This window comes from Hyla sarda, chromosome 3 (genome assembly GCF_029499605.1).
Source record: "Hyla sarda isolate aHylSar1 chromosome 3, aHylSar1.hap1, whole genome shotgun sequence".
NCBI classification, from domain to species: Eukaryota; Metazoa; Chordata; class Amphibia; order Anura; family Hylidae; genus Hyla; species Hyla sarda.
The window spans coordinates 304,542,548-304,686,726 of record NC_079191.1 but is presented as its reverse complement, the minus strand read 5'-3'; the positions used below and the strand labels follow the sequence as shown (position 1 = coordinate 304,686,726).

The window sequence follows — 144,179 nt, the reverse complement described above, 5'->3', positions numbered from 1 at the left end:
CTGAACCAGTTTCACGAAACTTAGCAAGCAATTTGCTAACTGTAGCATGGGAGATGGGGGGTCTCATAGGGTGTCTTGCATTGAAATCTGCTGTAATGACTCGGTTACTCCGTTCACCAGACATCAACACAATTTCTATCCGATCCTCACGTGTTAACCTAGAGAACATGTCTATGGCTGTAAACAAAGTAAATAACTCATGAAAGAATAACGTTATATTGAAACCAAGCACATCATTGTTTTTCTTGTGAAATTCCCAATAAGTTTCATGTGTCACATGACCCTCTTCCTATTGAAAAAACAAAAGTTGGATTCTAAATGGCCGACTTCAAAATGGCCGCCATGGCCCACCCTGTACTTCACCAAAGGTGGGGGGAACTGTACTGCACCTAATGTGGGGGGAACTAAACTGCACCTAATATGGGGAAACTGTACTGCATCTAACGTGGGGGAACTATACGGTCAACCTAATGTGGGGAACTATACTGCCAACCTAATGTGGGGGAACTGTACTGCACCTAATGTGGGGGAACTGTACTGCACCTAATGTGGAGAACTTGTGCAGGGGGCAGGGTCTTGTGTAGGGGGGCATGGGGTCTTGTGCAAAGGGGGCATGGAGTGTTTTACAAAAGGGGCATGGGGTCTTGTGAAGGGGGTCATGAGGTGTTGCGCAGGGGGGCGTGGGGTTTTGTGTAGGGTGGGCATGGGGTCTTGTGCAGGGGGGCATGGGGTCTTGTGCAGGGGGCATGAGATGTTGTGCAGGGGGGCATGGGTTGTTGTGCAAAGGGGACATGGGGTGTTGTGCAGGGAGGGCATGTTTTTTTTTTTTTTTTTTTTATGCAACCCACATAAACCTTGTTTTTTTTTTTTTTAGCCCATGTTAGCCTTTGAGTTTGACATGCTTGCTTTATGGTGTTGTGCCCACAGTACAACGATCTCTGATAAGCAGAAATCCCTTATGTAAGGGATACCGACTGCCTTTTATCTTCTGCACTAGGAGCACACCTTTGTTTTTTGTCTATTTTTATAATCCAGTCCCTTATTTTATCATTCCTTCACCCTTATGGCCATCTTCTTCCCAAGTACAGCTGAACTCTCCCCATAGAGGTGCAGCCAGTCCCTAACCCCTCCTTCCTACACCAGTTTCTGAGTTTCCGTGTCACCATCTCTGATCCATGTAAGGAGCCTTCTTGTTGACTTTGACAACCAGCTATACTCAGCCCAGAGCTGTTTGCTAGGCAGAGTAGCACACATGGCACTCAGGAGACAGGAGCACCAGGCTAATCAGTTGCAGTATCTGCTTTCTACGCCTCATGAACAGTAAGATATTTGAACATGTTTCTGCTGGACACAGACATCTGTGATTGTGTAACTTTACAGGTGTTCCATCCATGGTTATATTGCTGTTGCCTAGACCTGACTCTTTTCTAGTTCTGTGACTCTGCTTTCTGAATTCTGATTTGGTCTTGACCCTGCCTCTCCTTCTTGTTTCGGCCCCCTGACCTATATCATGGTTATTACACTTGCATTTGTGTGGTTTTGACTAGAGATGAGCGAACTTACAGTAAATTCGATTCATCACGAACTTCTCGGCTTGGCAGTTGATGACTTATCCTGCATAAATTAGTTCAGCTTTCAGGTGCTCCGGTGGGCTGGAAAAGGACTAGGACTGTATCCACCTTTTCCAGCCCACGGGAGCACCTGAAAGCTGAACTAATTTATGCAGGAAAAGTCATCAACTGCCGAGCCGAGAAGTTCATGACGAATCGAATTTACTGTAAGTTCGCTCATCTCTAGTTTTGACCTGGTCTGTCTGACCCTCCTTTTAATGCCGAGTGCACTTACTAAAGTATACTGTTACCAGAGGATAAGGACCATTTCCCAGTTAAAGGCCACTGCATAGAGTGGATCTTTTAGGCTAAGTTTCCACTTGTTTTTTGCCCTGCGTTTTTTGGGTTGAAAAAATACACCAGTGCAATTTCCTGCGTCTGGCGTTTCTTCATTTGTGTGGAAATTGCACCTTGGCAGTTTTTTTTGGTACTCAAAATTTGTATACAGCGCTCCCATGTCTGCTCTATACTCCAGCCAGTGATGTGAACAGAACATCACTCGTTCATATTTTCCGCCCAGAGTGGTAATTGGCCGGATGTTTGCAGCCAAACACCGCTCTCTGAGGGAAATATGAATGGGTGAGTGGCCGACCGGAGTATAGTGCAGAGATGAGAGCACAGGACAAAGCCGCTCCACATCTCTGCTATAGACAGGACAATCACAGCGGATGTCAGTAGTGATACCTTCTGTGATCTGTCCTTACCTGCAGGTACTACTACTCCCAACATGGAGCACACTCTGCTCCATGATGAGAGCTGTAGTACCTGCATTAATAGACAGATGGCAGCGAGTGTAATTTCTGACACCTGTTGCGACCTGTCTATTAATGCAGGTACTACAGCTCCCAGCATTGAGCAGAGTGTGCTCCATGTTGGGAGTAGTAGTACCTGCTGTTAGGGACACCTGCTGTGATCCTCCTGTATAATGTACAGATGCGGCTGGCCGCTCTTCTATGGTCCCCTGCACTGACGTATATATACACATATTCCTATTTCCCACAGAGAGCTGTGATTGGCTGGAACCATCTGGCCAATCACAGCTCTCTGCGGGAAATATGAATAGGTGTATATATACGTCAGGGCAGGGGACCATAGAAGAGCAGCCAACCGCATTTCTACATTATACAGAAGGATTACAACGGGCGATCTGTCAATTAGTACAGGTACTACTACTCCCATCATGGAAAAGTGTGTTCCATGCTGGGAGTAGTAGTACTACCTAAAAAAGATGTAAAAATTTTAGAAAAAAAGTGAAAAACATACTACATTTTTATTATTGTCGGCTACATTTTTAGGTCCCTGCCCACACAAAATTTAACCATTTTTATAATAAAGATACATTTCGTTAGATACTATTTTTTCCTTCACTACTGTATCTTTTTAATTTTTTTTAATGGTACCCTATGATATTTTATTTAAAAAGGTATTTCCATCACTTTTTTTGGATCGCTAAAGTCCAAAAAAGAATAAAAAACGCTTGAAAAAACGCCAAAGTTAAAACCAACATATCGTTTTCCTTGGGAGAAAAACTCCATGATTTTGACAAAAAAAATCGCCAGTGGCTCAACATGCTGCGATTTTGGAAAACAGCTAAGGAGCTGAAAATGCCAAAAAACTGTGAAAAAACGCCAAAAGGATAAAAAAAAAGCCAAAGTGGAAAATGCCAAGCGGAATGAGAATTTTGCGATTGATCATTGATTTACAGCTAACATCTGGCCGCAGCGTTTTTTGGCTGAAAAAACGCCATGCGGCAGAATTGGTGTTTTTCTTGGTGTTTAAAAAAACAAACAAAAAAAAATAGAAACTTAGCCTTAAGGATGTAGCGACAGTGTTTGGAGTTTATGCCTGGTTCCTATTATGACAACTATCATGACATCTATCCTGTAGATAGGTGATAAGTGCTAATGGTGGGACAACCCATTTAATATTTCCGGAGCTGTAGTAGTTTTATCATACCTCCTCTTTTGTAGTTATCAAAAACGGGGTTAGATCTTGTTTGAGATGTTGATTTTTACAGGAATGGATCCAATCTTTCCAAGTTTTAGCAATAAATATATAGCTTATGAACTGTAGGGATCCGGAATATAGAGGTATGACTACACTACATACTACCGTAAATGATGTGAACCTAACACACTGGTTCGGGGTGTACAGCTGATTTCATGTAGTTTTGATTTAGGGAAAACCTAACAATAAAAAGAAATGTCCAATGTATTTCATTTTAGTTTCATCCATGAGATGTAAATGAGTTAAGTGGCATTTAACGTTTAAAAAATAAAAGCCTGCCCAGGCTGCCGGCAGCTAAGGTGGACACACTAATGCTACCAAATATAAACTGTGGATGGTGCTTTACTAAAATTATTCCAAGAATATCTGGGGATATAAGTATTTTGTAAAGTATAAATATCATTTTTTTGAAGTTTAACTTTTTTTTATTATTCTAAAGTCTACCATAGACAATGCTGAACAATCATTTGGGCAACAGACATAATCTTAAAATCCATTATAAGCTATCAGGCACCATCAGAATCCAAGGAGGAAGATACAGTGGGGAAAAAAAGTTTGGGCACCCCAGGTAAAAATTTGTATTAATGTGCATAAAGAAGCCAAGGAAAGATGGAAAAAAAACTCCAGAATGCATCAAATTACAGATTAGACATTCTTATAATATGTCAACAAAATTTACATTTTCAAAATAACAGAAAACTAAAAAATGGCGTCTGTAAAAGTTTTGGCACCCTGCAGAGTTAATATCTTGTACTGCCCCCGTTGGCAAGTATCACAGCTTGTAAGTGCTTTTTGTAGCCAGCCAAGAGTCTCTCAATTCTTGTTTGAGGTATCTTTGCCCCATTCTTCCTTACAAAAGTCTTCCAGTTCTTTGAGATTTCTGGGCTATCTGTCACGCACTGCTCTTTTAAGGTCTATCCATAGATTTTCAATTATGTTGAGGTCAGGAGATTTTGTAGGCCATGGCAAAACCTTCAGTTTACACCTCTTGATCCCCCGTGGATTTCGAGGTGTGTTTAGGATCATTATCCATTTGTAGAAGCCATCCTCTCTTTAACTTCAGCTTTTTCACAGATGGCATCAAGTTAGCATCCAAAATTTGCTGACATTTTATTGAATTCACTTTTCCTTCTACTCGTGAGATGTTCCCTGTGCCACTGGCTGCAATACAACCCCAAAGCATGATTGATCCTCCCCCATGCTTAACAGTTGGACAGAGGTTCTTTTCATTAAATTATGTTCCCCTTCTTCTCCAAACGTACCTTTGCTCATTCCGGCCAAATTTTAAAATTTAAAATTTTAACCTCATCGGTCCACAGAACTTGTTTCCAAAATGCACCAGGCTTGTCTATATGTTCATTTGCAAAGTTCAAACGCTGATTTTTATGGTGAGGACATAGAAGAGGTTTTCTTCTGATGACTCTTCCAAGAAGACCATATTTGTACAAGTATCTCTTTATAGTGGAATAGTGTACTACAACTCCAGTGTCTGCCAGATCTTTCTGGAATAAAAAAGCACAAACGGATGCGCTCCGTAGTGTAACACCAAAGGTGAGTTGGTAACGCTAAGTGTGAATTGCGCTTACCACATGAAGTTGTACTCCAACCAAGTACAACAATGGAACAGGGCGTATCATCAAAGAGTCTCTGCAGCTTCGTCCCGCTGAAATAGAATCACGATAAAAACAAGCAATCTCCAGGTAGCAGAGCGGGATCAATGGAAGCTCTGAGACCAGATAAGAAGTTAAAAGGATTTATTTCCCATAATGCAACGCGTTTCACGGTCACCCGCTTCCTCAGGCATGAGGAAGTGGGTGACCGTGAAACGCGTTGCATTATGGGAAATAAATCCTTTTAACTTCTTATCTGGTCTCAGCGCTTCCATTGATCCCGCTCTGCTACCTGGAGATTGCTTGTTTTTATCGAGATCTTTCTGGAGGGATTGTGCAGTCAAACGTGGGGTTTGAATTGTTTTTCTCACAATCCTGCGAGCTGTTCTGTCTGATATTTTTTTTGGTCTTCCAGATCTTGCTTTAACTTCCACTGTTCCTGATGACTGTCATTTCTTAATTACATTCCGAACAGAGGATATTGACATCTGAAAATGTTTTGCTATCTTCTTATAGCTTTCTCCAGCTTTGTGAGCGTCAACTATTTTCAGTTTTAGATTTCTAGACAACTGCTTAGAAGAACCTATGGTGCTGATTGTTGGTGCAAGGTCAGATGAGTCTGGGCATTTAAAACCTTTGAGACTGACATCACCTGGTCTTCCCAGATGATGATTGAGAACAATCCATGACACTGGCAGGTCTCAGCTTTGCAAAGGGGGCAGTGCATGCTATAAATTCTGCAGGGTGGCCAAACTTTTGCAGATGCCATTTTTTTGTTTTCTGTTATTTTGAAAGTGTAAATGATGGAAATAAAATCTAACTTTTGTTGACATAATATAAGATTGTCTAATCTGTAATTTGATGCCTTTTGGAGAATTTTCCATCTTTCCTTGGCTTCTTTATGCACATTAATACAAATTTTTACCTGGGGTGCCAAAACTTTTGATCCCCACTGTATCTAAACTTTCTATGGATACAGCCCATTGGCCTTGAGAACACAGCTGATTTTCATTTTTGCATTTTCATTTTTCCTCTGCGCCTTTTTTTTCGAATTCAAAAAAGTTTTTTTTAATATCAACAAGACAACATCCAGGTCATTAACCCCTTAAGGACTGAGCGTTTCTCCATTTTTGCACTTTCGTTTTTTCCTCCTTACCTTAAAAATCATAACCCTTTAACTACATAGGGACCCAGGGTGTACAGGTACGCCTTCGAATTTACACTTTCGATTTGCTGCGATTCCGGTGATGCGAGTCACTTGTGACCCGCTGACCCGGAGATACATGGTGATCGGGGGTGTAGGATACACCCCCTATCACCCACGGTATCTATGGGGAGGTGGGATTTCGTCAATAGCAGCCAGCAGGGGAGGGGTTAACAGCATCCTCCCGCAGCTCCTGCCGCTGGCTGAGTTCAGTCAGTGGTCAGAGCTGCTGGAAGGAGCCGTGGACCCCCCCCCCTCTGCAGAGATCGGACCCCCTCCGGACCGAAGATCCCCCTTAGAGCAGGGACAGATAACCCAACAGGGAAAGGTAGGAGTAAAAAATAGAAAAAGTTGTAAAATGTAAAAAAAAAAAATTCCCCCCCCCCCCCCCCCGACCCCCTAATAGGTCCCCAAGGATCCTCTGTAGTTTTTTTAGTGTGACCCGGGCCCTATTAGGGGTTCAGGGCGCTGTGATTTGCCCCCCTTCCCCCCCTAAATATAACGGTGTGTGATTTTTAATCACACACCGTTATATAATACAGTCACACCAAGCACACAGTACACTACCCCCCCACACACCCTCTCCCCCTGCCACCGCCCCCCTCTACTGTAGAAAAAGGCGATGGCTCGCCGGGCATTTTAGGTAGCGGAGACATACGCTTTTCTTGCCTCAGACTCCGAATCTGTCAGTGAGGACAGATGAGTGTGAACCTGTTTGGAGACCCCCAGAGGCTTATCAGCCACGGGTTCCGGAGTTTGTTGGCGACTCCGGAATCCGGATTGACAATTCTGTATTCACTGAAATTTACTATTTCAGTAATTTTTTCAGTGACAGTTTTGTCAATCTGATGGTGGAGCAGACGAATCTGTACGCCCAGCAGTTCATCGCCCATCACCCTGATTGTTTTTTTGGCCGGGTCCAATGAATGGTACGCCATTGATGCAGTAGAGATGAGGACATTTTGAGGCCTTGTGCTGCATATGGGCCTGGTCAAAAAGCCAAGTGTCAGGCAGTACTGGAGCGGGGACGTGCTATACCAGACCCCGCTTTACAGTATGGTCATGACACAGAAGCGGTTCAAAGCCTTTCGGAAATGCCTCCATTACACTGATAATGAGGCATGTCCACTCCGAAGTGATCCCGCCTATGACCGGCTTTACAAAAGTGAGGCCGGTCATCGATCACTTTGGGGCCAAATTTTTGGAGGCCTACGTACCATTCAGGGAGCTCTCGGTTGATGAGTCTCTTATCAGTTATAAGGGGAGACTCATCTTCCACCAGTATATTCCCTCAAGGCGGGCGCGGTATGGGGTGAAGCTCTATAAACTTTGTGAGAGTACCTCCGGGTACACTTACAAGTTTAGAGTGTATGAGGGACGAGATTCCCGTATTGAACCCCCAGAATGTCCCCCCACTCTGGGTGTTAGCGGGAAAATCGTTTGGGAGCTTGTGCACCCATTGCTGGATAAGGGTTACCACGTGTACATGGACAACTTTTATACCAGCATCCCTCTGTTCACATCCCTTGCCGCCAGATCCACGTCCGCTTGTGGGACCGTGCGGAAAAGCCAGAGAGGCCTCCCTCTAAATTTTGTTAAGACACCTATGCCCAAGGGTGGGTCCCGTGCCCTTACCCATGAAAATCTGTTGCTGGTCAGGTATAAGGTTAAGAGGGATGTCCTTATGCTGACCACTATTCATGGTAAATGCAGCTCACCCGTCCCTGTGTGAGGTACCACAACAACGGTCCTCAAGCCCGATTGTATTCTGGACTACAATCGGTATATGGGGGGAGTTGATCTTTCTGATCAAGTCCTCAAACCATACAACGCCATGCGGAAAACACGGGTATGGTACAAAAAAGTTGCAGTCTACATGGTAAAGGTTGCCATGTACAACGGCTTTTGTACTGTCCCAGTACCCTGGCAACACAGGGACATTCCTTCAGTTCCAAGAAGAAGTCCTAAAGGTCCTGATCTTTGCTGACCGGGAAAGAGAAGGCCGGATTTCCCAAGGAACTGAAAATATAGGTGCCAGGATCGTCCCAGGCCAACACTTTCCAGGTGAGGTCCCCCACACTGGAAAGAAGGGACGATCTTAGAAAAAAATGCAGAGTGTGTAACAGGAGGGGGATACGGAAGGATACCACCACTCAATGTGACACTTGCCCCGATCATCCGGGCCTCTGCATTAAAAACTGCTTCAGGGAGTATCACACTTCCATGTAGTACTAAATTTTCCCTATTCATTTTTAATTTTCCATAATTTGACCCCAATGTACCAAGTCCAGAGTACATTCCAAATGTTAACACCATAAAACATCTAAATTGCCCCCAAAAAAAGTTTCATAAAAAATTCAAATAAATGGGTCATGGGTCACTGGGCCACTATCATCGGGGACTTTTTATGTTGCCTCAAATGCGCAGCGCTCCACCTGAGCGGAGTGCCCATTTGAGGCAACAGGTTAGGGACGGCCACACACGTCACATTCCCAGAATGATGATTCAGAGCATAGGGTTTGGGGTGGGCATATTTTTTAGTTTTGGCTATGCTCTGGGTCATCATTCTGGGAACATAATCTGTTTTATAATTTTATGTCCCACTGTACCCCATTTTAGTAATTTTTTGTACCCCAGTTATTTACCCCTTGTAATGCCCCTTGAGGGGGGGTCCCACTGTTCTGGCTCCATAGGAGAAAGCCAAAGCTCAAGGACCCTGACTGATCTCCGGCACCTCTGAGACCGGTGTGCATGCTGTTTACGCCCAGACATGAGGTATTTCCTTACTCCAAAGAAATGTATTTACAAATTTACAGTAACATTTTCTCCTGTTACCACTTGTGAAAATGAAAAATTTGGGGTAACCCCAGCATTTTAGTGTAGAAAAATTATTTTTTTAATTTTCACATCGCACTTCATGAACTTTTATCAAACACCTGTGGGGTGTTAAGGCTCACTGTACCCCTTGTTACGTTCCTTGAGGGGTGTAGTTTCCAAGGTTGGGTCACATGTGGGTGTTTTTTGCTGTTCTGGCACCATAGCGGCTTCCTAAATGCGACATGCCCCCCCATTTCAGCAAAATTTGCAAATGTGACTCCTTCTCTTCTGAGCATTGTAGTGCGCCAGCAGAGCACTTGTCGTCCACAAGTGGGGTATTTCCATGCTCAGAAGAGATGGGGTTACACATTTTGGGGGCATTTTCTCCTATTACTTTTTTTGGGAAAACCAGCATTTTAGGGGAAAAAACATTAAAAAATAATTTACACATCCAAAGTCGTCAAACACCTGTGGGGTGTTAAGGCTCACTGGACCCCTTGTTACGTTCCTTGAGGGGTGTAGTTTCCAAAATAGTATGCCATTTTTTTTTTTTTTTTTTTTTTTTTTTTGCTGTCCTGGCACCATAGGGGCTTCCCAAATGAGACATGCCCCCCAAAAATTATTTCAGCAAAATTTGCTTTCTAAAAACCAAATGTGACTCCTTCTCTTCAGAGCATTGTAGTGCGCCAGGAGAGCACTTGACGTCCACACATGGGGTATTTCCAAGAGATGGGGTTACACATTTTGGGGGGAATTTTCTACTATTACCCTTTGTAAAAATGTAAAATTTGGGGGGGAAACCAGCATTTTACACATCCAACTTTAACAAAAAGTCGTCAAACACCTGTGGGGTGTTAAGGCTCACTGTACCCCTTGTAACGTTCCATGAGGCGTGTAGTTTCCAAAATAGTATGCCATGTAGGTTTCTTTTTTTTATTGCTGTCCTGGCACCATAGGGGCTTCCTAAATGGGACATGCCCCCCAAAAACAATTTCAGCAAAATTTGCTAAAAGCCAAATGTGACACTTGACATGCACACATGGGGTATTTCCATACTCAGAAGAGATGGGGTTACACATTTTGGGGTGCATTTTCTCCTACTACCCCTTGAAAAAATTTAAAATTTTGGGGAAAACTAGCATTTTAGTAAAAAAAATATATAAAATAATTTACACATCCAAATTTAACGAAAAGTTGTCAAACACCTGTGGGGTGTTAAGGCTCACTGGACCCTTTGTTACGTTCCTTGAGGGGTGTAGTTTCCTAAATCGTATGCCATGTGTTTTTTTTTTTTTTTTTTTTTTGCTGTTCTGGCACCATAGGGGCTTCTTAAATGTGACATGCCCCCCAAAAACCAGTTCAGAAAAGCTCACTCTCCAAAATCCCACTGTCGCTCCTTCCCTTCGGAGCCCTCTACTGCACTCGCCGAACACTTGACATACACATATGAGGTATTTCCTTCCTCGAGAGAAATTGGGTTAAAAATTTTAGGAAGATTTATTTCCTTTTACCGCTTTTAAAAATTCGAAAACTGGGTCTACAAGAACATGCGAGTGTAGAAAATTAAGATTTTGAATTTTCTCCTTCACTTTGCTGTTATTCCTGTGAAACACCTAGGGTTAAAGGAGTACTCTGAAGCAAACTTATCTTATCCCATTGTAAAGCCAGCAATAAGTTATATAACAACCTCAATTACCTCCGTTGTCTTACTTCCACGCATCCCCGACTTTTCCGAAATCCGGAAGTACAGGCTGTCTGTCACAATTATGAATTTCGTTCCCGGGCCGCAGCCATCTTGGTAACGAAACGTCACCTTGTTCAGGATCCTCCCCGCTCTATGCCGGCCCCCCTAGCCACGACTCGATCACTCCCACCATTTACATATTCATACAATCTTCGTTTGCACAGCCGTCATTCGCTGGGCTGTGCAAACACCTCACAATGCCCCTAGCCTATCAGCGCGAGCCGGACGCGCCTGCGCACTAATCCTTTCCCGGGACCGGACATGTGATCTCTTTAGGCCAATGATATCCCTGATAGTTACGCTGTTGTAACTACCAGGGATATTCTCAAAAATACTTAGTTTTACATAGCGGGCAAGCTCCTGCGCCAGACGCGCCTGCGCACTGCGCATCCCAGGATCGGTCATCTGTAGTCCAATGATATCCCTGATAGTTACGCTGGTGTAACTACCAGGGATATTCTAGTAGCAAGTTAGTTATCTTCATATTGTAGCCAGGGAATGGAGGGGGAGGGAGACACAGATGATTGGGGTGGGGTTAGGGGCATGGGCGGCGTTACTATTGACATTATTAGGGAGGGGAGAGCAGGAGGGAGGAGAGGGGTTGCGGAGAAGGGAGGCACGGAGGGACAGGAACTTGCAGCAAAGCAGCATGGGGGATGACGATTTTTACGTCATCCTCCACACCACCATAACCAGGAAGTGCCATGAAATACCGAGCACCACACCGGGAGAAAGGCTTGACCGATTGGAGTAAAAAGTACATGGCCAGACAGGTACAGCCATGGGGGACATTTGGGGGGTATACATTTTTAAATCAGAGTACTCCTTTAACACACTTACTGAATGTCATTTTAAATACTTTGAGGGGTGCAGTTTTTATAATGGGGTCATTTATGTGGTATTTCTAATATGAAGGCCATTCAAATCCACTTCAAAACTGAACTGGTCCCTGAAAAATGTCGATTTTGAAAATTTTGTGAAAAATTGGAAAATTGCTGCTGAACTTTGAAGCCCTCTGATGTCTTCCAAAAGTAAAAACATGTCAACTTTATGATGGAAACATAAATTAGACATGTTGTGTATGTGAATCAATGTATAATTTATTTGGAATATCCATTTTCCTTACAAGCAGAGAGCTTCAAAGTAAAAAAAATGCTAAATTTTCAATTTTTTCATAACATTTTGGAATTTTTCACCAAGAAATTATACAAGTATCTACAAAATTTTACCACTACCATAAAGTAGAATATGTCACGAAAAAACAATCTCGGAATCAGAATGAAAGGTGAAAGCATCCCAGAGTTATTAATGCTTGAAGTGACAGTGGTCAGATGTTCCAAAAATGGCCGGGTCCTTAAGGTATATTTGGGCTGGGTCCTTAAGGGGTTACATTTTGCACCCAAAAAAAAATCCATATTATTTTTTGCGGCACCAATTCTACTTTGTAATGACATCAGTAATTTTACCCAAAAATCTACGTCAAAACGGGGAAAAAAACTCCATTTTGTAACTTTTGGTGGCTGCCGTTTCTACGCAGTAAATTTTTTGGCAAAAATGACACCTCTTTATTCTGTAGGTCCATATGATTAAAATGATACCCTACTTATATAGGTTTGATTTTTGTCGTACTTCTGGAAAAAAAATCATAACTACATACAAGAAAATGTATACATTTAAAATTGTCATCTTCTGACCCCTATAACTTTTTTCCGCATACGGAGCGGTATGAGGGCTCATTTTTTGCGCTGTGATCTGAGTTTTTTGGGATATCAATTTTTGTATTGATCAGACTTTTTGATTAATTTTTCATGATATAAAAAGTGACCAAAAATACGCTATTTTGGACATTGGAAATTTTGGAAATTTTTTTCCGTGTACGCCATTGCGGTTTAATTAACAATATATTTTTATAATTCGGACATTTCTGCACGTGGCGATACCACTTATTTTTATTTTTATTTACAGTTTTTTTTTTTATGGGAAAAGGGGGGTGATTCAAACTTTTATTAGGGAAAGGGTTAAATGATCTTTATTTACTTTTTCTTTTCCACTCTTTTGCAATGTTATAGCTCCCATAGGGGGCTATAACACTGCACACACTGATCTTTTACATTGATCAATTGTTTCTCATAGGAAACCATTGATCAATGATTCTGCCTCTTGATTGCTCATGCCTGGATCTCAGGCACTGAGCAGTCATTCGGAGATCACACAGTGAGCAGGAAGGTAGGGGACCCTCTTGCTGTCCTACAGCTGTTCGGGATGCCGCGATTTTACCGCGGCGATCCCGAACAGCCCCCTTAGTTAACGGCAATGTTTTAGTTTCACTTTAAACACGACGATCAACTTTGAATGCCGCGTCTAAAGGGTAAATAGCGCGCGGCATCGCGATCAGTGCTGCATGCTATTAGTCACGGGCCCGACCCGCTATGACGCAGGGCCACGCTGTGGCCCCGCGTTATAGAACGAAAGCGGAATCAGGGCGTACAGGTACACCCTAAGTCCTTAAGCAGTTAAGGACCAGGCCCATTTTGGTCTTGGACCCGGCCAATTTTATTTTGGCATTTTAGTTTTTTCCGCCTCGCCTTCTAAAAATCATAACTCTTTTATATTTTCATCCACAGACCCATATGAGGGTTTGGTTTTTGCGTCACCAATTTTACTTTGTAATGACATCACTTATTTTATCATAAAATGTATGGTGCAACCAAAAAAAATTATGTGGGAAAATTGAAAAGAAAAATGCAATTTATCTAATTTTGGAAGGTTTTGTTTTCACGCTGTACACTTTACGGTAAACATGACATGTTTTCTTTATTCTGTGGGTCAATACGATTAAAATGATACCCATGATATATGCTTTTCTATAAAATAATAGATAGCATTGATCAGTGTTATCGTCCACCATTATGGAAGATTGGATCCCATGATCTTTATTGATCACGGAATCTCAGGGGTTAGGGGCGAGCGCGGATGTACGCCATTCCCGGCTGGTCCCTGGCTGCTGATAGCAGCAGGGACCTGCCGGGCATGACACAAGCACGAATCCAGTGCTCGCAGTCATGTCCATGATGTAAATGTACGTCATGGTGCGTTAGGTACCACAGCACCATGACGTACATTTACGTCCATTGTTTTAAATATAGTAGAACTAAACAAGAGGCCTGGTTGGTCACTCTATGATATACAATGCTGAAACAACCAAGAAAAATAAATAGCCATGCATGTAAATCCAGAATAAACTAAAGAGACCATGTAGCTATAGCAGGCAATCGTATAAACCAAGTTTGGAATTAACCACAGTATGCTACCATTTAGGGGCTTAAGGCCCATACACTTAAATGAGTATCACCTGAAACACATTGCAGGGGATAAAAACATCAAAAAGACAAATAAGAGAAAAGGATAACAAAAGGGAGAAGTATAGGGGATAGTAGAGAAGAGGGAGAGAGAGGGAGAAGACCAGGGGAGAACCAAGCATGTAGTAAAGCGTAAGGAGTCTAGCAGAGGCCAATATCAGCTACCACAGCACATCACGGGGGACCAAAGGAAAAAAAAAACAAAGAGAAGAAAAACGAGGTGCCGTAGCATCCCATCTCATCACACACAAAACCACTGCACGATAACAATGCGAGGAGCAGAATTCCGACCAGGGCAGCCAGGTGGAGGCACACTGATCCACATCACTTGGGGTGACTGAAAGGAATTCCTCCATTCGCTGAGTCAAAGTTACCTCGACAAACCATTCATCTAAGGTGAGGGGCCGCGGAGGAACGCCAATGTTGTGGAATGACAGTTTTAGCCGCCTGGAGGAGATGGCACACTAGAAAACGTTTGTATTTTGATACTGCCGTCGGGAATATGAATAACAAGACAGCGCCTGGTCTCAAGGGACCAGTATCCTGGTTACATCAGTTACTATCTTGAGGACCCAAAACAGGGCCAGGGCCCGGCAGCCCCACCAGATGTGCATCATAGAAATTCCATGAATGTCAGAGTCGGCTCTAATAGAGGCGAGTAAATGCTCCATCACCAGGATGTACAGAAGGGGGAAATGGGGCAGCCCCGCCTGGTGCCATTATGGATGGAGAAGGGATTAGAGAGGGACCAATTAATTTTAAGTTGGGCCACCGAGGATTGGTACAACACTAAAATCTTACTCGTGAATACTGAACCCAATCTTAATTGTGAATATTTGACCCAATCCTATATGCTGGAGGGTTTGTGCCAGGAAAGAGCAGGATATGTAAAAATGTGAAAGTTTTTTTCTGCCTCTAATGAGAGGACCACCAAAGGGATCTCCTGAGTACGAGCATGATGAATGATGTCTAAAGTTATAACCCTAGTATCCCTGGCCCTCCCTCGACACAAAGCTCACCTGGTCTAGGTGGATGAGGGAAGGAAGGCTAGAATTTAGGTGATTAACCAGTAGCATGGAATAAATCTTTAAAGGGGTATTCAGGGAATTTTTTCTATTTGACTATGCTGCAGGGGCTGTAAAGTTAGTGTAGTTCATAATATAGTGTCTGTACCTGTGTGTGATGGTCTTCTCACAATTTTTCTGTGATTTCCACCCCACTATTTATTTTTACCAGCATACAAAATGACTGCTGTCTCGGATTTTTCCCAGCTTGCAATGCGGCTTGAGACTTGACTCACTAGTCAGCTGATGACAGGGAGCCTGTCTGCTTCAATGGGTGGAGGGATCAATCTGCAACTAATGCAACAGCTGGAAGTACCCTGATTGAAAACCACAGGTCTGCAGCTCATTTATGTTTCAATGGGTGGGGTGGCTGATGTGTGGGAAGGAGGAAAATAGAATTGTGGGATTTTTAGTAAAAAAAAAAAAAAAAACAGAACAGTCAAACAGGAAATACAAGTTTACAAAAAAGCTAGCCACAGTGTTATGGTAATCTCTTGACTTAGCCATTTAGCCCCAAGACAAGCGCAGATCCTTCCTAAGCATGTCCATTACTGTCTGCCAGGTACGTACTAAAATTTACCTTATGGATGATAACCCCTTTAAGTCTACATTTAATAAGGATATGGGATGGTAACTCCCACACAGCTGCGGGTCCTTTCCTGGTTTGGGGATAACTACTACATGTGCCAGGGCAGAGGCAGATGGGAAGGTAGAAAAGAGAGAGAGGTAAAATTTAAAGCTGATAGCTTGAGAGAGGACAAATTGGATTCCAAGACTTTAGAAAACTTGGCCGTGTAACCATCTGAACCATGGGCTTTTACCTCCTGGAAGATCCTTGATGACCCGTGGGGAGTCTTCAATAACTCCACAGTTTCAGAGGAAAGTGACGAAAAAGGAGGGAGAATAGAGGGAAGGGGGTGTGGAAGAAAAGTTATAAAGATTGGAAAACAAAGAGTGGAAAACAGAAAGAATGTGAGCGGTGGTGTGAATGGGCGCTCCCGAGGGAGGCTTAATGCAGGGAACATGGGATTGGGCAAGTCTGGATCGCAACGCCCTGGCCAACATACGACCACTCTTGTTACCATATTCATAAAATTTGCTCCGGCCCACCTGCAGTAGGCATCCCCAAGAGGCCTCAAGAAGTCGTTTTACCTCGAGCCTGGCGAGTTCCAGGTCCCTAATAACCGACTGGGAGAGGGATAGTTTCTGGGCCAATTTGAAGGAGGAGACTTTGGAAAGGGCTGATTGCAGGGCACGGGCCTTTTACTGTCAAGAGCCATGCTTCACCAACACCCCACAGGACACATTTAAGAGCTTCCCAGCGTACAGAAGGTGAGGTCGTGTCCACTTCATGGTCAATAACAAAATTGGAGACAGCCTGGGTAAGATCAGCAATGCACACTGTATCAAGAAGAAAAGATTTGTTCAACCTCAAATACCACGCAGGGAAGGGAACCGTGAGTGAGCAAAATACGGTGCATGACCACATGATGTTCCCAATAAAAGACTCCGTAAACCAGGGAAGGGAGCTATGCTGGACCAGGACATAATCCAGCCTACTGTAAGTGTAAGAGAAGAAGCTGTAATCTCAATCAGAGGGGTGCAAGAGATGCCATGAGTCTTACAGCTGAAGCAGGGCTAGAGAGTGTTTTTTTACTTGTTTGATAGCAGCATAGGACATGCTAGAGAGACTGGACAAGCTATCCAGGGTGTGGAGTCAGATTCAAATCCCCACAGAACACTACAGTTCCCTGAATCAGGGGGAGGACAGTATCAAATAACTAAACAAGAAAGTTGACTGACCCTGATTAGGGGCATAAGAATTAATTATCACAAATTCTGTCCCATCCAGAGAGACCAAGAAGACTAGGTATCGGGCAGCCGGGTCAGCGGTGACAGCCAGGACCTGGTGCACCAGGGACTTATGAATAGCAATGGCCACCCAATGTGAGCGCTTAGAGAGCGTTCCAATAAATCATTGAAGATAGCCAGCAGGGCAGGAGGTAGTTCCTCTGGGCCCACCGCCTTCAGCAAGCCACGAAAGTGGATATTGTTCTGCCTGTTGCAATTACCCCATCATCCAGGTGCTGTTGTAGGGTAAAGAGCTGATCTGGGTGTTGTTGCACTACCTTCTGCAGTGCCTGGAGTGATGTTTAAGCTGATTCCTGTGTGGATTCCACCACGTCAACTCTGGCGGACAAGGCTGAGAGGTCAGTGCAGAGTGAAAGGGGGGGAGGGGGGGTCAGGGAGCAGCGAGCAGCGGGGTTCCCCCTCAAGCTGGAGCTTTAGTATAGGGATTGGGGAAAATGGAGTGGGCCCTGGGAGTCCTTTACAGCCATCCTCCACAGAAGGAGGCTCATGGAGTCAGTCAGTGAGGGAGCAGCCAAGGGGGGTTGCCCCTGGGAGCAGTGAGGGCTTACCTCAGCCACAGCGTAGAGAGGTGGCACCATGGAGCCCACAGGCAGTAGAGGAGGAGAGGCCATAGCATTCTGGAGGACCAAGTCGACCAGGCGGAGCGGAAGCAAGAAGCAGCAGCTGAAGTGCAGCGGAGGAGACAGAGGCAGAGTACACTGTAGCCGCCATCTTGTGAACCACAAGGCCAGGCAGCTGGAGCTGGACTACTTCCGCAGGGGGCTCAGAACAGCTGGAGGCACCCGAGTACTGGCAAGGCTGAGCAGAGGTATGCCAGGTTACTAGAGCAGCTGTTGTGGGTGTCTGGGGTAGGATCTGGAGATCCGGAGTGGCCGAAGTGGGAAGAGTAGGCTGTGCAGGAGTGATGGCCGCCAGGTTGTCTTTCTCCTCCGTGGCTGTTAGCGGGTGAAGTAAGCTGAAAGGTCTCTCTGAGGAGATGGGAGTCCTAAGGAAGCCCTCTTCTTAGAGGTTTTGGAGGAGCTACTCATTTTAGCTGTGGCCTAAGGTACAGAAGTTAGTCATGCAGGCCAGAAGCTCTCACCTCAAATGTCCTCACAGCACCATGTTCAGGCCACCCCCCCCCCCCCCCTCTTTGCGTTTTTTGAGACATAACTTTTTTTCTATCCACAGGGCCATATGAGAGCATTTTGCAAGACATAGTAACATAGTTCCAAAGGTTGAAAAAAGAATAGTGTCCATCAAGTTCAACCTATATCCCTGCTGTGTTGATCCAGAGGAAGGCAAAAACCCTTCATACTAGAGGTAAGAATTCCTTTCCCACTCTAAATATGGCAGTCAGAATAAATTCCTGAATAAACACTCCTATAAATCCTATAGTATCCTTAACCTGTAATGTTATTACTCTCCAGAAATGCATCCAGGCCCCTTTTGAACTCTTTTACTGAGTTCACCATGACCACCTCCTCCAGAAGAGAGTTCTAAAGTCTTACTGCTCTTACAGTAAAGAGCCCCCATCTGTGCTGGTGTAAAAACCTTATTTCCTTTAAACATAGAGGATGTCCCCTTGTTATAGATACAGTCCTGGGTATAAATAGATCATGGGAGATATCTCTGTACTGCCCAATGATATATTTATACATAATTATTAGGTCGCTCCTAAGCCTTCTTTTTTTTCTAAACTAAATAACCCTAATTCTGATAATCTTTCTGGGTACTGTAGTCCTCCCATTCCCCTTATTACTCTGGTTGCCCCTCTTTGAACCCACTCCAGCTCCACTATATATTTTTTGTACACTGGTGCTGGTGCCCAGTACTGTACACAGTATTCCGTCATGCCCCCTCCCATAGACCTGCATTGCGGGGGCATGAAGTCACACGGGGGCGGAGTCGTGATTTCACGATATTCCGGCCCTGTAGTCGTGATCTGGCAGACCCAGAGGTGGGATCTGCATGCGAGATAGCGGGGGTCCCCAGTGGCGGGACCCATGTGATCAGACATCTTATCCCCTATCCTTTGGATAGGGGATAAGATGTCTTAGGGCCGGAGTGCCCCTTTAAGACAGTGCATGTCTGGGCCCGTCTCAAGTTTGCTAGAGAGCATTTGGATGATCCAGAAGAGGATTGGGAGAATGTGATATGGTCAGGTGAAACCAAAGTAGAACTTTTTAATAAAAACCCAACTCATCATGTTTGGAGGAAAAAGAATGCTGAGTTGCATCCTAAGAACACCATACCTACTGTGAAGCATGGGGGGGGGGTGGAAACATCATGCTTTGGGGCTGTTTTTCAGCAAAGGGACAAGGACGACTGATCTGTGTAAAGGAAAGAGTGAATGGGGCCATGTATCGTGAGATTTTGAGTGAAAACCTCCTTCCATCAGCAAGGGCATTGAAGATGTAACACGGCTGGAACTTTCAACATGACAATGATCCCAAACACCCCAACCGGGCAACGAAGGAGTGGCTTCTTAAGAAGCATTTCAAGGTCCTGGAGTGGCCTAGCCAGTCTCCAGATCTCAACCCCATAGAAAACCTTTGGAGGCAGTTGAAAGTCCGTGTTGCCCAGCGATAGCCCCAAAACATCACTGGTCTAGAGGAGATCTGCATGGAGGAATGGGACAAAATACCAGCAACAGTGTGTGAAAAACTTGTGAAGACTTACAGAAAAACAATTGACCTCTATCAAGGGTATATAACAAAGTATTGAGATGAACTTTTGTTATTGACCAAATACTTATTTTCCACCATAATTTGCAAATAAATTCTTTAAAAATCAGACAATGTGATTTTATGGATTTTTTTTTTCTCATTATGTCTCTCATAGTTGAGGTTTACTATGATGAAAATTACAGGCCTCTCTCATCTTTTTAAGTGGGAGAACTTGAACAATTGGTGGCTGACTAAATACTTTTTTCCCCACTGTATTTTTGAGGGTAGGGTCACACAATGCGTATACACAGCATATTTCACGCTGTGCAGAATCCACTGTGAGTGCAGTAAAGTTTGAGAGGTGGGGCCAGGGCACCGAAGTGACTGTGACGTTGCACACACAACTGCCTCAGGGAAGCTCTGTGTGACTGCCCATAGGAGAATATGCACCGTATTTCCCGCTGTCCAGCGGATTTTGAGCAGTGGGAAATATGCTGCATATATGCTACATGTGACCATACCTTAATTTGTAACTCTAACCAAATGTTTTGAAATGTGTGGTATGAAATGTAATTAAAAAAAAATTGAAATATAAAACATTGAAGTAATAAAATCTGTTGGCTAACAATTACACTAAAGTCAGTAACTCCTCCAAATTACAGCAAAGTTAGAAGTATGAGTTGTTGTTTACTGGGTATGTACAGCCACGTTTGTATTACCCAAAGCTACAGTTTTCAAACAAAACCCTCACAGTTGTAAAACTACATTCATTAACTCAGCCAGCCTATGGAAAATCTGGGTCTGGAGAAGAGGACAGAGTGTACGTGACTAAACATTTAAACTTCCTCTTTCATAAGACATCACATGATAAAGACCAATTACAATTCCTGCCTTGTGTATTGCATCTGCAAATTTCAGGCACATTGCCTCACCAAGGAGTCTTGCTCATAAAGGCAGAGCTGCGACCTCATTGGAAGGAATCCAATTTCCTCTCACAAAGCTTGTTGTAACATAACAACAAAGGTCGAGTTTACTGCCTTTACATGATTAAATAGTGCAAACTAGGCAGAGATGTCAAATTCCAATAACTTAAACCACACAGGGACACTGCTTCTGGGTCAAAGAAAAGGATAAAGAAAAGTCAAACTACTGTAAGTTCACCAGGGAAAAACATGCATTAAATACATACTAAAAAAAAGAAATGTGAATAAAACTTCTTAAATGTATTACAACTGTTTTTATCAAATAAAAATGGAATTGAGATGAGCGAATTTTTGAAAAATTCGATTTGGGCAATTTGCCGATTTTTCCGAAAAAAATTGTTCCGGTACGAATTTAATTGCGGCGAATCTGTATTAAAACGGCTATTTCTGGCCTACAGAGAGCCTCAATAGGGGTGTAGAACACTTTGCCTTGCTTTAACACGCATAAGGTGTGTGCTGGGTGAGTGAAATAATATTGTTATTCAGTATGACATACAGATTAGAGGTTGCTATTAGAATCACTGTCGCAGAGCGGCACAATGACAGAGCCTGGAGGTGGCATCAGTATGAGGAGACCATATAGTGGCTGAATGACACAGCGTAGAGGTGGCGGCAGCATGAGAAGACCATATAGTGGCTGAATTAGAAGACCATATTGTGGCTGAATGACCCAGCCTGGAGGTGGCAACAGCCTGACAAGACCATTGGGCCTCACAATTGAAAAGATTAAAGATATTTTTTAACATTTATATTGAAGATTTCAAATACATGAACCTAAAAAGTTCTATTTAATGTGCCAGCAGCATGAGGAGACCCCATGGCGGTACAGAGATACCGCCTGGAGCTGGCGGAAGCATGAGACCATATGTTGGCTGAATGACACAGCCGGGAGTTGGCAGCAGCAAGAGGACACCATATAGTGGCTAAATGACACAGCCTGAAGGTGGCGGAAGCATGAGTAGACCATATAGTGGCTGAATGGCACAGCCTGGAGTTGGCGGCAGCAAGAAGAGAACATATAGTGGCTGAATGACACAGCCTGGAGGTGGCGGCAGCATGAGGAGACCATATAGTGGCTGAATGACCCAGCCTGGAGGTGGCAACAGCCTGACAAGACCATTGGGCGTCACAATTGAAAAGATTAAAGATATTTTTTAACATTTAAATTGAAGATTTCAAATAAATGAACCTAAAAAGTTTTATTTAACCCCTTAACGACCACGGACGTAAATGTACGTCCTGGTGTGGCGGTACTGAGCGCACCAGGATGTACATTTATGGGTGGTGATGGCCGACATCTGCGATCATGTGGATGTCCACCATTAACCCCTCAGATGCCGTGATCAGTACAGATGCGCATGTTAAAATAGATGATCGGATCGCCCGCAGCGCTGCCGTAGGGATCCGATCATCTGTAATGGTGGACGGAGGTCCCCTGACCTGAATCCATCCATCTCTGCTGTGGTCTGAGCAGAAGATCACCGATAATACTGATCAGTGCTATGCCCTATGCATAGCACTGAACAGTATTAGCAATCAAATGATTGCTATAGATAGTCCCCTATGGGGACATAAAAAGTGTAAAAAAAAAGTTGAAAAATGTAAAAATAAAAAGTAAAAAAAGGGAAAAATCCCCTCCCCAATAAGCCATACAAAAATATAAAATTATCTAGCCATGGGTATCATTTTAACCGTATTGACCCACATAATAAAGAACAAATGTCAATTTTACCCTAAAGTGTACAGTGTGAAAACAAAACCCTCCAAAATGTGCAAAATTTGGGTTTTCATTAAAATTTCCTCCCTAAAAAAAATAATTTTTTGGGTTCGCCATACATTTTATGGTAAAATGAGAGGTTTAAAAATAAGCCCTTATATGGGCCTGTAGATGGAAATATAAAAGAGTTATGGATTTTAGAAGGAGAGGAGGAAAAAACGAAAATGCTAAAATAAAATTGGCCTGGTCCTTAACCCCTTAACGACGCAGGGCGTATATTTACGTCCTGCGCCGGCTCCCGCGATATGAAGCGGGGTCGCGCTGCGACCCTGCATCACATCGCGTCGGTCCCAGCGCTCATCAACGGCCGGGACCCGCGGCTAATACCACACATCGCGATCGTGGCAATGTGCGGTATTAACCCTTTAGAAGCGGCGGTCAAAGCTGACCGCCGCTTCTAAAGTGAAAGTGAAACTATCCCGGCTAGTCAGTCGGGCTGTTCGGGACCGTCGCGGTGAAATCGCGGCGTCATGAACAGCTTACAGGACACCGGGAGGGCCCTTACCTGCCTCCTCGGTGTCCGATCGACGAATGACTGCTCCGTGCCTGAGATCCAGGCAGGAGCTGTCAAGCGCCAATAACACTGATCACAGGCGTGTTAATACACGCCAGTGATCAGCATAGGAGATCAGTGTGTGCAGTGTTATAGGTCCCTATGGGACCTATAACACAGCAAAAAAAAAGTAAAAAAAAGTGCTAATAAAGGTCATTTAACCCCTTCCCTAATAAAAGTTTGAATCACCCCCCTTTTCCCATAAAAAAAAAATAAAACAGTGTAAACATATGTGGTATCGCCGCGTGCGTAAATGTCCGAACTATAAAAATATATCATTAATTAAACCGCACGGTCAATGGCGTACGCGCAAAAAAATTCCAAAATCCAAAAAAGCTTATTTTTGGTCACTTTTTATACCATTAAAAAATGCATTAAAAGTGATCAAAAAGTCTGATCAAAACAAAAATCATACCATTAAAAACTTCAGATCACGGTGCAAAAAATTAAAAATTAAAAAGTTATAGGGGACAGAAGATGACATTTTTAAACGTAAAAATTTTCCTGCATGTAGTTATGATTTTTTCCAGAAGTACGACAAAATCAAACCTATGTAAGTAGGGTATCATTTTAACAGCATGGACCTACAGAATAATGATAAGGTGTAATTTTTACAGAGATATGTACTGCGTAGAAACGGAAGCCCCCAAAAGTTACAAAATGGCGTTTTTTTCTTCAATTTTGTCGCACAAAGATTTTTTTTTTCGTTTCGCCGTGAATTTTTGGGTAAAATGAATAATGTCACTGCAAAGTAGAATTGGTGACGCAAAAAATAAGCCATAATATGGATTTTTAGGTGGAAAATTGAAAGGGTTATGATTTTTAAAAGGTAAAACTGAAAAACCCTGAGTCCTTAAGGGGTTAAAGGGGTACTCAGGTGAAAAAAAAATTTTTTAATCAACTGGTGCCAGAAAGTTAAACAGATTTGTAAATTACTTCTAATAAAAAATCTTAATCCTTCCTGTACTTATTAGCTGCTGAATACTACAGCGGAAATTCTTTTCTTTTTGAAACACATATACCAGAACAGCATATGCTATGGGGATTTCCTTTTACCCTGGACAGTTCCTAAAATGGATGTCAGCAGAGAGCACTGTGCTCATAATGTCAGCAGACAGCTCTGTGTTTCAAACGGAAAAGAATTTCCACTGTAGTATTCAGCAGCTAATAGGTACAGTAAGGATTAAGATTTTTTAATAGAAGTAATTTACAAATTTGTTTAACTTTCTGGCAACAGTTGATTTAAAAAAAAAAATTCACCAGAGTACCCCTTTAATTAAAATGGGCTTGGTCCTTAAGGGGTTAATGTGCCAGCAGCATGAGGAGACCACATGGCGGTACAGTGACACAGCCTGGAGGTGGGGGAAGCATGAGGAGACCATATACATAGTTCATGAGGTTGAAAATAGACCAGAGTCCAACAAGTTCAACCAATATCCCTAATGAGTTCCTACTGAGTTGATCCAAAGGAAGGCAAAAAAAACCTCATACTAGAGGTAAAAATTCCTTCCCGACTCCAAATATGGCATCAGAATAAATCCCTGGATCAATGTTCTGTCCTTATAAATCTAGTATCCAAACCAGCAATGTTATTACTCTCCAAAAATGCATCCAGGCCCCTTTTGAACTCTTTTACATAGTTTCCCATGACCACCTCCTCTGGCAGAGAGTTCCATACTATCACTGCTCTTACAGTAAAGAACCCCCGTCTGTGCTAGTGTAGAAACTTTCTTTCCTCAAGACGTAGAAGATACCCCCTTGTTATGGATACAGTCTTGGGAATAAATAGATCATGGGAGAGATATCTGTACGGTCCCCTGATATATTTATTAGGGATCAACCGATTATCGGTTTGGCCGATATTATCGGCCGCTATTCACGATTTTGGATGTTATCGGTATCGGCAATTAACTTACCTTACCGATAATCCGATAATGCCCCCACATCGCCCCCACCACACCACACTGCCCCATTGCCTCCCCCATCCCCGGTTTTATAATTACCCTGGGGGGGGGGGGTGTTGGTCACGGTGGCAAGACTCAGAAGGACCCCAGAATGACTACTTTGTTGTGCCATTTTAATGATATCGGGGGAATTTTCTGTTTAAATACTGCTAATATATTTGCATGACTACTTTGTTGTGCAATTTTTATGATATCGGGGGGATTTTCCCAATTATGTTTATGTTTTGTTATATTATGAAAAAAACCTAATTAAAATATTTTTTTTTTTTTTAAATCTATGAAAAACACATATAAACATCTAAATGTAACAGTGAATAAGCTATATCAGACCCTTCTAAATGCAGCAATAAGCATATGGCTATTTACCATGCAACCAGTAGCTCATTTTGACCTTAAAGGGGTACTCCGCTTTAAACATCTTATCCCCAATTCAAAGGATAGGGGATAAGATATTAGATCACGGAGGTCCTGCCGCTGGGGACCTCCGTGATCTCCGGGCCGACAGCGTTGGCGTCTGGAACATGGAAGCTTTCAGCTTCCACGTTTGTGACGTCACGCCACACCCCCTCCATTCATGTTTATAGGAGGGGGCATAATGGCTAGTATATAGCCATCACGCCTCCTCCCACAGACGAGAATGGAGGGGGTGTGGGGGCTGGCATCGCCAGTTAGCGGGCACAGAGCGGAATTCACTCCATGTACTGAATGACAGGTGTGCCACAGCAGTGGGACCCCCATGATCTAAAATCTCATCCCCTAACCTTTTGATAGGGGATAAGATGTTTTCAGTGGAGTAGCCTTTTCAGGAACAGAGCATTTTTGCAAATCTGACCTGTGTCACTTTATGCATTAATAACTCTGGGATGCTTTTATTTATACTGATTCTGAGATAGTTTTTTAGTGACATATTCTACTTTATGTTAGTGGTAAGAAAATGTGAAAATTGCCAAAATTTCATGAAAAATTTGACAATTTAGCATTTTCTAAGTTTGAAACTCTGCTTGTAAGAAAAATTTAAAAATACAAATAAATTATGTATTGATTCACATACAGTGGCGTCTCCAGCATTCATATTTAGGGGGGCACATGGGGTGGCCAGTGACAAAAGTGGGGGGCAATTTTAAAATGTGTGTGCGTGTATGTATATATATATATATATATATATATATATATATATATACATATATATATATATATATATATATATATATATATATATATATATATATATATATACCGTATATACTCGAGTATAAGCCGACCCGAGTATAAGCCGAGACCCCTAATTTCAACCCAAAATCCCAGGAAAAGTTATTGACTCGAGTATAAGCCTAGGGTGGGAAATACCTCATCCCCCCCTGTCATCATCCAGACCCGTCATTAACATCCTCATCATCCCCTTGTCATCATCCCACACATCCCCCCTTCATCATCCCCTTGTCATCATCCCACACATCCCCTTATCATCCCACACATCCCCCCTTCATCATCCCCTTGTCATCATCGCACACATCCCCTTATCATCCCACACATCCCCCCTTCATCATCCCCTTGTCATCATCCCACACATCCCCCCTTCATCATCCCCTTGTCATCATCCCACACATCCCCTTATCCCACACATCCCCCCTTCATCATCCCCTTGTCATCATCCCACACATCCCCTTATCCCACACATCCCCCCTTCATCATCCCCTTGTCATCATCCCACACATCCCCCCTTCATCATCCCCTTGTCATCATCCCACACATCCCCTTATCCCACACATCCCCCCTTCATCATCCCCTTGTCATCATCCCACACATCCCCCCTTCATCATCCCCTTGTCATCATCCCACACATCCCCTTATCATCCCACACATCCCCCCTTCATCATCCCCTTGTCATCATCCCACACATCCCCTTATCATCCCACACATCCCCCCTTCATCATCCCCTTGTAATCATCCCACACCCCCCCCCTTCATCATCCCCACCCCCCTTCATCATCCCCACACCCCCCCCCCCTCATCATCCTCTTCTCATCATTCGCCCTCAGTGGTCTTCAACCTGCGGACCTCCAGAGGTTTCAAAACTACAACTCCCAGCAAGCCCGGGCAGCCATCGGCTGTCCGGGCTTGCTGGGAGTTGTAGTTTTGAAACCTCCGGAGGTCCGCAGGTTGAAGACCACTGCGGCCTTCAACATGCGGACCTCCAGAGGTTTCAAAACTACAACTCCCAGCAAGCCCGGGCAGCCATCGGCTGTCCGGGCTTGCTGGGAGTTGTAGTTTTGAAACCTCCGGAGGTCCGCAGGTTGAAGACCACTGCGGCCTTCAACATGCGGACCTCCAGAGGTTTCAAAACTACAACTCCCAGCAAGCCCGGGCAGCCATCGGCTGTCCGGGCTTGCTGGGAGTTGTAGTTTTGAAACCTCCGGAGGTACGCAGGTTGAAGACCACTGCGGCCTTCAACATCATCCAGCCCCCTCTCACCCCCTTTAGTTCTGAGTACTCACCTCCGCTCGGCGCTGGTCCGGTCCTGCAGGGCTGTCCGGTAAGGAGGTGGTCCGGTGAGGAGGTGGTCCGGGCTGCTATCTTCACCGGGGGCGCCTCTTCTCCGCGCTTCCGGCCCGGAATAGAGCCGTTGCCTAGACAACGACGCATCTGCGTCGTTGTCAAGGCAACGTGACTATTCTGAGGCCGGGCCCGAAGCGCTTAGAAGAGGCCTCCCCGGTGAAGATAGCAGCCCGGACCACCTCCTCACCGGACCACCTCCTTACCGGACAGCCCTGCAGGACCGGACCAGCGCCGAGCGGAGGTGAGTACTCAGAACTAAAGGGGGTGAGAGGGGGCTGGATGATGTTGAAGGCCGCAGTGGTCTTCAACCTGCGGACCTCCGGAGGTTTCAAAACTACAACTCCCAGCAAGCCCGGACAGCCGATGGCTGCCCTGGCTTGCTGGGAGTTGTAGTTTTGAAACCTCTGGAAGTCCGCAGGTTGAAGACCACTGCGGGTGGGGGAGTTCACTCGAGTATAAGCCGAGGGGGGTGTTTTCAGCACGAAAAATCGTGCTGAAAAACTCGGCTTATACTCGAGTATATACGGTATATATATATATATATATATATATATATATATATATATATATATATATATATATATATATATATATACACAGTGATTTTTTTTCCATTTTTGCCATAGATTTTTGGGTAAATGACTGATGTCATTATAAAGGGTTATGATTTTTAAAAGGTGAGAAGGAAAAAACAAAAGGGCAAAAACGAAAAATGCTCGGTCCTTAAGGCGTTAAAACTTTTGGACACTACCATCAACTTTGATAGCGGCACCTAAAGTGTTAATGTCAAACATCAGCCTGATTGGTGATGTCTGGCATTAGCCGAGGGTTCTAGCTAATGATTTATACAACACAGTGGGAGCAGGCACTGTGCGTACACATACGCCTTGCGTCCTTAGGGCTCATTTACACGGACGGATCCTCAGCATATTTTACGCTGCGGATCCCCCGACAATGGACCCTACAGCGCTACCTCCATCTGTGCCTGCTCATAACGGCAATCCTCCGCTACGAGCAGACACGGTTTGATGTGTATACTCGCACACATCGCGGCTGCTCTCGGCCTAGCTCAGAGAGCAGGAGGAGCGGCTATGATGTGCGCAAGTATACACATCAAAAGCGTGTCTGCTCGTTGTGGCGGATTGCCGTTATGAGCAGGCACAGATGAAGGCAGCACTGTAGGGTCCATTGTCGGTGGATCTGCAGCATAAAATACACTGTGGATCCACCCCTGAATGAGCCCTTAGGGTACGTTCACACGTACAGGATCTGCTGTATATTTTCTGCAGCTGATTTTGCTACCTATTGAAGCTAATGGGTTGCAAAATCAGCTGCACAAAATATGCAGCAAAAATATGCAGCAGATCCTGTACATGTGAATGTACCCTTAAGGGGTTAATGATAAACTAGCAGTGTGTTCACATGTTGTCCTTCCAGAGGGGTCACTTTCCCTCCTCCAGTGTCCACAGGTCACAAACAGGTCACATTACCAGAACAATTTATGGAAAAATTGCGGCAAAAATTGCGCTGTTTTACCGCGATTTACGAAAAATCGCGGTAAAAGCACGCAATTTTTGCTGCAATTTTTCCCAAAAATTGTTGTGATAATGGGGCCTGTTGGTGACCTGTGGACACTGGAGGAGGGAAAGTGACCCCTCTGGACTGCTACCATACACATTACTCAGCTCCGAGTTATACTGCTGATAAGGGGGGAGAGAGGCAGGTCACAGGGACATCACTCATCTCACATGAAGCAGCGGCTCTGCTGTGTGACCTGTCAGCTCTCGGCCCGTCCTCTCCTGTGCAGGGGGCGGAGCCATCAATGTATCGGGACATCCCTATTTATTTTTAATTGGGGGGGCCCAAGGGGGGGCACGGCCTGATCTAGGTTTTTTTTTTACTTTTTGAAGACATTAGAGGGCATTAAAGTTTAGTAGCAATTTTCCAATTTTTCACGAAAATTTCAAAATCTAAATTTTTTAGGGACCAGTTTAGTTTTGAAGTGAATTTTAGGGCGTTAGAAATACCCAAAAATGGACCCATTATGAAAACTGCATCCCTCAAAGTATTCAAAATGACATTCAGAAAATTTGTTAAAGTTTACCTGTTGTCAACAAAAACTTTTTATATAATGTAGATAATACCATTATATGTATATTTGTAATATACACTAGTTAAAAAATATGTATAATTTTGTCTCTGCAGCTATTGCCTGTGTGTCTCTATGAGGAGTCCAAATACAGTAAGTGAGGGAGAACAAGCAGGGCTCGGTGCACTGAGGACAAGCAGGGTTCTCTGCAGTGAGGCTCTGTGACATGCTACGGGCTCACATATGAGGATGATTGACAAGCCAGGAGCCTGCACAGAGCCCTGCTTATCAGAGACACACATGCAATAGCTGCAGAGACAGCATTTTTTCACCCAAAAATATACACATTTTTTAAGCAATGTATATTACAGATATACATATAATGTTATTATCTACATTATATAAAAGTTTTTGTTGACGACAGGTACACTTTAACCCTCTAGGTGTTTCACAGGAATAGCAGCAAAGTGGAGAAGAAAACTCAAAATCTAAATTTTTTACACTATCATGTTCTTGGAGCCCCATTTTTACAAGGGGTAAAAGGAAAAAAGGCTCCCAAGATTTTAACTCAATTTCTCTACAGTAAGAAAATACCTCACGTGTGAATGTAAAGTGCTCTGTGGGGGTACTAGAGGGCTCAGAAGGGAAGAAGCGACAATGGGCTTTTGGAGAGCGATTTTGATGAAATGGTTTTTAGGGGGCACGTAACATTTAGGAAGCCCCACTGGTGCCAGGACAGAAAAAAATAAAAGGCACACTGTTTTGGAAATTACAAGGGGTACAGTGAGCCTTAACACCTCACAGGTGTTTGACACATTAAAGTGGAATGTGAAAATGAAAATTTGATTTGTTTCACTTAAAGGGGTACTCCGCCCCTAGACATCCTATCCCCTATCCAAAAGAAAGGGAATAAGATGTTAGATCGCCGCGGTCCTGCTGCTGGGATCCCCGGGATCCCCGATGCGGCACTGCACTATCATTACAGCACAGAGCGAGTTCGCTCTGCACGTAATGACGGGCTATACAGGGGCCTGAGCATCGTTACGTCACGGCTCCGCCCCTCGTGATGTCACGGCCTGCCCCTTTCAATACAAGTCTATGGGAGGGGGCGTGGCGAACCCTGCCATAGACTTGCATTAAGGGGGCCACGCCCCCTGCCATAGACTTGCATTAAGGGGACGGGCCGTGATGTCATGAGGGGCGGAGCCATGACATCACGCTGCTCCGTCCCCTGCATCGCCCGTCATTACGCACAGAGCTAACTTGCTCTGTGCTGTAATGATAGCGGGGTGAGGCAGAGGGGATCCCGGGGCTCCCCAGCAGCGGGACCGCGGCGATCTGACATGTTATCCCCTATCCTTTGGATGTCTAGGGGCAGAGTACCCCTTTAAGTGCTGTTATCCCAAATTTTTTCATTTTTACAAGGGGTAATAAGAGAAAATGCCGGCTTTCATGATCCCCCAAAAATGCTTTTGATCAAAGCCACTGACGGTCGGATAAGCATGGCGCGAAGTATGCAATGCTCCGCCGCCGTCACGCCCACCCCCTGTATGTCAGCACTGGGACCGCTGTGTGATTGACACACAGGTCCCAGCGCATATGCCCTTCAGCTAAATTAACGTGCGCGCCGCTACGTGTCATCCAGCTAGCACTGCGGAGGAAGACAGTGGCTGGAGCGAGCACTCGCTGGGGAAGCAAGCGCTTGCTGGATGACACGCAGCTGCGCGCACCTTAGATTAGCTGAAGGGCGCATACACTGGGACCTGTGTGTGTCAATCACACAGTGTTCCCAACGCTGACCTACAGGGAGTGGGCGTGGCGGCGGCGGGGCATCGCGTACCTCGCCTATCCGACTATCAGTGGCTTTGATCAAAAGCATTTTTTGGGGGTCATGAAAGCCTGCAAATATTAGGTAAAAACATTGCTATACACACCACCTGCACACAGTACAAAGGCTGTGTGCAGGTTATTGCACCCAGATTTCATGACAGTTGTGCTTTAAAAACATACAAATTATCCATCAAATTAAGCTACTGTAACAAAGTAACCTCCTATCTGTGCTCGCCAAGTAGTGTATGCACCTGGGATAAGTGAATTGGCAATACTTGAAGAATATAATCCACAGTCCAATAGTATGTAAATCAGAACACAGGTCCAGCAACTGGGTGGCCCCCACACGTGACTAATCAAGGAGCGCCTTATTCCAAGCGTCAATCTATAAATAGCAAAAAACATGCTAGACAACGGGACTGCTATATCCAAAGTTTTTTTTAATCTTTTTTCTTCTCATGTTTCTTCTCAATGAATATCCATTGTATATATGCATGTAAAATATTCAATACATGTTATACATGAGAAGAAAAAGATAAAAAAAACTTTGGATATAGCAGTCCCGTTGTCTAGCAAGTTTTTTTTTTTTTTAAATACAGACAACACGTTGATAGGTCATCAGTAGACTCCACCCTCCAGCATTCAGAATCAGAGTGAGAGCTACATGAGACAGGTTTATTTGTCTAGAGAACAACATAGGGAGGGTTTACAAAGTCACTCCCACAGTTGCAGTATAATGAGCTACTCCCATGGTTACAATCAACAACAGCAAGTTACAATGAAATGCTATAGTAACGCAGTACATGACTGTTACTGACCATTACCCTATCTGCGACGATGGCATTAGCCAGCAACGACAGCCCGCGCTATATTGCACAATATGAAGTCAATAATATTTTCACTACAATACATATAATAAAGTGCAAAGAATAAGGACTGGGTGAATACTGTTGTCTGTATGACATAGATCCCCCAATAGGTATCTGATAGAATTGAGACACAGCACTGATGAGGACAAAACAGAGAATGCGCTGTCTGTGGACGAGGCCGATATGGAGAAGCAGCGGTAAGGGCAAGGTTTTCCTTACATTGTGGGGGCATCTCCACTTTCCCACTCAGCCTTGTAATGCTGCTCCCAGTGCCTACATAGCGACTTATGGGGGGAATTTATCATTGTGTTTAAAGCTGTTTTTGTGTGTATATTTGTCCACAGTTGATGCTGTGCAGTTCTTCGGGCACTTTTTTGTGAATTTTTTGTTTACACTTACACTTAAAAAGTGTATATGGACCAGATGTCAAAGGGGAACTCCGGTGCTTAGACATCTTATCCCCTATCCAAAGGCTTGCAGCTGTCACGCCCCCTCCCATAGGCTTGCATTGAGGGACGGAGCGTGAGGTCACACAGGGACGGAGGCCCTGTGGTCGCCGGTAATCAGACCCGGAGCGAACACGCTCCGGGGACTGATTATAAATGGGGTGCTGCGTGCAGGATCACGGGGGTCCCCAGCGGCAGGACCCCCGTGATCAGGCATCTTATCCCCTATCCTTTGGATAGGGGATAAGATGTCTAAGCACCGGAGTACCCCTTTAAGGTCAGTCTAATTAATTAAACTGCAAAAAAACAAGTTACAATTTTTTTTACGCAAACACCACCAAAAAGTTTCACTAATACACCAGCATAAGCTTAGCTTATATTTTTGGTGTGTGTAGAGTGACATTTCAGGAAATGTGTACCTTTACAAAATTTATCAAAGGCCCTGTGACCATTTAATACATTTTGTGAACCTACGCATTACCAGCACACAATAAAAGGTCTACACAAATGCTTCACCTACAATGATAAAATCCCCCAATAGTTCCTATACTCAGACCCTGGCCACAGCTTACTTTATGTTTGCAGAGACAGCACTGTAACGTGTTTTCTTTTTTTGGTGAGGTAAAAAAAATTCCACACCACAGAATTCTGAACAGGTACACCACTACCTGACTGTGCCCCTCCTCTAGAAGTTTTTTCTTTTGAGCCTACAATTGCAGCAGTGTCGTTATCATCTGAGCTGATCAGACCAGTGGGCCTACGTCTGGAACGTTTGATATGTATTCTGGCTCTACCTCGGCTCTGCTCTTCTTCGATGACAGTCCCTTTACCCTCCTCTGAACATGTCACCTCCTCCTCATCTTGTTCCCACGTTATGTCCAACACTACATCGTCATTATGAAACTCCTACTTATCATCCCTGCCACTCCTCTCTGCATGTACTTCTGATGTCTGATCATGGACTCCTTGGTTCCTCATATCCACCATGATGCCTTACAGTATCCCCTCCACTTCTACTACCACCAGTCCTACTACCGCTATTCTCGGCCACTGCTTCCACCTCCTCTGTAACACATTCAAAGGTTAACTGTTCTTGTACAACTCCTCCTTCTTGCTAATGCTATCCTTTTTCTTAGCACTAGGGACAGACGATAAGACATTTCCACAACGCCATGTAACTGCCGATGATACGGAATCCACTGATACATGGACCAACATCACATATAAATATATATATATATTAGGGATTGACCGATTATCGGTTTGGCCGATATTATCATGGTTTTGGGCATTATCAGTATCGGCAATTACCTTGCTAATATGCATATCAGCCGATAACTTATACCGGAATATCAGTATAAGTTATCGGCTATCGGCCCTAACCTTCACAGGTTATCGGTATCGGCCCTAAAAAAAATGATATTGGTCGATCCCTAATATATATATATATATATATATATATATATATATATATATATAAAAATAAAAAACAAATATTGGAAAAGATTTGGAGGTTATTTTTTAACCCCTTAAGGACCAGGCCAATTTTCACTTTAGGACCAGAGCGTTTTTTGCACATCTGACCACTTTCATTTTAAGAATTAATATCTCTAAAACGCTTTTACCGAATATTCTGAGATTGTTTTTTCGTGACATATTCTACTTTATTTTGGTGGTAAATTTTCGTCATTACTTGCATCCTTTTTTGGTGAAAAATCCCAAAATTTCATGAAAATTTAGAAGATTTAGCATTTTTCTAACTTTGAAGCTCTCTGCTTGTAAGGAAAATGGATATTCCCAATAAATTTTATTTTTATTCACAAATACAATATGTCCACTTTATATTTCTGCTTTTTGAAAAAATTAGAGGGCTTCAAAGTATAGCAGCAATTTTCTAAAATGTCATGAAAATTGCAAAATCTGAAGGGACAGATGTCACAGAACTACAACTCCCAGCATGCTGAGAGTTGTAGTTTGGCAACATCTGGAGGGCTACCATTTGGGCACCACTGTAACAGTGGTCTCCAAACTGTGACCCTCCAGATGTTGCAAAACTACAACTCCCAGCATGCCCAGACAGCCTTTGGCCCTGGGCATGCTGGGAGTTGCAGTTTGGCCTTCCTAGTGGTTGCCACAGTAAAGATCACTTTACTTTCCCTTTCATTGCCCCCCCCCCCACGTAGTTTCCCTACCTGAGCCAGGATCCAGCAGTCTCCAGCAACGATCGGGGGTCCCCAGGCATCTTCTCCTCCAGGTACCGGCCTCCATCTTCTTCCCACATTCCCCTCGACATCCAGGGGTGGGCAGAACGGGGGGTAGGGGTGCCATGGCAACCCACTGTCCTGCCCTGCCATTGGTCAGAATCAGTTCTGACCAATGGCAGGGGATAGGAGGAGTTCGCAGCACTGCGACCTCGCTCCTATCCCTCAGGATGATCAGGGCTGTCACTGACAGCTCCAATCATCCCAATTTTCCGGGTGATCGGGTCACCAGAGACCCTATCAGGCCGGAATAGCAGAAAATCGCATGTCTGAATTGACATGCGATTTTCTGCAATGGCCGACATGGGGGGGGGGGGGGGTTCCACGGTGTTTACTAATGTTTCCCTACATTTTGCACTTTTCTCTCCATTTTGCTTTCTTTTTTTTACTAATGCTCTGTCTTTCATCAGCCAAATCCCTTTTTAGCAAAAAAAAAGTAAAATGGAGAGTTGGTTGGGTTTTTACATTTTTTGAAGCAAATTCTGGCACAGGCACAAGTTGTGGCACAATGCACCAAATTCTGGAGCAAAACCTGACAAAACAGGTCGGGTTTACAATAGTAAATCAGGGCCATTGTGTGAGTTGCTGGGGATGCATAGGTGTTACATTGGTCAATTATGTAAATGAACCCTAATCCCTGTATGATTGGTATTTTAAATGTAGCTACAGACCTGGTTTCTGGCTAGAGTCCCTGGGTCTGTAGGAGTAAAGACATTGGCCCTGATAGACTAATAGTGGAGTGTAGGTTTCGTTGTGTTTTTTGCTGTTCCGACCTTTTTTTCCATGGTATTTACTAATTTACTCCACTTTTGGAAACTTTTTACATGCTTCAAAGTGTAGAGTTTTCTTCCCAGAAATTTCACATGATTTTCAGAGTGGTGTTCAGAAAAGACGAGTGATTTTGGATGAAATGTAGGGAACACGCCGCTTTTTTCATGCCCATTTTGTAGGGTTTTTCTGATTCAGTTTTTTCTGTCACACATTCAGAATTTCCACAGAATTTAGGCACACAACCCAACAAAAAGAGTCGGAATGCTGTTAGTAAATGAGGGCTTAAGGTTAAGTATCTACTTGTTTCTTTTTTTTTTTTTTTGAAAAATGCCAAGAAAAACACCAATTCTGCCGCATTGGCCTTTTTTCGGCCAAAAAACGCTGCAGCCAGATATTAGCTATAAATCAATGAGAAATCGCAAAATTCTTATTCCACTTGGCGTTTTTCACTTTGGTGTTTTTTCACTCTTTTTTGCCGTTTTTTCACTCTTTTTTGGCGGTTTTCAGCTCCTTGGCGGTTTTCCAAAATCGCAATGTTGAGCCACTGGCGATTTTTTTTTTCAAAATCGTGGCGTTTTTCTCCCATAGAAGTTCATGGGAGTGAAAAAACGGCAAGAAAAACAAAATGTTTTTAACTTTGGCGTTTTTGCAGGCGTTTTTTATTCTTTTTGGACTAGTGATGGACATACTTTTTTTAATACAATTTCGTAGGGTACAATTAAAAAAAAGCTTCAAAGTTCAGCAGCAATTTTCCAATTTTTCACAAAAATTTTTAAATGGATTTGAGGGGCCTTCATATTAGAAATACCCCATAAATGACCCCCATTATAGAAAGTATTCCCCTCAAAGTATTCAAAATGACATTCAGTAAGTGTGTTAACCCTTTAGGTGTTTCACAGGAATAGCAGCAAAGTGAAGGAGAAAATTCAAAATCTTCATTTTTTACACTCGCATGTTCTTGTAGACCCAGTTATTGAATTTTTACAAGGGGTAGAAGGAGAGAAATCACCCGAATATTTGTAACCCAATTTCTCTCAAGAAAGGAAATATCTCATATGTGTATGTCAAGTGCTCTGTGGGTGCACTAGAGGGCTCAGAAGGGAAGGAGCGAAAATGGGATTTTGGAGAGTGAGTTTTTCTGAAATGGTTTTTGGGGGGCCTGTCACATTTAGGAAGCTCTTATGGTGCCAGAACAGCCAAAAAAAAAAAAAAAAAAACACATGGCATACTATTTTGGAAACTAAAGCCCTCAAGGAACGTAACAAGGGGTACAGTGAGCCTTAACACCCCACAGGTGTTTGACGACTTTTTGTTAAATTCGGATTTCTAAATGAAAATGTTTTTTTTTTCACTAAAATGCTGTTTTTTCCCCAAATTTTACATTTTTACAAGATTTGTAACCCCATTTCTTCTGAGTATGGAAATACCCCATGTGTATACGTCAAGTGCTCTGCTGCCGAACTACAATGCTCAAAAGAGAAGGAGCGCCATTGAGCTTTTGGAGAGAGAATTTGGTTGGAATAGAAGTCGGGGGCCTTGTGCATTTACAAAGCCCACCGTAGTGCCAGAACAGTGGACCCCCTCCCACACATGTAACCCCATTTTGGAAACTACACCCCTCACAGAATTTAATAAGGGGTGCAGTGAGCATTTACACCCCACTGGCATTTAACAGATCTTTCGAACAATGGGTTGAGCAAATGAAAAATTAAATTTTTCATTTTCACGGACCATTGTTCAAAAAATCTGTCAGACACCTGTGGGGCATAAATGCTCACTGGACCCCTTATTACATTACATGAGGGGTGTAGTTTCCAAAATGGGGTCACATGTGGGGGGGTCCATTGTTCTGGCACTATGGGGGCTTTGTAAAAACACGTTACATTCAATTCCAGACAAATTTTCTATTCAAAAGCCCAATGGCGCTCCGACTCTTCTGAGCATTGTAGTGCATCCGCAGAGCACTTTACATCCACATATGGGGTATGTTCTTACTCAGAAGAAATGGGGCTACAAATTTTGGGGGGCTTTTTTTTCCTATTCTCCCTTGTGAAAATGAAAAATTTAGGGTAACACCAGCATTTTAGTGAAAAATTGTTTTTTTTCATTTTCCCGTCCAACTTAAACAAAAATTCGTCAAACACCTGTGGGGTGTTAAGTCTGACTATACCCCTTGTTACGTTCCGTGAGGGGTGTAGTTTCCAAAATGGGGTCACATGTTGGTATTTATTTTTTTTGTGTTTATGTCAGAACCGCTGTAAAATCAGCCACCCCTGTGCAAATCACCAATTTAGGCCTCAAATGTACATAGTGCGTTCTCACTCCTGAGCCTTGTTGTGCGTCCGCAGAGCATTTTACGCCCAAATATGAAGTATTTCTGTACACAGGAGAAATTGCGTTACAAATTTTGGGGGTCTTTTTTCCTTTTACCTCTTGTGAAAATAAAAAGTATGGGGGCAACACCAGCATGTTAGTGTAAAATGTTTATTTTTTTTACACTAACAGGCTGGTGTAGACCCCAACTTTTCCTTTTCATAAGGGGTACGGTACGGAAATAGCGATTGCATAGAGGTGGACATAGGGTTAGTCTATGCCAGTGATTCCCAAACAGCTATTGCTAAACTCCTAGCATGCCTGGACAGTCAGTGTTGTTGTTTTGCAACAGCTGGAGGCTCCGTTTTTGAAACACTACCGTACGATACGTTTTTTTATTTTATTGAGGGGGATAGTGTATGTGGGGCTGTTTATGTAGTGTTTTACCCTTTATTATGCATTAGTGTAGTGTAGTGGGTGGGGGTTTACGGTGAGTTTCCCGCTAGGAGTTTGCGCCGCGGCAGAAAATTTGCCACAGCTTAAACTTGAAGCTCACTTCAAAACTCACTGTAAACCCGCCCGTGTGAATGTACCCTGCAAACCTCCAGCTTATGCAAAACTACAACTCCCAGCATGCACAGACAGACCGGGCATGGGAGTTGTGCTTTTGCAACAGCTGGAGGCACACTAGTTGGAAAACCATCAGTTAGGTTCTGTTACCTGACCCAGTTTGTTCCAACCAGTGTGCATCCAGCTGTTGCAAAACTACAACTCCCAGCATGTATTGATCGCCGAAGGGCATGCTGGGCGATGTAGTTATACAACAGCTGGAGGTACGCAACTACAACTCCCAGCATGGTGATACAGCCTTTTGCTGTTCATGCATACTGGGAGTTGTAGTTTTGCAAGATTTAGAGGGCCATGGTTTAGAAACCACCGCACAGTGATCACCAAACTGTGGCCCTCCAGATGTTGGAGAACTACAAATCCCAGCATGCCCAGACAGCAAACTGCTGTGTGGGCATGCTGGGAATTTTAGTTTAGCAAGATCTAGAGGGCCACAGTTTAGAGACCACTGCACATTGATCTCCAAACTGTACCCCTCTAAATCTTGCAAAACTACAAATTCCAGCATGCCCAAACGGCTGTCTGTATAGTGGTCTCCAAACTGCAGCCCTGCAGATGTTGCTAGGCAACTACTCACCGGCTTCCGTAGTCTGTACGAGGAGCCGCACATCATCGCCACCGCCAATCGCAGGTAAGGGATCTCCACCGCCGCCGCCGGTCACGCTACAGTTCCCCCGTTCTGCCAGGATTACCGTTGGTGGACAGAAAGGGGGAACCGAACTTTAACCCCTCCACCCCCAATCTGCTATTGGTCGGTCGCTTGTGAGACCCGAAATCGCCGAAAATCACAGGTCTGAATTGTCTCAGGACCCCCCTTGGCGATGTGTCGGGATGCCTGCTGAAAGATTTCAGCAGGCATCCCGGTTCGGTCCCCGACCGGCTAGCGGCAGGGACCAGAAATCCCACGGGTGTACCCATAAGCCCTACGTCCTTAAGGACTTAGGATGCAGGGCGTATGCATACGCCCTGCGTCCTGAAGAGGTTTAACAACATTTTAGCTTTATTTTCACATTTTATTGAGTATTTCCAACACGTTTTTTTCCCCTATTGTTTCACTAATCATGGTGAATCATTAAAAAAAAATAAAAAATAATATATACATTAATATCTCTCTCTCTCTCTCTCTATATATATATATATATATATATATATATTTCTATACATATTTATTTTCACAAATAATTTTTTTTCTTTTCCCATTTTTTATTTAAAAAATCTGTTGCACTGCGACAGAATTTTCATTGCAATTTTCATCGCCCTGCGTCCTGCGTTAAACAACATTTTAGCTTTATTTTCACATTTTATTGAGTCTTTCCAACACGTGAATCATTAAAAAAAAATATATATATATATAAGGTTTTTCCTTACTAATCCTTCTTGGGGAGGAAAATAAACAAAGAAGGAAGCTTTTGACTTCATATCCCGTCATCATATATTGTTGTCATATCCCAACCCCATATCCCGTCCTCCTATCCCGACCTCCTATCCCGACCTCCTATCCTGTCCTCATATCCCATCCACATATCCCGTCCTCCTATCTCGTCCTCCTATCTCGACCTCCTATCTCGATCTCCTATCACGACCTCCTATCCCGACCTCCTATCCTGTCCTCATATCCCATCCACATATCCCGTCCTCCTATCTCGAACTCCTATCTCGACCTCCTATCCCGTCCTCCTATCCCGGTATTATAATACTTTGAGGGGTGCAGTTTTTATAATGGGGTCCTTTATAGGGGATTTCCAACATAAAGACCCTCATATTCACTTCAAAACTTTACTGGTCCCTAAAAAATTCTGATTTAGAAATTTTCGTGAAAAATTGGAAAATTGCTGCAATACTTTGAAGCCCTCTGATGTCTTTCAAAAGTAAAAACATGTCAACTTTATGATGTTAACATAAAGTTAACATATTGTATATGTGAATCAATATGTAATTTATTTGACATGCAGAGTGCTTCAAAGTTACAAAAATGCAAGTATCGACAAAAATTTACCACTAACATAAAGTAGAATATGTCACGAAAAAACTATCTCGGAATCAAATTTATAAGTAAAAGCATCCTAGAGTTATTAATGTATAAAGTGATAGAGTTCAGGTTTGAAAAAAATGCTCCTGTCCTTAGAGTCATAATGGGCTCCATCCCCAACGGGTTAAAACATAAAATCTCTGGTTGGTGGAATTGGCTACATGTTCAGTCAGGATGATTTTAATTCCCGCCAAATTACAATTGTGTTTAGCAGTAGCTTGGCGGGAAACGCTGTGTAGTGTGAAGCTATTAGTTACCTCAAGGTTTATTCAAACAGCATCTCAAGGGTTGGATTGTATGCCCTACATATTGAATACTGCATAGGCATTCAAGTAAGTAACTAACATAACGTACCACAGTTTGTCAACGATTTTATTTTAAATTGTTCCCCAGTGATGTTTGAGGAGATGGTTTTGGCTCCATGCATAATGTTTAAACAACATTTACATCAGGCACTGTTACAACCCTAAATTGTAGGAAGGTCAAAAGTTTTTATTTTTTTTATTCTTTTTAGTCGGCTAGAGGCTAGTAGGTTTTTCAGGGACCATGGGGAAGATTTATCAAAACTTGGGCACAAGGAAAGTTGACCAGTTGCCTATAGCAACCAATCAGATTGTTTCATTCATTTGTAAAAAGACCTCTGAAAAATGAAAGAAGCAATCTTGGTTGCTGTGGGCAACTGGTCAACTTTTCCTTTACACAGGTCTTGATTAATCTACTCTTGTGTCTTTATAAATGTGATTTTTTTTTTATAATAGAGTGTATGATTTATGATCACTCATATAGGTGGTGATGAAGTTGAATGAAGTCAGCAGGGATATTTTCCCTATTTTGGGGTAAAAGCCACGTTCTTTGGTCTAAACATTTGAACGCAGCCACAGAAACACATGCACATATACCCTTCCCGCTACTAGACAACTCAAATGGATCTCTGATCATATCTTGAAATATTTCCAGTGAATTTTACCCTTCCTCCTATTGGTCAGCCCTTCTTTACAGAGGCCAATAGTAAACCTTGTGGCAATGGATGAAGGAACAAACCGGGTTCGATCAGGCACGATCCACTCGAAGAAACTTGCATCAGGCATGCATGGTGAAAGTTGTTGTATCATCTAACACAACTTCAGGTGAGCAGTTTTGAAACAGAATCTGACACCTTGATGACCTGTACCTAATGATACTATTCTTTGGGAAGCTCTGCACATTTTTCTTTCCTACATAGACATGATTAGTAAACCTTGGCCATTATATATATATATATATATATATATATATATATATATTTCCCTGCACTATACATGGGAACACTACTATTTCTACTATTTGTAGTTGATTTGTTTACCATTTCATTCAAATGAACCCTGGGAATTATATCTTAAAATCCATATACTATTACTTATTGCCAATTTGTACATATTGTGTCATTTTTTTTTTTTTTTGTCTTTATTCTATGCAATCCAAGCTTTGGTCCTATGCTAGAGGGTGCAGTCACCTGTGAGGCCTGTTATATCTAGACCAGCAAGGGTGGGGCTTGTAAACTGTCTCCCCCCTCCCATTATATGTGTGCTGAGTTCACACTGAAGGCGACTGGGGAGCAGTCTGCAAGTTGGACCTTAGGCTGCTGTATATCTGGTTCCTGGTTTTATGCATCTGGCCAGGCAAAAAAGGTTAGTGGTTAGGTCCCGCATCACATGAGAAACCTTGGCGTGGTGTGCGGGCTCAGGTATGTCCTTCATATAAGGATATACTGGCTAATGTCTAATTTTTACATCAGTTTTGAGGATTAGCTAATATCATTGTATATATTTACCACAGGATTGAAACCCCACTTTTGTCCATAGGTGCGGGTCCTCTACCCCATTATATGAGTGCACAATTGCACTTGAGGTTGAGCACCTGTTATCACCTTGAGACTACGTTGTTTTGTTTTTCTAGAGGGTGCAGTCAAGCTACTCCTTCGGACCACATATATACAGTTTTCATTTGCTTGTAATAAGACACTTTTATTTGGGTTTACCCCTCCACATATACATAGCCTCCTTTCATACGAGGTGTGCTTTCTTTATGTCCGGTTCACCATGTTAACTATGATCTATCACGCCCCCTTGAGCGTCTTTTTGGCACCAATTTGGGTATTTATATGCCTCTTTATTCCAGTTCTCAAACATTCTTGCAATCTGATGAAGGGAAAGTAAATTCCTGCAACGCATTATTACTTTTATGTAAAGATATTTAATTTATTTATCCATAAATAAATGAATACAAATCCACATGCATCCTAGTGGTAACTGATACTAGCAGTGCCTGAACCAGTGCTTCTTTTATTCGCCTTCTACTGTTCATTACGGGTTCCTGTAGAGAATACCAGTCAAGGCACCAGTGGCTTGCAGCTCTACATCCCAAACAAAACCCCAGACAAAAGATGATATGCAATAGAACTAAGAGATTCATCAGGTGAGAGTTTTTATACCCTAGGGGTCTCCTGATTGTCCTCTTGTCCTTATTTCTCCACTCCCTTAAAGTTCTGAGCGAGGCCAGGTTCTCAGAGCTCGGCTCACTCATTTGTATTAAACGGAATCTGTCATTAGTGTCACCTCCACTAAGCTGTTGGTACAGGCTGTTAGTGTGAATGACACTGATAATAATTATACTTACTAGAGAGGAGCTAACCGAGCCCAGAAACCCCGGATTTGACCCGAATTTCGGAGTTAACGCTGCTCGCCGGTTTTACTGGTTTGGTTTACGCAAACTTGTAAGAGCGCGTAAAACACGTAGTAAGCATGACGTTTTGCCAACCAGAGGATGCTGGAGGACCAGGAGGTGGTGGCATCATGTCAAGTGACCAGCATATCACATTATAACCCCCAGGTTATCATACGATTTGTTGGTTTCATGTGTCAATCAGCCCAAAGGTCAATAGGAGACAGCAAGGGGGAGGGCAGTTTTACACAGCCATAAGGGCTCACATGCGCTGTTCCCTGCACTCAGTCTGAGGGGAAAGAGAGAGTGCGACAGACAGGGATAGAGATAGGACAGAAATAGGGAACAAAGAAAAAAATACAGTGTGTGTGTGAGAACTGGAGCCACAACTCTCATTCAGGAGCCACAATCCATTCCTGATCTACAACATCCGCAGTGCACAAATCAATAGGAGCTATACAAGGATCTACAGCAAAGAAGTGCTCATCCCCAGCCTTTGAGTGTGTGCGCTGATCATAGGGGGACCTCCTGTCCATTTTTACACAAGCCTCATCATGTACCATAAAGCCCAACAGGCCTTTTTAAAGGCTGATACAAAAGAAAAAACAATAAGCAGTGAACTAAGCAAAGCTGTGCAACGGCAGACCTATATGATAGCGATACATGTGCAAAGTGCCCTAAACACAGCAAAGCTTTACTTACATCTACAGGGGTTAATCGCAAAAATAGTATACCTACAGGTTGTTACATAGTAACATAGTTCATAAGGTTGGAAAAAGACCAGAGTCCATCAAGTTCCCTATAACCCTAATGAGTCCCTGAGTTTATCCAGAAGAAGGCAAAAAACCTTCATACTCGAGGTAAAAATTCCTTCCCGACTCCAAATATAGCAATCAGAATAGATCCCTGGATCAACCTTCTGTCCCTATAGATCTAGAATCCATAACCTGTAATGTTATTATTCTCCAAAAATGCACCCCCTTTAAATTATTTTACCGCATCAACCATGACCCCCTCCTCAGGCAGAGAATTCCACAGTCTCACTGCTCTTACAGTAAAGAATCCCCATCTATGCTTGTGTAGAAACCTTCTTTCCTCTAGACGTAGAGGATGCCCCCTTGTTATAGATACAGTCCTGGGAATAAATAGATCATGGGAGATATCTCTGTACTGTCCTCCGATATATTTATACATAGTTATTAGGTCTCCCCTAAGCCTTCTTTTTTCTAAACTAAATAACCCTAATTCTTATCATCTTTCTGTGTACTGTAGTCCTCCCATTCCCCGAATTATTTCCTTGTCGTGGGCATCTATGCCCCTATTGATGCACTCCATGATTTTATTTGCCATGTAACACACAGCCGGGACCCTGCCACACTGCCGGGACCGAAGTAAACTGTTTAACCCTTACAGCTGCGGTCGGAAGCGAACGCGAGCTGTAAGGAGTTTTGACAGAGGGAGGGGGCTCCCTCTGTCTCTCTCCTGTCTCTCTCCTGTAGCGCCCTGCAACAATCACGGGGTGCTGCTGGTTACCAGGGCTGCCGGGGGTCTTTACTAGGACCCCCAGGTCTGCCCCGGTTATTGCCTGTCACGTCCTGATATGCTGCCTGCCAGTGTAAAACTAGCAGACAGCATATAACTGCACTGCTTTGGAATACTAAGGATTCCAAAGCATTAAAAAAAAGTATAAAAATATATAAAATAAATAAAAGTGTAAAAACAATAAGTGCAAAAAAAGTGTAAAAAAGTGAAAAAAAGTGTAAAGAAATAAAATAAAAATACATTTATTAAATAAATATAACGAAAAATAAAAAAGATTAATGTGTAGAATCCCACACGCGCACATCCGCAGCATATTATATGCTGCTTATGCACGCCAGCAATCACAATAATGAGCTCCCTGCTGTGGCTGGGTAGCTTTGTGTGTCCACTCATAGCGGCGGATTTCCCACCAGCAGTCAAGAGTGGACACATTGAGCTACCCAGCCACAGCAGTGATCTCGCCCTTGTGACTGCCTGGGGGCATCCACGGTGTGAAATAAGCTGCAGATGTGCTCTATGTTACCCTACACTGTGTCCTGTTCATAATGCGTTTCAGCAGTATGTTACAGCCACGCGTCACTACTAGCCAACCAGGGACCGATCAGAGCGGTGCCTGGTCCAGCCAATACACTTGTAGGAGTGCGGTATTGTTCTGACAGCTCTGATCCTTTACAGGCATGGAGTGGGGTCTATAATTCATATAATGATGCCCTGAAAGCCAAAGGGGGCTCCTCTCCTACTTGGTCTACCAGGAAGTCAGGCTACCAGATATGGCCTAAGTAGGTGTACTGCCCAGCCCGGGAAGAACACTGTGATAAAATATGGGCGCATTTCCTCCATTTCTAAAGCGATTTACCAAAATGATGTTCCACAAATAAAGAATTTGTGGGGAAAAAAGCTAATTTCAATTTTTTTCCACTGACTTTGAAATAATTCTAGCCACACAATAAGGGCCCTAGGTGAATGCTTTAGGGGGCGTAGTTTCGAAAATGGGTCACTTCTGGGGGTGCAGTATTGTTCTGACAGCTAGAATGCTTTCCAAGATGAAGTGCGGCCTATAATTTGTATAATGATATCCTTAAATGGGCACTGTCATGAACCTTTTTTTTTTATATGTTGTAGTACATATGTACTTCAACATATCTCTAATACATTTTCATAATTTTTTTTATTAAAATGCTTTAATTAACATTTGAAAAACAGCCACTAGGGGGTCTCCCTCCTAGTGGTCGGCTGCAGGCTGACGTGACGTCACGCCTGAATTCAGACTGATGCCGGCCGGGCATCGGTCCCAATTCATTCAGCCTGCACTCGCTCCCTGCCTGTCAATCAGACAGGCAGGGAGCGAGCGCATTGGCTCCCTGGTCGGCCGGCCACTCCTCCTGCACATGACGCCACCGCTGCTGCTGCCCTTGCACGCTGGACTGTCTGGCAGTATGTATGGATCTTTTTTAGGGGAGAGCAGGGGTTGGGGGAGAGCAAGGTTCGGCATTTTAACATGGGGGGGATCGGGGAACAGACGGAGGGAATGGAGTAGCGCCGCGCCCCGCCCATGGCCCTAACTAATTGTTTTCTGCACAGAGTGTCTCCAGCTGTTTCAACACTACAACTCCCAGCTTGCCCTGACAGCCAATAGATGTCAGGGCAAGCTGGGAGTTGTAGTGGTGAAACAGCTATAGGCACCCTATATAGATGAACTAAGGGCGAAAGTCGCCCTCCCCAGCAGGCATCAGTGACGTGGTGCCTGCTGGGGAAGTCTGCCTGATAGTGAGCACACTACCAGGCAGACAAAAAGTCATTTTTAACATAGTAAAAAACAAATTAAAAGCAGGGAGGGGGTTAGGGATAGATGGGTAATAGGCAGGGATATAAAAAAAAAAAAAAAAAGGATGGTGGGAGCTACCCTTTAAAGCCAAATGGGGCTCCTCTCCTTTTGGGTCCCACCATGTGGCCATGCAACCAAATATGGCCTAAGCGGGGAAATTACCAAACACGGGACGAACAGTGTAATAAAATATGGGGCGCATTTTCTACATTTCAGATGCAATGTACAAAAAATATGTCCCACAAATGATGCATTTGTGGAAAAAAAAGAAAATTAGAATTTTTTCACTGACTTTGTAACCATTCCAGCCACACAAAAAGGACTCAAAGTACTCACTTTTGGTGTAGGTGAATACTTTAAGGGGTGTAGTTTCCAAAATGGGGTCACTTGTGGGGGTTCTGTATAGTTCTGGCAGCTAGAACCCTTTGCAGGCATAATCCATCCAGCATAAAATGATGCCCTGAAAGCCAAATGGCGCTCCTCTCCTTCTGGGTCCTACCACGCGGCCAAGGAACCAAATATGGCCTAAGCGGGGATATTTCCAAACACGGGCCGAGCAGCTCAATAAAATATAGGGTGCCTTTCTTCCAATATCAGAAGCGATGTACAAAAAATATGTCCCACAAATAATGCTTTTGTGAAAAAAAGCTAATTTAGAATTTTTAACACTGACTTTGTAAAACTATGGTGTTAAAATACTCACTGTACCCCCTAGTGAATACCTTGAGGGGTCTAGTTTTTAGAATGGGGGTCATTGGGCGGGGGGTGCTTTTTCTACCACCTTCAAATTTCTGCAAACCTTGCATCGCACATAAAAAAAAGATATTTTTTTTTTATTTTGAACATTTCAAGTTACATTTCTAGGCTTCTAATTCATTGAAAATGTTAATTAAAAACAAAAGAAATGCTTTAAAAATAGAGTAGACATCTGAAAGTATATGTTTCATAAACTATTTGGTCAGAAAGTATAAATATATGCAACCTATTAGTGTTAAAATAGCGAAAAATACAATTATTTTTTAAATTTCATGATTTTTTGCATTGTAAAAAAAAACTACAAATGATATCGGCTTACTTTTACTATGTACATGAAGGACAACTTGTGACAAAAAAAAAATGTCAGAATTATCGTGATTGGCAAAATGACTTTATCTAATAAAGTCAGATATCCCCAATTAAAAAAAAAAAAAAAAAAAAAGCCTGGTTTTTCAGGGGTGTACAGATTTACTTGTGTTGGTACTTAAGGGGTTGAAGAACATTTTGTGGTTAGCTTCACTCTCTTTGGCAATGAGTCTTTCTGTTTCTATTTTTGAGGCTTTTATCAGTTTTTTACATATTTTACATTTTTCTCTATAGCTTTTTAAAGGTGTACTCTGGTGAAAACCTTTTTTCTTTTAAATCAACTGGTGGCAGAAAGTTAAACATATTTGTAAATTAGCAAAGTAGAAGAGTAGTCATCTCACCCGGCCACCGCACAGCAATAAAATCCTCCAAGGATACGAAGAAAGCAGGTAGATGCCAGCGATTAAGAAACTTCACCTTTATTAGAACCACGTAAAATCATCGACATGGAGAGACTTCAATAAGACAAACATTTTAAATTCCAGGAGTCAGCGCCAAGCATGACGCGTTTCAGGTCATGTGACCTTTCAAAAGTCGTCAAAAGTTGTGTAAGGAGTCAAGCTTTGGAGTGAGTTGCCAAGGTGGTGTAGGTGAAATCAGTGCTTGAGCGTAGCACAAGCAGGACTGGTGATGGTAGGCGTTCTGGTGATACTGTTATGGTGGCTATGCTGGGGGATGCAAGAGGCCAAGAACTTCATGCAGAGAGAAGTGGCATGGACGATGAGAAGGTTAATGTTGACGATGATGCTATGTTGGACAGGACGTGGGAACCAGTTAAGAAGTTGACCTGTTCAGATCAGGAGAGTAGTGTCAGTGTCAGCAAAGAAGAGCGTAGCCATGGTAGGAAAAGAAAACCATTAAACCATAACAGACATAGGGCTGCTGGTATGATGAGCTCAGGTGACGGCGAGGCTGCTGCCCAGGTCATGTGAAAAAACCTTCCAGGGGAGGGGCACACTCAGGAGGTGCAGTCTGACCGGTATTCTGCTGTGTGGAAATTCTTTTTTACCTTACCTGATGAAGAGAACATGGCACGATGTCGTCTGTGCAAAAAAACAGGGTCCGAGTGTAGCAACTATGTCGTAGGCATATGGAGCGTTACCACAAGGCCGCATGGGACAGTTGAGACGCCCCACAATGAGAGAAAAACAACACTGCTTCTAGCAGACCAGAGAAAAAGATTACTGATAATACTGATCAGTGCTATGAATATTCATAGCACTGATCAGTATCTGCAATCTAAGGATTACATTTTTTCTTTTATATGAAAAATCCCCTTCCCCAATAAAAATTTAAATGGCCCCTTTTTCCATTTTCCTAAAAAAGAAAAAAAAAAAAAAAAAAAGAATAAACATATTTGTTATTTGTGCATGCATAAATGTCTGACCTATCAAAATATAATGTTAATGATGCTGTATGGTGAATGGCGTAAATGTAAAAAATTAGCTTTTTATCACATTACAATTTTTTTTTATATAAAGTCACATATACGCAAATACCTATAAAGACTATAGATAATGGCACAAAAAATAGCCCTCTTACAGCCTTATATGGAAAAGAGTTATAGGTGGTCAAAACAGGTCAATTATAAACATACTTATTTAAAAAAAAAAAAAAAGTTTCAGTTTTTTTAAATGCAGTACAATAATAGAAAATTATCATTTTAATTATATTGACCCACAGAATAAAATAAAAAAAAGGTATTTTTACCGTAAAGTGTACAGCGTGAAAACGAAACTTTGAAAAATTGCGGTTTTCTTTTCAATTTCCCCACACAAATAATATTATTTTGGTTTTGTCATACATTTTATGGTAAAATGTGTTATGTCATTACCAAGTACGCTTTGGTTGAGCAAAAAAAAACAAGCCCTCATTTAGGCCTGTAGATTGAAAGAGTTAGGATTTTTAGAAGGCGAGGAGGAAAACATGAAAATGCTAAAATAAAATTGGCTGTGTCCTAGATGCCCCTAGACATCTTATCCCTCCACCCCTAGACATCTTATCCCCTATCCAAAGGGGGTCCCGCTGCTGGGACCCCTGGGGATCTCCCTGCAGCATTCGGCATTCATTTAGAGCACTGTCTGCGGCACCGAAGGCTTGTGACGTCACGGCCATGCCCCCTCATGACGTTGCGCCATGCCCCCCTCAATGAAAGTCTATGGGAGGGGGCATGGCGGCCGTCACGAAGGGTGCTTGGCTGTGACATGATGAGTCTGTGCCACGGCATAGCTAGTCATCCGGCAAGTTTGCTCAATACACTGGATGAATGGGGTGCTGCAGCAGAGATTGCGGGGGGGGGGGGGGTCCCAACAGCGGGACCCCCACAATCAGACACAATCCTTTGGATAGGGGATAAGATGTCTAGGGGTGGAGTACCCCTTTAAGGACAAAATGTGCTGCATACTTAAGGGATTAATGAAGCTGTTAGTTACCGTGGGTTACCACGTCTTCATAACTGGGCCTTAAAACTATTTTAAAACTACTTGAATAAATTCCTAATTGTGTTATACAGGGCTTTAGAGCTGTTTGGCAGTGTTAGAAACGCATTTGGGGCCTATTTTAGTGCCGGTTCACGTCAAACCGAGCCAAATTGAACTAACAATTTTGGAAAAGGTCTGCAAATCCAGCGAGTCGAACTTTTCAAAAATTTTATTCCCAAACCTATTCGCCCATTACCCCAGGAGCAAGGTGACATCATGGCTGCTGCAAGCAGGCTTGAAGAAGCAGCAGTCTTGATGCAAGCATGCTCCTGGACCATTGACCATGCACCAAGCTTGCCTCCAGAATAAGGAGGATAATGTGCAAAAGGGGCCATGGATTTCCCACAAGCCTTCCTAAAAGCTAAGGCTTTCTTCTTTTCATATTTCAATTTAAAATATTTTATAAAATACTTGGATGTGTAGATTTAGAAATAAGCCTTTCTGTGTGAAAGAGACAGAAGAAAAAATAGTAGGCCAAACCTCATGTGGTCCTGAAATGGTTAAATTGAAGAAGGTAAATATAAACTAAAGTTAAGCATGCAGCTTTGATCTGTAGAGCTCTGGGTTCCAATAGCTGTAACATGATCCCAGCTGAGAGCAGGATATTTAGTTTGCTTTTCTGGAAATTCCCAAGGACATATCCAAATGCAGAGCAAGTTAGTGATATGTCTGCTGCACAAGGGTAAAAAAAATCCCTCGTGAAATGCGAGATCATAGTTTTCTTTCTTTACACTCTCCTGCCTCCAGCCGAACCTACCAATCCTGTTCTTACACATGCCATATAATGTCCTCTTTGTTTCTTGGTAGTACATCTGTAGGAACCTTGGACTATATTTATGCGCTTGGCCAAATGGATTTGGTATGAGTGCAAATGTAGAAAGACAGAACCAAAGCACCATAACTACTGAAATGCTCCAAAGAAAATTACTGCTTGAGCTCTGGTGCAAACATACGGCCACTTTCTCCCTAGGTACATGAGCTATTTATTGCATATGTACACATTAATTAGCATAACAAATAGAGATCAGCCTTTGTGGTGCAATAACGGTGCCTGCAATATGCCTACTTTTGTAAACATTCATGAACTACAGGCTAAGTTACGCATCTGCTGCAGACAAATCCATCCACGTTTATGTTTTTCAACAGGCAATGTCCTGTGTTCCAGCGACATGATAAAAACGTATTTAGATTTGTGACTAAATCCAAAACAGGCTGTTATATAATGCTCTTAGTGGAGAGAGAACTACAGTACAACCTCACTAGAAGTCCACCTTTTTGAGGAGACTGTTTGTTACCCAGATCAGATTTTCTGTGACAGATTTTTAGTCAATCATTTATTATGTATTCTTTGAGAAGACTACCCCACTAGAAGACCACTTTTTTGTGAACTTTTGGGTGGTCGTTCCAAAGAAGTTTTACAGAATATTAAGATGGCGCTGCCTGTGCCAGCAGTGACGCAGCACTGACATTCTCCTTCCCCTTGGAATGTCAGGCTAGCAGCACTACAGACACGCAGCAGTCTAAGTAGCACACAGGCGTACAAGAAAGCCCTCTGGCACTGGCACAAAGCCAGCTCTAGCAGCCCCTCCCTCCTTCTTTTCTGCTAAACAGCCACCCTGTTAGCATGCTGTACATGGAAGGCCTTTCAAGGGGAAAAACTTGGAGTGAGATGCTTAAATTAAAAGTTCAACTCAATATTTTTGCAAAGCTGCAAAATATTCTTTCTGAGACCTGTTAGTGAATTGATGAAGCCTGTATTATTCAGTAGTGGTGTGTACACCATACCAGCACTGAAGCAACTGGCACACAAAAATAATTAACCCCTGTGGATCATATAGCAGCTGTTAAATACTGGAAGGATTAATATATATTTTATTTGGTAAAGTATTTATTTAGATTTTACAATTTTAATAACATACAACACAAACAAGGTGAAACAAAAAAATTACAATCTCCAAAGGTCTCTGAGACCAGTACCACTACAAACACAGGAATACAAGGTAGGATTAAGCACAGGACATCAGCATAGAAGGGCCTGATCCGAAACCCAACTGGAGAAAGGCCCAACATAAACAGACAAAAACAGGCACTCACACATGCTCATATCCCGACAAGCCCAACCTCCCCCCCCCCCCCCCCCCGACCCCTCCCATAAAACAGCAGCATTCCATAGGAGACCTACTGGGACAATCTAGTTGGCGGGGTCAGCTGACACATCCAATAAGAGCCAGGAGGTCCAGACCTTATCAAATTCCTTAGGGCACTTGCGACTCACATACAGTGCTTGGTACAAAGGGAAATATCTATTAACCAGACTAAGCCACCTGGACAAGGGGGAGATGAGGTATCCTTCCAGGTCATCACCACACTCTTACGCGCACAAAAAAGAAGGAAACGGATCAATAGGCACCTATGGGAACTAGAAACAACTCCATTAATAACACCCAACAGGCACACTACAGGCATGAGTATAAAGGGGAAGTCCAAATTATCAGCTAAAAACCCCATCACTTCCCTCCAAAAAGGGGCAACAGCAGGACAATCCCAAACAGTATGCAAAAAGGTATCTATCTCCGAGGAGCAACAATAACACAGATCCGAAATGGAAATACCTATACGCTTCAATTTAGCAGGGGTATAATACAGTCTAAGTACATATCTAGATTGAATCAGCATATCTCTACTACTAACTACAGTAGAGTAATAAGAACCCTCTAACTCCTTCCACTGGCATTCAGACAAATCTGGGATATCAGCCACCCACTTATGATAAGCCTCTTAGAAAAGACGAGGCCCCAATGACTGAAGGAGAGCAGAGGACTCAGTAAGAGGTTTAGAAAGGTCCGTGGTGCCCAGGAGAAGTTCCACTTCAGAAAATGCAGGAGTAAACATCAAGGAGCCAAATTGCGCCTGAACCGCATGAAGCTGAAGACACCTATAAAAGGCATTTCCAGGGATACCATAACGTTCCCTCATGTCCGAAAAGGATAAGAAATCTTGATCCTCTCAAAACAGATGGATCACAAATTTGACCCCATGATTCCCCTAGAAGCAGGCTTCCTGTAACCCATGCAGGTGTTGAAAATGCATATTCCCGCACAAGGGTGCCCTAGGAGATACCAGGGGTTGCAGAAATGTACTTGACACCAAAGACCACACTTTAGCTATTGTCTGTAAGAGAATAAGAAAAGAAAAGTGAGTATGGTACCCGTAGAGTGAGTTAGTAAGAACTTCGTAGGAACCCATAAGCGCACCAGCTAAGGCAGTAGCAGAATTCATAAGATCCAGGTCAATCCACCACGCTGCATAAACCAGTTGGAAGGCAAGAAAATAGTTATAGACATCAGGGGCAGCTAGGCCGCCATGCCGTTTAGGGGCCTGGAGTCTGGGAGGCTTGCCCTGCCAATAGAAGGATCCCAAAGCATCACATAGCGTACTAAAATACTTTTTAGGAGGAATAAGAGGAGCTTAATGGAACAGATATACAGTTTTGGCCATAAATGTTGGCACCCCTGAAATTTTTCAATAAAATTAAGTATTTCTCACAGAAAAGTATTGCAGTAACACATGTTTTGCTATACACATGTTTATTCCCTTTGTATGTATTGGAACTAAACCAAAAAAGGGAGGGAAAAAAGCAAATTGGACATAATGTCACACCAAACTCCAAAAATGGTCTGGACAAAATTATTGGTACCCTTAACTTAATATTTGGTTGTACACCATTTGGGAAAAAAATAACTGAAATCAGCCACTTCCTATAACCATCAATAAGCTTCTTACACCTCTCAGCCGGAATGATGGACCACTATTCATTTGCTAACTGCTCCAGGTCTCTCTTATTGAAAGGGCGCCTTTTCCCAACAGCAATTTTAAGATCTCTCCACAGGTGTTCAATGGGATTTAGATCTGGACTCATTGCTGGCCATTTCAGAACTCTCCAACACTTTGTTGCCATCCATTTCCGGGTACTTCTTTATATTTGGGGTCATTGCCCTGCTGGAAGACCCAATCTCATCCTTTTCTGTGAGAAATACTTCATTGTCTTGAAAAAGTTAGGAAGGTAAATCATTTTAAATATGTTCATCCTGCCGGCTAGGGACAAGGGAAGCAAATACCAGGCATTCAACCGTTCCACAGTGGAGCTCATAAGTGGTTACAAATTCAGGGATATATACTCCACAAGGGAAGCAGTAACCTCCACCCCAAGATTTCTAAAACTAATAACCGCCTGCAGACCCGCTGGGAGAGCAGAGGCAAGGGGAACCCCGGGTGAAAGTGCCATCAGGGAGGACTTAGCCCAGTTGACCCGCAAGCCCAAAATCGAACTAAATTGGTAAAGTAGGTCGACTAAAGACAGGAGAGAACCCTCCACATCCACCAAGTACACTAAAGTATCATCTGCATGTAAGGATACCTTTTCAATAATAGAACCCCTGGGAATACCACAAATAGTGGGATCCTTACGGTTGGCTGCCGCTAAAGGCTCTATTGCAGGTGCAAATAGGAAAGGAAACAGCAGACATCCCTGCCTCGTCCCGTGACCTAAGGGAAAGGGTGCAGATACATCCAAATTAGTGCGAATGCAGGCCCTTGGGTTATCATATAAGAGGTGGATCCATACACAGAAACGGGGACCAAACCCAAGTGCTCCCAGAACCTCCCAGAGATAGGGCCATAATACAGAATCAAAGGCTTTGTAGACATCTAAACTAACTACCACTCCAGAAGGAAATCCTGCCATCTTTACTCATCGGATCACCGCGGGTGGTCCAATAAGTCTCAGTACAGCAACCGCATGTCATACACATGGGGAAGAAAAATCTGGGCCTGGATTATGTGTTAAATGGGAGAACACTTGGGACGACTGACATGGAAAAGGACTTGGGAGTCTTAGTTAATAGAAAATTTAGCTGAAGTGACCAGTGTCGGGCAGCTGCTGCCAAGGCTAATAAAATCATGGGGTGCATCAATAGGGGCATAGATGCCCACGACAAGGAAATAATTCTACCGCTGTACAAATCACTAGTCAGACCACACATGGAATACTGTGTACAGTACTGGGCACCAGTGTACAAGAAAGATATAGTGGAGCTGGAGAGGGTTCAAAGACGGGCAACCAGGGGAATGGGAGGACTAGAATACCCAGAAAGATTATCAGAATTAGGGTTATTTAATTTAGAAAAAAGAGGGCTCAGGGGCGACCTAATAACTATGTATAAATATATCAGGGGACCGTACAGAGATCTCTCCCATGATCTATTTATACCCAGGACAGTATCTATAACAAGGGGGCATCCTCTACCTCTAGAGGAAAGAAGGTTTCTACACCAGCACAGAAAGGGGTTCTTTACTGTAAGAGCAGTGAGACTGTGGAATTCTCTTCCTGAGAAGGTGGCCATGGTGAACTCTGTAAAAGAGTTCAAAAGGGGTCTGGATGCATTTTGGGAGAATAATAACATCACTGGTTATGTATGCTAGATTTATAGGGACAGAAGGTTGATCCAGGGATTTATTCTGATGCCATATTTGGAGTCGGGAAGGAATTTTTACCTCTAGTATGAGGGTTTTTTGCCTTCCTCTGGATCAACTCAACTCGGTAGGGACTCAGTAGGGATATAGGTTGAACATGATGGTCTTTTTTCAACCTTATGAACTATGTGACTATGTTACTTTAGATGCTGTGATCAATATTGATCACAGCTGGGACTCGCGTACATTTACATTTACGTGCATTAACATCAGTAACATGTTTTTCCTGACCTTAATTTTATCGAGCCACTATTATCAGTATAGGATAAGTCATGTGATGTACATAGTGGTAGAGATTTACCAAAATTTATGAAGAGAAAGAGTGGTTGCAGTTGCCCATAGCAAACAATCAGATTGCTTCATTCATTTTTCATCAGCCTCTTTGAAAATTAAAGGAGCAATCTGATTGGTTGCTATGGGCAACTGCCCCCAGGCTTCCTATGCACGGTTTTGATGCTTCCCCCAACACTAGCAGAATAGTGAGTACAGCTCTGGAACCATGCAACTAAGAGCCAGGGTTGGGATGCTCCCATTACAGAGAGCTCAGCAAAAGATCCCGCCTCTCCAACTGTTTAGCAGCTGCGCCCTGGACATTAAGGGTACATTCACATGGGAGGATTACCTGCGGAATTTATGCAGCTTATTTGCATAACTTCAATGGATCAGCAGGAAATCCGTAATAAAGGCAGATTTGCAGATTTTCCTTTTCACCCTTTTAATTCAATAATATCAAAATCCACTGCAGATTTTCTACAGCAAATATGCGATATAAATTCTGCAGGTAATCCGCCCGTAAGAACATACCCTAAAATGGTGTGATAGCATGAATGGCAAATAGCATGAATGAGAACACAGGTCGGTCAGCTGTTTTACTTTCACAAAACTGCTGACAGAATTTTTCAGTGCTGAGCCCTACCAATCATTAGAAGAGTGGAGAGAAGTGCACGGTATCATGCTTCACTCCCTGGCTTGCATCTCTGCCCTGTGGCGCCATTATAAATCTATATATATTTACAGTAAATATACGGTGATACTGCATGCCTCTCCCTGCTCCTCAAATAATTGCTGGTGGACTGAGCACTGAGACCTCAACCATTTAAAACTTTTGATTTGTCTCTGTGAAATGTCAAAAGTTTGAATATAGATTATATACACATTACATTCTGTACATGAATGCATCATACACACAACAAACATACGGTACACATTACATACTGTACATGCATGCACCATATACACACACAAAACACATACTGTATATGCATGCATCATATACACACAACACACATACTGTACACATTACATACTGTACATGCATGCACCATACACACACACATATGTATATGCATGCATCATATACAAACAACACACATACTGTACACATTACATACTGTACATGCATGCATCATATACACACAACACATACTGTACACATTACATACTGTACATGCATAGATCATATACACACAACACATAGAGGGAGATTCATCAAAGCCTGTGTAGAGGTAAAGTTGTCCAGTTACCCATAGCAACCAATCAGATCGCTTATTTTATTCTTCACAGGCCTCTTTAAAAATGAAAGAAGTGATCTAATTGGTTGCTATGGGCAACTGGGCAAGTTTTACTTTGCAGAGGTTTTTTATAAATCTCCCCCATAATGTACATGCATGCATCATATACACACACAACACATACTGTACATATAACATGTATTGTACATGCATGGATCATTTTCACATAACATACATGCCGTACATGAACATACTGTGAATGTATTATATACACAACACACATATTGTACACATTACATTCTGTACATGCATGCATCATGTACACACAACACATATTACTCCACAGTACTTACACACATACACACACATTACACAGACACACAAATATGCACACATACTGTACTTATATATCCACATACACATGCTCACACATATATGCAGGAACACTTACTTTTGTCAGCCCCCATGTTGTACAGCCTCTGCGGTGCTCTCCCCTGATCCCAGCCAGTACTGTGCTCTCTCCCCCTCCTCCTCCGCTTCCTCCTCAGACAGCAAAAGAGTCCGGGCAGAGGGGAGATACCAAGTGCAAGGGGAGCCCCAATGATTGTAGTGTGGTAAAAAGAACGTCCCTACCGCCTTGCAAGGGGCCTGTTCTTTTTACAACAGAATACTTAACATGCCTTAACACGAGCCCTAGTAAAAAGCATTTTAAAAAAAAAGTAGCAGGGCAGGCCAGATATGCCCCCCCCCCCCCTAAATTTATTGTTTGTCTGGGCCCCTTACTGCAGGTCTGCCATTCCTACCATGATGGCGGTCCTTGGCCTTAGCTAGTAAGTGTTTGGATCTGCATGTGGCTCCGTGGTTGTGTTCAGCAACATGTACTATATTCCTTTACAGGGGTAGAAGATTATACTGTAGTACATGCTACACTGAGCCATTCCTCATAAATGTGTATGGCTGTGCCATTAACCTGTTCAGGACATCGGGCATACAGGTGCTCCATTGTGTCCTGGTACTAAAGGACAAAGGGTGTACCTGTACGCCCTGATGCCTTATGCAGGTTTTGAAGCGAGCAGTTTGTTTCAGCCACTATCTGGAGATATGACAGGCTGCAGCAATATTGCCGCTGCCAGTGATTTAACCCTTAAGATGGAATAATTAATACCCATCACAGCATCTAAAGTGAAAATGAAAATTCCCAGTAGCTCAGTGGTGCTCATTGATTATCCATGTTGTGATCGCAGGATTCAGTGAGCTAAAATGGCGGAGGAGGGTCCCCGCCTCCTGCTGCCCATCCAACGACTTAGCCTGGGCTGTGTAATCTTATGCCATAGGCATGGCATTATACAGTGAATGCAAGCCAATGGTTGCATATAAAAGTCCCTTATGGGGACTTAATAAGTGTAAAATAAATTAAAAAAATTGTTTTGTAAAATTATATCAAATCTCTTCTCCTAATAAAAAAAATCACCCTTTTTTTCCCCATTTCACTAAAAAGTTTCATAAAAAAGAACATATTTGGTATTGCCATATGTGTAATTGTCCAAAAATATAATGTTTATGATTCTTAATGGTAAAAGGCGTAATGTAATGGTAAAAGGCATACCTAATACCTAAAATACTGTTTTTTAGTCACATCATATATCAGTAAAAAATTAAGAAAAAGCAATTAAAAAGTCCCATCAAAACAAAAAAGCTATTGATTAAAAACTATAGATCACGGCGCAAAAAATGAGCCCTGTATATCCATGTATACAGAAAAATAAAAAAGTTAGATTCAGAAAAGGACAATTTTATGCTTATCAATTTTGTTCAAACTATTTTATTATAGTAGTACAATAATAGAAAAACTATATAAATTGGGTATCATTTTTATCACATGACCTACTTAATAAAGATAATTGCTCAGATTTATCAAACTGTGAGAGAAAAAGTGGAGAGATTTTTCCACAGCAACCAATCACAGCTCAGCTAAAGAGCTCTGGTAAAGTGAAAGCTGAGCTGTGATTAGTTGCTGTAGGAAAATCCCTCCACGTTTTAGTTTGCTAAATCTGGGCCAATGTATCATTTTTACCATAAAGTACACTGCGTAAAAAGTCCCAAAAGTTGAAAGATAGCAGTTTTCTTAAAAAAAAAAAAAAAAATCTGCTCTCAACTAATATTTTGGTTTTCCAGTACATTTTATGGTAAAATTAAAGATGTCATTACAATGAACAATTTGTTGCGCACAAAACAAACCATCATATGGGTCTGTTGGTGGAAAAAAACACAAAAACGAAAATTGGCTATGTCCTTTAAGCGTATCAGTCAGATCCCACAAAAATTAATATGTTACTCAGTACCTAATCCTGACCATGTACAGTATAGACCAAAAGTTTGGAAACACCTTCTCATTCAGAGTTTTCTTTATTTTCATGACTATGAAAATTGTAGATTCCCACTGAAGGCATCAAAACTATGAATTAACACACGTGAAATTATAGACATAACAAAAAAGTGTGAAACTACTGAAAATATGTCATATTCTAAGTTCTTCAAAGTAGCCACCTTTTGCTTTGATTACTGCTTTGCACACATTCTCTTGATGAGCTTCAAGAGGTAGTCACCTGAAATGGTCTTCCAACAGTCTTGAAGGAGTTCCCAGAGATGCTTAGCTTTGGTTGGCCCTTTTTGCCTTCACTCTGCGGTCCAGCTCACCCCAAACCATCTCGATTGGGTACAGGTCCGGTGACTGTGGAGGCCAGGTCATCTGGCGCAGCACCCCATCACTCTCCTTCTTGCTCAAATAGCCCTTACACAGCCTGGAGGTGTGTTTGGGGTCATTGTCCTGTTGAAAAATTAATGATGGTCCAACTAAACGCAAACCGGATGGAATAGCATGCCACTGCAAGATGCTGTGGTAGCCATGCTGGTTCAGTATGCCTTCAATTTTCAATAAATCCCCAACAGTGTCACCAGCAAAGCACCCCCACACCATCACACCTCCTCCTCCACACCAGCATACCTATGAAGTGAAAACCATTTCAGGTGACTATTTCTTGAAGCTCAACAAGAGAATGCAAAGAGTGTGCAAAGCAGTAATCAAAGCAAAAGGTGACTACTTTGAAGAACCTAGAATATGACATATTTTCAGTTGTTTCACACTTTTTTGTTATGTATATAATTCCACATGTGTTAATTCATAGTTTTGATGCCTTCAGTGTGAATCTACAATTTTCATAGTCATGAAAATAAAGAAAACTCTGAATGAGAAGGTGTTTCCAAACTTTTGGTCTGTACTGTACATCTAGTTTTTATGCCTCTATCACCTACATTTATATAAAATACCTCTTTTTATTAGCTCACAGTGTTAGAAATCCTCTAAGGGGAAGGGGGCATGTCCCTCCCTTGCGGTGGTGGGAAGTGATTGGTGCCCCAGCTCTTGCAGCCTTGTCCATGAGTCATCTCCTGTCCATGACTTATGGACAAGCAAGATGCTGCAGCAGGACTGGTTAGTGTCCCAGTAGGTATGGGGACCTGTAGTGGAGGTATTTTCAGGAGCCTTTTTCTTTATTAAATAATCAAACAAAATGTATTCAACTATATTACAAAAGGCCTTTAATTTTCATCAAAAACAACATATAAAACGCTTTTGGATCTGACAGTGCCCATTTAAGGGAAAAATGGGCTATATCCTTAAGGGGTAAAGGGGAGGGTCACACATACCACATCCACAGTGTATTTCATGCTGTGGGAAATATGCTGTGGATCTGCTGTAAGCAGACACACAGGGCTACCCGGCAGCAGCCCTGCTGGATTGAACTTTGGTGGGCATTCGCAGTGTGAAATAGACTGCGTCATGTGTGTCACTACCCTCAAAGGATGTGTTCATATTAAAGTCAATGGATGGCAAAATAAGCTTCAGAAGATATGCAGCAGATTATGTATGTGTAAACGTACCCTAAGGCTAAGTATCTACTTGGTTTTTTGTACTGCGTTTTTTGGGTTTAAAAAACGCCTGAAAAAATGCCAGTGCAATTTCCTGCATCTGGCGTTTTTTCTGCCGTTTTTTCATTTGTGTGGAAATTGCAGTTTTTTTTTTGGTACCTTAAATTTGCTGTGTACCAAAAAAGAAAAAGAAAAAAAGGATGCAGTAGTGATGGAAACATTTTTATGTAACAAAATTTATACATTTTATAACAAAATTTTTATTACATTTTTAATAAAGTGTGTGTGTTTCACTTTTTTCTCTATTTTTGACATTTTATAGGTAGAATTACTACTCCCAGCAAGGAACATACTGTTCCATGATGGGAGTAGTAGTACCTGTACTAGCAGTCATATCAACCCGGGTTAAAACAAGAAGGAAGAGCGCTCCATAGCGTAAAACCCCCACTCCAGGGTCCAAATAGTAATAGTAAAAAACCCTTACCGAAGGCGGTTGTGTGAACTCACACACAACAATGGTCTGAGTGAATGAGAGAACAAGTCTGGTCTGCACCCTCCCCAACCTAGGCAATATTCAACAGGTGAGGACTTCCAAGAGGCACTGACCAGGAACGGACACGTCCGGTGAGTAAAAGATTTTTTTATTTAAATGCAACCAACGCGTTTCACCGTACTGAGACAGCTTCATCAGGCATGCCTGATGAAGCCGTCTCAGTATGGTGAAACGCGTTGCATTTAAATAAAAAATATTTTACTTACTTACCGGACGTGTCCGTTCCTGGTCAACGCCGATATCCCTCACCGCCCCTTGGAAGTCCTCCCCTGTTGAATATCACCCCGGGTGTCAGTCGTGACACCAGATGCGATCGTCCATAATATAGCAGAGATGGTGAACGGCTGAATACAGAACTCGCATCTCTGCTCTGAACTCCGGCCAGTGATGTGAATAGAACATCACTCATTCATATTTTCCACCCAGAGTGGTTATTGGCTGGATGGTTGCAGCCAATCACTGCTCTCAGAGGGAAATATGAATGAGTGATGTTCTATTCATATCACTGGCTGGAGTATACTGCAGAGATGCAAGCGCAGGAGAAAGCCGCTCTCCATCTCTGCTATAGACAAGTCGATCGCATTGGGTGTCAGTAGTGATACCCGCTGTGATCTGTTCTTACCTGCAGGTACTACTACTCCCAACATGGAACACACTCTGCTCCATGATGGGAGCTGTAGTACCTGCATTAATAGACAGATCGCAGCGAGTGTAACTTCTGACACCCGCTGCAATCTGTCTATTAATGCAGGTACTACAGCTCCCAGCATGGAGCAGAGTGTGCTCCATGTTGGGAGTAGTAGTACCTGCGGTTAAGGAAAGATCACGGTGGATGTCACTTCTGACACCCGCTGTGATCCTCCTCTATAATGTATAGATGAGGGTGGCCGCTCTTCTATGGTCTCCTTCACTGACATATATATACACATAGTATAACTACCTAAAAAAATGTAAAAAATTAAGAAAAAAAAGTGAAAAACACACACACACTACATCTTTATTATTGTCGGCGAAATTTTTAGGTCCCCACCTGCCCACATAAATTGATCCCTGTTATTGGACTGTCCAGATCTGAGGCGGACCTGTCCCAGGCTGCCAGAACTTCCCACTGAAGCTTTCTTGTATGGAATTGCCCCCAAGGGACTGCTTGGATGGTGGCTGTGTAAAGACCCATTAAAGACATTGCCTTTCTTATTGGTATTGTTCGCAACCTCAACACCTCTCTGGTTAGGTCTTATAATTTTTGGATCTTTTCCTGAGGAAGAAAACATTTTTGAAGTCTAGCACAATTCCTAGAAATAACTTCTCTGTTGCAGGAACTATGGACGATTTTCCCCAATTTAATATCCACCCTATTTTTTTTAGAATTAGTAAGGTGTGATTTAAGAAGGAATTTACCTCTTCTACCGAATGACCAATAAGCAGAAAATCGTCTAGATAGGGCAGTGGTTCTCAACCTGGGGTACAAGTACCCCCAGGGGTACTTAGCAGTTCTCCACGGGGTACTTGAAAAAAAAATCAGTAATGGCAGCCACAGCCACTGGTTACTGGTCTGGACCACTTTGAAAGAAATGGTAGGCTGAAGTCACTGCACTAAGAAGCGGAGCAGGAGGACAGCAAAGGAGAAGCGCGGGCACTGGGCTGCTGTGGGCAGTAACTACCATCAGCTTTGTTACTCCAAAGCCCCTGCAGACCAGGGACCTACTGCTATGAGCCATAGCAATAGGTCCCCTGACCAGAGGAGCAGTGGAGCACCAAAGCAGGACAGCATGGTGGCCTACAACTATATATGGGGGCAGTTTGGGGGCCTACAGCTATATTTGTGGGCACAGAGGGGGCCTAACAACTTTAATGGGATGCTAAGCGGGTACTATTACTGTATGTGACAATAAACATGGGGAGTTTGTAAATAGGTGGGTATTGTACTGTAGAAAGAAGCCTAAAATGTTTTTTTGTCTGGTTCTGTGGAGAAGACTTGTATGGTAGAAATCTTAATGGCGGTCTACGCCAGATAGTGAAGAAAAGAAAAGTAAACAACTCCGGTTAGAGAAGACCACCTGTAAATCGGGGGACTGGGGAGATAGGGAGAAGAACAGGAGCCTGTTATAGAGGAATGTAAAGCATATGAATTTTATAATCATTGCAAAATGTCTCTAATATGGGGTACAATTTTTTGGAAATGGGCTGTCAAGGGGTACTCAGGCAAAAAAGGCTGAGAACCACTGAGATAGTGGACAAAAGTGCCGATCCATTCTCTGATATGAGCCGCCATCTCTGAAATGATCTTTGTAAATACCCTTGGGCAACCGAGATACCAAAGGGCAGAGCCTGGAACTGCAGATGCACTTCTTCTGAGTTAAATAACACTGCTATTCTCAGGTACTTTTGATAATCCTCGTGAATAGGGACATGTAGATAGGGATCTTTTAGTTCCATTGAAACCATATAACAGTAGACTTTGTGGTTTCCATTTTGAATTTCTGATAAATCAGGAACTTGTTTAGGGGTTTCAGGTTTACTATTGTTCGGAATGAACTGTTATTTTTTTATTTTTTTTTACTAGAAAAAGGGAGGAGTAAAAAAACCCTGCCCTTTTTCTTCCCTTGGGACTGGAACCAGCACTTCTTTTTGGATTAAAGAAAAAACTTCCTGTTATAAAGGTGACTGACTTCCATGACCTTGATTTTTTGTAACTACCAGGCGGGGAGGAGACAGACTGGAGAATTCCAACCGCAGGCCCTCTTTGATGGCACTGAGGACCCAGTTGCTGTTTGAGATTTTCTCCCATTCCGGGAAAGAAATTCCGGAGTCTGCCTCCTACCCGCCCCAAAACATAATTGTTGGTTAGATTTTTTGGTATTTCCTGGGGACTGGTTAAACATGTATCCTTTTGTTTTCTTGGGAAAACACCACTTTGAAGAACGCCACTTTATTGCGCTCCTGCACCCAAAATTTTTTATTGGGACAGAAAGACTTGTTAGGCTTGAGAAAATATATTTCTCTAATATATCCGTTAATACGGAACCAAACAGAAACTGACCCTCACAAGGAGTGGTACAAGGCTTATTTTTTTAACCCATTTCTCCAGACCATTTTTTTAGCCAAAGCGCCCTACAGGCAGAATTGGCCAAAGCTGCTGTCTTTGCAGACAATCTGAAGGCATCGGAGGAGGCATCTGCAAGGAAGAGAACTAAGAAGTTGCTCATGAGGTAAATTGTTTTGCATATTTGCCGCTAACTGATCAATCCAAAACAACATTGATCTAGACACACAGGTAGCAGCTACATTTGGTTTAAACGCTGCTGTAGAAGCTTCCCAGGATTTTTAAAAAAATGCTTCCAATTTTTGTCCATCGGATCTTTAAGAGAGCCGAGATCCTCAAAAGGGAGAGCACCTTTCTTTGACACTTTGGCAATGGCTGCATCAATTTTCCCCCAATTATCCAAGTCCGTATTATCAAATGGATATTTTCTCTTACGTGCCCTAGGAAGGAACACTTTCCTATCAGAATTCTCCCATTCTTTCTTAATGAGTGCCAGAATACTTCTGTGCACTGGGAAAATTCTACGTTTCTTACATTCAAGCCCCTCAAACATACAGTGGGAATCAAAAGTTTGGGCATCCCAGGTAAAAATTTGTATTAATGTGTATAAAGAAGCCAAAGAAATATGGAAAAATCTCCAAAAGGCATCAAATTACAGATTAGACATTCATATAATATGTCAACAAAAATTTGATTTTATTTCCATCATTTACACTTTCAAAATAACAGAAAACAAAAAAATGGCATCTGCAAAAGTTTGGGCACCCTGCAGAGTTAATATCTTGTACTGCCCCCTTTGGCAAGTATCACAGCTTGTAAACGCTTTTTGTAGCCAGCCAAGAGCCTTTCAATTCTTGTTTAAGGTATCTTTGCCCATTCTTCCTTACAAAAGTCTTCCAGTTCTTTGAGATTTCTGGGCTGTCTGTCACGCACTACTCTTTTAAGTCCTGGTTGGACTTGATGGACATATGTCTTTTTTCAACCATACTAACTGTGTAACTGTGTAAGGTCTATCCATAGATTTTCAATTATGTTGAGGTCAGGAGATTGTGAAGGCCAAAACCTTCAGTTTACGCCTCTTGATGTAATCCCCCGTGGATTTCGAGGTGTGTTTAGGATCATTATCCATTTGAGAAAGCCATCCTCTCTAACTTCAGCTTTTTCACAAATGGCATCAAGTTAACATCCAAAATTTGCTGAAATTTTATTGTATCGTTTTTACCTTCAGATGTTCCCTGTGCCACTGGCTGCAATACACCCCCAAAGCATGATTGATCCACCCCCATGCTTAACAGTTGGACAGAGGTTCTTTTCAATAAATTCTGTTCCCCTTCTTCTCCAAACGTAACTTTGCTCATTCCGGCCAAAAAGTTCAATTTTAACCTCATTGGTCCACAGAACTTGTTTCCAAAATGTATCAGGCTTGTCTATATGTTCATTTGCAAAGTTCAAACACTGATTTTTGTAAGGACGTAGAAGAGGTTTTCTTGTGATGACTCTTTCATGAAGACCATATTTGTACAAATATCTCTTTATAGTGGAACAGTGTACCACAACTCCAGTGTCTGCCAGATCTTTCTGGAGGGATTGTGCAGTCAAACTTGGGTTTAGAATTTTTTTTCTCACAATCCTGCAAGCTGTTCTGTCTGATATTTTCTTGGTCTTCCAGATCTTGCTTTAACTTCCACTGTTCCTGATGACTGCCATTTCTTAATTACATTCCAAACAGAGGATATTGGCATCTGAAAATGTTTTAGCCTTCTCCAGCTTTGTGAGCATCAACTATTTTCAGCTTCAGATTTCTAGACAACTGCTTAGAAGAACCCATGGTGCTGATTGTTGGGGCAAGGTCAGATGAGTCTGGTCATTTAAAACCTTTGAGATTGACATCACCTGGTCTTCCCAGATGATGATTGAGAACAATCCATGACATTGGCAGGTCTCAGCTTTGCAAAGGGGGCAGTGCATGCTATAAATTCTGCAGGGTGCCCAAACTTTTGCAGATGCCATTTTTTTGTTTTCTGTTATTTTGAAAGTGTAAATGATGGAAATAAAATCTAACTTTTATTGACATATTATAAGAATGTCTAATCTGTAATTTGATGCCTTTTGGAGATTTTTCCATCTTTCCTTGGCTTCTTTATGCACATTAATACACATTTTTACCTGGGGTGCCCAAACTTTTGATCCCCACTGTAATATTCTGTATGGATTTTGGCTGTTTCTCTTCTACAATATTCATGGCTAATTTAACATGCTTGATTAAATTGTTAGTCTCTTCAGCAGAAAATAAAGGTTTTCCTGCGGCATCATCCTCAGAAGAAGAGGAACTCTCTTCGGATTCGGAGGAAGGCTCAATGACACCTTCTTCCTCAGAACCTAAATTTACCACTTGAGACGATAAGTACACAGGATCAATGGGCATAGAGACAGGTACAATTACTGGGGCTGCGACCGCACCTTGCTGAGGTACTTGTGCAATTTTTAGAGCCTCACTTGTCTCCTTTTTAATCATGTCCTGCATGGATGTCAAGAAGGAGGATCACTCTGCTGCCATGATGTTAGCTACAGTCATGGCTGTAAATGTTGGCACCCCCTGAAATTTTTCAAGAAAATTAAGTATTTCTCACAGAAAAGGATTGCAGTAACACATGTTTTGCTATACACGTTTATTCCCTTTGTGTGTATTGGAACTAAACCAAAAAAAGGGAGGAAAAAATGCAAATTGGACATAATGTCACACCTAACTCCAAAAATGGTCTGGAGAAAATTATTGCCACCCTTTCAAAATTGTCGAAAATAAGATTGTTTCAAGCATGTGATGCTCCTTTAACCTGTTAAGGACCCAGGGTGTACCTGTACGCCCTGAGTCCGCTCCCTATCTATAACGCGGGGCCACGGCCTCTATAGCGGGTCGGGCCCAGCCTCTAACAATGGCCGGGACCTGTGGCTAATAGCGCGCGGCATTGATCGCGCTGCCGCGCACTATTAACCCTTTAACTCTAAAATGAAAGTGAAACCATGCCGGTTAGCTCAGGGAGCTGTTCAGGATAGCCGCAGTGAAATCGAGGCATCCCGAACAGCTTACAGGACAGCTGGAGGATCCCTACCTGCCTCCTCGCTGTCCGATCGCCGAATGACTGCTCAGTGCCTGAGATCCAGGCATGAGAAGTCAAACGGCAGAATCATCGATCACTGGTTTCCTATGAGAAAAAGATCAGTGTGTGCAGTGTTATAGGTCCCTATGGGAGCTATCACACTGCAAAAAAAAGGGGGGAAAAAAAGTGAATAAAGATCATTTAACCCCTCCCCTATTAAAAGTTTGAATCACCCCCCTTTTCCCATAAAAAAAACACAGTGTAAATAAAAATAAACATAAGTGGTATCGCCGCATGCGGAAATGTCTGAATTATAAAAATATATCATTAATTAAACCGCACGGTCAATGGCGTGCGCGCAAAAAAATTCCAAAGTCCATAATTGTGCATTTTTTTTTTCACTTTTTATAGCATGAAAAAATGAATCAAGAAGTCATATCAATGCAAAAATGGTACCGCTAAAAACTTCAGATCATGGCGCAAAAAATGAGCCCTCATACCGCCCCATATACAGAAAAATAAAAAAGTTATAGGGGTCAGAAGATGACAATTTTAAACGTATAAATTTTCCTGCATGTAGTTTAGATTTTTTTCCAGAAGTGCGACAAAATCAAACCTACATAAGTAGGGTATAATTTTAACCTTATGGGCCTACAGAATAAAAAGAAGGTATAATTTTTTCCGAAAACATGTACTTTGCAGAAATGGAAGCCCCCAAAAGTTACAAAATGGCGTTTTTTTTTTTCAATTTTGTCTCACATTTATTTTTTTTTCCGTTTCGCCGTAGATTTTTGGGTAAAAGGACTGACGTCATTACAAAGTAGAATTGGTGGCGCAAAAAATAAGCCATCATATGGATTTTTAGGTGAAAGATTGAAAGAGTTATGATTTTTTTAAAGGTAAGGAGGAAAAAACGAAAATGCAAAAACGGAAAAACCCTGGGTCCTTAAGGGGTTAAACTCACCTGGGGCAACTGACAGGTGTGGGTAATATAAAAATCACACCTGAAAGCAGATAAAAAGGAGACAAGTTCACTTAGTCTTTGCATTGTGTGTCTGTGTGTGCCACACTCAGCATGGACAACAGAAAGAGGAAAAGAGAACTGTCTGAGCATGTGAGAACTGTAATTGTGGGAAAATATCAACAATCTCAAGGTTACAAGTCCATCTTCAGAGATTTAGATTGGCCTTTGTCCACAGTGTGCAACATTATCAAGAAGTTTGCAACCCATGGCACTGTAGCTAATCTCCCTGGGCGTGGACGGAAGAGAAGAATTGATGAAAGGTGTCAATGCAGGATAGTCCGGATGGTGGATAAGCAGCCCCAAACAAGTTCAAAAGATATTCAAGCTGTCCTGGAGACTCAGGGAGCATCAGTGTCAGCGCGAACTATCCGTTGACATTTAAATGAAATTAAATGCTATGGCAGGAGACCCAGGAGGACCCCACTGCTGACACAGAGACATAAAAAGGCAAGAATACATTTTGCCAAAATGAACTTGAGTAAGATAAAATCCTTCTGGGAAATGTCTTGTGGACAGATGAGACCATGATAGAGCTTTTTGGTAAAGCACATAATTCTACTGTTTACCAAAAATGGAATGAGACCTACAAAGAAAATAAAGTACCTAAAGTGAAATATAGTGGAGGTTCAATAATGTTTTGGGGTTGTTTTGCTGCCTCTGGCACTAGGTGCCTTGAATGAGTGCACGGCATCATGAAATCTGAGGATTACCAAAGGATTTTGGGTCACACTGTACAGCCCAGTGTCAGAAAGCTGGGTTTGCATCCAAGATCTTGGGTCTTCCAGCAGGACAATGACCCCAAACATATGTCAAAAAGCACTCAGAAATGGATGGCAACAAAGCACTGGAGAGTTCTGAAGTGGCCAGCAATGAGTCCAGATCTAAATCCCATTGAGCACCTGTGGAGAGATCTTAAAATTGTTGTTGGGAAAAGACGCCCTTCCAATAAGAGAGACCTGGAGCAGTTTGCAAAGGAAGAGTGGTCCAACATTCCGACTGAGAGGTGTAAGAAGCTTATTGATGGTTATAGGAAGCCACTGATTTCAGTTATTTTTTCCAAAGGGTGTGCAATCAAATATTAAGTTAAGGCTGCCAATAATTTTGTCCAGCCCATTTTTGGAGTTTGGTGTGACATTATGTCCAATTATGTGTATAGCAAAACATCTGTTACTACAATCCTTTTCTGTGAGAAATACTTCACTTTCTTGAAAAATTTCAGGAGTGCCAACATTTACGGCCATGACTGCATACAAGCTTGACAGACAGACTTCTCATAGTTTGGAGGCATCTTCCCCTTACAAGAACTACACTCCTAATATTTAGATTTTTTAAGAGATTTTTTAGGCACATCATCTCAGACAGATTACAATTAGGAAACCCCAAAGCGGAAAGAATACACTCACTCAGGTATCCTGGAATCCTGCAGGTACCGTGGATGGGGTCTTTGCTGAGACCTCAGCTGAGACCCGCTTGGGGTCCTCCTTGGAGCTCATGATGATCTTTTCCTAGGAAAAACACTGCACATACCGGGGGATAGGATACCGGAGGATAGGCTGGCTGACTCCTACTGTGGAGGACGATACAAGGGGCGGAGTCCCTCTCTCAGTTGGTGCTGTCATGGCGAAAGAGAAAATATACATTTTCGGCAATATGAGGGGCATAGGAGGGGCACAGTGGGGAATACTACTATATTGGGCAGTGAAATACATATAGGTCATTTGAATAAAGGTGAGGATTGTGCTGCGATGAGGAGGCTAAAATGTTTGTCTAGCAGACTAGACTAGTTGTGGTCAGAAGTCTTTATGATGACCCAGGACAGATGGAGTAGAAAGAGAAATGTGAACGACTCTGATCACCTTGTCAGTCCCTACGTTTAACTGTAATCACTTATAAAGTCTGCAGCACCTGTGTTTCGCTGGCATCTACCCCTTCATAGACACTGTATGAGGGGATATTGCTCTTTGTAAAGGGATTTTTATTCATTAACAATATAGCAGTATTAGGCTATGTTCACATGGTGAATTGTCCGCACAGACATTCTGCTGTGTGAACCCGGCCTTAGGGTATGTTCACAAGCCAGAATTTGCGTGCGGAATTACAACAGAAATTAATTGCCCATTCACTTAAATGGAATTTCCTATCCCATTCACACAGCAGAAATTCCGCAAAAATGTGTCTTTTATAAATTTGCAGAATTCCGCAGAGGAATCCTACTGAAGTTAAAGGGGTTAGAATTTCTGTGGAAAGTGCGGAATTTGTATGTTAGTAACATTGGCCCTGAGTGGAATGTAGGTTTCTTTGTGGGTTTTAATCCCCTACAATTTTTTTCCATGGAATTTACTAAGATTTCCCTACATTTTCCACTTTCCCTACATATTGCTTTTTTTTTTACACATGCTCTGAGCTGTCGGGTTTTCCTGAGCTGAAATCCACCACATTTTCTGTGGAAACCATAGTAAATAGGTTGGGTTTTTGTGAAAATGTTGGGAACATGCCCCTTTCCGGTGACCACACCCCCTTTCCCTGAAGACCACAACCCTTTTTCAGGTTTTCTCAGTAAAATGGAGAGTTAGTCAGGTTTTTTTTCTTATTCTGGCGCAATGTGACAGAATCTGGCACACAACCCGACAAAACATGTTGGGTTTGCAATAGTAAATGAGGGCCATTATGTGCCCACCTTTATAAGTTTACTGAGAATTCCTGCAGAATTCTGAAGGAAACTCTGCACGAATTCTGCAAATTCCAGCATGGAAATTCTGCTATGTGAACAGCGCAGCAAAAACCCATTGAAATCAATGGGACTCTGCTGCTGTGAAATCGCCATAAACACCAATAGGGAGCACACCATACTTACAAGAGTACATAATCTTTATTGAAGAAACAAATGGCAATAATTTAGATACATGAAAAAGTTTAGGCAGAACTACAAAGTAAAGGCAGATCATACTGAAGGCAAGTGTAAATTATGTTCGGTTGTACTGTCAAGTGCAATGTGCATTACAGTTTATCATTACAATAAATGCAGGGATAAAAACTGCGCCCCCCAAAAATAAAAAAATATCAAAAACACATTGCACATAGCCCACAAGAAAACCTACATTTAGTGATCCCTGTCACCCCAGCGCTGTTTCGCTAAGGAGCTTCATCTGGGGCATGTTTAGATTCTGAAAGTGGCACTCCATACATGTGTGTATTAGGCCTTATTTAGGAGTTGTCGTTGCGGAATTTCTTAGCCGAATTACAATGCCGAATTCTTCACAAAAATTCCATCATGTGAACATAGCCTCAGGGGCATCAAATTTCTGATGGCAGCTGCCATAAATGTCAAGAAGGTTTTTTTTCCTAATCTAGATTTGCCCTGTTATCAGACAATGCCCTTTTAACCCCTTAAAGGGGTTATCCAGGAAAAAACTTTTTTTTATATATATCAACTGGCTCCAGCTCCCGAGACACGTCATCAGAGAGCACTTAGACAGAAAAGAACTGGCACCGCGTCATAGCGGGTCGGGCTCGGCCTCTAACAACGGCCGGGACCTGTGGCTAATAGTGCGCGGCATTGATCGGCTATTAACCCTTTAGACGCGGCGTTCAAAGTTGAACGCCACGTCTAAAATGAAATCGTGGCATCCCGAACAGCTTACATGACAGCCGGAGGATCCCTACCTGCCTCCTCGCTGTCCGATCGCCGAATAACTGCTCAGTGCCTGAGTTCCAGGCATAGTTAGTACGGTCGAAAAAAGACATATGTCCATCAAGTTCAACCAGGGAATCATCGATCAGTGGTTTCTTATGAGAAACCCCTGATCAATGTTAAAGATCAGTGTGTGCAGTGTTATAGGTCCCTATGGGAGCTATAACACTGCAAAAAAAAGGTTAAAGGAAAAAGTGAATAAAGATCATTTAACCCCTCCCCTAATAAAAGTTTGAATAACCCCCCCCTTCCCATAAAAAAACTGCGTAAATAAAAATCAACATATGTGGTATCGCCGCGTGCGGAAATGTCCGAATTATAAAAATAGTGCATTTTTGGTCACTTTTTATATCATGAAAAAATGAGTCAATAAGTCCTATGAATGCAAAAATAGTACCGCTAAAAACTTCAGATCACAGAGCAAAAAATTAGCGCTCATACCGCCCCATAAGCGGAAAAATAAAAAAGTTATAGGGGTCAGAAGATGACAATTTTAAACGTATACATTTTCCTGCATGTAGTTATTTTTTCCAGAAGTACGACAAAATCAAACCTACATAAGTAGGGTATCATTTTAACCGTATGGACCTACAGAATAAAGAGAAGGTGTCATTTTTACCGAAAAATGTACTGTGTAGAAACGGAAGCCGCCAAAAGTTACAAAATGGCGTTTTTTTTTTTCAATTTTGTCTCACAATGATTTTTTTTTCCGTTTCGCCATAGATTTTTGGGTAAAATGACTGACTTCATTACAAAGTAGAATTGCTGGCACAAAAAATAAGCCATCATATGGATTTTTAGGTGAAAAATTTAAAGAGTTAAGATTTTTTAAAGGTAAGGAGGGAAAAACAAAAACGCAAAAACGGAAAACCCCCGGGTCCTTAACCTCTTAAGGACTTAGGATGTATGAGTACATCCTAAGTCCGGTCCCTGTCATAGCGGGATGGTCCCGGCGCCTATTCACAGGCGATCGTTCGGCCACGCGCTATTAACCCTTCCTATGCGGCGCTCAAAGCTGAGCGCCGCATCGAAAGTGAAAGTAAATGCTTCCCGGGTGCTCAGTCGGGCTGATCGGGGTCATCTCGATAAAATCGCGATGCCCCGATCAGCTACCCGGAGAGAAGAAGGTCCCTACCTTCCTCCGGCGGCGTCTGGGCTCTGATTGATTGCTCCATGCCTGAGTTACAGGCTGGAGGAATCAACCGCCGATTACACATCTTGTTGCCATGCAACGGTAAGGCAACAATCTGTGTATGCAATCATCCATTGCAAGCTCATAGGTCCCTATAGGAGCTATGAGCTCGCAAAAAAAAAGTGAACCCTTTCAGGTATTCCCTTCTGAATTAAAAGTTTAAATCCCCCGGCATTTCCTAGTAACAAAATAAAACAGTGTAAATAAAAATAAACATGTGGTATCGACGCGTGTGGAAATGTCCGAATTATAAAAATATATCATTATTTAAACCGGACGGTCAATGACGTGCGCGCAAAAAAATTCCAAAGTCCAAAATAGTGTTTTTTTGGTCACCATTTATACCTTAAAAAAATGAATAAAAAGTGAACAAGGCTGATCAATACAGAAAGGGTACCGCTAAAAACTTCAGATCACGGCGCAAAAAATGCCCTCATACCGACCCATACGGGGTAAAATAAAAAAGTTATAGGGGTCAGAAGATGACAATTTTAAACGTATAAATTTTCCTGCATGTAGTTATGATTTTTTTCAGAAGTACGACAAAATCAAACCGATATAAGTAGGGTATCATTTTAACCGTATGGACCTACAGAATAAAGACAATGTGTCATTTTTACAGAAAAATGTACTGCATAGAAACAGAAGCCCCCAAAACTTACAAAATGGAGGGTTTTTTTTTCAATTTTGTCTCACAATGATTTTTTTTCCCATTTCGCCGTAGATTTTTGGGTAAAATGACTGATGTCATTACAAAGTAGAATTGGTGACGCAAAAAATAAGCCATCATATGGATTTTTAGGTGCAAAATTGAAAGGGTTATGATTTTTTAAAGGCAAGGAGGAAAAAACGAAAATGCAAAAACGTGAAATCGCTCAGTCCTTAAGGGTTAAGGACTCAGCGTTTTTACGTTTTTGCATTTTCATTTTTTCCTCATCACCTTCTAAAAATCATAACGCTTTCAATTTTTAACATAAAACTCCATATGATGGCTTATTTTTTGCGCCACCAATTCTACTTTGCAGTGACAAGTACCAAAAAATACAATAAAAAAATTAATTGTGCGACAAAATTTAAGAAAAAATGTCATTTTGTAATTTTTGGGGGCTTCCGTTTCTACGCAGTGCATTTTTCGGTAAAAATGACACCTTATCTTTATTCTGTAGGTCTATACGGTTAAAATGACACCCTACTTATATAGGTTTGATTTTGTAGTGCTTCTGAAAAAAATCATGACTACATGCAGGAAAATTTCTACGTTTAAAATTGTCATCTTCTGACCCCTATAACTTTAAAATTTTTCCACGTTCTGGCTGGTATGAGGGCTCATTTTTTGTGCCGTGTTCTGAAGATTTTATTGGTACCATTTTTGCATTGATTGGACTTTTTGATCACTTTTTATTAATTATTTTATTATATAAGAAGTGACCAAAAATACGCTATTTTGGATTTTTTTTTATTTTTTTCGCGTACGCCCTTGACCGTTCGGTTTAATTAATTATATATTTTTATAGTTTGGACATTTACGCATGCGGCAATACCACATGTTTATTTTTATTTAGTTTTTTTTTCTTCTAAGAGATGACGCCGTTCCTCCAAGGCCAACTTAATAGCCAGAAGCTCACGATCTCCTATAGTATAATTCTTTTCCGCTGGGGAAAAGGTCTTAGAGAAGAATCCGCAGGTCACAATCTTACCCTTGTAAGATCTTTGTGTCAGTACTGCTCCTGCACCGACCGAAGACGCATCTACCTCCAAAATTAATGGCTTATCCGGATCAGGTCTTGACAACACCGGAGCGGAAGCGAAGGCAGACTTTAGCTCTTTGAAGGCCTTTTCGGCCTCTGGAGTCCAGACCTTAGAATTGGCAGTTTTTTTTGTTGGAATAGTGAGGAATAAACTGGCGATAATATATAAGAAAGCACTCTAGTACTGCGGATAATATATAAGAGGCCACTCTAGTACTGCGGATAACTTGTGAGGATCCATTTGAAGCCCTTGACTGGTAACAATATATCCTAGAAATGGTAGGCTGGTGTTGACAAAAGAATACTTTTCAAGTTTTGCGTAGAGTTGGTTGTCACGAAGACGTTGTAGTACTTGACGGAGATGATGAGTGTGGAAGTTTGGAGAATAGATGAGGATGTCATCTAAATATACAACAACACAGGAGTAGAGCAGATCCCGAAATATGTCATTGACAAACTCCTGGAAGACTGCAGGTGCATTGCATAGTCCGAAAGGCATAACAAGATACTCAAAATTTCCCTCTCGAGTATTAAATGCAGTCTTCCAGTCGTCCCCTTCCCTAATACGAATCAAGTTGTAGGCACCTCTGAGATTCAATTTGGAGAAGACCTTGGCACCTCGCAAGCGATTGAACAACTCAGAGATTAAGGGAAAAGGATAACGTTTTTTAACGGTAATTTTATTCAGTCCCCAGTAATCAATGCAAGGACGCAAGGACCCATCTTTCTTTAACACGAAGAAGAAACCAGCTCCAGCAGGAGAAGAGGATTTCCTGATAAACCCTTTCTGTAGATTCCCCTGAATATAGGTAGACATGGCCTGGGTTTCTGGAACAGACAAAGGGTAGATACGGCCTCTGGGAGGCGTCGTACGAGGCAGCAAGTCAACAGGACAATCGTATGGACGATGTTGAGGCAAAACATCAGCTTGCTTTTTGCAAAAGACATCAGCAAAGTCTTGGAGGAATGGAGGTAATCCAGGTTGAGGAATAGATGAGGATTCTAACTTGGTTACACGTATGTAAATACAGTGATCGTTGCAGTACAGACCCCAGCGAAGGACTTCTCTGGTTTCCCAATTCAACTGGGGAGCATGGAGCTGCAACCAAGGTAGACCAAGCAGAAGAGGTGAAGTACAGTGTGGGAGTACGTAGAAAGACAAGTTTTCTCTATGGGAGACCCCGACCTGCATCAACAGGGGTTCAGTGCGGTAAAGCACGGTACAGTCCAGTTTTTCTCCATTGACTGTAGAGATATACAGGGGCTTCTGGAGGCGGAAGACTGGCAGACGATACTTATGCACTAAGGAAGCATCAATAAAGTTTTCCGCAGAGCCAGTCCAAGAAGGCCAGTACTGAGAGAGTCTGTTTGGAGGGAAGAAGCTGGACCATCAAATTTAAGGATTTACACCTAGGGAGGCCTCTCCTACGTAGCCTAGGTGCGAGCGTTTCCCTGTGGCTGAGGGCGTAGAGGACAATCTTTGAGGAAGTGGTCAGCACTGGCGCAGTATAGACAAAGGTTTTCGGTTTCTCTGCGTGTCCTTTCCTGCAGGGTCAGACGTGACTGATCCACTTGCATAGCCTCCGCAGCGGGAAGCAGCGAAGCAGGTTGAGGAGGTTGGTGGAAGACGGGCGCCATACGAGGGAAGCGCCGAGGTCGTGCACATTACCTTTCTTGTCTCAGTTCCTCACGTCGCTCGGAGAACCGGATATCGATCCGGGATGCCAACTGTATCAGTTCATTCAGGGAGGCTGGCAATTCCCGGGCAGCGAGGACATCTTTAATTTGGCTTGATAAACGCCTCTTAAAAGTAGCGCAGAGGGCTTCGTTATTCCAGGACAATTCCGACGCCAAGGTTCGGAACCGGATAGCATACTCGCCAACAGTGGAGTTGCCCTGGGAGATACTTAGCAGGGCCGTCTCGGCAGATGAAGCACGGGCAGGTTCCTAGAAGACCGAAATTCCGTGAGGAATGCTGGAGATTTGAAGTGATGATATCATTGCGATCCCATAGTGGAGTTGCCCAGGCCAAAGCCTTACCAGACAGGAGACTGATGACGAAGGCCACCTTTGCACATTCCGTGGAGAACTGGTCCGCCATGAGCTCAAGGTGCATGGAGCACTTTGTCACGAAGCCTCGACAGGACTTGGGATCCCCCTCATATTTTTCAGGAAGGGACAAGCGGAGTCTGGTCCCGGAGGAGACTGCAGCAGCGGGAGGCTGTACTGGAGCTGGCTTTGGCAATGGCGGTTGCTGCTGAGCGGATAACAACTGCTGCATCATGGCGGATAGCTGGTTAAGTTGCTGTGCCTGCTGGGCCAACTGCTGGGACTGGAGCGCCACGATAGATGCAAGATCCTAGTTGTCAGGCAGAGGAACCCCAGTTGGATCCATGGCCGGATCTTGCTGTCACGTACCTGGATGCGGATGTCACAGAGCAGGTAGTGGATCCTCCACCTGTGTGGCTGATGACATGGACCGTATCGAGGAGCGGAGTCTAAGGTGCCACTGGTCTTCACCAGAGCCCGCCGCAAGGCAGGATGGATTTGCTGCAGCAGGCGGCACCCAGGTCGCTACCCCCGATACGGCTCGACCACACAGGTACTGGGCAAGGCGAGGTACAGGAGGGTGAGGCAGAGGCGTAGTCAACGTAGCAGAAGGTCAAGGCAGGCGGCAAAGCTTTGTGCTAAAAAAACGTAGCTAGGAAGTTGGGTAACACGGGTAAGCAGAACAGGCAATGGGAATGCTTTCTCTTAGGCAAAAAGCACTGAAGATCCAGCAGGGATGTGTGGGAGGTGCGGCAATTTATAATATAGTGTTCAGGTGCACTTACTAATTATGGGCGCACTGGCCCTTTAAATTTCAAAGCACCGATGCGCGCGCACCCTAAGGGACGGGGACGCGCACGCCGTGGCCGAGCAGCAGTGGACGTGGGTGATGGGCCGGTGAGCGGGGACATGGGACTACTGCGCTCCCGGACTGTGAGCGGGGACACGGAACTACTGCGCTCCCGGCCGGGGAGCGGGGACACAGGGTTACTGGACTCACGGCCGGTGCTAACCGCCGGAGCGCAGTATGTAACTGGCTGCCTAACTACATATCTATACATACCTGGCTACCTAACTACACACATGGCTACCTAACTACGTACATGCCTTGCCTACATACCTGGCTGTCTAACTATCTACTTACATTCCTGACTGCCTAACAAACTATGTATATGCCTGGCCTACATACCTGGCTGGATATCTACCTACCTATATACCTGGCTACCTAACTACCTGGCTACTGAACTACCTACATAACTGGCTACCTACCTACATACCTGGCTATCTAACTACCTGGCTACTGAACTACCTACCTACATAAATAACTACATAACTACCTACCTGGCTACCCAACCTATTTGCAATTTTACTGTTTAGGACATCAAGGAGGGCATAATTACAGTTTGGGGGCCAAAAGATGGGTAGAATGTGTAGAGGAGTGGATGGCACTGGAAATATGGAGAGTCCAACATGTCTGTCCTACAGATGTTAAGAGATAAGTTTTGGCAGGAGGAAGTCGATATGGCAGTCTGAGCCAGATCATAAAAGACGTAATTGTGAGCCCCAAAATGTAACTGTAATAACTTATATGGTATACAGATCCTATATGCAGCTGTTATGCACCTCTATATAACTCTGTATATATTCACTTATATGGTATACAGATCCTGTGTACAGCTGATATCTACAACCATATGGTCCTGTATTTAATTACTTATGTGGTATACAGATCCTGTGTACAGCTGGTATAAACCTCTATATGGTCCTGTAAATACAGTGCTCCCTCAAGTTACAATATTAATTGGCTCCAGAATGACCATTGTATGTTGAAACCATTTTATGTTGAGACCATAACTCAATGAAAACCTGGTAAATGGTTCTGAAGCCCCCAAAATGTCATCCAAAAATAGAAAAAAAGTGAGAAATAAAGAAAACTAAGTAGATAACTAATACAGATATAGCAAGTCCTTACCTAGAACAGTAAGAAAGATCTGCTGAAAGCTGTAAATCACTGTCTATGTAGAGGACAGGAGCTTCTTCAGGGTCCTGTAAAGTACAGTGTCCCAAAAAGTGTACAATGGAGCTGTCCCTACCTGGAGCGGCTATCCCTGGCACAGGTAAAGAGTAGAACAGAACATGTAGTACCTCCTTGTACTGTAGGGGGTGCTACCAGACAGCCAGTCAGTGCATGCACTTTAGGAATACAGGGGGGTTAACCAGTGAAATGCCTATTCTGATTGGTCTGTTCTTTCAGCCATTGACACATTTTGCAGATCTGGACGGTCCGTAGCATTGTATGTTGAGTCTGGTTTCAAGTTACAATGGTCCAGAAAAGACCATTGTATGTTGAAAATATTGTATGTTGAGGCCATTGTAAGTTGTGATCACTGTAATAACTTATATGGTATACAGATCCTGTGTACAGATGGTATAAACCTCTATACGGTCCTGTAAATAATCACTTATATGATATACAGCTCTTGTCTATAGATGTTATCTATCACTACATAGGCACTGTTTGAGGGAATACTGGTCTGTGTTGTTGTTTTATTCAATACTGTACAGTATGGTGGTATTACCCAGTTATTGTGTGGTGGTATATATTTCCTCCCTGTATACTGGTATCATTGGTTATGGAAAATTATCTTACATTAACGCGATATAAATTGTATTTTATGTGTAAGGGTAATGCACGAGGAGGTATTTGGATGGAATAGGGGTGGGCAGAGGTGTGGCCAGGAACAGAGTGTCACAGGGGGCCCTTGCTTTATTTAGTACAGGGCCCTAGGTGTCATCATTCCGCCCCTGCACACAAGTGAATTATATCTCCATCCAACCCCCGGACAGACTTATAAGGGGACCCTATTGCACTTCCATAAAAACAATCATGGCATGAGCCACCAGATGTCATATTATGAAGCAGGAATAAAAAAGCACCAAGGGATGCGCTCCGTAGTGTAACACCAGAGTACAATCGGTAATGCTATGTGTGAACTGCGCTTACCACATAAAGTTGTACTACGTCCAAGTACAACAATGGATCAGGGTATATCATCAGGGTGTCTCTGCAGCTTTTTCCCGCTGGACTAAAATCACGATAAAAACAAGATGTCTCCAAACAACAAAACGGGATGAATAGGAGTGCCGAGACCAGGTAAAGACTTAAAAAAGTTTATTCCCACAATGCAACGCGTTTCGCGGTGACCCGCTTCCTCAGGCATCTGAGAAAGCGGGTCAGCATGAAACGCGTCGCATTGTGGGAATAAACCTTTTTAAGTCTTTACCTGGTCTCAGCACTCCTATTCATCCCGTTTTGTTGTTTGGAGACATCTTGTTTTTATCGGGATATTATGAAGCAGTCTTTCTATAGGAAAATATTTCCCAGTACTACGAGTCACCTTGTGCCAAGAGCTTCATAGTAAAGAGCCATTTTCACTCCAATTGCCTCCCTACGGCTAAGTTTCCACTTTTTTTTTCTGGCAGTTTTTGCCAGTGCAGTTTTTGAGCCAAAGCCAGAAATGTATTCAAAAGGAATAGGACATGTAAAGGAAGGACTAACACTTCTCCTCCATTATGGAGCCTACTGCCTCTTGAATATGTCTCAGATGCTTTTTCTGAGGGAAAACAGTGCTCTACAACATGGTGTTTTTCTCCTAATATTAAGACAGGTTTCAAAGCTTTGTGGGTTAAACTGTAATTTCCTTGTCTGTAAAGAACACAGTAATGTTTGCAGTGTGTGGAAAGCCTGTGCTTTTGACCTCTCTTCTTTCCTGCTAATGTAAGCGCCTTTGGCAAAGTGATTCAGCAGCATTATACAAGAGCTCTGGGGGTGGGGGAAATATAACAACACGAGAATATTTTCCAACTCGGTACAAGCCAGAGAATGCATAAAATAGCTGGGGAGCGCTAGACGAAAAGGAGCAACAGTGCGGTCCTGCGGGAGAGGGTGGGCCCTGCCTGTGTTCGCGGAGTGGTGGAGATATTTCTGGAAGGGCTTGGCGTTTCCTTAACGCATTTCACTAATAATTAACTGCTACCAGTATCCATACACAAGGAGAGGACAGTGACCCACTCTAACCTTCACACACTTGTCTAAACATACACTTAGCTCGAAGCCTCATAGCAACACATTCACCTCCACAGACTGTAGGAGCTAGCCTCCAGCCTCCTCCCTCACAGACACATATGTAATATGACATGGCCACCAGCAACCCCTCCCCTAGTCATATATAGAGGTAAGGTCACGTATCTCTCTCTCTCCCTGTTATACGAAAGAGAAATGTGCTTGCATCATAAGCACAGAACCACCCTCCCCCAACAGGGCATAGTAAGTGAGTCAGTAGATCTGCAGCAGCTCCTCTTGTTTGTTGTCTTGGCAGCAGTTCAAAGAATGAGGGGGAGGGAGAACAGGCGAGGAAGCGTGGGCGTGTGTGCCGAGTGACAGTTACTGCGTCTGCGCACAAATGAGGCGGTGGCGGCTGGAAGGGGACTATCGAAGAATTAAGTAAATAGAGAACTTGGAATCACAACGGTGGCGTGACGTCACCTGCTTACAAGGAAGCCTGTGACTAGAGGCGGGAAGGGCAACAGCTAGTGATGAGCTGCAATAGATGGTGTAAGCTGGCGCCTATCGATGTGTTCGGACTAGCCCAGCTTGGCACAGGAAGGGGTTAAGGCTGGAGTTGTTGTGAGCTTTTAGGAGTCTAGAAAGGGGGGCTCCTCTGGTGACTGAGGCCCCAACCAATCGCCAGGTTCCTTCCCTTCCCCCCCCCTTTCCTCTCCCTCCTCCCCCTCCCAGGAGCGGTGCAGCTGAGGAAGGCAAGAGAAGGAGCGCTTCACAGAGAAGAATCCCTCCTCTTTTTCCCGGGATCCTGGGCGTAGTGTGCATGTCTCAAGCCGGACCTCGCATTAAGCAAGGCGGAGGGCGCCGCCGCCCAGCTCCCAGAGGCTGAGTGCCCCCCCTCCCCACTCCAAGCTGCTGAGCGGAGCCCGGTTCTTTACTCGCCCGAGGCGGGCGGTACATGTTATCTCTCCATTGGATCTGAGCTCTTTCTTGCTATGTCATCCGCAACAGTGGCCGCCTCCCGGAGACAGTCGTGCTACCTGTGTGACCTGCCTCGCATGCCATGGGCCATGATCTGGGACTTCACGGAGCCCGTGTGTCGGGGCTGCGTGAACTACGAGGGGGCCGATCGCATCGAGTTTGTCATCGAGACGGCCCGACATCTGAAGCGGGCGCACGGCTTCCAGGACGGCCGCTCCCCGGGGCCGCCGACCTCCTCGTCCTCCTCCGCTTCATTATCGGTTAAGCCTCAGCTCACCGCCAAGGAGATGGCGCAGATCGGACACGCGGTGGGGGGGCCCGAGGGCGTCTCCAGGGCCTCGCAGCAGCCCCCTCCGCCGCAGTGCCTGGACCGCTACCCGCTGGTGTCGGAGAGGCCGCCGCCCCGCCTTGGCTCGGATTACGGCGTGGGGCGGCAGGTGAACGGCATTTTGCTCCCCAACGGTTTTCCCAAGCCAGACGAGCCGGCCGAGTTGAACCGCCAGAGCCCGAACCCGCGCAGGACTAATGCCGTGCCCTCCTCTCTAGGGGCTCTCATGAACGGATCGCCTATGGGCGGGCGGGCACCACCTCTGGGCATCTCGGCGGCCTCCCTGGTCGCATCCGCCGCAGCCACCACATCTGCGGATCTGGGCAACAAGCGGCCGGGCTCAGTCTCCAGCAGCGAGCACGATTCCAAGGAGAAACACCGCGCAGACAGCTACTCGGAGCTGGGAGATAACCACAAGGGGCGGCCCGAGGAGTGGATCAACAAGCCGAAGACTGTCAGGGACACGCTGATGGCCATGCAGCACAATCACTCGCCATTCGACGCCAAATTCAAGAAGGATCCGGGCGCAGGGAGGGTGCTGGGCTTTGATGCCAGTAACCCGGCTTCCAAATCGGGTATGAGCTTTTTCACCGTATGCATGGCCATATATAGAGAGTAGGAGCTCCATGTGCTGCCGCAGCTGATCATGGCTGCATCGTGTTATTGTGCTGAGGCAGCGATTCCTGGCCTCGAGTTGTGTACACAGGGCCCAGGCTGCTATTAGTCATGCCATAGACTGCTGTCACCCTATACTGCACATGCGAGCCTGCTTGTAAACAGGGGGGGGGGGGGATTATTTTCAGGCTGATGCCACACTAGCCTGCATTAAGTTACATGGCCAACTCTTCTCACCAGGAGGCGTGGCTTGTGGTGACTAAACCGGTCACAGCACAACTGCTTACACTCGGTAATGTATGTCTGGCTAGAATCTGGGGTTCACCAACAATGTATTGAGGTGTCAGTGGAGAGATCAGAGTCACTGGGGTAGCACCTTTTGTTGCGCTGTTTTTTTTTTTTTTAGGTTACTTGACTTAATTTGCTTCACAAAATGTTACAATATGATGGAAAAAGTTGTAAAATAGGGAGATTTCTCAAATCATGTAGAGGAAGAGTTGTACAGGTGCCCATAGAAACCAATCCGATTTCTCTTTTTGTTTTGTAAAAAAAACACTGCCCAGGTTTTAACCATCCCCAAAGTCTCCATTTTGTAGCTGTCACCCTGTGATTATGTGAGGAGTTTGGGTCAGGCCTGGCAGTGTCATCAGCTGCAGACATGGGGGATTTCCATTCATGTGCTTTAGCTGCCTTCAGCTGTTGTTTCTAATTAAAGTGCAGATTGTAGAGGCCGAGCTGGAAGGGCTTGTCCCAGGGCACCTGCTTTCCTACTCACCCCCCTGCGATCTATGGAGGGTTTCTGTATTGCAGCATGTTGTGTTTAAAGCCCCTTTCACACTGCCGGCCATAATTGTGCCAGAGCCTACTGGCAAATAACCGTCCCAATGGGCCCCATTGTACTCTATAGCCACCGTTATTTTTGTAGAAAAAAGCCGGAGAAAAAGACGTGTGTGTGTGTGTGTGTGTGTGTATGTATATATATGGTTTATTTTCTTTCTCCTCCAGCTTGTCTCAATCCTAATATAATGGGCTTCACACTGCCGGAGACAGCCGCAGTGTGAACATAGCCTCACGCTGTTATGCTTTTTAGTTATTGTAGACATGTTTTGCTTTCCTTATGTTTGAGGCAGAGAATTTGGTGGGTTCCGAAATCTTGTACAATAGGATCTGCTCAGTAGAGCTGGCCAAAGACTAGGGGGAGATTAAACCAACCTGTTTAGAGGAAGGGTGGTTCAGTTACCCATAGCAATTTGCTGCTTTAATTTACCTGATTTCTATTGGTAACTGCACCACTCTCCCTTTGCACACGTTTTTGCTAAATCCCTCCCCTATGCGTAGACCATTGGTAGATCCAGCTCCACTTGGTTTTGGGAATCTTATGCCAGTGGTAATCATGCACATAAGATTATCAACAGATGCATAACAAGATATGCTGTGTCTGCCAACAGTCTGCAGAAAAATCTTGTCTGTGGCATTACGTTAGATAAGCATTGTTGTGATTTTCCTATGTATATAGAGGTGACCTGACTACCTGGACATCAGATGATGGAGTTGATAGGGAGGATTAGGCAGTTAGATTTTAGTTTGCAAGTCCATTTGTTGTAGGTCAGCTGTCATCAGACGGGTCTACCGGCACTTCATTTCTGCTTCCCTGTTGAGAATACGTGTTTGGTATTCGGTATTAACCCCTTAAGGACTCAGCCCATTTTGGCCTTAAGGACTCAGACAATTAAATTTTTACGTTTTCATTTTTTCCTCCTCGCCTTCTAAAAATCATAACTTTTATATTTTCATCCACAGACTAGTATGAGGGCTTGTTTTTTGCGCGACCAGTTGTCCTTTGTAATGACATCACTCATATCATAAAATGTATGGCGCAACTAAAAAACACTATTTTTGTGGGGAAATTAAAACGAAAAAACGCAATTTTGCTAATTTTGGAAGGTTTTGTTTTCACGCCGTACAATTTATGGTAAAAATGACGTGTGTTCTTTATTCTGAGGGTCAATACGATTAAAATGATACCCATTATTATATACTTTTATATTATTGTTGCGCTTAAAAAAATCACAAACTTTTTAACCAAATTAGTACGTTTATAATCCCTTTATTTTGATGACCTCTAACTTTTTTATTTTTCCGTATAAGTGGCGGTATGGGGGCTCATTTTTTGCGCCATGATCTGTACTTTTTTTTTGATACCACATTTGCATATAAAAAACTTTTAATACATTTTTTATAATTTTTTTTTTTAATAAAATATATAAAAAAAGTAGGAATTTTGGACTTTTTTAATTTTTTTTCGTTCACGCCGTTCACCGTACGGAATCATTAACATTTTATTTTAATAGTTCGGACATTTACGCATGCGGCGATACCAAATATGTCTATTAAAAATGTTTTTTACGCTTTTTGGGGGTAAAATAGGAAAAAACGGACGTTTTACTTATTGGGGGAGGGGATTTTTCACTTTTTTTTTACTTTTACTTTTACATTTTTTTACATTTTTTTTTTTACACTTGAATAGTCCCCATAGGGGACTATTCATAGCAATACCATGATTGCTAATACTGATCTGTTCTATGTATAGGACATAGAACAGATCAGTATTATCGGTCATCTCCTGCTCTGGTCTGCTCGATCACAGACCAGAGCAGGAGACGCCGGGAGCCGCACGGAGGAAGGAGAGGGGACCTCCGTGCGGCGTTATGAATGATCGGATCCCCGCAGCAGCGCTGCGGGCGATCCGATCGTTCATTTAAATCGCGAACTGCCACAGATTCTGGGATCTGTATTGATCCCGGCACCTGAGGGGTTAATGGCGGACGCCCGCGAGATCGCGGGCGTCGGCCATTGCCGGCGGGTCCCTGGCTGCGATCAGCAGCCGGGATCAGCCGCGCATGACACGGGCATCGCTCCGATGCCCGCGGTTATGCTTAGGACGTAAATGTACGTCCTGGTGCGTTAAGTACCACCTCACCAGGACGTACATTTATGTCCTGCGTCCTTAAGGGGTTAAACCATATAGTTTTTTATTTTATTAGCATGGGAGTCAATGGGAACCATACAGAACCGTGTGTGAACCTTGTGTGTATGTGTTCCATACAGTTTTTGACAGCACATTTTTTTTTATTTATTTATTTTTTAACTGAAAGGTGTATGATGGCTGTAAACTGAATGCTCATTGCACTTAAAGGAGATATAATTAAGAAAAACTTATTTGGGGGGGGGGGGGGGGCCTTGGACTGACCAATGAGACCCCCGTAAACTCTGCATGGAACACCCGCTCTCTTTGGGAATTGGGTGTATTGACCCCCAGCTGACACGCCCCCTCCTTGTATCTATGGGGAATCTCTGACTCTCCCATAGAGAGACATGGAGGGGGCCTCTCGGCTGCAGCTTCGTACTGGGGGTCGACACACTCGGTTCCTGGTGAGAGCTGGGCTGCAATAACAAATTAAACTAACTTTCACCTTCCTGCATTCCCAAGTTGCTCTGGTATCGGGTCCCGTTCCTCCGGTGCTGCAGGTCTATCGGCTCGAAACGTCACATAGCCGTCGCTGTATCACCGACCGCAGCAATGTCCCGCCTTGGCCGGTGATAGGCTGAGCAAACTGTCATGTAATGGAGCTCTGGCCGGGCTCCTGTACATGACTGTTCACTCAGCCTGTCACCGGCCGAGGCGGGACATCGCTACTGACGGCTCCGTGATGTTTTTAGACTATAGACCTGCAGCACCGGAGGAACAGGACCCGATACCGGAGCAACGGGGAATGCAGTAAGGGGAGTTTAAGGACATCTGCAGCAAAAGACAGCTTATCCCCTATCCACAGGATAAGGGATAAGTGTCTGTCTGATCGCTGAGGGTCCAACTGCTGGGACCTCCGATGAGCTCCTGCACGGGGCCCCTGCATTGCTCCTCTATGTCAGCAGCTAACGCTCCCTCCACATACAGTTCTATAGGAGAGGTGGGGAGGCACGAATGCGGTCTCCCCGCCTCTCCCATAGAGATACATGGAGGAGGCGTGTCTGCTGAGTACCCCCCCGGCCATCACTCCCCCTCCCATAGACTTGCATTGAGGGGACGGGGCGTGATGCCACACGGGGGCGGAGTCCTGACGTCACAGACTTCTGTTCCCGTGGTCGCGACCGAGACCCTCCAGCGCTTCCGGACAAGAAACAGGTGGGTGCCGCATGCAGCATTGCGGGGGTCCCCAGCGGCGGGACCCCCGCGATCAGACATTTTATCCCCTATCCTTTGGATAGGGGATAAGATGTCTAGGGTGGGAGTACCCCTTTAAACAAGCTGTCCAAAGGCAGATTAGTAAGCCATGTCTAGGCTGGTGTAGATTTGTAGTGTTTTTGGAGGGGTTTGCGTTTTTTTTTTTTCTGACTTTTAGAAAAAGTTGCAATGATAAATTGCTGACCACTGCATCTGCAAACAGACTTGACTAACATAGGGGGAAATTTTCAAAGGATTTAGATTTTTTTTTTTCCCCTAAGGAAACTTACAAAGGGATGTACTGAATAAAATAAGATGGCAAAGAAATGCTGTTGTTGTTTTGCAACAACTGGAGAGTTATAGGTATGGGCCTGCTGTGTTAACATGTGTCCGCTACATGGTACTCAATTACAACTCCCAGCACGCCCTGAGTTTTAACAAATGTGTAACCCCTCCCCCCAAAAAAAATAAAAGTTGCCCTCATTTTTTACAAATAAAAAATAAAAATAAAATAAACCTATTTTGTATCGCCATGTGCGGAAATGCTAATGGTCCTGTATGGTGAACGGCATAAAAGTAAAAAAACCAAAAAACACATTTGCCGCTCTGCTGCCCCGTTCTCAGGTCCGCATCATAGTGTTCCATGGAGGAGCATGTGACACACACGTCACTCCGCCTCCTCCCCTGCGCCCGGCGTAACACTACGCAGGAAGCAGAGTGACGTGTATGTCACATGCTCCTCCATAGGACAACACGATGCGGACCAGAGGACGGGAGAACGGGGCAGCAGAGCTGTCTAAATGGGGGGGAGGGGCCCTGCTGCTTTCTAAGAGTGGGGGGGGGGCTGCTGCTGTCTAAAGGGTGGGCCCTGCTGCTGCTGTCTAAAGGGGGGACCCTGCTGCTGCTGTCTAAAGGGGGGACCCTGCTGCTGCTGTCTAAAGGGGGGACCCTGCTGCTGCTGTCTAAAGGGGGGACCAGCTGCTGTCTAAAGGGGGGACTGCTGCTGTTTAAATGGGGGCCCACTGTCTAAAGAGGGGCTGTGGTCTGCAGGGGGGCTGCTACTAATGTCTGCAAGGGGATACTACCTACTATTAAAAAGCAATCTTACAGCAGAGTCACCTGCACTAACTTGAATTTATATGGAGAGAGTGCAGGTGACCCGGTTCCTACTGCTGCTCACCATGCGGTCATCGGTCTCCCCGCCAATGCAAATTTCCTGTTCTGTCCAATGGAGAAGAGAGAAATCTTGGCTCCTACTACAGCAGCCGCCTCCATTGTGCACAACAAGGACCCACATATCATACGGTAAACAGCGCCAGAAACCGGGTCACCCTGGTGTCAGATTCCCTTTAAAATAAAAGTACTCGTACTTGGTATCGGCGAGTACTAGAATTAAAGTTACGGTACTCGTACTCGGTCTTAAAAAAAAAAAAAAAATGGTATAGGGACATCCCTAATCTCCCCCATAGTGTTTTCTCTCAAAAGGTGCTGTGGGCAAAAAGTCACAAAGTAGCATGTGCCAGACCACAGCTAAAGAAAATGTCTTAATCCTTTAACCCCTTAAGGACCAAGGACGTACAGGTACGTCCTTGGTCCTGCTCTTCTGATATAACGCGGGGTTACACAGTAACCCCGTGTCATATCACGGCGGGCCCGGCGTCATAGTGAAGCCGGGACCCGCCTCTAATAGCGCGTGGCGCCGATCGCGGCACCGCGCGCTATTAACCCTTTAGCCGCGCGCTCAGAGCTGAGCCGCGCGGCTAAAAGTGAAAGTTCCCGGCTAGCTCAGTCGGGCTGTTCGGGATAGCCGCGGCTAATCGCGGCATCCCGAACAGCTGACAGGACAGCGGGAGGGCCCCTACCTGCCTCCTCGCTGTCCGATCGCCAAATGACTGCTCAGTGCCTGAGATCCAGGCATGAGCAGTCATGCGGCAGAATCGTTGATCACTGGTTTCTTATGAGAAACCAGTGATCAGCATAGAAGATCAGTGTGTGCAGTGTTATAGGTCCCTATGGGACCTATGAGACTGAAAAAAAAAGTGAATAAAGATCATTTAACTCCTCCCCTATTAAAAGTTTGAATCACCCCCCTTTTCCAATAAAAAAAAAAACAGTGTAAATAAAAATAAACATATATGGTATCGCCGCGTGCGGAAATGTCCGAATTATAAAAATATATCATTAATTAAACCGTTCGGTCAATGGCGTGCGCGCAAAAAAATTCAAAAGTCCAATATAGTGCATTTTTGGTCACTTTTTATATCATTTAAAAATGAATAAAAAGCGATCAATAAGTCCTATCAGTGCAAAAATGGTACAGTTAAAAACTTCAGATCACGGCGCAAAAAATGAGCCCTCATACCGCCCCATACACGGAAAAATAAAAAAGTTATAGGGGTCAGAAGATGACAATTTTAAACGTATTAATTTTCCTGCATGTAGTTATGATTTTTTCTAGAAGTCCGACAAAATCAAACCTATATAAGTAGGGTATCATTTTAATCGTATGAACCTACAGAATAAATATCAGGTGTCATTTTTACCGAAAAATGTACTACGTAGAAACGGAAGCCCCCAAAAGTTACAAAACAGCGTTTTTTTTTTCAATTTTGTTGCACAATTATTTTTTTTCCCGTTTCACCGTAGATTTTTGGGCAAAATGACTGACGTCATTACAAAGTAGTATTGGTGGCGCAAAAAATAAGCCATCATATGGATTTTTAGGTGCAAAATTGAAAGAGTTATGATTTTTTAAAGGCAAGGAGCAAAAAATGAAAATGCAAAAACGGAAAAAACCCCGGTCCTTAAGGGGTTAATAATAAAAATGTCTTAATCTTTTGATAAATTCCCCCTTTGTTTATATATGTGTGTATGTTGTTTTATTTTAATTTTTTTAACCTGTGAAAAATGCCACTAAAACTAGTGGGGGAGATTTTATCAAAACATGTGGAGGAAGAATGGTGCAGTTGCCCTTAGCAACCAATCAAATTGCTTCTTTCATTTTTAGTCTTTGCATTTTTTTTCCTTTTAGTGTATTTTCTTCATGTGACTCAAGGATTTCTATTGAAGAAAATGCCAATTCTAAACCCATTTTTTGCATCCAGAGAATTTTATGGGAAAGAATTTAAAGCTCTGTTAACATTTAGCTAACATCTGGTTATGGGGGGGGGGGGGGGGTGTCGACGACGACACACACTAGATGATAGCTGTAGGAACCAGAGACCTCCGAATGCCCTCTGGTTACTTGGCTAAATCTGATCAGACTCTGCCCGAGGGTGATCTGCTATGCCTTTTAGTGTAACACTGACAGATCTGTACTGCAGTGTATTGTGTGTCAAGTCCCCTAATAGGAGAGTAAAAATAAATAAAATGTTTTAACAATGAATATACCGTATTTATCGTCTACCTGCGTGTTATACACTGATAAGCCGCTGCAGTTCAATGATTTAAAGCGGGCGCTTTAAATCAATGAACTGCAGCGGCTTTGCAGGTGCAGAGACAGCCAGCGCTGCCGGCTTCTCTGCCCCTGCCTGTCCCGGGGTCTAGAGCCCTGCTGCCGGCCCTTCTCTCCCCCTGGCTATCGGTGCCGCTGCCCGTTCTCTCCCCCTGGCTATGCGCTGCGAGATAGCAACGACGAATGGGACGCACACCGGAGGCCTGAAGCAGACCCGACCCCGGCAACAGGTAATTATACAACTGGGGATGGGGGAGGCAACGGGGCAGATGTGCCGACAATGGGTGCCGCTGCCCCTTCTCTCCCCCTGTCTGTCGGCACTGCTGCCCCATTGTCGGCGCCGCTTCTCTCCCCCTGGCTATTGGCGCTGGCAATGGGGCAGCGGCACCAATAGTCAGGGGGAGAGAACGGGCAGCGGCGCCGATAGCCAGGGGGAGAGAAGGGCCGGCAGCAGGGCTCTAGACCCCAGGAAAGGCAGGGGGAGAGAAGCGGGCAGTGACGGCCTCTCTCCCCTGTCTTTCCTGGGGGTGTATCGGGGTATACACGCGCACACACGCACCCTCATTTTACCAAGGATATTTGGGTAAAAAACTTTTTTTACCCAAATATCCTTGGTAAAATGAGGGTGCGTGTTATAGGCCGGTGCGTGGTATACCCCGATAAATACGGTAAATAAAAGAAATATACAAAATCCCTCTTTCCCCTATTATGAATTGTTTTTGGCCCCCCTCCCCCCAAAACAAAAAACTGTATACACATATTTGGTATTCCCATAACAACCCAAGCAATAAAATTATTTAACCTGTGTGATGAACTCCTTTAAAAAAAATGTACTTGATGCATCTCAGAATGTAGATTCACAAACATGATTTCTTTAATCAAAAGTAAATATATTAAACCATAAAATAAAGTACATAAGGTATCGCCATATTTTTACTGACCAGCAGAATAAAATGACTGTCATTTATACCAAACAGTGAACTGAAGAAAAAAAAATTAACTTGCAAAAAATGACAGCATTTTGGTAATCCTGCCTCAGTAAAAATAAGTTCTCAATGTGTCAGACCTACCCAAAAATAGTACCATTAAAAACTGCAACATATCCCACAAAAAACATATCCCACATCCTTTTAATAATAAAAAAAAAAAAAAAAAACTATATGTGAAAAACATTACATTAGGTGTCGGCATAATGTATGTACCAAATCGCAGAATAAAGATAACATGTCGTTTATACTGTATGAATGACAGTAATAACTAAAAAATAGCAGAACTGATTTTTTTTATTTATTTGTAACACCTTATAAAAATGGAATAAAAAGCAATCAGTGTAGTACCAATGAAAACATTAATTTAACAAAAATATTTTGTGATCCCAAGGCCTCTGCATTTTGATAAAATATCCTGAATAAAAAGACCCCAAATTCACACAGTGCTTCATCAAGTCTAAAGCCTGTGTGTGTGTCACATAGAAATATCCCATATGTTGCTCTTGTGTGCTAAGTACGTCAAAATTAAGGGAATAAATATTGATTTGCGTTTCTCTGCCAGCACTGCTGTTACAGAAGAAAATGAAGCTAAATGACATACATAGCAACATAGTTCATAAGGTGGAAAAAAGACCAAAGTCCATCAAGTTCAACCTATATTCGTAATGTGTCCCTACTGAGATGATCCAGAGGAAGAAAAAAAAAAGCCTAAACTAGGGTTAAAAACTCCTTTCAGACTCAAAATATGGAGTCTGAAATCCCTGGATCAACTTTCTGTAAAAATCCGTTTTATAAATGGTATAAACCTTTAATGTTATTACTCTCCAGAAATGCATCCAGGCCCCTTGTGAACTCTTTTACTGAGTTCACCATGACTACCTCCTCTGCAAGAGAGTTCCACAGTCTTACCGCTCTTACAGTAAAGAACCCCCGTCTTTGTTGGTGTAGAAACCTTCTTTCCTCTAAACATAGATGCCCCCTTGAGATATATATTCACTATTACATGCACACAGACACCGTTCTGGGTATAAATAGGTCATGGGAGAGATCTCTGTACTGCCCCCTGATAAAGTTATTAGGTCGCTCCTAAGCTGCCTTTTCTCTGAACCAAATAACTCTAACTCTGATAATCTTTCTGGGTACTGTAGTCCTCCCATTCCCCATATTACACTGGTGCCCAGTATTTTACACAGTATTCTATGTGTGGTCTGACTAGTGATTTGTACAGCAGTAGAATTATTTCCTTGTCATGGGCATCTATACCCTTTGATGCACCCTATGATTTTATTTGCCTTGGCAGCAGCTGCCTGACAGTGATCGCCACAGTTAAAATTTACTGTTAACTTAAAGGGAGTACTCCGGCGCTAAGACATCTTATCCCCTATCCAAAGGATAGGGGATAAGATGCCTGATCGCGGAGGTCCCACCGCTGGGGACCCCTATGATCTTCCACACAGCACCCCGCTAGAATCAGCCCCCGGAGGCTTGCAGTGAGGGGGCGGAGCGTGACTTCACACAAGGGTGTACCCGTGACTTCCCTATGCTCCGTCCCCGTGATCGCCAGTAATCAGACCCGGAGCGAGCACGCTCCGGGGGCTGATTCTAGCAGGGTGCGGCGTGGAAGATCACAGGGGTCCCCAGCAGGGGATAAGATGTCTTAGCGCCGGAGTACCCCTTTAAACTCCTAAGTCCTTTTCTATGCCAGTTGTCCCCAATGTTTTCCCATTTAATGCATATTCCCAGCCAGGATTTTTCCTCCCCATGTGCATTACCTTCATTTATCAGTGTTGAACCTCATCTGCCACTTCTCAGCCCAAACCTCCAACCTATCCAGATCCATTTGTAACAGTACACTGTCTTCTATTATGTTAACCACTTAAGAGTTTAGTATCCTCTGCAAAGTTCCCTCTACAAGATCATTAATATATTAAAATAGGACCCCAAACTGACCTCTGTGGTACCCCACTAGTAAGTCACCCACTCAAAGTACCGTTAATAACCATCCTCTGTTTCCCATAACTGAGCCAGTTACTTACCCACACATGTCCCTCAGCCCCATCCTTCTCATTTCAATACCAACCTTTCATGTCCAGGAGGATCCAGTCTGGAGCTCACCTCCTCATAAAAGCTGATCAGGTTAGTTTGACAGGGACCGTTCCCTTATAACGCCATGTGAATTTGGAGTCATACACTTATTTTCATTGACCCCTTAAGGAGCAAGCGGTTTTCAGTTTTTTTTGCATTTTCATTTTTTCCTCCTCACCTTTTAAAAATCATAACCCTTTCGATTTTTCACCTAAAAATCCATATGATGGCTTATTTTTTGTGCCACCAATTCTACTTTATAATGACATCAGTCATTTTACCCAAAAATCTATGGCGAAATGGGGAAAAAAAAATCATTGTGCGACAAAATTGAACAAAAAACGCCATTTTGTAACTTTTGGGGGCTTCCGTTTCTACACAGTACATTTTTCGGTAAAAATGACACCTGCTCTTTAGTCTGTAGTTCCATACGATTAAAATGATACCCTACTTACATAGGTTTGATTTTGTTGTACTTTTGGAAAAAATCATAACTACATGCAGGAAAATTAATACATTAAAATTGTCATCTTCTAACCCCTATAACTTTTTTTTTTATTTTTCCACGTATGGGGCGGTATAAGGGCTCATTTATTAATCTGTACCATTTTTGTTTTGATCAGACTATTTGATCGCTTTTTATTCTTTTTATTTAAAAAAAAAAATTTAATGGTATAAAAAATTATCAAAAATACGCTATTTTGAACTTTGAAATTATTTTTACCACGTAAACCATTGACAGTGCGGTTTAATTAACAATATATTTTTACAGTTCGAACTTTTATGCACGTGACGAAACCACGTTTGTTTTGTTTATATAATTTTTATATGGAATTTAGGAAAAGGAGGGTGATTTTACCTTTTAATAAGGAATGGGTTAATATGTGTGTGTGTGTTAAATTATTATTATTTTTTTTACGGGATAAAGGCTCCTTTAGACATCGCTGTCAGCTTTGACAGTGATTATCTAAAGGGTTAATTGATGGCCATGGTGATCACTGCATGTCTGCTATTAACTTTGCCCCCAGCTACAGGAATCAGCTGAGGGCCGAGCCAGTATGATGCAGGCTCGAGTCGGAAGCCCGCGCCATACCCAATTAACAGCACATGGACGAGTATACACGTCCATAGTCCTTAAGATACTCCAAAATTCCTCAAACTATTTACATACAACGGAGGTTAAACGAACAGGCCTTTAATTTCCGTGGCTACTTTTTGGACATTTTTTGAACATTTGCACCAAATTTGCAATGCGCCAGTCCTGGGGTACAGGCCCGGTTACTAATGGAGTCCTTGAATTTTAGAAATAGGAGTCTATTACATTACTTAACTCCCTTAGAACATGGGGGTGAATGCCATCTGGACCTGGTGATTTGTCTATTTTCATTCTTTGTAGGCGGCACTGTACTTCTTCCTGGGTTAGACAAGTACTGGGGAGTTTCTTATCTCGCTGTATTTTACCTGCCAGTTCATTTGCCTCTGTGAATATACTGGAGAAAAATGAGGGAAATATATCAAGGGATTTAAGCAGCTTTTTTGCTTAAAAAAAGTCGCACATGCGCCTAAGACATTTTTTGTGCTACTTTTGTGAGTAAGGAAAAAATACCAATCTGCCCTACCTAAGCTATTTTCTGTTTTTACTTTGCAGTGGTCCAGGATTTATCTGGCGAAAGTCGCACGTAAGCAAATAAGTCGCAAACTCCCTTCAAAAAGTCGCAAGTGTAAGGGAGGAAAGAACTGGCTTGCTAACTTGCCTAAGACAGCACGGGAGACCTTTTGTGCGCCTTCTTTTTACTTTCATTTTCACAGGCACGTTGGGACAAGCGGATAGATGTAAAGGAGGGTGACAAGCTTGTCACCCGCCTGCACATCTCCCGCCCACGTAACACTACTACAACTACCAGCATGTCCTTACTTTAAAGGACATACTGGGAATTGTACTTGTGTTTGTTAACCCACCCGTGCCGCATGACTACAATTCCCAACATGTCCTTACTGTAAAGGCATGCTGGGAGTTATAGTAATGCAGTGGGGGCAGGTGACAGGCTTATCACCCGCTTGCACATCTCCCCCCCCCCCCCCCCTTACCCTGCTGCATGACTACAACTCCCATTATGTCCTTACTGTAAGGGCATGCTGGGAGTTCTAGTCGTGCAGTGCGGGTGAGTTACAATAAATGTACTAACCTATTTAACATTTTTTTTTTCTTATTTCAGATCTGTGTATCCTGTGGACAATGATGATGACTATTTTTTTTTTTTTTTTTTTTTGTTTAATGTTAATAAAATGGTTATCGAGGGCTTGTGAGGGAGTGTGTTTTGGACTAGGTTTTTCTAACAGGATTTTTTAAAATTTTTATTTAAATTTACTTTACAGGCTTAATGGTGGAAGCCGTCCTATAGACAAAATCCATTACTAAGCCAGGGCTTAGCGTTAGTACCAAAAACAGCTAGCGCTAACCCCCGATTATTAGTCCGGTACCCACCACCAACAGGCCCGAAGCGTCAAATATGGCACTTCTGGGCCTAGGCGGTAACAGGCTGGGGAGGGCCAGTAACAATGGTCCTTGCCCAACCTGGTAACATCAGGCTGTTGCTGCTTGGTTGGTATTTGGCTGAGAATTAAAAAATGGGGAACCCTATGCATCCCCCCCATAAATAAATAAATCTCATAGGGTTCCATGTATTTTTATTCTTAGCCAGATACCAACCAAACAGCAACAGCCTAATGTTACCAGGTTGGGTGAGGATCATTGTTAGTTGCCCTCTCCAGCCTAAATAACGCCAGCCTGTTACGGCCTAGGCGCGCTGTTTTTGACCCTCTGGGCCTGTTGGTACCAGCTCTTCTCGACACCCCTGTGGTGGTGGGTACCGGGGTAATAATCAGGGTTAGCGCTAGCTGTTTTTGGGTCTAACGCTAAGCCCGTCTATAAAACTGCTTCCACTACTAAGCCTGTCAAGTAAATATAAAGAAAAAAAACACATTTAAAAAACTTTTATTCCAAAAAACACTCCCCCACAAGCTCTCGTTACAAAATGTTAATATTAAACAAAAAAAAGCTGGTCATCGTAGTTCACGAAATCTGAAATAGCCCACAGGATAGACTGATCTGAAAAAAAATGGGTTAGTACATTTAGGGTACGTTCACACATACAGGGTCCTGCACAGGATTTGTAACTGTCGACTAGAAGCTGTGCTCAGTCATTTAGTTTACATTGAAATCCTGTGCATAAAATCTGCGTACGTGTGAACGTACCCTTACGGGGGAAAAATGGTTAAAAAAAATTTAAAAAATTAACACATACATTTTTTTTGCTTATGTGTGCTAAGAAAATGGTATTCCAAAGTGATATTATTTGTTTTTCTTAGTAGCCAAACTTATCAAACCACTGTGATAGTATGATAAATATCACACAAGCAAAACCAAAGCAAAAAAATGCCTACAGAACTCGCTTACCAAAGCAAACAATGATAAATGTCCTTCCTCCCCCCCCATGTTTCCATCTAGAATTCCTTCCTCAACACTTTTTAAATGACACACTTTTTTTTTTTTTTTTTTTCTTTCACCTTTTGCTATTTGTATAGTTAACCCCTTAACGATGCAGGACGTAAATGTACGCCCTGGTGAGGTGGTACTTAATGCACCAGGACGTACATTTACATCCTATACATAACCGCGAGCATTGGAGCGATGCTTGGGTCATGTGTGGCAGGACCCGGCTGCTTATAGCAGCCAGTGATCTGCTGGTAATGGCCGACATGCATGATCGCGCGGATGTCCACCATCAACCCCTCAGATGCCGTGATCAATACTGATCATGGCATCTGCCGAAGTGCGGCACTTAATGTGGACGTTCGGATCGCCCGCAGTAATGCCGCAGCAATCCGATAATCTGTAATAGTGGACGGAGGTCCCCTCACCTGCCTCTGTCCGTGTCCCTGCATCTTCTGCTCTGGTTTGAGATCGAGCAGACCAGAGCAGAAGATAGCCGATAACCCTGATCAGTGCTATGCTGTATGCATAGCACTGAACAGCATTAGCAATCGAATGATTGCTATAAATAGTCCCCTATAGGGACTATTAAAGTATATAAATAAGTTAAAAAAAAGTTTTATACATGTAAAAAAAATTAAAATCCTCTTCCCCCCCATAAAAATTTAAATTGTCCTTTTTTCTTCATTTTACCCTCAAAAAGTCTGTAAAAGAAAAAAAATGTTTTATAAAATAAACCTATTTGGTATTGCCGCGTGCGTAAATATCCGAACTGATAAAATTATAATGTTAGTTATCCCGTACGGTGAACGGTAAATTGCGGCGATTGCCCACATGGGCGGGGTCTCAGGAATTATTTCAGCAGGCGTCCCGTTCCGGTCCCTGCCCAACACGTGGCGGGGACCGAAATTCCCGCGGGTGTACAGGTATGTCCTTAGTACCAGGGAGCCAGAGTGTACCCTAAGGTATAGGCCTCTTAGAGTGAGAATTTAGGCTATTTTTAAGTCTCCTCTTTAGTGCCTGCCTGGAGCAAGCTTGATCAATCAATTTCTATAGAACTGCATCTGTATAAGGAATCTAATGGTTCCTCCTAAAAGTCTCCCTAGGAGACTTAATAAAGTGTTAAAAAGGTTTAAAAAAACACATTAACCCCTTAAGGACGCAGCCCTTAAAACGCTTTTACCAAATATTCTGATTCTGAGAGTTTTTTCGTGACATTTTCTACTTTATTTTGGTGGTAAATTATCGTCCTTACTTGCATCTTTTTTTGGTGAAAAATCACAAAATTTCATGAAAATGTTGCATTTTTCTAACTTTGAGGCTCTCTGCTTGTAAGGAAAATGGATATTCCAAATACATTTTATTTTTATTCACAAATACAATATGTCTACTTTATGTTGGCATCATAAAATGGACACATTTTTACTTTTTGAAAAAATTAGAGGGCTTCAAAGTATAGCAGCAATTTTCAAACATTTCATTAAAATAGCAAAATCTGAAGGGACAGATGTTACAGAACTACAACTCTCAGCATGCCTGGGCAGTCTAGGCATGCTGAGAGTTGTAGTTTGGCAACATCTGGAGTGCTACCGTACCGTTTGGGCACCACTGTAACAGTGGTCTCCAAACTCTGACCCTCCAGATGTTGCAAAACTACAACTCCCAGCATGCCCAGACAGCGAGTGTAAAAAATGAAGATTTAGAATTTTCTCCTTCACTTTGCTGCTATTCCTGTGAAACACCTAAAGGGTTAACACACTTACTGAATGTCATTTTAAATACTTTGGGAGGTGCAGTTTTTATAATGTGGTCATTTATGGGGTATTTCTAATATGAAGATCCCTCAAATCCACTTCAAAACTGAACTGGTCCCTGAAAAATTCAGATTTTGAAAATTTCTTGAAAAACTGGAAAATTGCTGCTGAACTTTGAAGCCCTCTGATGTTTTCCAAAAGTAAAAACAGGTCAACTTTATGATGAAAATATAAAGTTGACATATTGTATATGTGAATCAATATATAATTTATTTGGAATGTCTAGATTTCTTACAAGCAGAGAGCTTCAAAGTAAAAAAAAATGTGGTCAGATGTGCAAAAAATGCTCTGGTCCTTAAAAGGGTACTCCAGTGGTATACTCATTTTTTAAATCAACTGGTCCCAGAAAGTTAAACAGATTTGAAAAATGACTTTTATTTAAAAATCTTAATCCTTCCAGTACTTATCAAATGCTTTATGCTACAGAGGAAGTTGTATTTCTTTCAGGAATTCTTTCCAGTCTGACCACAGTACTTTCTGCTGACACCTCTGTCATATCAGGAACTGTCCCGAGCAGGAGAGGTTTGCTATGAGAATTTGGTATGAGAACTTTACTCTAGACAGTTCCTGATATGGACAAAGGTGTCAGCAGAGAGCACTGTTGTCAGACAGAAAAAAAAATCTAAAATAAAAGAACTTCCTGTGAAGAATACAGCAGCTGATAATTACTGGAAGGATTACGATTTTTAAATAGGTGTAATTTACAAATCTGTTCAACTTTCTGGCACCAGTTGATTTTAAATAATTTGTTTCCCACCGGAGTACCCCTTTAACCCCTTAACCACGCAGGATGTATATTTACGTCCTGCGCCGGCTCCCGCGATATGAAGCGGGATCGCGCCGCGATCCCGCATCATATCTCTTCGGTCCCGGCGCTCATCAATGGCCGGGACCCGCAGCTAATACCACACATCGCCGATCGCGGCGATGTGTGGTATTAACCCTTTTGAAGCGGCGGTCAAAGCTGACCGCCGCTTCTAAAGTGAAAGTGACCCGGCTGCTCAGTCGGGCTGTTCGGGACCGCCGCGGTGAAATCGGGGCGTCCCGAACAGCTGACCGGACACCGGGAGGGCCCTTACCTGCCTCCTTGGTGTCCGATCGGCGAATGACTGCTCCGTGCCTGAGATCCAGGCAGGAGCAGTCAAGCGCCGATAACACTGATCACAGGCGTGTTAATACACGCCAGTGATCAGCATAGGAGATCAGTGTGTGCAGTGTTATAGGTCCCTATGGGACCTATAACACTGCAAAAAAAATGTAAAAAAAAGTGTTAATAAAGGTCATTTAACCCCTTCCCTAATAAAAGTTTGAATCACCCCCCTTTTGCCATAAAAAAAAACTGTGTAAAAAAAAAAGTAAAATAAATAAACATATGTGGTATCGCTGCGTGCGTAAATGTCTGAACTATAAAAATATATAATTAATTAAACCGCACGGTCAATGGCGTACGTGCAAAAAAATTCCAAAGTCCAAAAAAGCGCATTTTTGGTCACTTTTTATACCATTAAAAAATGAATAAAAAGTGATCAAAAAGTCTGATCAAAACAAAAATCATACCGATAAAAACTTCAGATCACGGTGCAAAAAATGAGCCTTCATACCGCCCTGTACGTGGAAAAATAAAAAAGTTATAGGGGTCAGAAGAGGACATTTTTAAACTTATAAATTTTCCTGCATGTAGTTATGATTTTTTCCAGAAGTGCGACAAAATCAAACCTATATAAGTAGGGTATCATTTTAACCGTATGGACCTACAGAATAATAAGGTGTAATTTTTACCGAAATATGCACTGCGTAGAAACGGAAGCCCCCAAAAGTTACAAAATGGCGTTTTTTCTTAGATTTTGTCGCACAATGATTTTTATTTCCGTTTCGCCGTGCATTTTTGGGTAAAATGACTAATGTCACTGCAAAGTAGAATTGGCGACGCAAAAAATAAGCCATAATATGGATTTTTAGGTGGAAAATTGAAAGGGTTATGATTTTTAAAAGGTAAGGAGGAAAAAAACGAAAGTGCAAAAACTGAAACCCTGAGTCCTTAAGGGGTTAAGGTGAAAAAGGGCTGGGTCCTTAACCCCTAAAGGACCAGGGGTTTTTTAGTTTTTGCACTTAAATTTTTTTCTTACCTTTTTAAAAAACTCTTTAAATGTTGCACCTAAAAATCCATATGATGGCTTATTTTTTGCGCCACCAATTCTACTTTGTAATGACATCAGCCATTTTACCCAAAAATCTACAGTGAAACTGAAAAAAAAAGTGTGCGACAAAATTGAAGAAAAAACACAATTTTGTAACTTTTGGGGGCTTCCGTTTCTACACAGTACGTTTCTCGGTAAAATTGACACCTTCTCTTTATTCTTTTGTCGTACTTCTGGAAAAAATCATTACTGCACGCAGTAAAATTTATACATTTAAAATTGTTACCTTCTGACCCCTATAACTGTTTTTATTTTTCCGCGTATGGGGCGGTATGAGGGCTAATTTTTTTCGCCGTAATCTGAAGTTATTAGCGGTACCATTTTTGTGTTAATTGGACTTTTTGATTGCTTTTTGTTCTTTTTTTTTTTTTTTTCATGACATAAAAAGTGATCAAAAATAGGTTATTTTGGAAGTTATTGTGCACATACGCCATTGACCATGCGGATTAATTAACTATATACTTTTATAACTCGGGTATTTTCGCGCGCAGTGATACCACATGTTTGTTTTTATTTACTTTTTTTTTATGGGAAAAAGAGATGATTCAAACTTTTATTAGGGGAGGGGTTAAATGAACCTTTTTTTTTCACTTTTATTTTGCACTGTTATAGCCCCCATAAGGGGCTATAACACTGCACACCCTGATCTTACACTTATCATTGTTATCCCATAGGATAACATTGATCAATGATTCTGCCGCTTGACTGCTCGCTCATTCCTGGATCTCAGGCACAGAGCAGTCATTTGGCGATCGGACAACAGGAGGACAGTAGGGACACTCTTTGTGTCCTGCAGCTGTTCGGGATGCTGTGATTTCACCGCGGCAGTCCCGAACAGCCCACTGAGCTAGCCGGTGGTAGTTTACTTTCACTTTAGACGTGGCAATCAACTTTGAACTCCGCGTCTAAAGGGTTAATGGCGTGCGGCACCGCGATTAGTGCTGCGCTCTATTAGCCACTGGTCCCGGCTGTTGTTAGAGGCCAGGCCCGACCCGCTATGACGTGAGGCTACTGCGTGGCCCCGCGTTATAGAAAGGGAGCGGACTTTGTGTACGGGTATGCCCTTGGTCCTTAAGTGGTTAAGGGGATAATATTGATTAGTGTTATTGGCGCTCTGCTTGGATAGTCTGCTTGAAGTAAGGAAGAGACCTCGAGCTGCCATTTTAACTTATTGACCCATTGGGGGAAGGGCAGGTGATAAGAGGTCTCAAACACTTGGCACTAGTCTTTTTCACATTTTTAAATGCTGCAACCACCTTTGATCATGGCCTCTAAAGGGTTAATGTCTGTCATTCACGGTGAGTCTCAGATGCTGTATGGAGCTGATACTCATCGGGTATGAAGCACGCTAGGCTTGTAAGTGGACTTCATACACACAGTGCTTACATGTATGCCATGTGACATGTTGCTAATGCTAGACTTGCATTGAGGGGTGGGTCGTGACGTCACAAGGGGGGGGGCGCGGAGTCATGACGTCACGATACTTCGGCCCCGTGGTCGTGAGGCTTCAGACACGGGGCGATCATCGCTTTGTGCGGCTGAGATAGGTGGGTGTCTGCATGAGAGATTGTGGGGGTCCCCAGCAGCGGGACCCCTGCGATCAGACATCTTATCCCCTATCCTCTAGGGCCGGAGTACCCCTTTAAGGTCCGCCATAGCCTGGTTATGGATGCCATTTTATTGTTAGGATTGATTGTCCAAACTCTGGGGCTGTGTTAAAAAGTTGCGTATGGTGAAGAAATCCTGTTTGATTCCATAAGTGCTAGATAAGAGCAGTATGGTGGCTAATGTCTTTTTATATCTATACAGCTGAATAGTTTTATGCTGCCAGGTCTTTTTGGGATTACCAATGTATAAACTGCCATTTCTAGGATTCCTTTCCCAGATATTTCTTCTGTTCATCCACCTGGTATTTAGATTTAGTGCTGTAAGTGCTCCATCTTTACACATGTTCTGTTGCTGACTGAATGCTTGCATCATAATGTCCTGTCAGCAGCAGAACATGTGACTCTCTCCCACCAGGGGGGGGGAAGGGAAGGAGATGGCAGTGAAGAGGACTTGTGTGTGACCTTAGGAACGTCTGCAAAGGGGATAGGGAGAATACCACATGTTCAGAGTACATGGAGGTAGATGAGCAGGAGATAAACACTAGGATTGGACCCATGTGACTGCATGACTTAGAGACATTCCCTCTGCAAACAGAACTTTAGTAAGAGACAAATACTGTGTGGAAATAATATGCACTTAGTTTTAACTAGAGCTGGGCGCTATGACCAAATATGTGTATCACGGTATTTTTGTAACTTATGGCGGTTCCCCCCGATCATGTGACCCGCCAGCGCTGTTCAGCTCCCCCCCCAATAAATTATCAGCCCAGCAGGGTACTACTCGCATATGTCACCCGCAAGCACTGCCCTCCTCCTCTTTGTTGCGGCCACCAGCGCTGGAACTCTATACTGTACGCCAGTGGTCTCCAACCTGCGGCCCTCCAGCTGTTGCAAAACTACAACTCCCAGCATGCCCAGACAGCCGACGGCTGTCTGGGCATGCTGGGAGTTGTAGTTTTGCAACAGCTGGAGGGCCGCAGGTTGGAGACCACTGCTGTATCCCGGGCTGCAAAAGATGAAGAAAATAAACTTTAACTTAACTAAGTCGGCCTTACTATGGGGACGGGAACGTCTGACAGCCGTCAGCCTATCACCGGCCGCAGCGATGTCCCGCCCCAGCCAGTGATAGGCTGAGCCCACTGTCATGTAAGGAGCTCTGGCCGGCTTCTTACATGAGTGGGCTCAGCCTATCACTGGCCGGGGCGGGACATCGCTGCGGCCAGTGATAGGCTGACGGCTGTCCGACGTTCCAGTCCCAAGGAACAGCGTAAGGCTGACGTAGGCAAGTTAAAGTTTATTTTCTTTATCTTTTGCAGCCCGGGCATAGGGATACAGCATACAGCAGTGGTCTCAAACCTGCGGACCTCCAGCTGTTGCAAAACTACAACTCACAGCATGGCCGGATTGTGGTATGGGAAAATTTCATATAGTGCAGCCCTAGTTTTAACCCCTACTACAGCCAGTTTTCATTCTTATATAGTTTATAAGTTTGAAAAAGTTTATCCTCTTACCCTACTGTCTTCATTCAAGGTAAAGCAAAAAATAAAAACACCCTCCTAAAGCTCATGCCAATTGCCTTATAGCAGGAGAGAAAATTCCTTTCTGATTTCAAATATGGCAGTTAGAATAAATCCCTGGAACACTATTCTATCGGCTTAAATCTAGTATTCACAACTTCTAACCCCTTAAGGACCGCAGCGTGTACAGGCACGCCCTCGTCCCCTGATACTCGGTGACACATGACGTACCAGTACGCCCGACACCTTCAGTGGCTTTGAAGAGTGCAGGAACAGGGAGTGCAGGAACAGTGAGTCTTCAGAGCAGTGCGTGTTTGCTGCAATCAGTAGCTAGACACATTGCTTATGGCAGTGATCCTGCCACTGCCTGTCATTTAACCCTTTAGACCCTTTTTACTTTCTAAAGTGAAAGTAAAAATCTGTGGTAGCTCAAAGGAGCTTACCAAACTCCCGCAACGGGATCGAGGGGGTTCGGTACGCTAACATGGCTGAGGAGGGTCCCCTATGAATTTTAAAGGGGTACTCCGGTGAAAACCTTTTTTCTTTTAACCCCTTAAGGACTTAGCCCATTTTGGCCTTAAGGACTCAGACAATTTAATTTTTACGTTTTCATTTTTTCCTCCTCGCCTTCTAAAAATCATAACTCTTTTACATTTTCATCCACAGACTAGTATGAGGGCTTGTTTTTTGCGCGACCAGTTGTCCTTTGTAATGACATCACTCATTATATCATAAAATGTATGGCGCAACCAAAAAACACTATTTTTGTGGGGAAATTAAAACGAAAAACGCAATTTTGCTAATTTTGGAAGGTTTCGTTTTCACGCCGTACAATTTATGATAAAAATGACGTGTGTTCTTTATTCTGAGGGTCAATACTATTAAAATGATACCCATTATTATATACTTTTATATTATTGTTGCGCTTAAAAAAAAAATCACAAACTTTTTAACCAAATTAGTACGTTTATAATCCCTTTATTTTGATGACCTATAACTTTTTTTATTTTTCCGTATAAGCGGCGGTATGGGGGCTCATTTTTTGCGCCATGATCTGTACTTTTTTTTGATACCACATTTGCATATAAAAAACTTTTAATAAATTTTTTATAATTTTTTTTTTAAATTGTATTAAAAAAGTAGGAATTTTGGACTTTTTTTTTTTTCGTTCACGCCGTTAACCGTACGGGATCATTAACATTTTATTTTAATAGTTCGGACATTTACGCACGCGGCGATACCAAATATGTCTATAAAAAAAAAAATTACGCTTTTTGGGGGTAAAATAGGAAAAAACGGACGTTGGGGGAGGGTATTTTTCACTTTTTTTTTTTACTTTTACATTTTTTTAAATTTTTTTTTACACTTGAATAGTCCCCATAGGGGACTATTCATAGCAATACCATGATTGCTAATACTGATCTGTTCTATGTATAGGACATAGAACAGATCAGTATTATCGGTCATCTTCTGCTCTGGTCTGCTCGATCACAGAACAGAGCAGGAGACGCCGGGAGCCGCACGGAGGAAGGAGAGGGGACCTCCGTGCGGCGTTATGAATGATCGGATCCCCGCAGCAGCGCTGCGGGCGATCCGATCGTTCATTTAAATCGCGAACTGCCACAGATTCTGGGATCTGTATTGATCCCGGCACCTGAGGGGTTAATGGCGGACGCCCGCGAGATCGCGGGCGTCGGCCATTGCCGGCGGGTCCCTGGCTGCGATCAGCAGCCGGGATCAGCCGCGCATGACATGGGCATCGCTCCAATGCCCGCGGTTATGCTTAGGACGTAAATGTACGTCCTGGTGCGTTAAGTACCACCGCACCAGGACGTACATTTACGTCCTGCGTCCTTAAGGGGTTAATTGAGCTGGTGCCAGAAAGTTAAACATATTTGTAAATTACTTCTATTAAAAAATCTTAATCCTTCCAGTACTACTTAGCTGCTGAATGCTACAGAGGAAATTCCTTTCTTTTTGGAACACTGATGACATCATGAGCACAGTGCCCTCTGCTGACATCTCTGTCCATTTTAGCAACCATGCATAGCAGATGTATGCTAAGGGCAGCATGGTGGCTCAGTGGTTAGCACTGCTGCCTTGCAGTGCTGGGGCCCTGGGTTCCAATCCCACTAAGGACAACAATAAAGTTAGTTATTATTATAATGAGGTCAGCAAAGAGCACTGTGGTCGTGATGTCATCAGAGAGAATTCCAAAAAGAAAATAATTTCCTCTGTAGTATTCAGCAGCTAATAAGTACAGGAAGGATTAAGATTTTTTTTTATAGAAGTAATTTACAAATCTGTTTAACTTTCTGGCACCAGTTGATTTAAAAGAAAAAAGGTTTTCACCGGAGTACCCCTTTAAGATGAGAAGAGGAAAAACAAAAACTCAAATATTGCTTTCCTATCCAGGAATGCTTCCAGGCCCCACAACGCTTTTATTGTGTTCACCATAACCACTTCTTCTGGCAGAAAGTTCCACAGTTTGGAGACCACTGCTCCTAAATGTACAGGATGTGTCTGCCCTTGTTATAGATACAGCCCTGAGTATGAAGAGATCTTTGTATTGTCCCTGGTATATTTATTATATATAGCTTTGGGTCACCCCTAAGCCATTTTTTCTGTACTAAATAACACCAATTTTGATCGTTCTGGGTACTGTATTACTGCCTTTTCATTTTATTACTTTGGTGGCCTTTTATTCCCTCTCCTGCTCCACTATGTGGTACACGGTGTTCTCCTGTGGTAGGATTATTTATTTCCTTTCCTGTATATGTATACACCTTTTTGATGCATCCCAAAATTCCCTGCTTTGGCAGCAGCTTCCTGACACTGGTTGCTTCAGTTACATTTACGGTCTCCTGAGTTTTTCCTTGTCAGTTGACCCCAGTGTGTTCCTATTCAGCGCATAATTCTAGCCTGGAATTTTGCTCCCATTGGGGGACATTTATCAAGACCTGTGTAGGTGGTGGGGTGCAGTTGCCCATAGCAACCTACAAGATTTCTGCTTTAATTTTTTACGGGTCTCTTTAAAAAAGAAGCAGTAAGTAAACTGGTTGCTATGGACAACTTCCCCACTCTTCCCCCTACACAGGTTTTGATAAATCTCCCCCATGTGCATAACTTTTCATTTATCAGTGTTAAAGGGGTACTCTGGTGGGGAAACGTTTTCAAATCAACTGGTGCCAAAAAGTTAAAATTTTTAAATAAGTGATTTACAAATCGGTTTAACTCCTCCAGTACTTATCAGCTGCTGTATACTACAGAAAACTTTTTTTTTTCCCAGTCTGACAAGTGCTCTCTGCTGACACCTCTGTCCGTGTCAGGAACTGTCCAGAGCAGGGTAGGTTTTCTATGGGGATTTGCTTCTACTCTGGACAGTTCCTGACATGGACAGAGGTGTCAGCAGAGAGCACTGTGGTCAGACTGGAAAGAACTGCACAATTTCCTCTGTAGTATACAGCAGCTGATAAGTACTGGAAGGCTTCAGATTTTGAAATAGAAGTAATTTACAAATCTGTTTAACTTTCTGGCACCAGTTGATTTGAAAACATTTGGTTTCCACTTGTTTTCACCAGAGTTCCCCTTTAAATGTCTGCCACTTCTCATCCCAAGCAACCAACCTATCCTGATCTATTTGTAACATAGATCATTGTTTACTGCTTAACACAGTTTAGTATCATCTGCAATGATTGATACTTTATGTGCAATCCCTATACAGGGTCTTCAATAGATACATAAAAAAAAATGACCCCTGTTAGTACCCCACTAGTAACAGTGACAGTCACAGCCTCTTTATACACTCCAGCCTGCATGCCAACATATTAGGTCTGTTGTTTTGCCGGAAGAAGCATATACAGGGACATTTATCATCGTTGCTTTGGTAAGAGAGTTCCGTACTATTTTATTATTTTTTTGCCTTAGTTTTTGCTTATGTATGACACATTTATTGTACTATCACAGGGGGTTGATAAATTTGGCTTACATAAGCAAAAAGCAATAAATAACTTCAGAACACCATTTGCAGCTTTGAAAAAAATGTGTGATGTGTTAATTACTTCTTTTCTTTTTTTTTTTTACCGCTTTTTTCCCCCTAAATGTGTGTGTGTGTGTGTGTGTATATAATAAATATAATTTTTTTTTTCTCATTTCAGATCCGTGTATCCTGTAAATTACTTTAGATTCAGAGGAGTACAGTGACCAGTGTTTTTATTTTTATTTTTTAAAGGAAATCTGTCATCAGAATCACCCGCACTAAACTTGTTACACAGGCTTCTAGTGCGGGTGATCCTGATTAAAACGCTTCTTACCTCATTAAAAATGGTTCAGCGGTTCGTCAGATATCTTTATCTTTAGTTTTATGTTATTCTATGGCTTGGGGCTCAGTGGGAGGTCCGCATCAGCACGGACTCGGCTATACGTTATTTTAGCCGGGCGGAGCGGCCGCCCGGCTCATGAATATTCATGAATGTATCATCGCAGTCTAACTCCTTGTTTTTGGTCACGTGGGGAGCGCCGCGCACCCGGAAGCGGCGTTCTCCCCCCGGCTTCACTCGAGCAGAGGCCCAATACAAGTAAGAAGATGGCCTGGATGAGCGAAAAGCCTCGGGTGGGAGGAAGGGAGGGACGGAGGGTGTTTTTATGCACAAACTGATGGCACATGCAGGATATATATAGATATATATGTGTGTGTGTGTGCGTGCATATATTCATGTGTATATTCACATATATATATATATATATATATATTATATATCCTGCATGTGCCATCATTTTGTGCATAAAAACACCCACCGTCCGTCCCTCCCTCCCACTTCCACCTTTTCGCTCATCCAGGCCGTCTTCTTACTTGTATTGGGCCTCTGCTCGAGTGAAGCCGGGGTGTACGGAACGCGGCGCTCCCCACGTGACCAAAAAACAAGGAGTTAGACTGCGATGATACATTCATGAATATTTATGAGCCGGGCGGACGCTCCGCCCGGCTAAAATGACGTATAGCAGAGTCCGCGCTGATGCGGACCTCCCTTTGAGCCCCAAGCCAGGGAATAACCTAAAACTAAAGATATCTGATGAACTGCTGAGCCATTTTTAATGAGGTAAGAAGCGTTTTAATCAGGATCACCCGCACTACAAGCCTGTGTAACGGGTTTAGTGTGGGTGATTCTGATGACAGATTTCCTTTAATGTTAATAAAATGGTTAACGAGGGCTTTTGGGGGAATGTATTTATTTTATTTTTTTTTTTTTTTGGGGAATAAATATTTTTTTTAAACCTGTTGTGTTTAAAAAAAAATTTTTTACAGGCTTAGTAGTGGAAGCAATCTTATAAACGGAGTCCATTACTAAGCCAGGCTTAGCGTTGGCCCCAAAAACGGCTAGCGCTAACCCCCAATTATCACCCTGGTACTTACCGCCACTGGGGTGCCAGCAGGAGCTGGTACCAACAGGCCCGGAGAGTCAAAAATGGCGCTCCTAGGCCTAGGTGGTAACGGGCTGGCGTTATTTAGGCTGGGGTGGGCCAGTAACAATGGTTCTTGCCCACCCTGGTAACATCAGGCTGTTGTTGCTTGGTTTGTATTTGGCTGAGAATAGAATTGGGGAAAACACATAGGGTTCCCCTATTTTTATTCTCAGCCAGATACCAACCAAGCAGCAACAGCCTGATGTTACCAGGGTGGGCGAGAACCATTGTTACTGGCCCTCCCCAGCCTAAATAACGCCAGCCTGTTCCCAGGAGCGGCATTTTTGACACCCTGTTGGTACCTGCTCTTCCTGACACCCCTGTGGCGGTGGGTACCGGGGTAATAATTGGGGGTTAGCGCTAGCTGTTTTTGAGGCTAACACTAAGCCCAGGCTTATTAATGGATTCCGTCTATTAATCAGATTCCACTAAGCCTGTCAAGTAAATAAAAAAAACACGTAACAACTAAAAATTATTAAAAACTCCCCCACAAGCCCTCGTTTACCATTTTATTAATATTAAACAGATAAAAAAAAAATAAAATGCAGGTCATCTACACAGCCCATCGAATCCGAAGTAGTCCACAGGATACACATATCTGAAATGAGAAAAAAGAAAAATAGGTTAATACATTGTCACCTGGCTGCACGTCTCCCGTGCCGCACGACTCCAACTCCCAGCATGCCCTTACAGTAAGGACATGCTGGGAGTTGTAGTCATGGGGTGCGGGCGAGTGACAAGCTTGGGATCTAATTATAACCCCGCTACCCTAACTTAATGACGGGGACACTGCTTTACATAACCCCCACCTTCCACCCGTCCACGCTGCACATCTCCCACCCGCTACCTGTTACAAGACTATAACTCCCAGCATGCCCTCATTGTAAGGACATGCTGGGAGTTGTAGTCTTGCAACAGGTAGCAGACAGATGGGAGATGTGCAGGGTGGAAGGTGGGGGTTATGTAAAGCAGTGTCCCCGTCATTAAGTTAGGGTTATAATCAGACGGAGCCCGGGCGGCTGCAGAGTGAGGCCAGCCCAGGCTCCTTTATACAGTTGTTATATCATATTTCCCGCCGGCTGCCAGTAGGAAATATAAAAATCTGCTCTTCAAAACCATTTTGTTTACATTTACGCTGTTTTGGAGGCTTGCTACTTGCTTGCTACTTTTTGTGCGACTTTCGCACTTCATAATTCCTTGACCACTGCGAAGTGAAAAGTTAAAATTTAATTTTCTTTTGTAGCTTTTTACTTACAGCTAAAAGTCGCACAAAAACTTGCTTAGGTGCTAAATCGACTTTTGGTGCGACTTTTGTAAGCAAAAAAAGCTCTAAATCCCCTGATAAATCTCCCCCATAAAGCGTACCTCTAATCGTCCCAGTGTGGAGATGGATTTACCAGTCCAATAGACCACCATGGGGCTTTGCAAATGGGTCTCCAAGTTTTGTAATCACTGGAACCCCTTTGAGTAACACATTTCTCAGTTTTCTTGTATGTTTAGTGGATTTTATTGTAGTTTGAGTGGAATCTGTGAGCAGAGTTAAAACATACTCTTCATAAAACCATTTTTTTTTTTTAAATGTCAAGTTTTAATTAGTCAGGTTCTTAGGGGGAGATTTAGCAACACCTGTGTAGAGGAAGAGTGGTGCAGTTGCCTATAGCAACCAATCAGATTACTACTTTCATTTCTAAAGAGGCCTGTGAAAAATATCTGGTTGCTATGGGCAACTACACCACTCTTCCTCCTCACAGGTTTTGATAAATCTCCCCCTTAGTGTTCTGACACCGACCTAGCACTATATGAACATGGAGGGAAACGTGTGGCTGAGCGCTTCTCCCGACTCTCTGTAAGGGTACGTTCACATGAGGGGATTTTCGCAGCGGATTTCACTGCGGATCCGCCGCTGAAGGACCCTCTGTATTCTGCCTTCACATGTGCCTACTCGTAGCAGCAATACCTTCTCTAGATTCTGTAGGTCCATACGATAAAAATGATACCCCACTTATATAGGTTGAATTTTTGTCATTCTACTGAAAAAACATCAGAACTACATGCAGGAACATTTTATACGTTTAAAATTGTCCTTTTCTGACCCCTATAACTTTTTTATTTGTCTGCATACGGTGCGGTATGAGGGCTCATTTTTTGTGCTGTAATCTGAAGTTTTTATTTTTCTATTGATCGCACTTACTGATCGCTTTTTATTCAATTTTTCATGAGATAAAGTGACCAAAAATATGCTATTATGGACCTTTTGTGTGTACGCCATTGACCGGGCGGTTTAATTAATTATATATTTTTATAATTAGAAAATTTTTTGCATGTGGTAACACGTTTGTTTTTGTTTACTTTAGCAATCATTCGGTGATCGGACACCAGGAGGCAGGAAGGGACCCCCCCTGTGTCCTCCAGCTGTTCAGGCCGCCGCGGCGATCCCGGACAGCCCCCTGAGCTAATAGACAGCAGTTTAGTTTCACTTTAGACACGGCAATCAACTTTGAACACCCTGTCTAAAGGGTTAATAGCTTGCTTAATAGCTATTAGCCACGAGTCCCGGTTGTTGGAGGCTGGGCCTGACCCGCTGTGACCCCATGTTATGGAAACGGAGCGGACTCTGCATACAGGTACGCCCTGAGTCCTTAAGTGGTTAATGTTTAAATGCTGTGACCTGTATAGATCCCTGTATTGAACCAGTTAAATGACAGACATCGAAGTGATCTCCGAAGTCCCATCGTTACCGGCAGATGTTAGCTGCTGATAGCAGCGGGCATCTCCAGGTTATGACGTGGCCCGCGTCATGTCTGCTCACCCAGCCCATGACTTGCTTGCATGTCATGGGTTGGGAAGGAGTTAAATGGAACTGAGCTGCCATACCACATACAACCTGAAAACAGTTATGATGCTATGTTTTGAATAAATCAGCTCTGTGATTCTAATCCTAGATAACCCCTTTAACATGACTAATGTAAAGGACTCGGAAAGTACTCCAGTGCAGTTAAACTTAGTCCCTATCCAAAGGATATGGAATAGGTTTTAGACCGGGGGGGGGGGGGGGGGGGTGGGGGGGTCTGACCTCTGAGACCCCTGGTGATCTCCTGCACGGCACCCCCTGGCAGTCCACATGAAGGGATCGTGACGACCCTTGCACGAAGCGACGGCCGACACGCTCCCTCTGTATCCAGAGATTCCAGAACGCTGTATCGCCGACTCTACCTATAGAGGGGGCATGGGAAAGCTGGGTGACAGGTATGTGGTATTTTTGTATGTGGGGATGGCACAGGGAGATTACCTGTCTATGTATAGGATAGGAGAGATCGGTGCTGATCGGTGTCAGACTGCTGGGACTCTTCTTCTGCATCCTTTGTCCTCTGCTCTGGTGCCGGCTGAGTGACCTCACTCTGTCTGCGCCAGGGCAGAAGTGGGGTGCAGCTCCTGACGCAAGCCGCAGCCTGAAGCTGCGGGAGCACTTGCTGGCTGGGGGATCTGGGTCATGTGTCCTGTCCAGAAATTTTTTTTGGCTCGCGTATAATCCTCACATTCTAAGATCCTTAACCCCTTAAGGACTCAGCCCATTTTTGCCTTTTATTTTTACGGTTTGTTTTTCCTCCTCGCCTTCTAAAGATCTTAACTCTTTTTTTTTTTTTTTTATATTTTCATCCAGACTAGTATGAGGGCTTGTTTCTCCTTTCTAATGACATCCCTCATTTTACCACAAAATGTATCGCGCAACCAAAAAAATACTATTTGTGTGGGAAAATTGATAAGAAAACCGCAATTTTGCTACTTTTGGAAGGTTTCATTTTCACGCTGTACAATTTATGGTAAAATAGAAAACACTTTCTTCTGTGGGTCAATATGATTAAATCCTTGGGGACGAAGGGCGTATGCATACGCCCTCGCGTCCCGTCACTTAAGGACAGAGGGCTTTTCCATATGCCCTCAGCATTTCCGATCACTGCCGCTCGCCGGGCGGTGATCGGACCCGGATGACTGCTGATATCTATCGGCAGGCATCCCGTAGCAATGCCTAGGGGGGTCCTGAGACCCTCCCCCCATATCGGCGATCGCAGCAAATCGCAGGTCAATTCAGACCCGATCTCCCGGAAAATAAGACTGATCGGAGCTGTCAGAGCCAGCTCCGACCAGCCTAAAGGATAGGAGCGAGGAGGCAGTGTTGCCACCCCCTCCTATGCCCTGCCATTGGTCGGTCAGGCTGACCACCAATGGCAGGGGAGGGGGGGTTAGAGTTAATTTCCCCCGCTCTGGCCACCGATCAGAAGTCGGTACAGAGCGGGGTAACACGGGCGGAGAGGGGGGAGCATGGCCCGGCTTACCCGGACCTTCGGAGGCGGCAGCGGCGGCATCCCGGAGCAGCGGCGGCAGCTGGAAGAGCGGCCGCCGGAAAGTGCGGCGGAGAAGGCTGCAGTGAAGATCATGGTAAGTGATCTTCACTGTGGCCTTCTAAAAGCTGCAAAACTACAACTCCCAGCATGCCCACACAACCAAAGGCTGTCTGGACATGCTGGGAGTTGTAGTTTTGCAACATCTGAAGTGGCACAGTTTGGAGACCACTATATGGTGGTCTCCAAACTGTAGCCCTCCAGATGTTGCAAAACTACAACTCCCTGCTTGCCCAGACAGTCAGGGATGCTGGGCGTGTATTTCTGCAATATCTGGACCTTCAGATGTTGCAGAACTACAACTCCCAGCATGTCTGGCCATGCTTGGAGTTGTAGTTTTGCAACATCTGGAGGGCCACAGTTTGGAGACCGCCAAGTAGTGGCCTCCAAACTGTTATTCCCCAGGTTTTGCATAACTACAACCCTAGCATGCCCAGACTGTCCAGGCATGCTGGGAGTTGTAGTTCTGCAAAATCTGAAGGGCAAAATATTGCAGAACTACACGCCCAGCATCCCTGACTGTCTGGCCGTGCTGGGAGTTGTAGTTTTGCAACAGCTGTAGGCATACTGGTTGGGAAACACTGATAGTGTCTGTTTCCTAACTCAGTGATTCCAACCCGTGTGCCTTCAGCTGTTGCAAAACTACAACTCCCAGAGTGCACTGACAGACCGTACATGCTGGGAGTTGTAGTCTTGCAACAGCTGGAGGCACATGGGTTGGAATCACTGAGCTAGAGTCTGTTTTCTAACTCAGTGGTTCCCCATCAGTGTGCCTACAGCTGTTTTAAAACTACAACTCCCAGCATGTACGGTCTGTCAGTGCAATCTGGGAGTTGTCATTTTGCCACAGCTGAAGGTTTGGGGCGCCCCTCCCATGTGAATGTACAGGGTACATTCACATGGGCGGGTTTACAGTGGGTTTCCTTCAAGGAAACTTACTGTGAACCCCCTCCTGTGTGAATGTACCCTAAAAACACTACACTAACAAATAATAAAAAGTAAAACACTACACATACACCTCCTTACACGTCGTCGTCGTCCCCCCCCCCCCCAATAAAAATGAAAAACGTCTCATACGGCAGTGATTCCTAAACGGCGCCTCCAGCTGTTGCAAAACCACAACTCCCAGTGTTGCCGGACAGCCATAGACTGACCTGACAGGCTGGGAGTATTGCAACAGCTGGAGGCACCCTGTTTGGGAAACACTGCTGTAGGGTTTTGGTGGAGACAACCAGGTCCACCCCTACTGCAAATTCCTTATTCAGGCCTCAAATACGCATGGAGCTCTCTCACTTCAGAGCCCTGTCGTATTTCAAGGCAACAGTTTAGGGCCACATATGGGGTATCTCCGTACTCGGGAGAAATTGCCTTACAAATTTTAGGGGGATTTTTCTCTCATTACCCTTTGTAGAAATGGTAAATTAAAAAACTGCATTTTAGTGAAATTTTTTTTTTTTTATTTACACATCCGAATTTAACGAAAAGTCATCAAACACCTGTAGGGTGTTAAGGCTCACCGGACCCCTTGTTACGTGCCTTGAGGGGTGTAGTTTCCAAAAAAGTATGCCATGTGTGTTTTTTTTAATTTTTTTTATTTTTTGCTGTTCTGGCACCATAGGGGCTTCCTAAATGTGACATGCCCCCCAAAAACCATTTCAGCAAAATTCACTCTCCAAAATCCCATTGTCGCTCCTTCCCTTCTGAGCCCTCTACTGCGCCCGCCAAACACTTGACATACACATATGAGGTATTTCCTTACTCAAGAGAAATTGGGTTACAAATTTTGTGGGGCTTTTTCTCCTATTACCCCTTGTAAAATTTCTAAAACTGGGTCTACAAGATCATGCGAGTGTTAAAAATGAAGATTTTGAATTTTCTCCTTCACTTTGCTGCTATTCCTGTGAAACACCTAAAGGGTTAACAAACTTACTGAATGTCATATTGAATACTTTGAGGGGTGCAGTTTTTATAATGGGGTCTTTTATGGGGTATTTCTAATATGAAGGCCCCTCAAATCCACTTCAAAACTGAACTGGTCCCTGAAAAATTCAGATTTTGAAAATTTTGTGAAAAATTGGAAAATTGCTTCTGAACTTTGAAGCCCTCTGGTGTCTTCCAAAAGTAAAAACATGTCAACTTTATGATGGAAACATAAAGTAGACCTATTGTATTTGTAAATCAATATATAATATCATTTATTTGGAATGTCTATTTTCCTTGCAAGCAGAGAGCTTCAAAGTTAGAAAAATGCAAAATTTTCTGTTTTTTCATAAAATTTTGGAAATTTTCACCAAGAAATGATGCAAGTATCGACAAAAATTTACCGCTAACATAAAGTAGAATATGTCACGAAAAGACATTCTCGGAATCAGAATGAAAATTAAAAGCATCCCAGAGTTATTAATGCTTAAAGTGACAGTGGTCAGAATTGCAAAAAATGCTCCCGTCCTTAGGGTTGTAATGGGCTCTGTCCCCAAGGAGTTAAAATCATACCCATGATTACATACTTTTCTATTATTGTACCACTCGCAAACTTTTTAATCAAATTAGTACATCTAAAATTACTTTTACATCTAAAATAATTTTTCTGTATAAGTGGCGGTATGAGGGAACATTTTTGCACCGTGATCTGTACTTTTTGATACCACATTTGCATGTATAAAACTTTTTAAATTTTTTTTTTTATAAATTTTTATTTTTTATAAAATGTTATAAAAAAAAAATAGGACTGTGGACTTTTTTTTACATTCACGCCATTTACCGTACTGGATCATTAACATTATATTCTGATGTTTACGCATGCAGCAATGCCAAATATGTTTATAATAGGTTTTTATTGGGGGAGGGGATTTTTCAAAAAAAAAATTTTTTTTTTTTTTTTTTTTACACTTAGGGGACTATTTATAGCAATCATTTGACTCCAAATACTGTCCAGTGATGTGCATAGGGCATAGTACTGATCAGTATTATCGGTCATCTTCTGCTCTGGTCTGCTCAACTGCTCAATCTCACACCAGAGCAGAAGACCCGTGGAAGGCGGCGGAGGCAGGTGAGGGGACCCCTGTCCACCATTATGGATGATCAGATCCCCACGGCAGCACTGTGGGTGATCCGATCATCCATTTTAGTGACCGGACTCCCACAGATGCCTTGATCTGTATTGATCACGGCATCTGAAGGGTTAATGGCGGACGTCCGCGCGATCGCTGATGTCGGCCGTTACCGGCAGGTCCCTGGCTGCTATCAGGTGTCAGGACCTTCCGCGCATGACCTGAGCATCGCTCCGATGCTCGCGGACATGTACAGGATGTAAATGTACGTCCTGGTACGTTAAGTAGTAGCAGTACGCACATTTATGTCCTGCATCAAGGGATTAACTCATTGTCTCACTTTTTCATTATATATTGTATTACAGAGGCAGAAAACATATACATGTAAGGCAAAATTGAGAAAAATATAGAATTGCGCAATTTTGTGGGGCAGTAATTTCTCCGGGGTTCACAATGTTAAATATGGAATGCTAACTTGATTCTTTGGGTCAGGACTAGGGATCGACCGATTATCGGTATGGCCGATATTCACGATTTTGGGCATTCTGTATCGGCAATTACCTTGCTGATAATGCCCCGCCCCCTGCACCGCACCGTGACCACCCCTCCAAGCGGTGGCGGTGATAGGTCTCAGGACCCCCGGACAGGTAGGGGGAGAGAAGCGGGTGGCGGCGGCGGCCTATGGCACCGCAAAAGCCACTGCAGTGCATTGATTTAAAGCGCCCGCTTTAAATCAATCATCTGCAGCGGTGTCGCTGGGGGATAAATAGCCGATAACTTATACCGGAATATCGGTATAAGTTATCGGCTATCGGCCCTAATCTCCACCGATTATCGGTATCGGCCCTAAAAAAACGATATTGGTCGATCCCTAGTCAGGACAATGCCAATGATACCAAATTAATTAGTTTTAGTTCTTTTGCGTATGTGACTTTTTAATCACTTGACATGATGTGACCAAAAATCAGCAATATGGGCACCGAAATCCGGCGAGCACAGGAAGAACCTATAAGTCCATGTTCTTCCACAGCAGCCAATCGGCAGCACAGGATTACATCGTGGAGCTGCCGATGGGTCTCCTTGACACCAGGAATTAATGACATTTAGTGTTTAAATGCCGTAATCACCATTGATCACCACATTTAACCACTTAAATGATGGACATTGGAGCCAGCTCGGATGTCCATCATTACTGGCAAATGTCAGCTGCTGCAGTGGGCATCTGCCATGTCCGGAACTGTCCAGAGCAGGAGCAAATCCCCATAGCAAACCATCTTGCTCTGGACAGATCACTGTGGTCAAACAGAAAAGAAATTCAAAAAGAAAATAACTTCTTGTGCGGCATACAGCTGATAAGTACTGGAAGGATTAAGATTTTTAAATAGAAGTAATTTACAAATCTAACTTTTTGGCACCAGTTAATAAAAAATAAAAAAATAATTTCCACCGGAGTACTCCTTTAACCCTTAAAGGGGGGGGGGATATGGTTGGAGCTAGGAGTCTAACAGTAAAACACTTCAAAAAATACCGATAAACTACAGGTCTCGACGCAGAAAAGAGCCCTCATACAACCCTATATACAGAAAAATAAGTTACAGGGGGTCAGAGAGGACAATTTTAAATATACAAATTTTCATACAAAAAGTTATAATTTTTTTTGCAGTAAAACCTTAATAAATTGGGGATTTTCCTAATCGTATGGATTTACAGAAAGATGATTTCACATTTATTTAAAAAGTGCACTATGTATAAACTGAAGGCTCCTTTTTTTTTTTTTTTTTTCAATTTCTCCCCACAAATATTTTCTTTTATTTTTTTGCGTCACCGTACATTTGGTGGTACAATGAGTGATCACGTTACAAAGAACAGTTGGTGGTGCAAAAAACATGCCTACATTTTGGTCTGTAGGTGGTAAGCGTTCTGACTATAACAGAGCGCAAAAATAATCACTGCATCTTTACGCTGTGTCTTTTAGTTAATAGTCCCATAGGGGGATTGCAAACAAACCTATGCCATAGCACAGCATTGATCAGTGTTTTCGGCACTCCACTTATACAGGCTGCTGAGGATACCTGAATTCTTGGAGTGCTGATCGAATGTCCTTTTAGTTCATTGGGACCTCTTGATTTTTGCCACAGCTGTCCTGATTAGCTTCACTAAAGGTCTAGCAAGTCATTTAGCATTTATCAACTTTGATTGCAGCTAGAGATGAGCGAACTTACAGTAAATTCAATTCGTGACGAACTTCTCGGCTCGGAAGTTGATGACTTTTCCTGCGTAAATTAGTTCAGCCTTTAGGTGCTCCCGTGGGCTGGAAAAGGTGGATACATTCCTAGGAAAGAGTCTCCTAGGACTGTATCCACCTTTTCCAGCCCACGGGAGCACCTGAAAGCTGAACTAATTTATGCAGGATAAGTCATCAACTGCCGAGCCAAGAAGTTCGTGACTAATCGAATTTACTGTAAGTTCGCTCATCTCTAATTGCAGCATCTATAGAGTTAATGCCGGCCAAGCGAGGGATCAGTTGTCTGGCATTAGCAGTGAGTCCTGGCTGCTGGTAGAAGCCATTTCTCATCAACTTTGAAGCAAGCTTAGCGCCTAAGCTCGCTTCAAAGCCCTTAGCAGACAGGCAACATACATGTACATTGCATGATATTAATAGGTTAAATGCAATATGAGACAGGTGGTATTCTGCTATTGCTGATATTGCTATTACTATTATGGAGCCTGTCATGTTCGTTACGCAGCAGAGTATCTCAAATGAAGTAAATTGGATAATATTCTATGCAAATAAGTAACATAATTGGATACAATATAAATACATTTATTAAGATATTGGAGAACTAGGCGGTGTAGTCACAGAGCCCCTGTCACTCACTATCAATACATGAAACAATAAAGTATATATAAAATGCTGCTTGTATATATCTGATTTGTTCAGAATGAGCTGGGATCTAGAATATAACCAGCCCTAGAACGGTAACTGCCTTTTGTGTGTTACAGCTTGAACAGTACTTTTTTAGGGCAAGCTGGGATTTGTAGTCTCCGTGGGTAGTCTTCAGCAAACGTCCATATATATAGCATATACCCACTTAATATAATCGTTGATGGTATAGTAGATAACAAATGTGGGTAGTGACTGTTATTGCCGGTATTTGTAGGGCATGCTGGGATTTTTAGTCCCCACAAGTGAGATCGTTGATGGTAGTAAGATAGTGGATAACAACCAAAAAATAGCAACAGTTAATGCCGGTCGTGCACCACTGGCAGGCTCATCTGTTAGCTGCCGAACAAATGGACTGATAATCCAAAGTTAGAAAACAAGATAGACGTTACCTTTTCCCCCAAGTGTAACGGTCCGATCGGGATTTGCTCGTTCGCGCATGCGGCACTAGCTGTTAGCAGGAACATGGACATTTGGAAGGTAGGAATGATTCGCAGACTGCTTCCTGGTGATTAGCAGTCTGCGTCGCTTCGTTGGTAGAATCACGGACTGATAAGTGATAGGAGGAGGGACAGCGTCCTCGTGGATGCCTGGCAGGATGTTGGTGTTTTCACACACCAGCTGTAGGAAAGGCAGTTAGAACTGAAATATTAATAGTAGTAAAAGGCAGGAATGTAGGTTTAAAATAGATCAAATTGGCTGGACGCATTTCAGGATAGACATCCTTTCTTCAGCAGCCTATGTGGAATACAAGATAATGATAGTGATGTTCCTTTTTGCATAGAATTTATAGCCAGAGAGTGGATGTGATTGGTTATACCATTTTCACGGCAGGTGCATGACAATCAGTGTACTGAACTTGGTTACATTTGGGATTGGAGTTCAAAGTCAAATTGTAACAAAACAAGGGACAGGTATTGGATGGAAATGTATTTTACATAGAGAACTGTATGGTATAATAATGGTTTGTTTATGAACGTAGATTTGATATAGTAACAGATAATTGGCGAAAAATTTTAAGAAAATAAATTAAGATTTCTATATGACAATGGATGACAAAGAAATATCTGCTATGAGATGCAGTAGAAAATAATTGCAAGAAAAAAAATAAAAATGGGAAAAAAACACTCCAACACATTTAAAAATATACCACTCAAGTCATCAATATCATTGAAAATAGTACGTCACTTCCTACAACAAGCCCAGATTCCACCTGAACAAATTGTAACGTGAATTCTATTTATTTTATCACATAATTGCTTTTACTTTGAGGGGGATTATTACCAACAAACCACAGGGACTGCCATGGGCACCAGATTAGCACCAGCTATGCTAATCTATTCATGTTGTACTGGGGACATCATACCAATTTACCCAAGCTGGGCACGAATCTGGTGCTATGGAAAAGTTAATTTGATGACATTATTTGGAAAGGAACAGAAGCAGTTACACATTTTTCTTTTAGATCTGAGCAGCAATACTTATAACCTTACACTTTCACCAAATATTAGTCATGAAAAAGTCGAATTTCTGGACCTACAAATCTCTGTATACGGAAATAAACTACATTGTTGCACATATAAAAAAAAAACCTGCAAAAAAATAGTTAATTTTATTTCCAGCTGCCATGTAGATCATTAGCTGCTGAACATTCCCAGCAGCCAATTCAGAAGACTAAAGAGAAATTGCATGCAGGAAGAACAATTCAATACAGAAGCCTCTGATATGATGCATTAATTCAGAATCCGAGTACCCAGAAATCACATTACAAGAGTCCCTCAGTAAAGTACAAAAACTCAACAGAAATTAATTCTTTAACAAAAAAACACTGGAAAACACAGCAAATATAGACAATACTTCCAAAATCATAATTCAGTTTTTTGCAAAGATCATAAAACAGTTACAAAAATGTATACAAAAATACTGGCATTTAGTCAGTAATGACAACATTTTAGCCCCAACACTCCCAAAACAACCACCAATAATCTTCAAAAAGGCTCCCAATCTAGGTTTAAAGGTGGCCCCCACGGTTAAACAAAAAACATCAACCGAAATAGTCAACACATGGTTATCAAAAACAGGATTTTTTTTCACATGTGGAATCTTCTCCAGCTGCAAGGGCACCAATTTCCCTAAAATAAAATAAAATAAAACTAATGATTTTGAATAGGAAATTAATGAGTTCTTAACCTGCCACAAAAAAGGAGTCATTTATACAGGGTGGGCCATTTATATGGATACACCTTAATAAAATGGGAATGGTTGGTGATATTAACTTCCTGTTTGTGGCACATTAGTATATGTGGGGGGGGGGGGGGCTCTTCAAGATGGCTGGTGACGATGGTGGCCATTTTGAATCCAACTTTTGTTTTTTTCAATAGGAAGAGGGTCATGTGAAACATCAAACTTATTGGGAATTTCACAAGAAAAACAATGATGTGCTTGGTTTTAACATAACTTTCATGAGTTATTTTCAAGTTTCTGACCACTTATAAAATGTGTTCAATGTGCTGCCCATTGTGTTGGATTGTCAATGCAACCCTCTTTTCCCCCTCTTCACACACTGATAGCAACGCCGCAGGAGAAATGCTAGCACAGGCTTCCAGTATCCGTAGTTTCAGGTGCTGCACATGTCATATCTTCACAGCATGGACAATTGCCTTCAGATGACCCCAAAGATAAGTCTAAGGGGGTCAGATCGGGAGACCTTGGGAGCCATTCAACTGGCCCACGACGACCAATCCACTTTCCAGGAAACTGTTCATCTAGGAATGCTCGGACTGGACACCCATAATGTGGTGGTGCATCATCTTGCTGGAAAAACTCAGGGAACGGGCCAGCTTCAGTGCATAAAGAGGGAAACACATCATCATGTAGCACATTGAACACATTTTATAAGTGGTCAGAAACTTGTAAATAACTCATGAAAGAATAAAGTTACGTTAAAACCAAGCACATCATTGTTTTTCTTGTGAAATTCCCAATAAGTTTGATGTGTCACATGACCCTCTTCAAAAGATCCAAAAGTTGGATTCAAAATGTCCGACTTCAAAATGGCAGCCATGGTCACCACCCATCTCGAAAAGTTTCCCCCCCCCCCTCACATATACTAATGTGCCACAAACAGGAAGTTAATATCACCAACTAGAGATGAGTGAACTTACAGTAAATTCGATTCGTCACAAACTTCTCGGCTCGGCAGTTGATGACTTATCCTGCATAAATTAGTTCGGCTTTCAGGTGCTCCGGTGGGCTGGAAAAGGTGAATACAGTCCTAAGAGACAATTTCCTAGGACTGTATCCACCTTTTCCAGCCCACCGGAGCACCTGAAAGCTGAACTAATTTATGCAGGATAAGTCATCAACTGCTGAGCCGAGAAGTTTGTGACAAAACGAATTTACTGAAAGTTTGCTCATCTCTATCACCAACCATTCCCATTTTATTAAGGTGTATCCATACAAATGGCCCACACTGTATTTTAGAGTGCATGTGCCACAAGCAATACATTGGCCTAACCAAACGAGAACTAAAAACATGGATGGCCGAACATTTTTTAAAATATTAGAAAAGGTAGTGACAAGCACCCACTATCAATCCATTTATTAAAATTCCATAATATGGACCCTTCAAAAATTACATTTGTCAAGATATTTGATTTTGAAAGCTTGGCCCCAGCGGGTCTAAATGAAGATAAGGAATTATTTTGTTTCATCTGAACATATGGAAGATAGGACCTTTTCCAGTTGGGGCCCTCGCCCATGGACAGTCATCTGCAGGCGGTCTAGCAGCGAGGTCACTGACCCGGAGCTTGTGCCCTACTGGATTTTACAACAGTATGATCTCCGGTCCAACCTAATAATCAGTGTGTATATATTTCTGTTCCAGTGTCTCATTTTCATTCTCACTTACATATATTTTAATTTTTTTTAGTTTTCATTTTATTTTATATATTTTTCTTGCAGTTATTTCCTACCGGTATTTCTGCATATCATAGCAGATATTTCTTTGTCATACATTTAGATTCCTATATGACAATGTATTTTATTTTTATTTCACCAATTATCTGTTACTCACTATTTTTCGTTTATAAACTAACCATTATGACATCATACATTCTCTATGTAAAATACATTTCCATCCAATAACTATTCCTTGTTTTGTTACAATTTGACTTTGAACTCCAATCCCAAATGTAACCAAGTTCAGTACACTGATTGTCATGCACCTGCCGTGAAAATGGTATAACCAATCACATCCACTCTCTGGCTATAAATTCTATGCAAAAAGGAACATCACTATCATTATCTTGTATTCCACATAGGCTGCTGAAGAAAGGATGTCTATCCTGAAATGCGTCCAGCCAATTTGATCTATTTTAAACCTACATTCCTGCCTTTTACTACTATTAATATTTCAGTTCTAACTGCCTTTCCTACATCTGGTGTGTGAAAACACCAACATCCTGCCAGGCATCCACGAGGACGCTGGCCCACCTCCTATCACTTATCATTCTACTTATTGGAGCTGCGCAGTCCGCGATTCTACCAAGGAAGCGACGCAGACCGCTAATCTCCAGGAAGCAGTCCGCGAATCATTCCTACCTTCCAGATCTCCTGTACCTGCTAGTGCCGCATGCGTGAACAAGCAAATCCCCATCACGACCGTTACATTGCGGGGAGTGGGTAACATCTATCTTGTTTTCTACCTTTTGGACTATCAGTCTATTTGTTCGGCGGCTAACAGATGAGCCTGCCAGTGGTGCACAACAGGCATTAACTGTTGCTATTTTTTGGTTGTTATCCACTATACCATCAACGATCTCACTTCTGGGGACAATAAATCCCAGCATGCCCTACAAATACCAGTAATAAGTCACTATCCACATTGGATATCTACTATACCACCAACGATAATATTAAGTGGGTATATGCTATATATGGATATTTGCTGAAGACTACCCACGGAGTCTACAAATCCCAGCTTGCCCTAAAAAGGACTGTTCACGCTGTAGTGCGCCCCCCCTACCGCCGCACCACGCCACGTCTCACCCCCCACCGCACCGCTCTGGCCCCATTGCCTCCCCCATCCCCATCAATGACCTGCAGCGGCTTTTGCTGTGCCAGAGACCGCCGCCGCTGCCTGCTTCTCTCCCCCCTGCCTGTCCACCACAGTTGCCCCATTGCCTCCCCCCCCCATATCCTCTGCCCACATACCGCCGCTGCCCCATTGCCTCCCCCTCCATCCTCTGGCCACATGCTGCTGCCCCATCACCTCTCCCATCCTCTGCCCACATACTGCCGCTGCCCCATCGCCCCCCCCATCCTCTGCCCACATACCGCCACTGCCCCATCGTCTCCCACCATCCCCGGTGTTATATATACCTGTTCCGGGGGTCTGCGATCCTTCTGGCTCCGTCGGCGTCCTGCGCTGTGACTGTGCGTACTGACGGTGATGTTGCGTTGGGGACGTCACTCGTCATTACGCAGCGCACAGCAACAGCCAGAAGGATCGCGGACCCCCGGGAACAGGTAATTATAACACCGGGGGAGGGGGTCGATGTAGCGGCGGCGGTATGTGGGCAGAGGATGGGGGAGGCGGGGCATTATCGGCATATCGGCAAGGTAATTGGTCCAAAATCACAATTATCGGTCAAACCGATAATCGGTCGATCCCTAGTGTGTATATATGTAATATTATATAAATATACTCACACAGACACACACACAGTCATGGCCGTAAATGTTGGCACCCCTGAAATTTTTCAAGAAAATGAAGTATTTCTCACAGAAAAGGATTGCAGTAACACGTTTTGCTATACACGTTTATTCCCTTTGTGTGTATTGGAACTTAATATTTGGTTGCACAGCCTTTGGGAGAAAAAATTACTATAATCATTGACTTCCTATAACCATCAATAAGCTTCTTACACCTCTCAGCCGGAATGTTGGACCACTCTTCCTTTGCAAACTGCTTCAGGTCTCTCTTATTGGAAGGGTGCCTTTTCCCAACAGCAATTTTACGATCTCTCCACAGGTGTTCAATGGGATTTAGATCTGGACTCATTGCTGGCCACTTAAGAACTCTCCAGCGCTTTGTTGCCATCCATTTATGGGTCCTTTTTTACGTATATGTTTGGGGTCATTGTCCTGCTTGAAGATCCAAGATCTCGAATGCAAACCCAGCTTTCTGACACTGGACTGTACAGTGCGACCCAAAATCTGTTGGTAATCCTCAGATTTCATGATGCCTTGCACACATTCAAGGCACCCAGTGCCAGAGGCAGCAAAACAACCCCAAAACATAATTGAACCTCCACCATGTTTCACAGTAGATACAGTGCTTCCAATGCCCAATGGTGCTCCTTCTCTTCTGAGCATTGTAGTTCGCCTGCAGAGCACTTTACATTCACGTATGGGGTATTTTCTTACTCAGAAGAAATGGGGTTACAAATTTTGGGGGCATTTTTTTTCCCTATATTCCCTTGTGAAAATGAAAAACTTAAGTTAACACCAGCATTTTAGTAAAATTATAATTTTTTTATATTTTTATTTTCCCATCCAAATTCTACGTAAATGTTGTGTTAAGGCTCACTATACCACTTGTTACATTCCGTGAGGGGTGTAGTTTCCAAAATAGGGTCACATGTGGGTACTTTTTTGCGTTTATGTCAGTACCGCTGTAAAATCAGCCACCCCTGTGCAAATCACCAATTTAGACCTCAAATTTATGTGGTGCGCTCTCGCTTCTGAGCCTTGTTGTGCGCCCGCAGAGCATTTTACGCCCACATATGGGGTATTTCCGTACTAAGGAGAAATTGCATTACAAATTTTGGGGGTCTTTTTTTTTTTTTTTAATACCGCTTGTGAAAATAAAAAGTATGATGCAACACTAGCATGTTAGTGTACCTTTTTATTTTTACACTAACAGGCTGGCGTAGCCTCCAACTTTTCCTTAAGGGGTAAGAGGAGAAAAAGATCTCCCCCCCCCCCCCCCCCCAAAGTTTGTAGTGCAATTTCTCCCGAGTACGGAAATACCCTATATGTGGCCCTAAACTGTTGCCTTGAAATAAGACAGGGCTCTTAATTGAGAGAGCGCAATGTGCATTTGAGGACTAAATTAGGGATTGCATAGGGGTGGACATAGGCGTATTTTTGCCAGTGATTCCCAAACAGGTGTTGCTAAACTCCCAGCATGCCTGGACAGTCAGTGGCTGTCCGGAAATTCTGGGAGTTGTTGTTTTGCAACAGCTGGAGGCTCTGTTTTGGAAACACTGCCGTACGATACGTTTTTCATTTTTATTGGGGGGGGGGGGGGACAGTGTAAGGGGGTGTATATGTAGTGTTTTACCCTTTATTATGTGTTTAGTGTTTTTCGGGTACGTTCACACTGCCGCAGCTCAAACTTGAAGCAGAAAACTCACTGTAAACCCTCCTGTGTGAATGTAACCTGTACATTCACGTGGGAGAGGCAAACCTCCAGCTGTTTCAAAACTACAACTCCCAGCATGTACTAACAGACCTTGCATGCTGGGAGTTGTACTTTTGCAACGGCTGGAGGCACACTGGTTGGAAAACCTTCAGTTAGGTTCTGTTGCCTAACTCCGTATTTTCCAACCAGTGTGCCTCCAGCTGTTGCAAAACTACAACTCCTAGAATGTACTGATCGCCAAAGTGCATGCTGGGATATCTAGTTATGCAACAGCTGGAGGTACGCAACTGTAACCCCCAGCATGCGGAGAGCTGTTTTCTGTTTGGGCATGCTGAGATTTGCAGTTTTGCAACATCTGGAGGGCTACAGTTTAGAAACCACTGCGCAGTGATCTCCAAACTGCGGCCTTCCAGATGTTGAAAAATCCCAGCATGCCCAGGCAACAAACTGCTGTGTGGGCATGCTAGGAGTTGTAATTTTGCAAGATCTAGAGGGCCACAGTTTAGAGACCACTGTATCCCCCTTATTTTCCGGGTCACTGGAGACCTGTATGACCCGGAATCGCCACAAATAGTCGGTGTGATTTGCGGTGATCGCCGACATGGGTGGGGGGCGGTCTGATGACCCACCCCCCCTGGGCATTTGTGCGGGGTGCCCGTTGATTGATATCAGGTACGTCATGGTCCTTAAGTACCAGGGCGTCAAGGCGTACCTGTACGTCCTGGGTCCTTAAGAGGTTAAAATCTGTCCATCCGTTCTGCAGGAATCCTTAGTTTTGAAAGTATGCTAATTTTGTTATATGCGGAATAGAAGCAGTCTGCTGCTTTGCTAGCAATCCTTCCTCTTCTCCCTCTGCCAGAGATCCTTTGCCCCACCTTGAATATGTTTCTGGCATCACTCTAGTCTGCATGCCGTGAGTCACAGCTCTGCTTTTGGTGCAGAGCACAGGCGCTGCTGACTCTCTCTACCCTGAAGTCACGGGAGAAATTCGGGAGAAATTACTCTTCACAGTATGCAGACATGCATGAAGCCAGAAGAATATTCAAGGTGGAGAAGGGGGGCACGGGGCATAGGAAAGATTTGCTAACAAAGCAACAGACAAAATTAGCATATTAGCATAACTAAGGATTACTGTGGAACAGCTGGACTGATATTAGGTGAACAGTGTTATACTCAGGATCACCCACTCTCTTAACCTTTGTATTAAGGTAAGTGCAGGTCCTGCTGTCAGATTTCCTTTGAGGGTACACTCTGTCAGCAAGCAGCCCCTCCTTCAAACTGGTGTATGCTGATCGGAGAATACAAAGCAAATTTGGTGCCGCGTAAAATACGCTGTGTAAGTGCTACATGGGAATGTACCCTAATGCTAGGTTTCTACTTGTTTTTTTTTCCTGTGTTTTTTGGGTTGAAAAAAACAACAGTGCAATTTTTTACTGCGTCTGGCGTTTTTTCATTTGTGTGGAAATTGCACCTTGGCAGGTTTTTTATTTTTTGTAATTTTTTTTTTTTTTGGTACCCCAAGTTTGTTGGATACAAAAAAAAAATGCTTTAGTGATGGAAAAAAATATGTATTTAACGAAAATGTATATTTTTTTTATAACAAAATTTTTAATAAAGTGTGTGTTTCACTTTTTTCTCTATCTTTTTACAGTTGGGTAGTACTACTACTCCCAGCATGGAACAGACTGTTCCATAATGGGAGTAGTAGTACCTGTACGAATAGACATATCGCCCCGGGTGTAGGTCCTGACGCCCGATGCGATCGTCCATAATATAGCAGAGATGCGAGCGGCTCTATACAGCGCTCGCATCTCTGCACTATACTCTTGCCAGTGATGTGAATAGAACATCACTCATTCATATTTTCCGCCCAGAGTGGTGATTGGCCGGATGGTTGCAGCCAATCACAGCTCTGAGGGAAATATGAATGAGTGATGTTCTATTCACATCACTGGCCGGAATATAGTGCAGAGATGTGAGCGCAGGAGAAAGCCGCTCTGCATCTCTGCAATAGACGGGACGATCGCATCAGGTGTCAGTAGTGATACCCGCTGTGGTCTGTTCTTGCAAGCAGGTACTACTACTCCCAACGTGGAGCGCACACTGCTCAATGCTGGGAGCTGTAGTACCTGCATTAGACAGATCGCAGCGAGTGTAACTTGACACCAGTTGCGATCTGTCTATTAATGCAGGTACTACAGCTCCCAGCATGGAGCAGAGTGTGCTCCATGTTGTAGCGGCGTATTGCCACTCCGAGCAGGCACATATAAAGGCAGCATATAAGAGGTCTTTCAACGGCTAATCAGCAGCGAAATACGCTGCAAAAATCCGTACGTGTGAACGTACCCGAAGGGTGAATTGACATGCTGGTAACTTGCAGCAGGTTTACTGCTGTGGGAAATCCAGTGCGTGTTGTATTGGAGAAGGATCACACGTTTTGGATTAAATTATTTTTTTTTCTAACAAATAATCCACTTTTAGACATTAAATTTGGGAATTTACTTTTTCATCACTCCACATTGAACACACATGAGAACAGCTAAACATGATTGTGTATGTGGGGTGTAGGGTGTGGGTCAGGAAGAACAGATAACCTAGGAGAAACCCTTTTGTATAAAGATTCAGACACATTTTGGGGGGCTATTTTTTGTGATAAAAGAAGACTTGTATACCAGAGTGTATTTATCATATGCTGGGCCGGATACTTTTTATTTTTTGGTGAGAAATGCACTTTGTTGTACTATTGTCTAAGGAATCATGTGAGTGATGTTAGCCAGTAGCCGATTTCTAGAAGTGAAAAATGAATGTGCGATATCTGTTACACTATCAGCAGGTGGTGGTGATAGCAGTACACATAGTATATTCATACCACACTGCTTTACAATAGTAAATACAAGTAGAGAGTCATCTAGCAGCAGAAATTTCAAACCAGATTTGCAAAGCTCCAGCAAAGTGCCCGGCCAGGATTGTCAAGTGCCCGGCCAGGATTGTCAAGTGCCCGGCCAGGATTGTCAAGTGTCCGGCCAGGATTGACGAGCTGCTTTGCAGATTAGAACATCTGTTAAAGTGACCTCACGTGAGAGTTGTAACCTCTTGTATGCTTTCATAAAATGTTTACCAATCACTCTTGTCCTGTTCACTATAAATGGCAGGTATAAATATACAAAGATAAACTTGGTGTAGTAATGCTTCTTCTTAGCACCTTGAAAGTTATTCGGAAAGGCTGGGCCTGTTACAAAAAAATAATAAATCACACCAGATATAGTTACATAGGTAAAGGATGAAGGCAGCACACCACAGTAGTTAAGTCCAAAAAAACGTGAATTTATTCCATGATGTGGATTACAACGTTTCGGCAATCTCTCACCGCCATTTTCAATGGCGGTGAGAGATCGCCGAAAGTTGTAATCCACATCATGGAATAAATTCACGTTTTTTGGACTTTACTACTGTGGTGTGCTGCCTTCATCCTTTACCTACCCAGTGGAACCAGAGCACCGAGGTTCAATTGGCTTGCACCTGTCACATTTAACTTGATGTGCTGCTTCCTATAGACTTTTCTACATAGTTAGTAACTATATCTGGTGTGATTTATGATTTTTTTTTGTAACAGGCCCAGCCTTTCCGAATATGTAAAATGAAGTTCAAAGTACTGCACTTAAGTGAATAATTTAGAGGTCTCATACTTTTTCATTGTTTGACTTGTACTAAAGCATTCTATTGTTTTGTTTTCTATAGGTGCCCGTGCAGCACGGAAGAGGAAACCTTCTCCAGAGCCAGAAGGGGAAGGTGGTTCCATTAAGATTAATGGTGATGGACAGTCTTGGCTGCCAGCAGCTGATGGTCTTAAAATTTCTCCAATGACTAGTACTTCTTTCATATCTCCACCTTCTACTGTCTCTCCTCATTCCAACCGTACCACACCACCAGAAGCTGCACACAATGGCCAGTCACCAATGGCCGCTTTAATATTGGTGGCAGATAATGCTGGTGGTAATCATACTTCAAAGGATGCTAACCAGGTTCATTCTACAACAAGGCGAAACAGTAATAGTCCTCCATCCCCTTCCTCAATGAACCAAAGAAGAATGGCTGCAAGGGATGTGCCAAGCCAACTTTCTAGTGGAGGAACCTCATCCCATGCAGGAATGGAACAGGTGCACCCCCCAAGCATTCCTGATTCTTCCATACCAAACAGTATACCATTGTGCTGCACTCTTTGTCATGAGCGTCTTGAGGACACACACTTTGTACAGTGCCCTTCGGTACCTACTCACAAATTTTGTTTCCCGTGTTCAAGGCAAAGTATTAAACAGCAAGGATCATCTGGAGAAGTGTATTGCCCAAGTGGGGAAAAATGTCCCCTGGTGGGATCAAATGTACCGTGGGCCTTCATGCAGGGAGAAATTGCCACAATTCTTGCAGGGGATGTAAAAGTGAAGAAGGAGAGAGACTCTTGATTTATTTTATTTTCTGCTTCGTAGCCACCATAATCTCTTACTAAACTTCTTACAGTGGGGATGCGTGCGTGAGAGATGCATTGAAAATACACGCATGTGTGTGTGTGTATGTATGTGTATATATATATATACACACACAGGAGAAATGTAGACTGCATAAACATCGCTGTATAATTTTTAATTTTTGAATACATTGTGTTTCTATTTTTGAAAACTAAGGTATGTACTGATCAGAAAGGTATTCTTTGTTATTGTTCTTTGCAAGTATTTGTTCCTATCCAGTGACAGTTACTGTTCAGTGTAGGCTGTGACTTGAGATGCTTTTTAGAGCACTTGGAAAACAGAAATGCTTTTAGCTGTATTTGTATGCACTTGTTAAAAATGCCAAATACATTTTATGACATTGTTAATTGTCTCTGGTTACTCATTTTCTTTGAGATTAAGCTTTTTTAATTGTAAAATTTATTGATGTAATTTGAACCACTGGGTGATGTTTATTAAAAAAAATCTTGTTCACCAAAGCAATATTTTGAGTATGTTTATTCTTTAGTTGATAAAGACGTATTATATTAAAATAAGAAATCCTGAAGTAAACTCTAAGGCTTTAAGTTTTAGTCTGTCTGCCTAATTATTAGCCAGTTAAACAATTAGCAGTTGTCTGAATGCATTATACTCCTCACAATTTTGTGCAAAAGCATTCCTTCGGTGAGGGATTGTTCTGCAACTTAGACTTTCTAGGGTTTTCAACCGTGCAAGTTCCCTAACAACAAGTGAATTTTTTTTTACTTCTTTTATTTGATCAAATGGCCTTTATGTAGACATTCCAGATATTTTAATGTCAAAATTATCAGTGGGTGCAAAGAAAAATGTAAGGGTATGTTCACACTGAGTAATTAGACTTTTTACATTTCCTGAGGAATTGAGCAAGAATAAATCCATTTAATTCTTTGGCAGACTGTTCACAAATTCAGTGTCTGATCGTTGCTCCAGTCAGCCATGGCAGGTTTAAAGAGGTTATACAGGAAAAAAAAATTGTATATATCAACGGGCTCCAGAAAGTTAAACGGATTTGTAAATGACCTCTATTAAAAAATCTTAATCCTTTCAGTACTTTATAGATGCTGAAGTTGAGTTGTTATTTTCTGTCTAAGTGCTCTCTGATGACACCTGTCTCAGGAACTGTCCAGAGTAGAAGCAAATCCCCATAGCAAACCTCTTCTACTCTGTGCAGTTCCCGAGACAAGCAGAGATGTCAGCAGAGAGCACTATGGCCAGACAGAAAAGAGCAAATCAACTTCAGCAGCTGAAAATTATTGGAAGGATTAAGATTTTTTAATAAAAGTAATTAACAAATCTGTTTAACTTTCTGGAGCCAGTTGATATATAAATTTTTTTTTTTTTCCTGGATAACCCCTTTAACCCCCTTTAAAGGAGTAATCTAGTGCAGAGTATTCCTGCTCCGTTCTGCCCGGGCTGCAAAATAAATTAAAATGAACCATCACTCACCTCCCTGGGTTCCCGCGGAGCGCCACTACAGCTGTTCGGTCCTCCAGTGCATCTGACGTGACTCTTCGTTACACCCGGAAGTATGAAGAGGATGGACCGGAGGACCGAACAGCTGTAGTGGCGCTCCGCGGGAACCCAGGAAGGTGAGAGATGGTTCATTTTCATTTATTTTGCAGAACGGAGCAGGAGTACTCTGCACTAGAGTACTCCTTTAAGGACCAGGCACATATGAGTACATCCCTGGTCTTAAGGACCAGGCACGTACTCGTACGTCCGTGGGAATTTCGGTCCCTGCCCGCGCGCTGGGCGGGGACCGAACAGGGGTGACTGCTGATATCCATCAGCAGTCACCCCGCGCAAATGCCCAGGGGGGTCACCACCCATGGCGATCGCCGCAAATGGCATGTGAATTCACACTTGCGATTTGCGGCTATTCCTGGTCATACGGGTTTATTGGGACCCGGAATATAACGGGGATCGCGGTTGTCCAAGACACCCACGATCCCCCTGAACTGATAGGAGTGAGGTGGCAGGGGTGCCACCCCTCTTATCCCTGCTATTGGTGGCCGAGTCTAGACCACAGATCGGGGGGGGCTTTACTTTCGGATTCCCCACAATAGGCAGGGCAGAACGGGGAACCGATGTCCACTTACCCCGCGGGCGAGGCTGCGGGCAACCATCGGTGGACGAGATCGGAGTCCGGCGATGTCATGCGGCAGGCTCCCTGGATCCGACGGAAGCCGGTAAGTTGCCTAGCAACATCTGGAGGGTACAGTTTGAGACCACTATACGGTGGTCTCTAAACTGTAACCCTTCAGATGTTGCAAAACTACAACTCCCAGCATGCCCAGACAGCTGTTTGGACATGAAGGGATTTGTAGTTTTGCAACAGCTGGAGGTCCACAGTTTGGAGATCTCTAAATTGTAGCCCTACAGATGTTGCAAAACTGCAAATCCCAGCATGCCCAAACAGCAAACAGCTGTCTCGCCATGTTGGGAGTTGTAGTTGCGTACCTCCAGCTGTTGCATAACTACATCTCCCAGCATGCCCTTCGGCGATCAGTACATGCTGGGAGTTGTAGTTTTGCAACAGCTGGAGGCACACTGGCTGGTAAATACTAAGTTGGGTAAAAGAACCTAACTGAAGGTTTTCCAACCAGTGTGCCTCCAGCTGTTGCAAAAGTAAAACTCCCAGCATACACTGTCTATCAGTGCATGCTGAGAGTTGTAGTTTTGAAACAGCTGGAGGTTTGCCCCCCCCCCCCCACCCATGTGAACGTACAGGGTACATTCACACGGGCAGGTTTACAGAGAGTTTCCTGCTTCAAGTATGAGCTGCGGCAAATTTTTCGCCGCAGCGCATACTCCTAGCGGTAAGCTTACTGTAAACCGCCGCCAGTGTGAACGTACCCTAAAAACACTACACTACACTACACTAACACATAATAAAGGGTAAAACACTACATATACACCCCCTTACACTGTCCCACCAATAAAAATGAAAAATGTATTGTACGGCAGTGTTTCCAAAACGGAGCCTCCAGCTGTTGCCAAACAACTCCCAGCATTTCCGGACAGCCACCGACTGTCCAGGCATGCTGGGAGTTTAGCAACAGCTGGAGGCACCCTGTTTGGGAATCACTGGCGTAGAATACCGCTATGTCCACCCCTATGCAATCCCTAATTTAGTCCTCAAATGCGCATGGCGTTCTCTCACTTTGGAGCCCTGTCGTATTTCAAGGCAACAGTTTAGGGCCACATATGGGGTATTCCCGTACTCTGGAGAAATTGCACTACAAATTTTGGGGGCTTTTTCTCCTTTTACCCCTTAGGAAAAAGAAAAGTTGGAGTCTACACCAGCCTGTTAGTGTAAAAAAAAATAAACTTTTACACTGACATGCTGATGTTGCCCCATACTTTTTTTTTTTCACGAGGTAAAAGGAAAAAAGACCTCCAAAATTTGTTATGCAATTTCTCCTGAGTACAGAAATACCCCATATGTGGGCGTAAAATGCTCGGGGGGCGTACAACAAGGCTCAGGAGTGAGACCGCACGATGTACATTTCAGGCCTAAGTTGGTGATTTGCACAGGGGTGGCTGATTTTACAGCGGTTCTGACATAAACGCAAAAAAGTAAATACCCACATGTGACCCCATTTTGGAAACTACACCCCTCACGTAACGTAACAAGGGGTATAGTGAGCCTTAACACCCCACAGGTGTTTGACGAATTTTCATTAAAGTTGGATGGGAAAATGAAGAAAAAAATAAAAATAATTTCACTAAAACGCTGGTGTTACCCTAAATTTTTCATTTTCACAAGGGAAAATAGGAAAAAAGCCCCCCAAAATTTGTAGCCCCATTTCTTCTGAGTAAGAACATACCCCATTTGTGGATGTAAAGTCCTCTGCAGGCAAACTACAATGCTCAGAAGAGAAGAAGCGCCATTGGGATTTTGAAGAGAAAATTTGTCTGGAATTGAAGGCCACATGTGTTTACAAAGCCCCCATGGTACCAGAACAGTGGACCCCCCAACATGTGACCCCATTTTGGAAACTACACCCCTCACGTAATGTAATAAGGGGTATAGTGAGCATTTACGCCCCACAGGGGTCTGACAGATTTTTGGACCAGTGGTCTGTGAAAATGAAGAATTTTTTTTTTCATTTGCTCAGCCCACTGTTCCAAAGATCTGTCAAACGCCAATGGGGTGTAAATGCTCACTGTACTCCTTATTACATTCTGTGAGGGGTGTTGTTTCCAAAATGGGGTCACATGTGGGGGGGGGTCCACTGTTCTAGCACCACGGGGGGCTTTGTAAATGCACATGGCCCCAAACAAATTCACTCTTCAAAAGCTCAATGGCGCTCCTCCTCTTCTGAGCATTGTAGTTCGACCGCAGAGCCCTTGACGTCCACACATGGGGTATGTCCATACTCAGAAGAAATGTGGTTACTAATTTTGGGGGTAGTTTTCTCCTATTACCCCTTGTAAAAATGTAAAATTTGGGGGAAAAACCAGCATTTTAGTGAAAATTTTTTTTTCATTTACACATCCAACTTTAACAAAAAGTCGTGAAATACCTGTGAGGTGTTAAGGCTCACTGTACCCCTTCTTACGTTCTTTTGGGGGTGTAGTTTCCAAAATAGTATGCCATGTGGGCATTTTTGCTGTTCTGGCACCATATGGGCTTCCTAAATGCGACATGCCCCACAAAACCTTTTCAGCAAAATTTGCTTTCCAAAAGTCAAATGTGACTCCTCTTCTGAGCATTGTATTTCGCCCGCAGAGCATTTTATGTCCTAACAATGGGTATTTTCATACTCAGAAGAGATGGGGTTACAAATTTTGGGGGGCATTTTCTCCCATTACCCTTTATAAAAATGGTAAATTTGGGGGGAAAAAATGCACTTTAGTGAATAAAATGTTTTTTAAATTTACACATCCGACTTTAACGAAAAGTTGTCAAACACCTGTGGGGTTTAAAGGCTCACTGGACCCCTTGTTACGTGCCTTGAGGGGTGTAGTTTTCAAAATGGTATGCCATGTGGGGGTTTTTCTGCTGTTCTGGCACCATAAGGGTTTCCTAAATGTGACATGCCCCCCAAAAACCATTTCAGCAAAATTCACTTTCCAAAATCCCATTGTTGTTCCTTCCCTTCTGAGCCCTCTACTGTGCCCGCCAAACACTTGACATACACATATGAGGTATTTCTTTACTCGAGAGAAATTGGGTTACCAATTTTGAGAGGATTTTTCTCCTTTCACCCCTTGTAAAAATTCAAAAACTGGGTCTACAAGAACATGCGAGTGTAAAAAATGAAGATTTTGAATTTTCTCTTTCACTTTGCTGCTATTCCTGTGAAACACCTAAAGGGTTAACACACTTACTGAATGTCATTTTGAATACTTTGAGGGGTGCAGTTTTTATAATGGGGTTATTTATGGGGTATTTCTAATAAGAAAGCCCTTCAAATCCACTTAAAACCTGAACTGGTCCATGAAAAATTCTGATTTTGAAAATTTTATGAAAAATTGGAAAATTGCTGCTGAACTTTGAAGCCCTCTGATGTCGTCCAAAAGTAGAAACATGTCAACTTTATGATGCAAACATAAAGTAGACATATTGTATTTGTGAATCAAAATATAATTTATTTAGAATATCCATTTTCCTTACAAGCAGAGAGCTTCAAAGTTAGAAAAATGCTAAATTTTTAATTTTTTTCATCAAATTTTGGAATTTTTCACTAAGAAACGATGCAAGTATCGACAAAATGTTACCAATAACATAAAGTAGAATATGTCACGAAAAAACTATCTTGGAATCAGAATGATAGGTAAAAGCATCCCAGAGTTATTAATGCTTAAAGTTAAAGTGGTCAGATGTGCAAAAAACCCTCTGGTCCTACAGTGAAAATTGGCCTGGTCCTTAAGGGGTTAAGCAGCAGAGCACCAATAATACTTATGAAAGCTATGCAATGGCATTGAACAGTGTATGCAACTTAGAAGATTGCATGGGGACTAAAAAAAATTGTTATAAAAAAAATTCATATGAATTAACCCCTTCCCTAATAAAAGTTTGAATCACCCCCCTTTTCCCATTAAAAAAAAAAAAAAGTAAACAAAAATAAACAAACGTGGTATTGCCGCATGCCTAAATGTCCGAACTATAAAAATATAACGTTAATTAAACCACACAATCAATGACGTTTATGCAAAAAAATTCCTAAGTCCAAAATTGCATATTTTTGCTAAAAAATTGCATATTTTTGCTCAAAAATTGCATATTTTTGCTCAAAAATGTATAAAAGCGTTCAGATAGTCCCTTCAAAACAAAAATGTTACTGATAAAAACTACAGACCATGGCAAAAAAAATTTGACCTTTTTAAACATACAAATTTTGGTGCTAAAAGTTATAGTTTAACAGAAGTTAAACAGAGTCAAACCTATATAAGTTGGGTATCATTTCAATTGTATGGACCTATAGAATAAGGAGGTGGTGTTGTTTTTACCGAAAGTGCACTACGTACAATCGAAGGCCCCCCAAATTTACTAAATTGTGTTTGTTTGTTTTTTCAATTTTGCCCCACTATGTTTTTTTTTCCTGGTTTCGCCGTAGATTGTGTGGTGAAATGATTAATGGTATTACAAGGTAAAATTGGTGGTGCGAAGAACAAGCCCTCATATGAGTCTGTAGGTGGAAAATTTAAAGGGTTATGATTTTTAGAAGGTCAGGAGGAAAAAATGACAGTGCAAAAATAAAAAAAAAGATGGTCCTTAAGGGGTTGAGGAAGGAGCTTATTCACATTCATTAACGTTATTTAAAACAAAACATATAAAATATTCCCTATGGGGAATATTACATGCAATCTTTTGACTGCACATACAGTGGGGATCAAAAGTTTGGGCACCCTAGGTAAAAATTTGTATTAATGTGCATAAAGAAGCCAAGGAAAGATGGAAAAATCTCCAAAAAGCATCAAATTTATGATGGAAAAATCTCCAAAAGGCAACAAAAGTTAGATTTTATTTCCATCAGCAAAAGTTTGGGCACCCTGCAGAGTTAATATCTTGTACTGCCCCCTTTGGCAAGCATCACAGCTTGTAAACACTTTTTGTAGCCAGCCAAGAGTCTTTCAATTCTTGTTTGAGGTATCTTTGCCCATTCTTCCTTACAAAAGTCTTCCAGTTCTTTGAGATTTATGGTCTGGCTGTCTGTCACGCACTGCTCTTTTAACCCCGCGTTATATAGGGTCGGTCCCAGCATGTATCTGAAGTCCAAATCACCCCACTTTTCCCATTAAAAAAAATGTAAATAAAATAAATATAAAAATATGTGGTATCGCCGCGTGTGTAAATGTCCGAACTATTAAAATATATCATTATTTAAACCGAACGGTTAATGGCGTACGCGCAAAAAAAATTCCAAAGTCCCCCAAAAAATTTTTGGTCACTTTTTATATCATGAAAAAATGAATAAAAAGCAATCAAAGTCCGATCAGTACAAAAATGGTCAAAATGAGCCCTCATACCGCCCCATACGCGGTAAAATAAAGTTATTTGGGTTAGAAGATGACAATTTTAAATGTATAAATTTTTCTGCATGTAATTATGATTTTTTACAGAAGTACGACAAAATCAAACCTATATAAGTATGGTATCATTTTAACCGTATGGACCTACAGAATAAAGATAAGGTGTCATTTTTACTGAAAAATGTACTGCGTAGAAACGGAAGCGCACAAAAGTTTCAAAATGGCGTATTTTTCTTTCATTTCGTCACACAATTATATTTTTTTTCCATTTTGCCGTAGGTTTTTGGGTAAAATGACTGATGTCACTGCAAAGTAGAATTGGTGGCACAAAAAATAAGCCATCATATGGATTTTTAGGAGCAAAATTGAAAGGGTTATGATTTTTAAAAGGTGATGAGGAAAAAACGAAAGTGCAAAAACGGAAAAACCCGTGGTCCTTAAGGGGTTAAGGTTTTCAATTATGTTGATGTCAGGAGATTGTGAAGAGATGTGAAGGCCATCGCAAAACCTTCAGTTTGCGCCTCTTGATGTAATCCCCCATGGATTTCAGGGTGTGTTTATGATCATTTATCCCTTTGTAGAAGCCATCCTCTCTTTAACTTCAGCTTTTTCACAGATGGCATCAAGTTAGCATCCAAAATTTGCTGACATTTTATTGAATCCATTTTTCCTTCTACTCGTGAGATGTTCCCTGTGCCACTGGCTGCAATACAACCCCAAAGCATGATTGATCCTCCCCCCATGCTTAACAGTTGGACAGAGGTTCTTTTCATTAAATTCTGTTCCCCTTCTTCTCCAAACGTACCTTTCCTCATTCCGGCCAAAAAGTTAAATTTTAACCTCATCGGTCCACAGAACTTGTTTCCAAAATGCATCAGGCTTGTCTATATGTTCATTTGCAAAGTTCAAACGCTGATTTTTGTGGTGAGGATGTAGAAGAGGTTTTCTTCTGATAACTCTTCCATGAAGACCATATTTGTACAAGTATCTCTTTGTAGTGGAATAGTGTACCACAACTCCAGTGTCTGCCAGATTTTTATGGAGGGATTGTGCAGTCAAACTTTAGTTTTGAATGGTTTTTCTCACAATCGTGCGAGCTGTTCTGTCTGATATTTTTCTTGGTCTTCCAGATCTTGCTTTAACTTCCACTGTTCCTGATGACTGCCAATTCTTAATTACATTCCGAACAGAGGATATTGACATCTGAAAACATTTGCTATCTTCTTATAGCCTTCTGCAGCTTTGTGAGCGTCAACTATTTTCAGTTTCAGATTTCTAGACAACTGCTTAGAAGAACCCATGGTGCTGATTGTTGGGGCAAGGTCAGATGAATCTGGGCATTTAAAACCTTTGAGATTGACATCACCTGGTCTTCCAAGATGATGATTGAGAACAATCCATGACACTGGCGGGTCTCAGCTTTGCAAAGGGGGCAGTGCATGCTATAAATTCTGCAGGGTGCCCAAACTTTTTCAGACACCATTTTTTTGTTTTCTGTTATTTTGAATGTATAAATGATGGAAATAAAATCTAACTTTTGTTGACATATAAGAATGTCTAATCTGTAATTTGATGCCTTTTGGAGATTTTTTCCATCTTTCCTTGGCTTCTTTATGTACATTAATAAAATTTTTTACCTGGGGTGCCCAAACTTTTGATCCCCACTGTAGTATAAGTGATAGCCAGCATGGGTTTACCATGGATAGAGGTTGTCAATCCAACCTAATTAGCGTTTATGAAGATGTTATCAGAAGCGTTTATGAAGATGTTATCAGAAGTGTTTTTTGATTTTGCAAAGGCATTTGACACTGTTGCTATAGACATCTGATATACGGTAATACAGACAAGTGACTAATCCTGCACTCACCGCTCGGCTCTAGACTTGATGCTCCTCTAATGGCTAATCGGACTGTAGAATGCGTGTGCGCTCAGAGGCAAACGACCGGTAGTTTTCACGCAAACTAGCGCTTCTTCCGGCTTTGTTACGCCATCGCACTTAGCGTGTAAAATAGTGTTGGCTCTCGTCAAAAGGATCATGTGACCCATCCAGGTGAGCTCCATCAGTTGAGTGAAAAAAGAAATAAAGGACCAAAACTACTTAATCATATACACCACTATGAAATATATATAACTATTATAGTGAGCTAGGACATAACATAACAGTAGCAAAAAAACTAAATCATAAAATATTTTAGAGAAAAGGAGACATATCCAGCTTTTCATTTAAGCCGAGTGGACCCTGCGCATTCAAGCGCATGATCCAAAGGGCTTCAGCCCATAGTAGTCTAGGTTATCTATTCACTCTGCTATCCTTGGGTTTAACTGTTTCAAGTCCTCCGAACTTGACATCTTCTGTTTTTCCTTAACCCCTTAAGGACCGGAGGTTTTTCCGTTTTTGCATTTTCGTTTTTTGCTCCTTGCCTTTAAAAAATCATAACTCTTTCAAATTTACACCTAAAAATCCATATGATGGCTTATTTTTTGCGCCACCAATTCTACTTTGTAATGACGTCAGTCATTTTGCCCAAATATCTATGGTGAAGCGGGAAAAAAATCATTGTGCGACAAAATTGAAAAAAAAACGCTGTTTTGTAACTTTTGGAGGCTTCCGTTTCTACGTAGTACATTTTTCGGTAAAAATGACACCTGATATGTATTCTGTAGGTCCATACGATTAAAATGATACCCTACTTATATAGGTTTGATTTTGTCGGACTTCTGGAAAAAATCATAACTACATGCAGGAAAATTAATACGTTTAAAATTGTCATCTTCTGACCCCTATAACTTTTTAATTTTTCCTTGTATGGGGCGGTATGAGCGCTCATTTTTTGCGCCGTGATCTGAAGTTTTTAACGGTACCATTTTTGCATTGATAGGACTTATTGATCACTTTTTATTCATTTTTAAATGATATAAAAAGTGACCAAAAATGCACTATTTTGGACTTTGGAATTTTTTTGCGCGCACGCCATTGACCGAGCGGTTTAATTAATGATATATTTTTATAATTCGGACATTTCCGCACGCGGTGATACCACATATGTTTATTTTTATTTTTATTTACACTGTGTTTTTTTTTTTATTGGAAAAGGGGGGGTGATTCAAACTTTTAATAGGGGAGGAGTTAAATGATCTTTATTCACTTTTTTTTTTCACTTTTTTTTTGCAGTGTTATAGGTCCCATAGGGACCTATAACACTGCACACACTGATCTTCTATGTTGATCACTGGTTTCTCATAAGAAACCAGTGATCAACGATTCTGCCGGATGACTGCTCATGCCTGGATCTCAGGCACTGAGCAGTCATTCGGCGATCGGACAGCGAGGAGGCAGGAAGGGGCCCTCCCGCTGTCCTGTCAGCTGTTCGGGATGCCGCGATTAGCCGCGGCTATCCCGAACAGCTCGACTGAGCTAGCCGGGAACTTTCACTTTCACTTTTAGCCGCGCGGCTCAGCTTTGAGCGCGCGGCTAAAGGGTTAAT

At 42.9% G+C, this 144,179-nt stretch overlaps 1 protein-coding gene across 1 annotated transcript; it reads left to right on the top strand.

Moving 5' to 3' along the window:
* Positions 1-82,670: 82,670 nt before the first annotated feature.
* IRF2BP2 (interferon regulatory factor 2 binding protein 2) lies at positions 82,671-133,702 on the top strand. Its single transcript, XM_056566981.1, has 2 exons — positions 82,671-83,987; positions 132,431-133,702. The coding sequence occupies exons 1-2, from the start codon at positions 83,099-83,101 to the stop codon at positions 133,150-133,152; spliced, it is 1,611 nt and encodes a 536-aa protein (XP_056422956.1). The 5' UTR covers positions 82,671-83,098; the 3' UTR covers positions 133,153-133,702.
* The last annotated feature ends 10,477 nt before the right edge of the window (positions 133,703-144,179 follow it).

What these genes read in the sequence shown, in the direction of transcription:
- IRF2BP2 (XM_056566981.1), top strand. Translation starts at nt 83,099, where the DNA reads ATGTCATCCGCAACAGTGGCCGCCTCCCGGAGACAGTCGTGCTACCTG. An exon ending in TAACCCGGCTTCCAAATCGG is followed by an intron (nt 83,988 to 132,430) that starts GTATGAGCTTTT and finishes TGTTTTCTATAG; the next exon opens with GTGCCCGTGCAGCACGGAAG.